Here is a 112,431-nt window from a genome sequence, read left to right as displayed (position 1 = left end):
TCTTGGTGAAGTCATTATAAGCAAACTAATAGTCTATCTATCTAAATGCCATATTCTCCAATATAAACATAAAATGACATTTATAAGATAGATAATAAATACATTTAATGGATTTAGCTATACTTGGATGTTACTCAAAGAGATAATAAAATAGCTAAATGAGTCCAGTTGTCTTTCCTGTGTCCTTTTGGGTTTAGGTTACATCATTCACAGATGCAAACCACAATTTGCCATAAGTTGCTATTGCTAATCAGTAGTGGGTTGTATTAGGGCAACTTTCTTATTCGGCAGAGCGTTGGATTTATCAAACCTATAAGTGCAAGTTTTGTCCCCGCCGGTAATGTTATGTTAATTTTCACAGCAGACTGATCTCATGAAATGTCGTGTATGTATGACACGCTAATTCGTATTTCTATTTTTGCCGTGCTATCAACACGCATAATCGCTTTTCAGCGTGTTTATGAACGCCGTTAACTTTTAACGTTACATAACTGTATATATAAATATGACCTACCCCAACCCCGTCCCTAAACCTACCCGTCACTGGGGTTAATAGAAAAAAAAAAAGATCACTCCCCAGATGTAGAAACTTCGTTTCACTCAGACATTTAACGGCGTGTACAGACACGCGGAATCACTTGGACATTTAACGGCGTAGACATACACGCATACACGCGGATAGCTCAAAATGCGCACAGATAACGCCACTTGACTTGAGTGGCGTGTATGTTTACGCAAAAGTTATGATGCCATGTTGTTCACAGAAGAAAACGACTGCAAAAATTTTCACTGTGTATAGCTGTTAAACGTTTATTTAGTCAACTTTGTCTTTGAAGTTGGCACGAAACGAAAATTCACATGTATGTTATTCACATTCAAATGTATGTTATAGATTATTTGTTATATTGTTATATATGTTATTACGGACTATTATATTATATGTATAGTTATTGAGAACTTTTCATCTGTGCTTTTGTTAATGCAAATAACCTAGCCTCCCTATTTATTAATTTATTTTTTTCCGCTAATCCGTTAAACTGAAAACACCATCTTCAACTAAAAACGTAAAGCTTTTTATGCATTTTGGCCGTTTGACAAAGATCGACAATGGCGTTTCGGTGCCTGAAAACGCAGACTTTTGAAAACGGGTTTCAAAGGGCAAGTTTTTGAAAAAAAGAAGTTTTGTTGTCTCCGTGTAAACAACAAAAACGGCAATCTCCGAAGACGATGACATCATGCATCATGCGTATTACGTGTTCGGTGTATCATCGCCCTCTAATGGCCCGGCAGCAGAATACAGCGTTTTTAGTCGTTTCGTGCATCCGTGGAAATGGGAATCGTTTTAACAATGGTGCCATTTGTACGCGAAAATCTTTGTGTAAATGTACCCTTAGATGTACGAATTTGTTATATCAGTGGTCTTGGTCTTATACTGGTCTTATAATATTATAGATCTGTGTTGTATTACTTTCATGTTATCACTGTGAAGCTGCTTTGATACAATCTGTATTGTAAAAAGCGCTATAGAAATAAATGTGACTTGACTTGACTATACTGTCTCCTAGTGGTCATGTCAAAGCAAAAGTTTACCAGTGCCATAATTCACAGTCAGTCATGATTCATTTATAACACAAACGTTCGGTTCCAATAGCAGCAAAGGGGTGGTTTCTGCTGGGATAAAACTCATGTCATGTAATCTCAACATGTCTGCCCCCATGAGGAGACCCACTGTAAAATAAAGCTGGTGTTATCAGGCTACTAATATGTCTTCATCTCATTTAAATGAGCGGGATATTTGTCCAAAGTACTATTCATCTCTTTATATCTTTTTTGAACTTTTTAATAAGTGACTGAGTGCACCTTTGAACGATCAATCACCTCAAACTTTTAATTCGGGTTGCCTATTATACACGTGGTTACTCAGCATCAAAAGTGTGGTTAGACTTAACCAAAAACGGTGTTTTCGCAACTTCAGCAGGGTAAATATTTTGCGTTCTCTGCAGCGTAAACAAAGGCAGAGTGTCTGAGTGAATGAATTTGAGTACTCGTAATCGTGGGTGAAAACAAACACAGCCCTCCCCTCTGCGGAAGCTCTACTGTACTTTATCAGCTGCTGGTTTACTGCCTCCAAGGTGGTTTTGTTCCTCATTGCACATGCACCCGCATGTCTGAGTCAGTGTCATGTTTGCTCTGTGTGTGTGTTTTGCTCGTTCAGTACGATGCTGCTCCCATCCAGCCTAGCGTGGCGTTGCGTTCCTGTGCTTCTTCATCAATGGTAAGGACTCAGCTCAACTCCAGCCTTCCTCACTGTCTCAGTATGGAGGTCCGCGGGGGTGAGGGTGAGGCGAACGCCCAAACATCGACCCTCAAGCCTCTACAATCACGCAAGAAGGAGGACTTCAGCTTTGGCAAAATTTTAGGAGAGGGTTCCTTCTCGACGGTGGGTACAATTTTTGTGATTTTGCAATTTTTTCCAGGACTAAACAGCCTATATTTTTTGTTGTTGTTGAACAACAATAAAGTTTTACGATGGCTCCATTGATTTGTTGTAATAGCTGAACACATTTCAATTGCAGGTTGTGCTTGCAAAAGAACTTGCCACGGGAAAGGAATATGCAAGTAATGGGCAATTTATGTTATATACAAATGTAGTACAGTAGTAATATCTAAAATGGACTACACTGATGTCATCTGAAATGTGTTTTTTTTTTCAGTGAAGATTCTTGAGAAGAATCACATCAGGAAAGAGAATAAAGCACACTATGTGTTCAGAGAGAAGGATATATTGTCAAGCATTGATCATCCCTTTTTCGTAAAGCTCTACTTCACGTTTCAAGACTCACATAAACTTTGTATCCTTTTGGGGAGTCAGGGTGTTAAGCTGTGAAGCTATGCAATCAGGTCTGTGTTTGTTAAACTCATTAGTACTTTGTTAAAATGTGCTTAACTTCTAATCCGTCAGATTTCGCCCTCAGTTATGCAAAGAATGGAGAACTACTTAGATACATTCGCAAAATAGGCTCATTCGATGAGACCTGCACGAGATTCTACACTGCTGAGATCGTTTGTGCACTCGAGTATTTGCACGCACTGGGAATTATTCACAGGTAATTCGACTAAGAGTACGAGTTTGATTGAAATTTGCATTTTTGAATATGCATTTATTTGTTTTTATTTAGGGACCTTAAACCTGAGAACATCTTACTGAGCGAAGACATGCACATTCATATTACGGATTTCGGGACAGCGAAACAGTTGTCTTTGGACAGCTCTCAAAGTAACGTATAGTTCATGAATGTTTCATTGAATTGCTTTGCTCTGGTTGTGTTTTTCATAACAACTGTCGTTAACTTCCTTATAACGTTTCATAACAAACATGAAGTGTTTGTTATCTATAGATACACTCCCAACAGTGCTCAAGTAGCATAAATATGGGACGGTCTATCATTTTTCTTCTACACTGTAAAAAAAAATATTGTTGGTTTAACTTAAATTAAGTAACCTGGTTGCTTTAAAATTTTAAGTTCATTGAAATTGAAAAAATTGAGTTAATACAATGAAGGCGGTTGATTTAATCATCAGAAACTCAAAATATTATGTTATCTGAACCACATTAATTACAATTATTTGATTACATATACCAAAAACAGTGTATGAGTTGTCAGCAGGGTTACGGATGTGATGATGTTTGTCCCTCCTGAATTTAAACCTGAAAGATTTGTTTTTACAGCAAGAGCCAATTCTTTTGTCGGCACTGCACAGTACGTTTCTCCGGAGCTTCTGACGGAAAAATCAGCCTGCAAAAGGTTTTGCCATTTAATGTGCAATAGCGCAATATTACCAGATTAAGATGTCAGTCAATTGCTTCAAATTAGTTTTTTTTTTTTTTTTTCTGTGATATTTCTCTTTTAGTTCGGACCTCTGGGCTCTGGGTTGCATAATCTATCAGCTGGTGGCCGGATTACCTCCGTTTAGAGCTGGGTGAGTTACTGATCGTTTCAGATTTAGTTCAATTAAACGTTTTTAGTGCTGGTGCTGGTGGTTGATCACTGTTGTAATTGCAGTTTTTAAAAACATGGTGTGAAATAACAGGAAATGTTGGCTTTGGTGTTTATGACTTGTTTGTGTAGACAGTACAGAGGGCTTCTGAGGAAACCCCAACCACTGGGTCACGTGACCCACTTGCAGTTTTGGTTACATTACAACCAATAAATTGGCTCAGACAGCCTTTAAAAAACAAAACACTGAACCACGTGACTATAAATGAACCCTTTCCTTCTCTAAACTGATTATTAAGAGCTCTTCCGTTGTGAGACTACAAACCGTTCAGTTGATATTGATTTGGCTGAGTTAGTGATTTGCTTTTGTCTTTTAATAGGAACGAGTACTTGATTTTCCAAAAGATAACAAAGCTGGAATATGAATTTCCTGAGAAGTTCTTCCCTAAAGCTAAAGATCTGGTTCAGCGACTGTTGGTAATAATAGTTTGTTTTTATTATATACCTTCACTTTCTGTTGATATGAAGAAAATTCATTGTTTATCTCCTGGTTTCAGTCTTTGGACCCTAGAAAGCGGCTGGGATGTGAGGAAATGGGTGGGTTCAATCCACTAAAAGGCCATATGTTCTTTGAGACTATCTCATGGGATAATTTGCCGGTTCAGATGCCACCCAAGCTGACCCCTTACCTACCAGCCATGGCTGAAGATGATGAAGACTACTATGGCAATGTTAGTCAGACTTATCTTACATATGATCCACTATACTGTGCTAAATTACTGTCTTTTGTGCTATTTTGGTGTTATTTTTTTCCCTTGTTTTTTGCTTTTGTTTTATTGTTGTGTTGTTGTTGTTTTTTACTTTTTATTTAGTTTTTGTTTTGTTTTGATGTATTGATGTTTTTTTTTTAATTTTTGTTTTTTTCTTTGGGCTTTTTGTTTTGTTTTATTGTTGTGTTGTTTTTGGTTTGGAGCTTTTGTTTTGTGTTTTATTTTGTTTGGTATTTGTTTTGTGTTTTTTTGTCTTTGTTTTGTGTTTTTTGTTTTTGTTTTGTTTGGTCTTTGTTTTGTGTTTTTTTGTTTGGTCTTTGTTTTGTGTTTTTTTGTGTTTTATTTTGTGTTTTTTTGTTTGGTCTTTGTTTTGTGTTTTTTTGGTCTTTGTTTTGTGTTTTTTTTTTTTTTGGTCTTTGTTTTGTGTTTTTTTTGTTTGGTCTTTGTTTAGTGTTTTTTGTTTGGTCTTTGTTTTGTGTTTTTTGGTCTTTGTTTTGTGTTTTTTTTTTGTTTGGTCTTTGTTTTGTGTTTTTTGTTTGTTTGGTCTTTGTTTTGTGTTTTTTTTTTTGGTCTTTGTTTTGTGTTTTTTTTGTTTGGTCTTTGTTTTGTGTTTTTTTTTTGTTTGGTCTTTGTTTTGTGTTTTTTGTTTGTTTGGTCTTTGTTTTGTGTGTTTTTTTTTTTTGGTCTTTGTTTTGTGTTTTTTTTGTTTGGTCTTTGTTTTGTGTTTTTTTTGTTTGGTCTTTGTTGTGTGTTTTTTTTATTTTTTTTTATTCTTTGTTTTATTGTTGCGTTGTTTTTGTTTGGACCTTTTGTTTTGTTTTGTTGTTTTTAATCAGAATTGATCTCTTATGTCCGACATTACAGATACCATTTCATGTTTTCTTTAAAGTCTGCTTTAAATCAAAACTGACCCTATTCACTTTGTTTGCGGGCATTACCAGTATTGTCGTGAACAATTAACCTGTGCAAAGAAATTCGTTTTTTATTTTTTTTTGTTTTTTTTTTTTGTGTCGTAATATTTAGTTAAAATCCAAAAGTTTCCAGTTCTTTCTCTAATGGGCAGAGAGTCCTTAAACGGTCTCCTCCAAACGTCAGTCGGCTGTAAGCTAGAGATGGTGAAGAAGTGCGCTAAAATCAAGCTTCTCTCTTATTTTTTTTTTACATTCAGTGATCTTCAGAATTACCTCACAGTATTTTAGTAAAGTTGGCCACAACTTCCGGTTAAATAAAGTAAAATCTTTAAGTGAGTATGGTCAGTTAATGGTACAAATTGTGAGCTCCCAATTGCAGTCTCAATGGGTCACTGTGTACTGATTTGCTGTTTGCTTTGGATCCCACAGTATGAAGATCTCCTCAGTCAGTTCAGCAGCCTGCAGGTGGCTCCATCCAGCTCATCTCAGATCGTCCCACTGAGACCCTGCAGCAACATTGATCAGTACATCCATGACCTGGACAGCAACTCCTTTGAGCTGCACCTGCAGTTCTCCAGTGAGGAGAAACAACTTCTGCTGCAGAAGCAAACAAGAGGCAACCCTTGGTATGTCACAACCTTTATTCAGAAATTAGTTGTACAGCTCATAAACATTCATTCTGATTAAATATTAAATTATCATCATGTACACCACAGTTAAACACACATTCATTTTGTTATTATACATAGTTAGGGATTGTGTGGGTGTATGCAGTAATAATGATTAGTTTTTATCTCACACATTTCCTGTTGAGTTTTTTTTTTTTATTGTATGTTGTAAAAGAAACTCTTGATCATTATAGTTCTGTTTTCAATCGGTCAACAACACGGGTAGCACTGCCAGCTTGTTATTCATTAACATTTGTGGGGTTTTTTTTTTTCTGTCTCAAAGGCACCAGTTTGTTGAAAATAACTTGATATATAAAATGGGACCCGTTGACAAAAGAAAGGTAACATTTTCCTTCCTGTTTCTTATCTTAAATGGTATGAAACAGGTGCATGTTTTTTAAAAAAAAATAATAAATGTAAGTTTTTAGTGAGAAAACAAATAGCGCCCTCTTTTGGTTTCCTTTGGTAAGTGTTTTAACCCTTTCTTGTTTGTCATTTTCACAGGGACTCTTTGCTCGACGCCGTCAGCTTTTACTGACTGAAGGACCACATCTATATTACGTGGATCCTGTGAATAAAGTACTGAAGGGGGAAATCCCGTGGTCTCCAGAGTTGCGCCCCGAGGCCAAGAATTTCAAGACGTTTTTTGTCCACACGGTACAAATTATAGTTATTATAGGTATACATAGTTAAATATATAGCTATTTTTTTATAAGCAATTGCCTAATAGGCTGTGCTTCTCTGCAATCTTTAGTTACAATATCATGGTACTTTGATAAACACATCATACTGAATGATTACTATCGTTTATAAGCCGTAGTGCACATGGGGCTTCTTGGGACTTTGCGAAATGCTGCTAAATCCTGTCATTGTTTTCCTCATTTGCAGCCAAACAGGACATACTACCTAATGGATCCCAGTGGCAATGCAGACAAATGGTGTAAGAAGATTCAAGAGGTCTGGGGAACCATTTATCACTAACATAAGACTACTGGCATGACTGGTCAACAGAGGACCACTGGACTCAAGGCAAGTCTGAGAGGTCTGAGCCCTCCACCATTCAACTACCAAACAGGAAGATCTGTTCATTTATGGGACTAGTGCATCGATATTTCTTCTTGAAGACAAAATATGTTTTGCTTGCAGTGTTTTTGTCATGTTCAGCAGTTGTAACATAAAATCAAAGATCAGTAAAACTGAAAAAAAAAAATCCACAACATGTACACTTTATGTGTATATATACTGTATACATAGGAAAATATCCACAAAAGCTTGGGGAAAGGAAAAAAAAAACACTCATAATCTGTTGCCTTTTAAATAATAATAAGAGTGCTTTAGGATAGCTATAGAGGACACTGAAAATGATCCTACAGGTCAAGTAAATATTAAATTCATACTCAAATCGTTAATATATTTATATTTATTCTGAGTCATCTTGTTCACCTGTATATCTTATTACATGAAATTATTATCATCAGAAGAAGAATCACTGTTATATTTAATATGAAACGGCAATGGATTTTGTGGGTTCACATGTGAAACTCGCACTTGGTTCCTTAAATCTGCTGTTTATATATATTTTTTATATTATATTTTATTTATAAACATTGGTTCAGATTGAAAACTAGATGTACTTGATAAGGTACGTTACACAGTATACACTGCAGGCGAGCGGCACTATGTTTTGCAACAAAAGTGGATGGCTGTCGACAGTCACATTGTGTAGTACCATGTGAGTCTCTTGCATTGTAGATATGGTGTAATACCTACGGGAATTGAGCTGTGAAGAGAATCGCAACTGTAAATAAGGGCCGCGTTTGGAGATGCAGTTTTTGACCGCTTTATTGTACATTGAAAAGGATGTTGGTCCAGCACAGGCAAATGAAAATGCTGTAACCAAGTGAGAATTAAGCACAGAAGTGTGTTTTTCCTCTTCTGTTGCATTTCCTCCTTCCATTTTTTGAGGAATTGTTCAAATGTGTATTTATGATTCGACTGGGTTTGTCACCGAATATAACTGTGATGTACAGATGATGTATTATTCAGAAAGTAACACCGTGTTACTGGATTTGCACCTTGTATAATAATTTTATTCTTATATAAGATTATTTGCTGGCAGCGGCACAGTACCTTGTATTATTTAAATTCTAATATTCAGGGGCCATGTGTTGTAAATATTGAATATTACCTTTGAATGTGAATGATTGCTGTAATTATTTGCTAGATTTTTATGTGTCCTAATCAGGTCACTTAAATTCTTAAATTATATCAGATTCAATGTTTATGCCCTTTGGTTTCTTCGTACCTTTGTGGAAGCTTGATTCCACCAGGGAGTAAAAAAAAAAGCTAATTGCAACTTTTTTTTTATCTCACAATTCAGTTGTTGTTTTTTTGCAAGATATACATTCATAATTGAGAGTTGTTGGGAGTTATATTTGAGTTGAACTTGAGTTATATCTCACAATTCTGACTTTTTTTTCCAAGGATTGAGAGATATAAACTCGTAATTGCTAGTTATAAAGTCCAAATTGTAAGATATCAATTCTAAGAAGAAAGTTCTGACTGATTTTATATCTTGCAATTCTTACTTAATAACACACAGTTGCAAGTTTATATCTCATAATTCTGACTTTTTAACTTGCTAATGCAAGTTTATATGTCATAATTATGACTTTATAACTTGCAAATGCAAGTTTATATCTTATAATTATGACTTAATAACTTGCAAATGCAAGTTTATATCTATAATTCTGACTTTATAACACAGTTGCAAGTTTGTATATCATAATTATGACTATAACTCACAAATGGAAGTTTATATCTCATAATTCTGACTTTATAACTCATAAATGCAAGCTTATATCTCAATTCTCTTAACACACATTTGTGAGGTTATATCTCATAATTCTGACTTTATAACTCGCAAATGCAAGTTTAAATCTCATAATTCTCACTTTATAACACGCAGTTGCGAGTTTACATCTCATTATTCTGACTTTATAAAACACAGTTGCATGTTTATATCTCAAAATTCTGACTTAATAACTCGCAAATGCAAGCTTATATCTCATAATTCTGACTTTATAACATGCAGTTGCGCATTTATATCTCATAATTCTCACTTAATAACATACAGTTGTGAGTTTACATTTCATAATTCTGACTTTATAACTCACAAATGCAAGATTATTTTTCATAATTTTCACTTAATAACACGCAGTTGCGAGTTTATATCTCATTATTCTGACTTTATAAAACGCAGTTGCAAGTTTATATCTCATTATTCTGACTTTATAAAACGCAGTTGCAAGTTTATATCTCATTATTCTGACTTTATAAAACGCAGTTGCGAGTTTATATCCCATAATTCTGACTCAATAACTCACAAATGCAAGCTTATATCTCATAATTCTCAAATGAGTATAACACACAGTTGCGAGTTTATATCTCATAATTCTGACTTTATAACTTGCACATGCAAGCATATATCTCATAATTCTCCTAATAACGCACAGTTGCGAGTTTATATCTCATAATTCTGACTTAACTCGCGAATGCAAATTTATATCTCATAATTCTGACTTTATAACACACAGTTGCTCATTTATATCTCATAATTCTGACTTTATAACTCGCAAATGCAAGTTTATCTCATAATTCTGACTTTATAACTCGCAAATGCAAGTTTTAAAATAAAAGTTGTAATTACCTCTTTTATTTTTTTATTCCATGACAGAAACAATCTTTCATAAACCTTTAATGAAACTGGAGGATGTTGAGGAGAAAATGAAGTCTCATAATAAAAGTATACACGAAGAGTAACATCTTTCTGCTTCTGTTTCTGACAGACTGTTGGTAGCATGTGCAAGACAGCACTGCTAAGACAACAGCTCCCAGTAGACTTCCCCTGTCTTTTACAGTTGGGTCTCTCATGCATGCTGGCTGTTTACATTTCTCAACATCTTGCAGCGCTGAAATGAGGTCACGTTGAATGAACTCGCTGTTCAGCTTTCCAGGTCTTAGGTAAACATACAGTAAGAGAATGCCCACAGGCATTTCCTACGCAGAAAAATATCAGCTATGAGAAACACATCTCACTTAGCAATAGCAGGACCATCAAGTGATGATAAATGCCTGCTATTCGCTGTACTGTCTTTTGTATTGTCAATCTTCACACGGCTCTCTCAAATGATCTTCATTCTATACTAATTGCACATGAGAACACAATTGCATAGCACTGAAGCAGATAAATGATAATCTGATTAAACCTAGAAATATGAACTGAATCACTACTTAACTAAGCCATTGAAATATGAACTTTATTTGTCTTTGTCTGACTGAACCATTCAGATATGAACTGTTTTACTTGTACAGTATATGATTAAACTATTGAAATGTTATCTGTTTTACTTGTGTTCATCAAACTAAACTCTGGAAATGTTTACTATTTTACTAGTGCTTTTTTTTTTAAATAGACCATACAAATACAGTCTTTATCACTGTTGAAGACCATTTCCATCACATAAGAAGAAAAAAAACATGCTTTTGTAAATTATAATTATGGCATATAAAAAGTAAGGTTTCTGAGATTAAATGCCATACGAAATAGTCATAATTATGAAATAATTATGAAATTATCAGTTAATTGTGACAAAGATTATGACTTTCATAATGATATGGCAAATTTTGTACGTAGTTTATCATAAGAGTTTATCTTTTTTATTTCGATGTTTTGTCATAACTGACTTTTTTCCTCATAATTTAGTATTTTTTTAATCTCAATTTTATGTTGTCAATTGATTTAGTCATTCATAATTTCAGCTTTTTATCTGGTAATTTGTGGACTTATCTCACAACAATTATGACTCACAGTACCAAAGAATGCCTTTGTTCTTCTGACTTTTTACCTTGTCAATTGATCTAGTCATTCATAATTTCAGCTTTTTATCTGGTAATTTTTGGACTTATTTCACAAGAAGTATGCCTCACCATACCAAAGAATGCCTTTTTTCTTCTTCATATGTGACAGAAATTGACTTCTATACTTCTATATAAATCATTGTATTATTAACAATTTGACAAAAAAAAAGGTGTTCATCTGACTAAACAATTTAAGTAGCCTAAGTGGTTTTACTAGTGTTTAATACTAGGCTACTGTACACACTTTGGCAGTCATATATATGTCTATAATCATGTGGCTGTTAAAAAAAAAAAAAAATCATGTGGCTGTTTTAAACGCCTAAACAACAATGACATAATTGTTCCAAACGTTCAAGACGTAAAGAGCTGCCTAGCTAGGATGCGCATCACGGCGCTTTCAGTATTCTTGGGTGGGAAACGTGCGGTCTAGATAGGCATCTCTGTGTGTATGGTGACGGAGCCTGTGTGAAGGGAGGGCTCAGGGAACAGCGGCTCTCAAACTCCCCACACACTTCCTGCTCTAGTCTCGTTCAGAGTCAGCTCAGTCCCATCAGTCGACAGCCAGGCAGCGGGAGCCAGAGGAGGGATGGCGGAGAAGAGCCCTGACCCGAGCGGCTCGAATGGTCGGAGGTGTCCCGCACTTTTTCCCGGGGAGAGACTGCAGCCGCCCGGAAGCGGCTCGTCCAAATGGGTTCGCCTGAACGTCGGCGGCACGTACTTTCTCACGACGAGACAAACGCTGTGCAGAGACCCGAAGTCTTTCCTGTACCGCCTGTGCCAGGCCGACCCCGACCTCGACTCTGACAAGGTATTTATACCGCGAGCTCTTCACTAGCATGACAGTGAACACTAACCGCGACTTCACGTATCCGGACTTTAGGCAAATCAGTTTAACTGTGTAGACGCAAAATAATGGGTTTATAGTCTAACATTTCGCTGTATTAATGTATTTTACTGTTTTAGCTGGACGGCTAGCTAGTAAAGTTACAGTCAATGGAGCTCCGCTTACTAGCTTAGCTTAACTGATAACACTTGATGTGGCTTGTTTACTATTAAAAGTTAGCTTTTGTCTGTCAGATTATGTTTAAAGATGCTGCTTGTAGTATAATTTGATAAGCATTTGCTCGTTTAAATACGAACATAAGTTACAAAAATACATCGCCTATAGTTATTTTATCAGTAACGTTACAAACTTGCATGCTAACGTTACATGTCAAGTGCTAATTTAATTGCAGAACTTTCATTACTGTTTTCACTAAACCTTAAATAATAATAAAACAAAGATTACTTGCCTGTTTAACAATTTGATTTTTTTTCTGACTGGATACTTAGAAATATTAACAAAGTTTCTAGTTATGAACTATTGAAATGTTGGTAACTTAACTGTTTATAATAACATTACGTCTTTACCATTAACGTTAACATGAATTAATAATAAGCAATACTCTTACATCATTTACTAATCTTGGTTCGTGTCATGTGTGGTGCAGTTTTAACATGAATATTTTTAAAATTTAAATTAATTATTCAAAATATTAAACATTAATGATATGAACATGAATACCAGTATGAAGATATCGAGTTGAATAAACACTAATGCATTATTAACTAACAATTCATGAAAATGTATTTATTAGCATTATTATATGGCTATTAAATGCTTTATTATTGTCGGAAAGTTAATTTACTACATCTAATGCATCAATATCCAATGCAAAATATTTAATGTTAAAGGTCCGTTGCTTTGTGCATGAATATGTTATAGCTGCAGGGTTATGAAATGTCATTCTCCATACAGTACCAATCCATAAATTGCACACTTATTATTCATAATCAGTAGATTTAGGTTATGAATAAGCTGGTGTGTTCGAAAACAATGACAAAATTCACATTTAGGAGATAAGCGTTCAAAACTTAGTCTCCCACTTCCTGGAAAAATGGATCACGTATTTTTATGACATCACCACAGACTTCAGCTTCTCATCACTTCTTCTGTCAAATCAAATGCTCTCTAGAATCTAAAGCTTCGCCCCCATGCTATAAATTCCACCTGGCCAAAGCAACCGTTCACACGTCACGGAACCGTATCGGTTGGAGATATGAGTTTGGTTGCTCAAAAGCTTGAGTTTGATTACGTTTTCTAACTGTACGTTAGTTAAGAATGAAATTGCTAGAATTTATTCACAGCTTTACTATTGAATCCAACGTTTCACCAGCGCTCGGATTCGCTTCCATGGTGCTATCAAGTACGACTTGCAGTTTGTGAGGTAAATGCTATTGGCTATTTGAAAAGGGGGAGGAGCCGTTCAATATATCCCGCCCAGTGTTGCCAACTTAGCACCTTTGTCGCTATTTTTAGCGACTTTTCAGACCCGTTTAGCAAAAAAAAAAGATTTAGCATTCTCTCAGTGAATGATCTGTTGAGTGCACGGCTGCTGACAGACGCGAATGAGAAGTGTTTTTCCACGGACTTTTCTTTTTTTATATTTAAAGAATTTAGTTTGACCATTTTAATTTCCTTTCTTATCTTGGGCTTATTATTTGTAATACTCACTCAATATCACAGAGCCTTATTTCATCTGGTTCACAAACTCTCTCAATTCAGATAATTTTCAACATAGGCCTATAAAAAAAGTCATTCATCATATAGCTACTCGTTCTGTTGTCTGACAAAAAATTTTTTTTTAAAAAAATGACATAATGCAAGTATGACGCAATGACATCATTAATATGCTAATTCACAAATGATGTCATCTAAAGACATTTAGCAACTTTTAGGGAAGGCCGTAGCTTCCTTTTACAATGGATATTACATAAATTAGTCGTACAAAAAAAGGTGCATGTTCCAAGGCACTTCAGTGGCCTTTTAGTATGCAATCTTATGCTATAAAACATTTTACTAGTGCTTATCTAAATATATGAATTATTGTGTTAAACTAGTGTTTATCGAATTAAACCATTTCTCTAATGTTTATCTGGTTAAACTGACAATATTACAAATTATTAATATTATTTATGTGGTTTAGTAGAATTGTTTTAAAACTATTTTCTAAGTGTTTATCAGGAGTAAACAATGAGTCAGTTTACTTTGTAAATAAGAATTTAATATTAGTGAAATCAAGTAAGCTTTTTATTTAGTTATTTATTATTTTCTATTGAGTTATTGGTTGTTAAATACCTTTACCTTACTTTTTTAAACTGTGAGCAAAACAGTTAATATAACTACAAATCTTTTAATGCTCGCACACACAACGCGTAATAATTTGCAGGAATTGATCCTGAATAGAATTAGCAACCAATTAAACTAGTATAATTAGTGAATGCACTAAGATATATCATGTCATACAAGTATATACTGGTATTTTTTTTAACTAATCCTCTAGTTTCTTCTATGTGACACAAGAAGAAATAGGTTGCCTGCATGCTTTTAAACTTTTAAAGGTCAGTATGCATCATTTATTAGGGCAACGGCAGTTGAAAGCTGCTAAAAGACAAGTCGTTGCTTATGTTCCTCTGCTTCGTCAAAAATATTTCTGATAAATGAAGTTGTTTTCATTACAAAAAATAGAAATTTTATCTGTAAAGTTGCTCTTGCCAATTGCTTTCTTTATTAAGGGCATATGTTGTGGAGTAAAGCTCTCTTCTTTCCTGACCTCAATATTGATCCGTGGTAATCATGTTGTGCTGGAGATGGATCAGCGTCCCTATGGGCTTTGCTGCATGTATGTTAAATGTCAGCCACACCTTGAGTACAGATAAAGTCATATACCCTTGAGTACTGACAAGACACTGCCTATTATTTCTTTTAAAATGTTCTATAATTTGAACAAACTATCTGAAAAGTCATTATAGCCAGATTTAATAATCTGCATGATGTTTATAATGCTGAAATCGCTTTGCAAACAAGCATCGTCATTCTGATATCGCTCTTTCCTCATCCAGGATGACACGGGTGCTTATTTGATAGACCGTGATCCCACTTATTTTGGTCCGGTGCTCAACTATCTGAGACATGGGAAGCTGGTGCTGAACAGAGGCCTTGCAGAGGAAGGTATGATGGGAATGCCATTAAGAACTTTTAGATATGTCTGGACATGTTGTTAGATTTCAAAATCAGTTGTAACTTGTTTTTAAAGGAGTAGTTCACTTTAAAAAAAACAAAAAAAAAACTTTTGCTGATAATTTACTCACCCCCATGTCATCCAAGATGTCCACGTCTTTCTTTCTTCAGTCAAAAAGAAATTAAGGTTTTTGATGAAAACATTCCAGCATTTTTCTCCATATAATGCACTTCATTGGGAACCAAACGGTTCAAGTTTCTTCACGATCGATCATTTAAAAAAAAACAAAAAAACTTTGTTTTATAAGCTCAAACGCTCGCCTTGCTCTGTTCTGTGATGCGCGTTTGTGACTTCTGTTCGAACTCGTTCATCAAAATGAACAAATCTTTTTTCGAGTCATTTGCTTCATTCAATGAACGAAATGATTCGGAAAAAAAAAGATTTGCTCTTTTTTTAGCATAGACACTTATTCATCGTCTGGTGTCGTTTAAAGCCCTTTGAAGCTGCACTGAAACTCTCATTTGGACCTTGAACCGTTTGGTTCCTAATGAAGTCCATTATATGGAGAAAATCCTGGAATGTTTTCATCAAAAACCTTAATTTATTTTTGACTGAAGAAAGAAAGACTTGGACATCTTGGATGACATGGGGGTGAGTAAATTATCAGCAAAAGTTGTTTTTAAAAGTTAACTACTCCTTTATGTTCTGCATGTTTTGGACATCAAGCTGTTTTGTCTATGATATTTTGGTTTTTATTTAAACATTTTGTCTGGAAAATGTTTCTCAGGTGTGCTGGAAGAGGCTGAATTCTACAATATCACTTCATTGATTAAACTGATTAAAGACAAAATCAGGGAGCGGGATTGTAAAACGGCTCAGGTAAGTCATGTTAAGATTGTGCTACTTTGTGTCTATCAAAACAACTAATCTAAGTGTTTACACTTTTAAATATTTATTCGCAATTGCAAGTTTCTCAAAATGCTGAGAAAAATGGTCAGAATTGCGGGATGTAAACTCACAGTTCTGAGAAAAATTGTCAGGATTGTGGGATAGAAACTTGCGGTTGTGATCAATGTTTCCCCTACCATTGTCCCCTACCCTACCCATAAACGACCCCTGCCCCCCCGAAAATGCTGACGAAATCCAGTCATAAAAAAGGAATTTACTGTATATTTTCGAGGAATAAATAAAAAGCGGTTCACTACGCTTGAAATCAAATCGCGATGTAGACTAGTGTGTGTGAATATTAAACCACAAAGTCTATTTAAATACGATTCCTGCTTGCCTTGTTCCGTGTGAATGAATGGTGCAGCCGACGCGTAGTTTCATATATCACACACACTGAAGCTTGCGCTGTTTTTTGCCTTTATGAAGACAGAAATGCATGAACTTCCTCTCCAGGCTCTAGATCCACTCTGAAAGTCATTTTGTGATCATTTAACCGCTTCATTTGAGAAACTATCATCATGACAAACACACAGAAACTCAAAAAGTCTTCACGGCAACCCGTCAAAACAAAAGTTTGGTTTAACTTGACAGAAATATATTACTGTTGTACAGTAGAATTTAGATATGTCCAGATGTAATAATAGTAACACTAATCCAAATAAATTATGAATTTTTTTGAACAAAGCTGAATTTAAGGAATAATCCAAGTTTTAATTTTAACAATAAAGCTCATTGTGCAGCACGTTATTTGACAAAAAGTTGGCCACACTAACACAGAATTAGTGTGGAATTTTTTCATATATATATATATATATATATATATATATATATATATTTTTTTTTTTTTTTTCTTAAATGTTCATAGTACATGATTTCAATTAATTAGACTTGCTTTTTGATTGCTAAAAAATGACATGCCCATTCCGGAACACTATATATATATATATATATATATATATATATATATATATATATATTATTATTATTATTATTATTATTATTAATATTTTTTTTAATTGCGGGATTAAACTCTAAAAAAAACAAAACAAAAAAATAGGCAGAATTTTGGGATACTATTAGTCCTGAAAAAATAAATAGACAGAATTGTGGGATATAAACTATTAGTCCTGAAAAAATAAATAGTCAGAATTGTGGGATATAATCTCGCCATTCTGAAAAAATGTCACAATTGCCTTTTTGAATGTTGTATTCCCTGTTGGAAACAAACTTGAAGCAGAGCAAATGTATGTGTAAATCTTTCATAAAACCCCTTAGCGTCAAATCTTTAATTGAATGGAATATATTCAAATTCATTATACACTTTACACACTTGTATTTGTGGCACATTGATGCAAAACAAACATATTAACTGGTCTGCATGGTCCTTTCAAAATGCTCCTGCTGTATTCCATGACAAAGGTGTCCTCTGAAACCTGCCTTCTCAGCACCTTAATCCGATGACATCTGTAGGTCTGCAGGAATGACAGAATCATTTTACAATTAAATCAAAGCACAGACAAAAAGAAAAAGTGTGCCTTGACTTTGCATAATATGGCAGGTTTTTTTTTTTTTTTTTTGTATTCTCAAAGTCTTTCTTCTGCCGCCCTCAGCTCCCTGTGAAGCACGTCTACAGAGTCCTACAGTGTCAGGAGGAGGAACTGACACAGATGGTCTCCACCATGTCAGATGGCTGGAAGTTTGAACAGGTGATTGAAGCACAACACTGGGATTAATCACTTGTTTTTAGCATACTGAGGAGTTTTAATTTGAGACGCTCAAAATTTCTGTTCTATTTCGGTTCGTGGCCGAGACTTTACCATTCAAAGGTTTCGGGCCAATAAGATTTCTGCATATTTTTTAAGAAAAGGGATGCATTAAATTGATCGAAAGAAAACACATTTAAGTTACAAAGGTTTTCTATAGGCCTATGTCGCACTTCCAATTTTTTTGTGACATAGGCCTATTTCAAATAAATGTTGTTCTTTGAATGTTCAATTCAGAGTTCTGGGAAAAAAAAAAAAAATATTGCAGTTTCCACAAAAATATCAAGCAGCACGACTGTTTTCAACATTAATAGTAATGTATTTTTCTTGAGCAGCAAATCAACGTAATGATTTCTGAAGGATCATTTGACACTGAACACTGGCGTAATGGCTTCAGAATAAATATATCATTTATTTTAAATTACAATGTTGCACAATATATTTCTGTTTTGCTGAATTTTTTAATCAAATAAGTGCAGCCTTGGTGAGTATAAGAGATTTCATTTTTTTTAATAGTGGTTTGAACAAAATGGTATAACATCGGTTGTCTGCGATGGGATTGCTGGATGTATAGTTACCATCTGATGTAGGGCCCTATGAAATCCTTTTTATTTTTTTTTAAATAAAAGTCCATAAAAAGAAAGTCCATAAAATAAAAATCCAAATTCGGTTTCTTTCCGTTTGAATTTTTGGGAATTAGGTTTTTTTTTTTACCCTTGACTGTTATTTTAGCTGTGTGCTTTTAAAGTTAATGATTAAAATGTATTAAAAAAAAATACAAATAAATTAGGAATGACCTTAAATTTATTGAGGTAATACAGACATTTACTCTGTAGCCTTTTCAGGACAAATACTGCATGATGCAAAATAGCACTGCACTCTTCAAGTGACATCAAAATATGGTTATGAGCTTTAAACTGTCCAGTAATATAAATTATATTAATTTATATAAGTTTAAATAAAGTCACAGTCTGTCTCTCCCTTGCCCAGTGTTGCTCACAGAGTTCGTTTCGCTTTTGTCCAGTCCGGCGCCTCATAAGCCCCTTTTCCACCAAAGCATTTTGAGAACCGGTTCGGAGCCGGTGCCTGCACGCGAACCAGTTCTTTGTGTTTCGACAGCCAAAGAGCTGGTTCTCGGCCGGGAAAACTGGTTCCAAAGCGGCACCAACTCTTTGCTGGACTAGAATTGTTCTTTTACCACGTCATACTTACATTGGGGGCTGGGGCGGGTTTAGATGTGTTCTAAACATCTTTTCTGACCATAATAAAGGATCGCAAATCCAGGAGAAACATTTGCAGAAACACGATGGAGTCCGCCTTTGTAATTGTTATGCTTGAAGTTGGCGCTAGCGTTTTTTTATTTGAAACATAAGCAAAGAAGAAAACAGTCACGATATAGAACAAATAAATGGAAAGAAAAAAAAAAGACATAAGACAGGGGTACATAACTTATCAGAAAAGATTACATATCAAACGAAAAGATATTTCAATTGTTTTTAAAGCGGTGTGCACGTTGCCCAGATTTGCTTCCCCCGGTCTGCGTTTTCACCAGACATACGTTCTTCTGAAATTCACACAAAAACAGAATTTCAAACCAAATATGTAAAATCCCATGAAATTCCGCGTTTCCGCCAATTCCGCAATTCCTTCCTCGATGTTGTGGTCGTCTGTCGTGTCTGTTGTAGGGTGGGTGTAACAACCGTGATTAATGCGCTGTTCTTTAAATGTGATGGATTTTGGTGATGGTGATCTTAAGCTAATGGTTAGACGTACAGTAACTTACTGATTAAAATTTTGGGATGCTAATTTTACTATTCTGACGGTAGTTTGCAAAACAACCAGCCCGTTAAATCAATGCTCATAAAACCTATGAACCAACTCGGTTCAGGTTTGTATGAACTGACATCCATCCACTGAAAACTGTAGTGAATGGGGGTGTTTTTCTGTCTATATGTGGTGTAGAGGTGCCGTTGGCCAAAGAATGAACCGTGTGGTATAGGAGGGTTTTCCCCAGCGAAGTGAGTGAGGTGTGTGGGCTCTCCTGACCTGCTTTTGGCTCGTCCTGAAGTGTTACCTTTTATGGGCAGCTGTAAGGTGACAGAATGCCAGGAATTCCCTGTAATGCACCTTTGAAAATGCTGTGGATGAAAGCAACGATACATACAATGTTGGGTTATTTCCATCAGCGTTAGATGTCATCACCCATCATAACTTATTAGAAAATACTTATATATATGTCATTAATGTTGTGATTCTGTTTTACTAAGCCTCTAGTATAACATGTACTAATAATGAACTGCATTTCTAAATCTCTGTTAATATTAATTTTAACATTTACTAAAATATTATATTATATATTTTTATATACATATAAAATATACATATATTATTATATACATTTTAAATTAGCTTATTTTTGTATAATTGTATTAATATTGGACTAATTTTAATGCTACTAAATTTTACGAAATACATGTCTATATGCCCTGATACCACTTATTCCAGAACGTGTCCGATACCTATACTTTATTTTTAGTGCTTGCCCGTACCGATTACCGACACCTGCACTTTCATTGTATTTTTAACTTAAATATTGGGCAGAGAAGCCAAAAGAATATGAATTGACTTAGAAGATAGTTTCTTCAGTTATTTTCATGCCTAATTATGTCTGTTACACTTTTGTAGGAGCTACTGTTCCTTTCACTATTCATATGATTGCTCGTATCATATTGTATCTTTAATTTAAAGGGATACTCCACTTTTTTTTTTTGGAAATAGGCTCATTTTACCACTCCCCCAGAGTTAAACAGTTGAGTTTTACCGTTTTCGATTGTATTCAGACGACTTTCTGATATTTAGAAGAATATCAGTAACCAGACAGTTTCTGGTCTCATTGACTTCCATAGTATATTTTTTTCCTACTATGGAAAAAATAGTAGGTAGTTATCAGTAGTTTTACTACTGATAACACTCAGTAGTAAATACTGATAATATCAGTAGTTTTCCTACTATTGGTATTCTTCTAAATATCAGAACATCGGCTGAATGGATTAAAAAATGGTAAAACTCAACTGTTCAACTCTGTGGGAGTGGTAAAATGAGCCTATTTCCAAAAAAGTGGAGTATCCCTTTATTAGCACAGTTGATATTTAGAGTTGCTTCAGCAGGTTAACCAGTTGATAAAGAGTCAAGAGCAGTGAGTGATTTTTCTCTGTCTATAAAGACGTAACTTTACAGTAATTAAATAAAACACAACACAATCCACCCATTTTAAGCTTCTTAAATACCGGTAATATAAACATATACTATTTAATCTTTATTTTACTTATGAACATCTAAATAATTACAGATCTGTGTAAATTATTAAAGCAGCACTCTGTAACTTTTTCAACCTTTATAATATTTTTCCAAAACCTTAACCTAGGTGTGGGGTAGGGTAGGGTGTTATATTAACGATAAAGGGTGCCATGTGCGTAGTATAGCGCCGTTTTGTCATATACGTTCTATGTGACGCTAAAGGATGAGAACGGGCTGGTTGAATGACAGGTTTGCCATAGCCTGACAGTGTCTGTATCGCTTTTACTGGCACTCTGTAAGTTCGGGTGGGGGTAGGAACCCGAGCACAAAAAATAACTACAAAATTCGACTGCTTTACGGCATACATCACTTCCTCAAATTCCGACGCAAGAGCCCAACAAGCATTTTTTTTTTTTTACTTCTGTATGTTGTCATGGCTCCGGTCCAGTGCATCAATCTTCCCCCGCCTAGCAAATGTGAAGTGCGTCAGAAACAGAGCGCGTGCACGATTAATTTACTGTTGGTAATGTGTTGTGTAGCTTCATCCCTCGCCGCATCCAATGTAGACTGCATTGCTTTTCTTTTGAGGGCGCTTAACACACTCAAGCATCCCTGTAGAGCCGGGGCGGGCAGCTCATGCCAGATCGAGACGTGAAAGTATACTGATTACTGAGTTTGGTAGGGGCTGCATTCTTGCAAGTAAATAATCCATGATTAGATGGACAAAATAATCGGTCAGGATAACTCTCCTATGTCTGCAGGCTCATGGTCATGCTTGTTATTTCTTTTTCTGGTGAAAGTGTCTTGCCTCAGGCTTTAATGCAAATCAATTTTTCAAATTTGCAGATTCATTGCAGCTTGATATTATAATATTGACAATATGGCTATTATCCACCACACAAACATTGAATTAGCATAGCCATTATGTAAAACAGTAGCCTATAGGTTAACGTTACTATAAATACGCTGACTTTTAAACGTGAGCTACGTAATCTTTTGACATGAAAATTAAGCCCATGAAACTATATTCATAAGACATGCTGAAATATATGCCAATGCACCTGGGATGAAGACATTTCACACGAAACACTGGAGTCTGTCCAAGATGTGAGATCTCCTTCCTTCTGCAGAGTTCGGGGGTATCGCTTCTCAACAAATGCACGCGTGTATTCCCTAGTGTAACCATGACAGATTTTACGACAGTAGTAGAAGACCATACTGTTTCCCAACTGTAGGGGGACCCCGAGAGATACCCCGAAAATGGTGCTTTAATTATTGAGAGAAGTTATGTGTAAACACAGAGATAAAAACAGCGTTCTGTCAGCAGGTATTTCATAATGTAGACCAGCTAAAAATGATTAATTATGATAACATGCCAAATGAGATGGACTCTGTAATTCCATTCTCTTCACTCCTTTGGTGTATTGAACAACACAAACCTTTTACAACCATAGTTTAGACGAATGCTTACATTTATGAAGTTGATAGACTCCTGTTCTTTATTTTATGTTCTCAATTTCAAAGCATTTGACTTTGTAAGTAATTTTATTTATTTTAATTTTTAATTTTACATTTTTCCTGTTGTCAATATTAATGCTGTTGTTATAAATAAAAAGATGAAACTGGGGTATTATTAAGCTGCACTTCAGAAATTCAGGTTATTTAGAATATTTTATATTTGTTTTTATTTGTTTGAATTTTACATGCATAGCCGTTACCTGTTTGTTTACTTGATCAAAGATAAGAAGGCACTTTGGTGACATTACACTATATTTTTGATTGTAATTGTAAGTGTAATTGCAGAAGTTGCAGTATTTAAAAAGTGTTAAAACAGTTATAAACTAGAGCCCGACCGATAAAGGATTTTGCAGGCCGATACCGATACAAATATTTGTTGGTTTTAAAATCCGACATTCCGATATATCGGCCGATATTTATTTATTTATTTTTTTTTTTTTTTTCAGAAAAGCACAACAAAACATTAACAGATTTCCCTAACATTAGTTATTTGTAGTTATGTATGAGTTTTAACTAAAATAATATGATAATGCATTTTAAAAAGAAACTTGTTTCTTTTATTGTCGCAACAGGATAGAGGAACCAAAGCTCATTAATGTTAACGTTAGCGGTCTTCCACTGATGATAGTGGCATTAGCTAGCTTTGTGGTTAGCTAGTCTATGATGTTCCATAATTTAGTAATGGATAACGTCATAATGCAAATTGTAAAATATACATTTTCAATATAACAGGCCAAGGAGAGATGATGCGTCTCATTGCTATAACTGTCATGTACTATTAAAGAAATACTTAAGTCACATTGTCAAAAGTTAAAAGGACAGTCAGTCAACTACACTGTAACAACGTTTTTTTTTATTTTATTTTTGAAATATTAATTTATCGGCCATTATAACTGCCGATACCGATAGTTTGGAAAATGCCTAATATCGGCCGATATTATCGGCCTGCCGATATTATCGGCCTGCCGATATATCGGTCTGGCTCTTTTATAAACGTGTGGTCACACACTATACAAACAAGGTTTAAATTATATACACAGACATCCTACGTCGACGACAACTTTAGACGCATTTGTTGTTGAATTGGCTGACATCGACTGAAACAACTATTGTCTCAAAAATCATAAAATACACTTACTGTTACTGGAGGTGACGGTGGATCGCAAACAGTAGACGACGATCCACACTTGAGGATTAACTTTGAAGCAATAACTACTTTGAATCGACCCTCGTTCACAAAACAGTCAGTCGAATGATTCGCTCAAACATAAAATTATTTACGAAGGAAAGGCGCCACTTAAACTTCCAAAATACAATACATCCACTGTGTTTTCAGTGGCTCTGATGTCGGAAATAGGTGAAAACTACTATGTATGTCATTATTACATCCCATCCCACAACACAACACTTATGTTTCCAAGAGACATTACCGGCTGTCGTTGAAACAATGGAGGATGGTGTACAGATCACCGAGGGCGGGGTCTATGCCACAACCACACTGTCAATCAAACCCCTTGCTCAATTCTACGTCACAAAGCGCTGAATCTTAGAACAGCTCGTTCTGAGGCAGTGCATATGATTTATTGAGATTGTAAAAAAAACACTGGGTGGATTTGCTCACACACTGCCGACACACATTTATGTTTAAAGTTCAAACACTATGTAAAAGTGAATTTTGCATAATAGGTGCCCTTTAAATCACAGATACAGGACACTGCAGTTCACAAAATTTCACTGTTTGCATGTGCTTTAAAGCCTTGCTGTTTAAACATTTCTTTCCTGTGTTGATGCGCTGTTCTAACATGCACTTTTCTGAGTACCTAAAGTACACACACTAAAAGCCTGTCAAACAGCGCCTGGTTACAAGTTATCTTTCTAGTCCGCTAATACTGTCAAATACACACAAGGTTTGCATAAACACAGTTGGTTATGTCTAAAGTGATAGCAAACGTGTAATTTACGTGTGTATTAGGCACGTCGTGTGCAGGTCTTAATGACAGTAGCCTCATAGTAAACATGTTGCTGCTTGTCCTTAAAGGCACTCTATGCAAGATCTGTACCTTAATATAACAGCTTCAAAATCGTTTTGGTGGTTAACAAAGTCATAGTAGGGCGAATCATCCTGGTAGGAAAGCTTGGGGGGGACGCCGCCGGAAAAACCAGCCATGCAAGTTTGAGAGTGGCGCCCCTGACACAGCGCGTGAGAATCACGAAATGGTTTACGGCAACGACGTCACACGCATCAACAACATCATACTGTATGAAGCTACTTTCGAAAAAGGGAAAGAGAATCGGACCGTGCTAGTAGAAACCGGACAAGAGTCCACTCGGTCGGGCTTTCACTCGTTGGCGCGAGCTTAAAAGCTGCACTGGATTGTAACTGCGATGCTGACCTGGCGATCTTGTTGATGGACTTGAAAGTAAATCTCTTATTTATAAACTTGTTTGTATTTATATACTTGTTTCTATATTGTATGTTTCTGCACTGGCTTGTGGTATGTAATTTTTTACGGTGCTGTTCATTCATCCGTTGTTGATAATAAGACCAGTTCAATAATTCTCACATATGTCTATAGCTTTCGATTACCAGAGCTTTAAGCAGACTTCCTAAAAACAGTCGTTTCTCTTAGTCTTGTTGTTTTTTTCGTTATGTTTTATTGCCGAGCTTGCCACAAGAGCTAGTTTGCCAGCTGAACTCAGGTGTTGTGATGTGTATTTATCACGTATCTTTAGTCCTGTGTCTGGTTCGGATTTCTTATGACGTGTGTAAGTTACTGTTATATCAAGTTTATCTGACTAACAGTACACTTCCCTACTGTAACTTCAAATTGTGTTGATTATGAATCAATCAAATCTTGACGCTGTTGATGTTGATTCTTGCGATTACCATGAGGACATAGTCAATATCTCACATAATTATTAGGATATATATAAGCCTAGAGGTTGTAAATAATTGAACACAATTTGCTATTATGATAAATTGTAATCATGTCTAAATCATAACGTCCAATGTTATGAAATAATGCGACGTACATTTAACTTGATTGATGTCATCTGACATTTTGTAATGTTTACATTACAATCAAAAAACATGAATGAAATTATACAGTAGCCTATACACTATAGGCTATTTACTTCTGATTTTGCAGAAATCATGTAAAAACGCTATAAGCCAGCAAACGCGATAGGCAACTTTATTGTTAAAAAGCAGTCTAGCACTTGACAGTAGTTCAGTAGATATGCAGTAACAGGGGAATAACGGTTATTTACGACAGTGCAAGTACACCACAGCGGCTCTAGAGGTCACTGTTTTACAAAAAAACCAGAGAGTGCATAGTGTGCCTTTAAAGGGACGGTTCTCCCAAAAATGAAAATTCTGTCATCAACAATAATGCTGTTCCAAACCTGTATTCATTTCTTTCTTGTGCTGAACACAAAAGAAGATATTTTGAAGAATGTGGCTAACCATACAGTCTAGTCTAGAGCCAGACCGATATATCGGCAGGCCGATATTATCGGCCGATATTAGACATTTTCTAAAATATCGGTATCGGCAGTTATAATGGCCGATAAATGAATATTTCAAAAATAAAAATAAAAACGGACGAATCACGCTTCAACCATCTCATGAGTGTTGGAGTTGTATAGTTTGTCCACCAGAGGGCACTCTACAGTGTCCCTGTTGGCAACAATAACGCGCCACATCCTGCAAGAGTCGGGCAGAGAGAACCAGTTATGCATTATCATAATATTTTAGTTAAAACTAATAATTAACAACAAATAACTAATGTTAGAGAAATCTGTTAATATTTTGTTGCGTGTTTCTGAAATATCGGCCGATATATCGGAATATCGGATTTTAAAAACAACAAATATTTGTATCGTATCGGCCTTCAAAATCCTTTATTGGTCGGGCTCCAATACAGTCGCTGGTCACCATTGACTCATATTTTTTCAATTAATTTCTTGAATGCTAGTCTTAAATAAAGCACTGTTTATTTCATTAGTCTGTTAAGTCGTGAATGTGTAATGTGTACATCTGTTCTTATTTTTTTTAAAACAAAGCAAATAATGACAGATTTTTTTTTTACCATCACCACTTTGGCCGAAATGTCTGCAATTATTATTTTTTTGATATTTTGTTACCTTGTAAGGCTTTGTTTTTAAAATTGGGACATTGGTTTGGCTTTAATGCTCAGTCACCTGTAAAATAGTCGAACCAACATGAAAAAGAATCGTGATAAAATCGTGATTTTTTCCTGGAAAAACACAACAAAAACGTGATATGATATTTTTGCCACATCGCCCAACCCATAGACCACTGTTATTATTAATTACTATCAGGATGAGAAGAGAGTATCAACCAGTATAACAAAAAATACCCTACTTTTAATGCAAGCATGTTTTTCTTTATTTTCTTTTGATTTTTGTGGTTTTACTCATTATCATTATCAGGCAAAAACTGAATTTATAGTATCATAGTCAAATCAGTTCACTATGGAAATACTGTCGTCATGTGTTTTCCTTTCCTCTCTCCCGGCAGTTGGTTAGTATCGGCTCTTCCTACAACTATGGAAATGAGGATCAAGCTGAGTTCCTCTGCGTGGTCTCTAAGGAGCTGCACAATCAGTCATACGGCACAAACAGCGAGCCCAGTGAAAAGGCCAAGGTGAGGATAACAGAACCCTTTTACAGTCTCCCATGCACTCTATTCCTCGTGCACAGACAGAAATAGTCACTTGCACACAGATCGTAAGAAAATATCCCACAGCTCTGCTCTTCAGATGGTCACATGGCATAACAGTACTCAAAGAGTTGATTAACCAGATCAAATGTGTTCATGCCTGAGTGTTTTGTTTCCCTGCATGCTGTGCACGCTGAGGATATGGAAATACTTTCTTTTTTTTCCCCCAGTATTTCTTGGTGAGGCATCATTTACATATCACTTAAACTGATAATTAGGTCTCTGCTGAATGCTGAAGGCAGTGTCGCTCGCTCGCTCCCTCCATCTCTGAATCTCTTGTTACTAGTGCTCAATTTGACGCATGCTGTCTGGCTGTACTCGTGCCTATTTGAAAGCCCTAGAATCATATCCTTAGCTCATCCAGTCTGCTTTTTTATCCTAGATAATGATGGGAAACCTGCTCAATGTTTAATGTACCCCCACCCCCCAGGTCAATAGAAGTCATACACTGTCATAAACGCATTAGAGTGAGATCACCAATACAAGGCATTGTTGTACGCTTCCTGTGAGGTCCACACAAACGCTTGAACAAATAAGCAAAGGCCTCACGGGTGGGGCCAGGGGATATAGCAAAAGAAGTCATATATGATTTTCATATATTTTTAAAAGATATTCAATAAAAGATAAAAGTTTGTGTTTTTACATAATATATGTGGGTGCACTGTGTATAATTATTTTATATACATATATATAAAAACACACACATGCTTGTATATTTTTAAGAAATATTTTCATGTATATACTGTATATAGATTTATATATAATTTATATTATATATAAATATAAATATTTTATATATAAATATATTTTTTTTTCTTAAATATGCATGTGTGTGTATATATATATATATATATATAAAAAAATAATTATACACAGTGCACCCACATATATTATGTAAACACAAACTTTTATTTTGGATGCGATTAATCGTTTGACAGCCCTAATAAATATATATATATATATATATATATATATATATTTATTTTTTCAACCAAACTGCCATTAGCCAAGTAGTAAAATACAAAGCAAAGTCAAAGTCACATTAGCAAAGTAGAACATTAGTGAAATTCTCCCAAAAATTTTATTAAATTTTACTAATTATATTAATTATAATTTTATTAATATTTTGTTGTGTAGATTTTATTTTTACTTTCCATATTAATTTAGGTTGATTTGTTTTAGTAGTTTTGTGATTTTTAGTTTTTATTATTTTTAATATATATTTTTAATTCAGATTTAGCTTAATTTTTATTCAATTAATTTTAACTTATTTTAGCTTATTGTAAAGGCGACATTTCTAATTTTTATTTACTTAAAGTTTTTCAACTAACGTTTATAATATTTTATTTTTTCATTTTTCAACAAATGTTTTAATAGTTTTAGTTAACAATTATAACCCTTATTATTATTATTATTAAACATACAGCCATATTAATTTATTTACATAATTTAAAATGTTTTCATAAATGTTATGTACTCTGCAAATACTACTTTGAACATTTGAGAGTCGATTCGGTGTTGAAGTGAACCAGACGATTCTCTTTTTCTTATTTTTCTTCTTCTTTTTTTTTGTGATGAATTTTAAATCTTGTTTTGAATATTTAATAAGTCCGCCCCTGTTTTATCTAAACATTGCTGACTTTCATCATCCACTCCATCCATTAACAGTTATTCCTCTCTTACAGATTCTTCAAGAACAAGGCTCTCGAATGTGAAACAGCGGTTTTATTTCCTCCGGTCCTGCAGTTGCCGGGCAAAACAACATGCACCATATCACACCGAGAGAGAAATTTGGCAAGCGGAATGACAACCTATTTAAAGTGGATGTTCTGTTTTGATTTGGAATAATTGACACTTGTTTGTGCCTGCACAGTTATACCGGACTGTTGACTTCGGCAGATCTATCTGAATGGTTTTGTTTGAAAGGTAGGAATATGCATGTCATTAGTAAGCTGAGCAAAAAGGGCCTCAATCACATCTGGTCCAATCATATTTACTCAGGGTCTCTAACCGACTTTCACAAAATATGTTTATCACGTCATTTGTGGTCCAATGAGCAATTTTTTGTCAAAAAAGAAAAAAAAAACATATATATTTAAAACTGTATATATTATGCCAGGAAGTTAAATCTCATCATTTGAAATTATAGTTAAGAGAGTGGAAAAAAGTATTTTTGATTGAGATTACAATATTCAGATGGCTTATGCGTAACGTCGACTGGTAGGGAATGGTGGATTTTTATAGCAAGGATTTTTGTTTTAGCATGTTTGTAGGAATAGATAATGATTTTTTTTTTACTTGCGTAGTGTTAGTTTTTATACCAGAAGGGTGAAACATAACAGTTTGCCTCAAAGTTTCGTGAGGTTTTGCTGTTGCTGCCTTGAGTTGGTTAAAAACAGTTTAAAAATGTTTGTCTTCCATCCCCACATTCATTCCATTTTTTTGGATTTTTGTTAAACTGGAACTTTTTTAAATGTTTTTTTTTTTTTTTTCATGACCCAAAAAAAAAAAAAAAAAACACCAGACACTGTTGACAAATGAAACGCGTTGACTTTGTGAAAGAGATGTTTATAGCTAGAATTGGTTTAGATGGAGAATTAAGGCAAGGCTACTAAGAAATTGAGCCTGATTTGTTTTGGCAATACCGTTTCGAACAACACTTTACTTACACGACAGTGACTGTTAATTAGTGGTGTTGCAGGGCTTCTTTTGTTCACACTTTGGTAAGTGATGGAGACAGAAAGGGCACTTCTAGAAGAGTGAAAAAAAAATATTATCCACATAGTTTAACACTGCAGTTTTTGATTTGCTTTGTTTCAACTTGTTCAAGTTGAATTTAGACTCCAAATATACATAATCCTGTAGTTTTATTTAAACAAAGAAAAATAATATTTTGACAATGTTGCCTTTAATGAACCTACACAAATTTCATTTGGAATTGTGGTCAGGGAAATAACACATCACTTTTGCTAGGCTAAAAGCATATCTATTTGACATTGTATATATAGACTAAAGAGCATAATATTCAGTGCATGTTATTTTTCCTAATCCTTACACACACACACACACACAAAGGGCTTTTACTAGTGGAATACAAGCTATAATTTTTCGCAGAGATTCATCCGATCTCTTAATATTGCCTGATCGAGGCGAAGTTTACATGGCTAGTGTTTTATAACAATAATACTACACGTTTACTTACCTTGACTATGTGACACCACATTCTAGTTTGGTTTCAAGACCTGTATGTTTACATATCCTCTCGATTACCTAGTTAGTTACTGTCAACCTTGTGTCTTAGCAGCTAGAGAGGAGGTTTGGGTCCGTATCAGTGGAGTGTTCTGTTGCTTGCTCACTGAGTCAGTGTCTCGTGGTGAAATGTGCCTCTGTTATAGCCTCCGAGGCTCCACACAGTGCATGGCATCCAGACAGCGCACTGAAAACACCCATCGCTCACCGCCGACGTCCAGGCCGAGACACTGGAGAGTGATGGTTATCATCACTGTGCAGGGCTGCAGCCCTTAAACTCGTTTTTTTTTTTAATGTCCTGCCTCCCAGATCTTGGTGGAGAAAGTAGGATGTGCACACTGATGCACCGATCACACGTCTCCGTTATGCCTGCTTACATTAACTGGTTTCTGATGGGCACCAGTTTTGTTTTTTTTCCTTCGGCGGGCATGGGTCTGATGTCATGTTGTTTTTTTTGTTCTCCATTAAAAGCGTGCAATCTGCAAAATGTATTTTGAAAACGGGCAGAAGCGGACTGAAATGTCTTTTGCTCCACTTTGTCACTGCTGTTCCTATACTCTATTATCCTATAACATGTTTTTTTGTATTTGTATTTTTTTTATGCTTACAATTTGTGTATTCACATAGTATATTATATATGTAATTGCAAGTTACGACCGGGGAAAATGTATATGACGGTAATGCTAGAACCTGGTCAAACTAAATAAACACTTTTGAATTCTGAAGTGTTTTTTATTTTCTTTTGTTTCTTTCTTGAAATACTGATATGCTTCATTTTTAACGCAGGCTTAAATGCATAAAACAACGACACAAAATGTATAAGTTCAAAGTTTTGAGCCTTGAGATTTAAATTGCAATGGAAATATTACACTTATGTATTTATGATCTTTGACTACTGGACATTTGTGGGAAGGGTATGATTTTTAAGAGAGTTCACTTTGAAATAAATTTTTGGTATGTTTTATCTTACCTCAAGGGCATCCAAGATGTAGGTGTCTTTGTTTCCACGGTATTTTCAATTTTGATATTTTTAGGTCAAACCGTTCTTGTCTGTCAGTCATATAATGGAGGTCTATGGTCACCACCTCAAAGAGCATGCACAGAGAAGTCCAAATTAAACATGATTTAATGACTCTTGATGGCTTAAGACACAAAACTAGCGGTTTGTGTGAGAAAACGAACAGTATTTATATCGTTTTTACCTCTTTAAACCACAGCCACGTCCAAGTGATCTGAGGGCGCGGGCGCTTCTGTTTGCGAACGTGCCGGAAGTGATCTCTCGCACGTGTACGTCACTCATTGTTTACGCAGAGATTTCAGAAATGTTATCCTTCACTCTGAAGATCTAAACATATTTAGATATACAGGAAATTGCAATGGAAGACGATTTCGATATCAAGAGACAATGTTGATTTTTTTTTTTTTTTTCTTTTGCGCAACCACGCAAGAGAGCACTTCCGACCGAAGCGCCTGTGCCTTCAGATCACTTGGACGTGGCTTTGGTTACAACAGTAAAAACGATATAAATACTGCCATTAATGTGTACTTGCATTTATGAGTCATTAAATCATGTTTAATTTTGACTTCTCTGTGCATGCTCTTTGAGGTGGTGACCATAGACCTCCATTATATGACTGACAGACAAGAATGGTTTAAACTAAAAATATCAAAATTGAAAATACTGTGGAAACAAAGACACCTACATCTTGGATGCCCTTGAGGTAAGCTAAAACATACCAAAAATTAATTTCAAAGTGAACTATCCCTTTAAGCCTGTTTACTGGAGTCTAGAAATGCTGCACTGTAGTGACACAACTGGCACAGCAGAGGGCGTTTGTTATGTGTTTTAGAGTTGGAACATGCAAGATAACGTTGATCCTAACCCAGATGTTTTCTGGCCATTTTAATGCAAAGCAATGATGGCTTCACTTCTTTCTTTGGAAATAACCATTGCTAACACAAGAACACAATTTAAATCAATCAGTCTGCTCTTATAATGATAGTGCTGGTGATATGATTAGTCAAGTCATTTTGTTCCAGGGCCAACAAAACTGTGAAATTGTTTTCCACTTTTTCCCTCTTTTCTCATCTCTAAAAGTTTCCTTGCACCCTCCTTGCGGCCCTTTAGAGGTCCCAGACACTTTTTTTAAAAAGAATAACTGCTCTGCCCACTGCAATGTACTAATTTAATTCATATAGTACTCTGCCATTCATAGATACTCTCATTGCAATTTAACAAATGTCTCCTTTTTTACGTTTGATTGCACAAATGCATATCCTGGGAGCCTGGTACAGGTGCACTTGTGCAATTTCCCATGATATTTCAACAAGCTGCGACATGCTCTTCTGCCTTGTGTATCTCTCTCTCTCTCTCTCTCTCTCTCTCTGCTTACAGGGTGCGTAACTCTATTCAGCAGTGTGGGAATGCCCTGTTCCTCAATGAGTTACTGCACTTTGACTCTTAGCAACAAGCCAGCCAATCCCTCCACAAAACCTGCAGCAAGCTCAGATTTCTATTGGCCAAAAAGTCAGAAGTGATAGATTTGTTGGGGAGCAACTCAAGATGTAAGCATTATTAAAGAGAATTTGCCCAAAACAGGACAAGACCCTGTTACATCTTAACCTGATTAAGTGCCAGTAAGAAAAACAGTGGTTTTGTTGCCTTTTTTTAATGAAATGAAAGTTATTTATCGTGTCATTTTCAAAGGAAAGGTGATAGATGACTTGCCATTGACATAAACTAGTCATTTTCTCCTTCTGATCTTGGATATGACGTACATCGTGCAGTGCTTTGAGAATCCACAGAATTACCAGAATCCACAGGGAGGGAAAAGCAATAAAGATATAAATGAACAGTCATTAAAGGTCATACATTTTTAATACGTGTCCTATATTGAGCATCCCAGCTATTCTGTATAGCTGGGATGCAGAAGAGAAGGGTGTTGTGTGTAGATGGTGTAATGTAGAACGGGTGGGCTGCAGGGGGAGAGTGGAGAGGCACAGTGAGGTTTCTGCTGGAAAGAGATGCTAGTCTCGTGTTTCACCAGACCTCATGTCAAATGACCTTGAATATGTAACAACTGGATCATCTGTGGCAGCAGGCCAAAACACATCTCAGTTCTCTTGTGCAGGTATTTGTACCATAAATACCATGTTTACATGAATCAAATATCACCTTGCATGTTATTAGATAGATAGATAGATAGATAGATAGATAGATAGATAGATAGATAGATAGATAGATAGATAGGCAGACAGACAGACAGAGATAGATAGATAGATAGATAGATAGATAGATAGATAGATAGATAGGCAGACAGACAGACAGAGATAGATAGATAGATAGATAGATAGATAGATAGATAGATAGATAGATAGATAGGCAGGCAGACAGGCGGATGGATGGATAGATAGATAGATAGATAGATAGATAGATAGATAGATAGATAGACCAATAGATAGATATATAGATAGACAGACAGACAGAAAGACAGACAGATAGACCAACAGACAGACAGACAGATAGATAGATAGATAGATAGATAGATAGATAGATAGATAGATAGATAGATAGGCAGACAGACAGACAGAGATAGATAGATAGATAGATAGATAGATAGATAGATAGATAGATAGATAGATAGATAGGCAGACAGACAGACATAGATAGATAGATAGATAGATAGATAGATAGATAGATAGATAGATAGATAGATAGATATATATATAGATAGATAGGCAGGCAGACAGGCGGATGGATGGATAGATAGATAGATAGATAGATAGATAGATAGATAGATAGATAGATAGATAGATAGATAGACCAATAGATAGATAGACAGACAGACAGATAGACCAACAGACAGACAGACAGACAGATAGATAGATAGATAGATAGATAGATAGATAGATAGATAGATAGATAGATAGATAGATAGAGATAGATAGAGTGCAGCCACTGATCAGCCACTCTAAAGATGAGCTCCTGAAAAATTATAAAAGAATGAACCAAAGAATGAGACAGAGAGTGAGATAACGACAACAAACAAGAAAAAACAACAGAAGAACAACTTGGATTCGGGTAAAGACTATTTTTTTTCCTATAAAATACATTTTAATACAAGAAAGAAGACTTGAACCTGTGGGTTAGCATCCAGCCTCTGAGTCTCCACTCTAACAGCTAACTGGAGTTTTCCCTCCAAAACCTGAAAGGCTTTCTTAAAGGAACTACAGCTGAAAAACTTCTGATATTCAGTTACTAAACAGAGAGATTAGCCTTATCTGGCAAAAATCTTAAACAAAAACTGTACATTTTAATCTATTAGAGTAAAATCTCTCATTATTACAAGCTAAAAGCTAAGTTAGCTGCAGTCTTGGCTCAGTGCCCAGCCCGATCACCATGACAACCCTGGCGCAGACAGAGTGCACGGGGGAGGTGCTTTACCCGGAGAAGTGCAGAAGTGTACAGGCCAGAAAAAAACACAAAGAGAAAACTCTCAGAGACAACCCTGATCTTCTGTATGCGGACTACATTCAACTTAATGGGAGAAGAATCAAGAACAACCTCATCTTCTACACCACTTTGATAACTGCATGGAAATCAGCCATCTGTGAGGAATTCAAGAACATTTTTAAAGAAGGAATTGGTCGAGGTGGAAGATTAACTATATGCAAAGATGAAATGCTTGACACAGACAACCCAATACTCACCATAACCTACTATACTAAAGGCACCTTCCTTCTGCAAGGCAATGAGGCAAGCCTGAACTCATTCGAGGAGATCTTCCCCCGGCTGAAGGCCAGAGTAGAGGAAGAGAGAGACGAACCTCATGCAAACAGCACAGACTCTGAGGAGGAAGGCCCAGTGATTCTTTCACCTGCACCATCAGACCGGCGACTGAGAGACAGTTTAGCTCTACTGGAACTGGACTTCGCTGAATTCAGGGAACACACTCAAGTCAAACTTTCAGACACATGCAACACAAACAGTTCCATCCAAGCGCTCAAAGATGAGCTCAGACAGCTAAAGAAAGACACCAACTCTACCATCACTGAACTCAACAGAGCTCTCAGGGAACTGCAAGGAGAAAACCAAACTCTCCGCGTACAGATGCGCACGCTAGAGGAGGACAACGAGAGAAAAGAAGAGAGCTTCTCCAGACAGCTGCAAGTAATGAGAGAGCAGTTACAGAAAAACATAGAAGACAACACACGTCACTACAGTACAGCTCCTACTACAGACTACACAAACACAGACAGTGAGCCTGTCACAAACACACAGACACCTGCAGAAACACAACCCCCCCCTGCCCCCCCTCCAGAACCTGATCCAGATATTCTCCTCCTCATGGACTCTAATGGGAAGTTCTTAGACCCACAGAAACTTTTTCCACATCAGAAAGTCTCTGCCAAGCGATGCAGCACAACTGGCCACGCCCACCAGATCATCAGAGACTTCCCAGGACAGCCCTCATGTGTCATAATCCACACTGGGACCAATGACCTCCACTCGCTGCGCAACAACACTGCGGATGCTGTCAGGAAAATGGCAGAAACCACCAGCAAAAAATTCCCAGAATCCCGGATTGTTATCTCCACACTTCTCCCACGACATGACACACCACCACACATTATCCACAACATCAACACTGAAATTTCCCGCAGATGTTCTTCACTTCCAAACGTGCACCTGGTCCACCACCACCACATCAGCCTCCACCACCTGTACGACGGACTCCACCTGCACAGAGATGCAGTGCGCACTTTTGCAAGGGCCCTTAAAGATGCAGCCCTGGGCCGCACCCCAACACCACCGAGACATCTGCTACCGACTCCAGAACACTACCGGCCAATTCAACCCTACATGCCCAGACACACCCCCCCGACCCCGATGAGGAGAGACGTCAGCTGGACAAACATCCCACATCCTCCACCACGTTCACACCCACCTATGGATCACTACACACCTGTAAACCTGCAGTCACCAACTCCACGTTCACCTGCTGGCCATCAAGTCCCCATTAGGAAGAAGAAACCAACCCCCTCCACACACACAGAGAAATCCCCCCACCCAAGAGCACAGAGCTACGCTGAAGCTTTAGCCCGGCCTCCTGCTCCACCCACCACCTCCACCTCCACACCTGCCAGCGAACTAAGCCAGATCAGAGAAATGCTGCAAACACTGTGCAACCAGCTCCTGAACAGATAAGAACACACAGTGCTCTACTAGAGAGAGGAAAAAAAAAAAGTATGTGTATGTATGTATAATATATATATATATATATATATATATATATATATATATATATGTGTATATATATGTATATATATATGTATAGTTTTGCACTAATGTAAATTGTTTACCATGTATATTTTCACAGGTAACCTACTTTAAATTATCTTCTCTCTGTCTCACCAAATAGGTTTATCTTTTAGAATACGAATGCGTTCATTTCAAATAAGTTGCTGGAATATTCAGGGTCTTCACTCTTCAACGTTTGGTTCTAAAAGTACAGACCCAGAATTTCTAAAACATATAAAAGATGTTGACATCATAATCCTCACTGAAACCTGGTGTCGAAATGATGCGCTTACCTACTGTCCCTCAGGCTACTATGAAGTGATTGTCCCCTCAGTCAAAATAAGTACAGTCCACCGTGGACGAGACTCGGGGGGAATTCTGGTGTGGTACAGGGAGGATCTGGCCAAACACATTTCAACAGTCTCAGTTGGAAAATTTCATTGCTGGTTAAAAATAAACCAAATTGGCATTTCTACTAAAGAAATATATCTCTGCGCCATCTACATTCCCCCAGCGGATTCCCCTTACCATGAGGAGGAATACCTCAACAACATCCACACAGAAATCAGCCATTTCCAGGCCCAGGGAAATGTGCTGCTGTGTGGAGACTTCAATGCAAGAACTGGATCTGAACCTGATGACATAGACCCAAAGGGTGATGAGTATGTCTTTGGCCAGGACCCCCCGAGTATCACAGGGGAACTTCCACCGAGAAACAACCTAGACCAGACAGTAAATAAAACTGGTAGAGAGCTGGTGCAGCTCTGCCGAGACTCAGGCCTGTACATACTTAACGGCAGGATCCGAGGGGACTCTTTAGGGAGGTTCACGTGTTGTTCAGGTCTTCGAGCTAGTGTAGTTGACTACGCCATCACTGACATGGACCCATCCTCCTTCAATGCATTCACTGTCAAACAGCAAACTCCGCTTTCTGACCATAACCAAACTAACATTTATATCAAAATGAGTCACACACCAGAACAAAACAGACTGGAAACCTGCCGAATGTATCAGGTCCAGCAGAGATACAAATGGGCTCCGGACAGCACAGACAAGTTTGTCCAAGCCCTCAGTTCTGAAGAACTAAAAAATCAAATAAATACATTTATTACTAAGAAATTCGAAACAACTAAAGATGGTGTTAATTAGGCTACAAATGAAATCAATAACAGCACAGAAATTTAATAAAGCAGCACAGAAAAGTGAATTGAAAAAGAAAGGCAAAAAATACACAAAAAATACTCCAAAAGATGAAAAATGGTTTGACTCAGACTGCAAAACATTGAGAAAACAACTTAGAAAATTATCAAATCTGAAACATAAAGAACCAAACAACACTGACTTAAGAACTGAATACTTTTCAAAACTAAAAATATATAAAGACACAATTAGAGTGAAGAAGCAACACCATCTGACCAAAAGTATAGAAGAATTAGAACACTCAATAAATCAGAATCAGTTCTGGGATATGTGGAATAATCTGAGCACTGCTAAACCACAAGACCTACCAATACAAGATGGAGAAATTTGGACAAATCATTTTGAAAACTTATACAGAGAAATCCCATCAAAACAACTCAATGACAATTATAATCGGATCAAACTAAATCTACAAACTTATGAAGAGACAATTAAAAATAATCAAAATCCACTTGACTTCCCAATTACACAGGAAGAATTGGCAAACAAACTCAAAAGCCTAAAAGGAAATAAATCTTGTGGTCCTGACAGCATTCTAGGTGAGATGCTGAAACACAGCACACCGGAGCTGCAGGCGGCGCTGCTCAAACTGTTCAACATCGTACTCCGTTCAGGCTGTTTTCCTGACATCTGGAGCCAAGGACTTATTACCCCAATTCACAAGAGTGGAAATAAATTAGACCCTAATAATTTCAGAGGCATTTGTGTGAGCAGTAATCTGGGGAAGTTATTTAGCAGTATTTTAAATAATAGAATTGTAAGCTTCCTTAACGAACACAATGCCCTGAGCCCGAGTCAGATTGCCTTCATTCCAAAACACAGAACTACTGACCACATTTACACCCTACACACCCTAATCAATAAACACGTAAAACAGACCAAAAACGGAAAAATATTTGCATGCTTTGTCTATTTCAAAAAAGCATTTGATTCTATTTGGCACAACGGATTATATTACAAACTTTTACAAAGCGGTGTAGGGGGTAAAGTCTATGACATTATAAAATCAATGTATTCGAACAACAAATGTGCAATTCGAATTGGCAACAAACATACAAAATTCTTTACCCAAAAGAGAGGAGTGCGGCAGGGCTGTAGCCTGAGTCCAACGCTGTTCAACATCTACATTAATGAACTAGCGGTGCAGTTGGAGCAGTCTACAGGCCCTGGACTCACCCTACAGGACAGGAGCATCAAGCTCTTGCTGTACGCAGACGACCTGGTGCTGCTGTCACCCACTGCACAGGGACTACAGCAGCACCTGGACCTGCTGCACAACTACTGCCAGAACTGGGCCCTGGCAGTCAACCTCAAAAAGACCAACATTATGGTCTTTCAGAAGAAGCCCAGATGTCAGGAACACAGATACCAGTTCAGTCTAGGCAGCACCGGCCTAGAGCACACGATGCAGTACACTTACCTCGGCCTGGTCATCACTGCATCGGGGAGTTTCAGTCTGGCAGTGAATGCTCTTAAAGATAAAGCTCGCAGAGCTCTATACGCCATTAAGAAGAAATTCCAAAACTCTGAATTACCGATTCCAATCTGGTGTAAAATCTTTGATAGTGTGATTCAGCCCATTGCGCTGTATGGAAGTGAGGTGTGGGGTCCACTCAGTGATCAGAGCTACACTAGATGGGACAGACATCCAACAGAAGCCCTACACACAGAATTCTGCAAAATGATACTAAAACTACAAAGGAAAACACCCAATAACGCGTGTAGGGCAGAATTAGGCCGATTCCCATTGATTATTAATATGCAAAAAAGATCCCTCAAATTCTGGATGCATCTAAAATCAAGTCCCACAGAATCGCTACATTTTAAAGCATTACAGACCCAAGAACTGAACCCCGAAAAGAGTCTTCTCAGTCAGCTGGTCCTGAGACTCACTAATTCGACTAACCCTACTAACACTCACCAGTCTCAGACCAGCACTGCTCCTCACACACACATCAGAATAAACCAAATTACTAAACAGTCTAAAAATACATATCTGGAACATTGGGATCAGGAAACCAAAACACAAAGTAAACTACAATTCTATCGAAATCTGAAACCAAATTATGAAATGGAGGAATATCTCCAGAGTGTGAGAGACACAAAGCAGAGACAGATCCTGAGCAAGTACAGGCTGAGTGAACACAGTCTAGCCATCGAGACCGGCAGACACAGAAAGAGCTGGCTACCCCGAGAGCAAAGGGTGTGTGTTCAGTGTAGGACAGGAGAGATCGAAACAGAGACACACTTCCTCCTCCACTGCCACAAATACAGCTCGATCAGAGACCTCTACTTCAAAAAACTTAATAACTTAATACACAACTTTACAACCATGACTGAAGTAGAGCAGATAAAGATAATACTAGGAGAGGGACAGACCGCAGCACTGGCTGCCAGATACGTGTGTGCGTGCCACAGCCTGAGAGACAGTAGGTGAATGTGTGTGAATGTGTGACCTCAGTGTGTTTCCCTAATGTCCACCACAGTGACCCTTAGTAATGCGTGTATGTGTGTGTATATATATGTTTAAACACTGTGGTATCAAACGTTCATAGAAATTATAATCTGTTACACTGTTATTTTTTGCAATTAATTTAAGTTGTACATTTTAATTTAAGTTGTTATAATACTTTGTTATTATTACTGTCTTTACTATACTTTGTGTTACAAGCTTTGGCAATATTGTAATATGTACAGTCATGCCAATAAAGCAATTTGAATTGAATTGAATTGAAAATTGAATTGATAGATAGATAGATAGATAGATAGATAGATAGATAGATAGATAGATAGATAGATAGATAGATAGATAGATAGATAGACCAACAGATAGATAGATCAACATATAGATAGACAGAGAGAGAGAGAGAGAGATTGTGAAAATTTCTCTAAAATACTCTGTCTGAAAAAACACAAAGAAGTATAAAGGCTGCTTCCCAAAGCATGAAATTTGCACTGAAATCCTGTTTGACAAGATTTTTAAACGAACCTACAACAGGTTGCTGTGCCCTCTTTGCGACAACTGTAACCGACAGAGCCTCAGAAACACATTATATCCTCTCACATTCCCACATGGATACTGTACAGCGCTGGTCAAGACAAGTCAAGCTTAGTGTCCTCAGTCCCTTTCACTGTCTTCAACTCCTTAATCTTTGCTGTTGACAAAGTTTAACTTTAAATATTCCTCACAGTTTCTTTATGATTGCCCTCTGTATGGGGAAAATTGTGGTGTAAACAAACACCTACATGTTTTAAATAGTAGGCTATATTTCCTATTCAGTTGCAGTTTGTTTTCCACGTTACTGAATTATTTAATATTAATCAAAGTAATGCAACATAATATATCCAGTACAATATGAGTAAAAGGAACACAATTCTGGTTTGATAAAGACCTTGGCGTGCGTAGGCCTATACATAAAATGGTATAAACCGTGTTTTAAACATTATTTTGATTGTCGTGCCCTAGTGAGTAGAGTAGTCTGATGGTGAACAATAAAGTAATATGACTCGTTCGAGGCTGAGGACACCCCTAATACATTAACACCAATACAGTAGCTACCAGAAAGTACCTGAACGAGACCGCTGCTGGGCTGTGACGTCACGGCGCACCGCCGCCCTGCAGTGTCAGTGATTTTAGAAAAGCTCTCGAGGACGAGACGGCCCACCAACACACCACTATCACTACCGGAATCCACCAGACTTGTTCAAACTGCACGGGCTAAAAGAAAACCGCTGAGTCAACGAGAACACGCGAAAACGCTACGGATTTGCGGTTCCCGACGAACTCTGGCTCGGTCGCGCGCATCTGCTGCTGCTGTCCTGTAGCATCGGGCTCGCGCTAGAAAGCGGTCGTTGCAACGGATGAACTTCAAATCAATATAGACACACAAAAAATAAATAAACAAGCTAAAGTATCTCGCCTTCGCATATTTAGCTATCGGAACAGAGCGTCATTGCCTGGGTGGAGTTGCAGTGCATCGTTCAATTATGCATGAAGAAGCGGTAGAGGCTAGCGCACTAGCAGCGCGAGCTAACCTCTGTCCTGTATTATGACAGTGATCTGCGTGCCTACAGCGTTTGATCACGCGCGGCAGTCAAGCGCGTTTGATGCTGATGCTGGACAGGACCTCCTGTAGAAATTAACTTTTGCCCGTCGTTTTATTGACATGGCAAACGGTTAACGTTAGCCTCGACAGGCCTAGTAGTTAGCCACCGTGTTAGCTAACGTAGTAGAAATCATTTCACTGGATTATAGGGAGCGTGCAAACCCAAACGGTTTGTTTAGTAGCGAGTAATACCGCCAGTGAGTTCAATGTGTTATAGATGCGGAGTGAGTAGACGTCTGACACCCAGCTACAAGTTAATAACCGGCTGCTAGGTTGCTGTCAACTTCACATAACTGGTTTTTAATATCTGAAAAAAGTGGCAGGCGTGAGCGCTTCACAATGCATCTTCTCAAGGCAAATTCGGGTTGTGCCACTGAAGCAAACACTTGGATAATAGAGGCACTGCCTCCAGCTAGCTAGCCCTTTGAGAAGTACCATGCCAGATCTCGAGTCGATTTTATGCTCTAAATAAGCAGTCAGCGTTTACACTCGATTATCACCGAGAGAGGGGATGCCCTAAACACTTCAAGCATGTCCAGCAAAGCTTCGGGTAAAGAGAAGAAGCCCGGCTTCAGCAAGAAGCTGTTCCGCCGGGGCTCGGTGCGCTCCGTGGGGAGTTTCATGAGCAGAGTCCTGAAGACTCTGTCCACACTCTCGCATTTCAGCTCGGAGCTGCACGCGCCCGTGGGCGACAAGGACGATGGGGGGTTCACAGCCTTCAAGAAAGAAGGCAAGGGGTCCGTCGCGTCGGACGAGAGCGACTGCGGGGGGTTTCTGTCCGGGGACAAAATCCCTGGAGTGTCCGGGTTGAAAAACCACGGCAATACGTGTTTCATGAACGCTATTCTGCAGTGCCTGAGCAACACGGAGCTGTTCGCGGAGTATCTGGCGCTGGAGCAGTATCGAGGCGATCAGACGGAGGATGAGGAGAAACCCAAGACGAACGGGGTCGTGCAGAGGAAGGGCGGTCAGGACAAAGGAGAGGTGACCGAGCAGCTGTCGGGGTTGGTCCGAGCCCTGTGGACTTTTGAGTACACACCTCAGCACAGTCGGGACTTCAAAGTAAGTTCACGCGAAGGATTATTCGTTCACACACACCCCTGGGAATATTTGACATATCTGGTAAACAATTCATAAAGTGACAGTCGTCTCTTTGCTCTGTGGAAGTCAAATCTTTTCAATGAATCATGTCACCTCAAAAATGAAAATTGAGTTATTTTGCCGTAATTAATATTTAAATGTTTCATCCCTGCACATGTACATGCACTTTAACTCTTGGTAAAACTTTGTGATGGTCAATTTTGAACATTTTGTTGACTATAAGTAACTGCAACACGTCAACTAACTCGTTTAAGTATTAGTACACTGCTTAATATCTGCCAACTTTTGTGTTTTGATGTTCTCCCAACCGACATTCTATAAGCTATAAGTCTTAACCTACCAGTCTACTAATTATTATGGTTATTTTTAATTCATTTGCACTGTAATCATGGTATAACTTTGTTTTGATGGTCAATTTTGAAATCCTGTTGACTATAAGTAACTTTGCAATTATGTGTCAACTAGCTCAGAGTATTAGTAGTATCTGCCAACATTTTATTTTTTGAAGGTTTGCCAACAGACATCCTTGCTATAAGTAACTGAGTTTGTAACTACTTATTTTCTTAACCCTACCAGTCTACTGATACTCCATCAACACTCTGAGAGTTGGTAAACATACAGTGTTACTTAAAGTCAACAGAATGTGTTCAAGTGAAACCATTATCTTTAATCAAAATACCTACCTTCTACTCCCCTTTAGAATGACTTTTCTTCTCTAGCCCTGTCCCAAATGGCACTTTTCATGTGAACTTGCAGTCTTGTAGACTTAAAGGACAACTCCAGCGCAAAATGAACCTTTGGTCTAATAAAACATCGGTACCTAGTCAACCGTTCGCTGAGATTTGTTTTCATGATAATCGAATGTAAAGAGTTTTATCCCTAAAAACTGTTTAGCGTATAACGCCAGTAAATAGGGCATAGAGTAATGAAAAATCGCTAGTTAATACCACTAACAAGGCTCAAAATAGCCCCACACTAACACAGTAACATAATGAGGGTCCCGACATGCAAAACGAAGCATTGGGAACTTTGTAAGTGTAAAGACCGTTTAATAAGAAGATATTTTATAAAGTATACAGGTAGGAGCCATCTTTGGAAAACAGTCTCGACAAATCGAACCACAAATGCGGTGCTTTGACTGGTCGAGACTGTTTTCCAAAGATGGCTCCTTCCTGTATACGAGAAGTGGACTGTCTTTATAAAATAACTCATTCATTACTATATGCCCTATATACTAGTGTTATACACTTAACAGTTTTTAGAGATACAACTCTTTACATTCGATTATCATGAAAACAAATCTCAGAGAACGCCTAGGTACCAATGTGTTATTAGACCAAAGGTTCATTTTATACTTCGGCTGATGCACACTTTTGCTGACCCCGCAAGCTCCGCGACAGACTTCTACCCAACAGTCAAAGCGGCGTTACATCACAAAAGTGTACACTCAGAGGAAGTTCCATTTGGGACAGGGCCTCTGATGAAGTGTTTACGAGTGTAAGGGCGGGACAGCCATTCACTCACTTAAGATCGCAGCAAAGCAAACCATAACCATCCAATCAATTCCCAATGTCCAAAATCAAGGATTTTTTGTGTGTTTGAGAAGCATTTTCACTTGGATACATGTCACAATAGGGAAGAAAAGAGTATTTCAATTTCCGGTTCATGCCAGCTTAAAAAAGAAAAGAAAAAAAAAATGGTTCAAAACAAGTCATTCATGACGGAATCAGTTTGAGCTTTTTGGAGTAAATACCTTCAATACATCAATAAGCCGAGGATGTTTGTTTCGTAATTTACAGATAACCGATTATATGACGGGTGAGTTTGTTTTGAACTTGTTCTTATTCTCAGAAAGAAAGCATTCAAAAGAAGTGATTAATGGAAATGTTTAACTTCTCATTACTAATGTCTGTAACCACACAAAAAAATAATTTGAGTGTGACCCAGGTTTGTTAGCCAATCAGCACGCTTGTAGGTGTTTGAACACTCAGTGATTATCTTTGCATCACACTTGGTTGGTTACAGGTCAGCTTCAAAGATTCGCCTTGGTGTAAATAGTTTCTCATATCACACTTTACAAGTACAAGCAAGCCATGAAAAAAGTTTGCATGTGAGTTTTGTTTTGCTTTGGGCTCTGTGGCCTGGTGATGTTTTGTAGCTCATACTAGAGGGAAAAAAAACACCCCGATTCTATTCAGAGGACAACTAACTAAGCAAAAAAATGCCATTTGACGCAGACGTTATTAACATGCCCAAAAAGTAAGAGGGAATTCTAGCTTCTATTGTAAATCAGGGAGATCTTTGTTACATTAGAGCAGACTACTTGCATAAAATGCTTATAAATACAAGTTTATCCCAATATTTCTTATGATATACAATGTTCAGTTATGTAATCAAAGCTCTTCAATTGAGGACCAAAACAATGCAATGCAAAAAAATGTTGACTGAGATGAACAGTACAAACAAACATTGCTCAAAAGACTGATGTATCATATTTGATATGCATAAATCTTTTTGTTAATGGATAATCAATCAATCTATATTGCTTCAGTCCAGTAAGTGTTCATCTTGAAATATTAATAACAATATAAGTTGTTCTAACATTTACTTTTATAAACCCAATTAAAGAGTTTACAGCAAAAGTACCCCAACCTTAAGGTGGTCATTTTTACAATTATACTAAAAGACCTTTTCTTGAAAAAACTAAATAGATTGTGTACAAACGTTTTTTCAGCAAAGCCTTGATCATGTTGAGATGGATGAATTTCTAAGGTGTCTAAATTCATCGATCACACATGATGCAGTATAGGCTTTATAGGGTTAAAAACATTACAGTAGGTAAACCCCTAAAAAGCTCAGCTGTCAACACTGACTGGAACTGTTCCAGATCTGTTCTTGCTTCTAGAGATCAGAAACATTCATGCCGCCTCGTTCCAAACCTGACTAACACTGTGTGTGTTTGGTAGAATGCTGTGGCCAAGAGTGCCATGCAGTACCGGGGAAATGCACAGCACGACGCCCAGGAGTTCCTTCTCTGGCTGCTGGACCGTGTCCATGAAGACCTCAACCATCTTGTACACCCTAACATCATAGCCTCTATAAAGGTATTGCTGACGTCAGAGTGAAATGACTGAATGTTTTGCTGGTGCATAGCTACTTAGTTTAAGGATGTTGTAGTTTTCTCTTCTTAAATGAGTCATTCACTTAAAAAAACAAACTTTTGCTAATAATTTACTCACCCCCATGTCATCCAAGATGTCCATGTCTTTCTTTCTTCAGTCGAAAAGAAAGTCATTTTTTGATGAAAACATTCCAGGATTTTTCTCTATATTGGACTTCATTGGGAACCAAACGGTTCAAGGCCCAAATGAGTTTCAGTGCAGCTTCAAAGGACTTTAAATGACACCAGACGATGAATAAGGGTCTTATCTAGAGAAACGATTGCTCATTTCAAAAATAAATAACAAAGTTTAAGTTTTATAAGCTCAAATGCTCGCCTTGCTCTGTTCTGTGATGCACGTTCGTGACTCTCCTGTTCAAACTTGTTCATCAAAATTCAATGAACGAAATGACTCGAAAAAAAGATTCGTTCATTTTGATGAACGAGTTTGAACAGGAGAGTCACGAACGCGCATCACAGAACAGAGCAAGGCGAGCATTTGAGCTTATAAAACTTAAAACTTTGTTGCTTATTTTTGGAATGAGCGATCGTTTCGCTTGATAAGACCCTAATTCATCGTCTGGAATCGTTTAAAGCCCTTTGAAGCTGCACTGAAACTCTCATTTGGACCTTGAATCGTTTGGTGCCCAATGAAGTCCATTATGGAGAAAAATCCTCGAGTGTTTTCATCAAAAACCAAAAATCGCTAGTTAATACCACTAACAAGGCTCAAAATAGCCCCATACTAACACGGTTATATAATGAGGGTCCCTACATGCGAAATGAAGCATTGAGAACTTTGTAAGTGTACAGACCGTTTAATAAGAAGATATTTTATAAAGAGTTCACTTCGTGTATACACAGCAGGAGCCATCTTTGGAAAACAGTCTCGACAAGTCGAACCACGAACGATGTGCCAAGTGAGCCTAACTGTATGAAGTTCAGCGAACTTCTGAACTGTATGAACGGCGTTCGTAGTTCGACTTGTCGAGACTGTTTTCTCCTGCCTGTATACACGAAGTGGACTGTCTTTATAAAGTATCTTCTTATTAAACATTCTGTACACTTACAAAGTTCTCAATGCTTCGGTTTGCATGTATGGACCCTCAACTGTGTTAGTGTGGGGCTATTTTGAGCCTTGTTAGTGGTATAAACTAGCAATGTCTTTTTATGCCCTCATATACAAGCATATACGCTAAACAGTTTTAGAGATAAAATTCTTCACATTCGATTATCATGAAAACAAATCTCAGAGAATGGTCGACTAGGTACCAATGTTTTATTAGACCAAAGGTTCATTTTGCGCCAGAGATCTCCTTTAAGGTCAGCTGAATTTGGAAACCGTTAACCACTCTTGCTGTTTACAAAGGTTGCACAGAAGGGGCATTGTATTGGCAGGTCCATAAAAGCTTGAGATTGCAATCGTTTTAAATGGCAGAACAGGAGAAGAGCCAAACGTGGCTGGATTTATAGGGCCATTCTATCCTGGAATGACAGCTAGGAGTTAAAAGAGTTAAATTCTGCATTATATCAAACACGTGGGACATTAAGTCACATCCTCCAGCCTGTTTGGAGGAGGGCTCGTTTGGTTTCTTTTTACAGCCTGTGGTGTCCTGGTCAGGGTCAGCCACTTGCATCCTCGCATGAGGTCTTCAGCTTGTCTGATTGATTTAGATGTATGTTGTGGTTTCTAAGAGTTTGTGCCAAGGAAAAGGAGGCTGACAGTTTCCTGGCTGATGGACTGCACTGCCCTGGAGAGTCAGATGCTTAGCTGGAATCTTAAACTTATAAGAGAATGTCAGTCTCTCAGATTACCAATCACTTACACTGTCTTGGGGATTTATTTATTTACTCAAGTTCTTCCTTTATAGTGCGGCATAATCATATGCATGCACCTTTACTCTGACGGTTGACGACAGTCCTTCTGTGTGCTTAGATTGAGTAGATATTAAAGGGATAGTTCACTTTGAAATTAATTTTTGATATGTTTTAGCTTACCTCAAGGACATCCAAGATGTAGGTGTCTTTATTTCCACAGTATTTTCAATTTTGATATTTTTAGGTCAAACCGTTCTTGTCTGTCAGTCATATAATGGAGGTCTATGGGGTCCACCTAAAAGAGCATGCACAGAGAAGTCCAAATTAAACATGATTTAATGACGCGTAAATGTAAGTACACATTGATGGCCTAAGACACGAAATGAGCGGTTTGTGTGAGAACACGAACAGTATTTATACCGTTTTTACCTCTTGTTACCAGTCGTCGAACTGATCTGAATCAGATGTTCAACTGAACCATCTCCAAAGTTACGCCGGAAGTGATCTCTTGCGCGTCTACGTCACGCATTGTTTACTCGGAGATTTCGGAAGTTTTACCTTTCACTAAACATATTCAGATATATCGGAACTTCCGAAATTAAAAAAAAATAACTTCCTAATTAACTTCCTAATTTTTTGTTAATTAACAAAAAATTAACTTCCTTTCTGCAGTGTGGCCTTTATGAAGTTATTTATGTTAATTCTTAATTTTATTGATCCTAAATGTTTTTATACATTTTTTTATATATCTTTGTGTGATGTTCTGTACATCGCGGCTTTAAAATATTAATTTTATTTTAATACTTTAATACTTCATTTTACAGTGCATGCACTTTCAATGTACTTGGTATACTTGCCAAGAAAGTACTGAATAATATAAGGTATCTACATGGTTTAAGATTAAGTTTAGGAGTATGTTTAAGACTAGTACCATTTATTGTAATTACTACAACAATTATACAGTATGTACATGCATAACAGAACTGTAAAATAAAGTGCTTCCTACTTTGGTCACTGGTAAGAGAATATGAGCTTAACTCCCAAACAAAATATTCAAGACGCCACTGTCCGTTTCTGTTTAAACGGGACATTTTGAGACTTACAACTAAGTAAATACGGCATTTACTTAGTTGTAAGTCTCGAAATGTCCCGGTTCAGTTGAACATGATGCATCATATGCAAATATGGTGTGCATAATATTCAGTAGTTGACCACCTTCCTGTTTTTCTTACTGGTATTAGTATTGTGAACGCTTCTCATGTTTGTCACCATAGCCACCTATAGAGGAAGATGATGGAGCATTAGAGGGACCCTCACCTCCTCTTTCTGCCGGCTCATTTGTCCAAGAGCTGTTTCAAGCTCAGTACAGGTATGATCATTCATTTCTGTCTGTCGACTTGACTTAAATAATTGTCTTGGTTTGAATCCCTCACTGTGACCTCTGTTGATTCCAGATCCTCGCTTACCTGTCCCCACTGTCAGAAACAGAGCAACACTTTCGATCCTTTTCTTTGCATCTCCCTCCCGATTCCATTACCTCACTCACGGTAAGTACTCATGTCAGAGAGACCCTGATTTTAATTTCTTTGCTCTGTTTTTTCATTACTGCAACATGTTTCATCTGTAGTGGGGACATTGACCTACGTCATTTCTTTTATTAATGATGTGACTGATCATCAGGGGAAGGATGACTATGAAGAAATGTATTCGGACATCTCTGCAAAGTTTAGATTAAGCGTTTGATTTCCTGACTGATGTCTGCTATGGACTTTCAGTTCGCATTCAGATACAGCTAATGGCTTCATTTAACTTATCCTCACCAACAATGAAACATGTTGTTGTTGCCTTGACTAATCTGTATAATGGATAAACGACCGATTAAAATATGTGTTTTAAAGAATTATGTTACGCTCACTAAAGCTGCATTTATTTGCTTTAAAAAATACAGTAAAAACCGTAACGATACAGTTTAAAAGTAACTTTTTAATAAAATTTTAACTCAAATTTGTTCCTGTGATCAATTACTCTTCAGTGTCACATGATCCTCCAGAAATCATTCTAATATGTGGATTTGCTGCTTAAGAAACATTTATTATTTATCATCAATGTTGAAAACGGTTGTGCTGCTTAATATTTGTTAGATAAATTTTTAAAAAAAAAATTTTGTGAATAGAGAGTTTAAAATAACAGCATTAATTTCAAATAGAAATATTTTGTTACATTATGTCTGTACCGTCACGTTTGTTCATTTTTATGAATCCTATTCCTTGCTGAATAAACATATTAATAAAAATAATTAAATAAATAAACCTTAAAATGGAAGTTTTTGGAGCAAGGGAAGTGGAGGGTTTAAAATCAGAGGTGTGAATCTCATATTTTTGTTAAAGGGCTTTAGAAAAGCTATTGCTGTTATTCACTTGAGTGAAGTTTGTTCCATGTCAAATAGTATGTTATATATATATATATATATATACATACACATATTAGGGCTGTCAGTTAAACGCGTTATTAACGGTGTTCACGCCAACCCATTTTAACGGCGTCAATTTTTTATCACGCGATTAATGGTCTTTTTGTAATAGCAAACTTTGTAGTTTTTTTTCCACATACTATTGCAACAGGATGCGGCATGTGCTGCGCTATGAAACCCATTCATTTCAATGGCTTGCACCCGCGCGAGGACGTTTTTGTTGCTTCGTCGACCAAAGCGCAAGCGGATCTAGCTAGACCGGAAACAAAACAACAGGCACGATGCCACACACGCACTCGTTTGGGCTTGCGAGTCGGCCAAATAGTTGGTAAACGTTACATTTTGAGTGGATGACGAGCGCGAGATGCTGAAATGGAGGCCAATAAGGATGCTGAATGGAAAGTTTACTTTTAAAAGTTTCCAAATGGTTCCATTGACAAGACCAAAGTGATCTGTGTGTTTTGTCGTTGTGAACTGAGCTATCATCATCGCAGCACGTTTAGTCTAAAACACCACTTGATGATGGCCAAGCACACACACACACACACGCACACACAGATGATGAGAATTCTCCGCCCCCTCATCAATATCAGGACCTTGTCAGTATTTCTTTCACCCTTTTATTGATAGACAGTGTTACATTGAGCGATTATTTTTGCTCCAAGTGAGAATGTTAGTGTGAAATTGAACACAGAATATGGCAATGTTGTTTTCAATTAAAAAAAAAAAAACATTTGCACAAAACAAGCCAATCCACTTTTCCCTGTTGATAAGAACATTACAATGAGAAAAAAATAATGGGACAAAAAGAAATCAAGTGACATTTAGAATAAATAAATATGTGCGATTAATCGCGAGTTAACTATGACATTAATGCAATTAATCGCGAGTTCGCGATTAAATATTTGAATCGTTGAATATATATATACACTCACCGGCCACTTTATTAGGTACCCCATGCTAGTAACGGGTTGGACCCCCTTTTGCCTTCAGAACTGCCTCAATTATTCGTGGCATAGATTCAACAAGGTGCTGGAAGCATTCCTCAGGGAGTTTGGTCCATATTGACATGATGGCATCACACAGTTGCCGCAGATTTGTCGGCTGCACATCCATGATGCGAATCTCCCGTTCCACCACATCCCAAAGATGCTCTATTGGATTGAGATCTGGTGACTGTGGAGGCCATTTGAGTACAGCAAACTCATTGTCATGTTCAAGAAACCAGTCTGAGATGATTCCAGCTTTATGACATAGCGCATTATCCTGCTGAAAGTAGCCATCAAAAGTTGGGTACATTGTAGTCAAAAAGGGATGGACATGGTCAGAAACAATACACAGGCAGGCTGTGGCATTGCAACGATGCTCAATTGGTACCAAGGGGCCCAAAGAGTGCCAAGAAAATATTCCCCACACCATGACACCACCACCACCAGCCTGAACCGTTGATACAAGGCAGGATGGATCCATGCTTTCATGTTATAGACGCCAAATTCTGACCCTACCATCCGAATGTCGCAGCAGAAATCGAGACTCACCAGACCAGGCAACGTTTTTCCAATCTTCTATTGTCCAATTTCGATGAGCTTGTGCAAATTGTAGCCTCAGTTTCCTGTTCTTAGCTGAAAGGAGTGGCACCCGGTGTGGTCTTCTGCTGCTGTAGCCCATCTGCCTCAAAGTTCGACGTACTGTGCGTTCAGAGATGCTCTTCTGCCCACCTTGGTTGTAACGGGTGGTTATTTGAGTCACTGTTGCCCTTCTATCAGCTCGAACCAGTCTGGCCATTCTCCTCTGACCTCTGGCATCAACAAGGCATTTCCGCCCACAGAACTGCCGCTCACTGGATGTTTTTTCTTTTTCGGACCATTCTCTGTAAACCTAGAGATGGTTGTGCGTGAAAATCCCAGTAGATTAGCAGTTTCTGAAATACTCAGACCAGCCCTTCTGGCACCAACAATCATGCCACGTTCAAAGTCACTCAAATCACCTTTCTTCCCCATACTGATGCTCGGTTTGAACTGCAGGAGATTGTCTTGACCATGTCTACATGCCTAAATGCACTGAGTTGCCGCCATGTGATTGGCTGCTTAGAAATTAAGTGTTAACGAGCAGTTGGACAGGTGTACCTAATAAAGTGGCCGGTGAGTGTATATTAGGTGTGTAACGGTACACAGAAGTCAGTCACTGTTGCAGGTGGCTACGTACCAACTGGAAAAATCATCACAAAAATGTATTGAAAGCAGATAGGCTTCTAGCAAGCTCTTGCCTGCCATGTTGTTTTGGGTTTGTGCATAGATCGTCTCTTCTTCTGGTGCTCTTTTTCCAGTTGTGGAGGTTGGCAATCAGTCTTAAACCAATTGGTTAAACAAATTTTTTGTAGAAACTGACAGCATACCAAAGATATGACATAGATGTCTGTTTTTTTTTAAGTGCTCAAGTTTTTCCTTTTTCTCAAAATATTCCTTCATAAAATACAAAAGTTCTGAAGTTGCCATTTTCTCTTTGATTTAGGTTCTAAAAATATACCTTTTCCCTTCAAATTATTATCCAGTTCTGCTTCTCTCCTGAGATGCAGTGATGCTATTTTTAAGAGGCCAGTGAAGTGGATGATCAAGGAGAGCACTTGGTTTAATCCAGAGGCATTTTTTAAGTTGCTGAATTTATTAGGACACTTTAATGATAAAAGGCAGCGTACTATTAGAAGACAGTGATTTACAGCCCACCTGCCCCTCATAGTACATCAGAGATGATGAACCAGTGAATAATAGTCCCAGGGAGAGAAGATTAGCGGGGCAGGATTCACTTCACATCATTATTTTGTAAAACCCTGCCGGTGATTTCATGTCATCCCTAATCCAAGAAGTTCTACATCATAAAGAGGAGTCGGGGGTATTTTGACCCTTCCACCCACAGTAGCTTTCTGCACTGTCGGCGTCTCTCCACTCTGAAAAACATTAGTGCAGAGAGAGTAGATTTAGAGCTTATGCTCTGCCAGCATGAAGAATGACCGATCCGAGAAAGAGGAAATTTCATCTTAGTTCAACGATGTGCAACTTAAGCGCTGACTTATTGTTGCCCTGGTCGTCACAGTCTGTGGGAGTAGATTTCATTCGCCCTCTCCTTTATTCTGTTTATCTATGCTTCGCAATTGCTGTTATCTCTGTGTATTATTTCATAGGCCATTTATTCCCTACCCTTCCTTGATATGCCACTTCACGTGGGAAGATCTTAATGAAGAGTTGTTGATTTAGCCAGTAAGTGTTCGTCTTCTGGGGCCACTGCACACTGCGTTTTCCTCTTTAGAGACGAGTTTGCTTCCTAATGCATTTGGAGAGGTGATCAAGCATCATTAAAGCAATGCTAAATGCTTTCAGTCATTACAGACTGCTAAATGCATTAAAAAAGTCTGCAAGTAGTGCATTACGGTGTATCTGCTTGGATTTTAAAGTAATGGGCTTTTTTTCTTCTTTGTAATGTTTTTTTTTATCTAAACCCTCACTTAAATTACATTCTAGACGATGCTTTCAGGTAAGAATATAATAGCATTACTTTTTAAAAAGATCGTTCACCCAAAAATGCTAATTCTGTCATCATTCACTCGCACTCATGTCGTTCCAAACTCATACGTCTTTCAATTATCTTTTAAAGGAATTAAGAAATGTTTAATAAACCCTATTTTTAATTTCTGTCCCTTCATTGAATGTCCATTCCACCTGTAGTGTTACAAATTTATTATATGTTTAATATAGGTTCCAGTTCAATAGTAAATAAAAGGCAAAAGTCTGGTAGACCGAATTTAGCATTTGAGGTATAAATGAGCAAGAGATTCTGCCAGTCCTGGTCAGATTACTGAGACTCTTTGTCTTTAATGGCTGGCTCAGTTTGAATAGTTATGCTGATTGGATTAGGATTGGTAACACACTCAGGCTAAGGGCAGGTTTCTAAACCTGTATACTTCATTTACATGCTTTGTTTCAGAGTGTCTCCCCCTCGATGTAACTCCTCGCCATTAAGCTCTATAATAAAGTGAAGGTATGGGTGATACAATCAGGCTGATTGGATTACCATCTATACATGACACTGTTATGCTTACTTGCGCTGCACATGTTGCACTTGTATTTCAAACAATTCAAAACCATCATGGGAAACGGTGCTAATCTGAAGTGGCTCCGCTAAAGGAAATAATCCATTATTTATCAGCTTCAATATATATCGGCCACATTTTCTCATCGGCTGATAACGATAACATTAAAAATGAACATGTATATCGGCCAATACCCATATGGTGACCAATATATCGTGCATCCCTTGTTAGGTGGTGATGTGTATTAATGATTAAAGATCTGGGTTGGCAACCAAAAAACTGTAGGTTTGAACTTTTCATGGTGCAATCCATGAATTTTCATTACCGTGCCCTTGTTTGCTCTAGGCTGGCTATCTGTGCACCAAAAGTTGGATTAATTTGTTTCATCACTTGACATTCCTCAGGCCTCTGTATGTGACCGTGGTTTATCAAGGCAAGTACTCTCACTGCATGAGGATTGGTGTGGCCGTGCCACTCAACAGCACTGTGTCCAGACTGAGAGAGGCCGTATCGCGTGAGACCAAGATCCCACCAGACCAGGTGCAGTTTCCACAGGTTTTTTGCACAGTACCGACGTGCGATTTGCATCATTCAAAGATCTTTACTGTTTCCCTGAATACAATATTGATTATCCATTAAAATTGAGGTGTGGGCACTGATGGAGGGCTACAGTAATTGCTGTTTGTGTGTTCGTCTTCCCATATAATGTCATCAACCAAAGCCGTTTCCTGTTTGTTTGCCTTATGTCTGTGCAGTTTGTCCTGACTGAAATGTATTACGACGGTTTCCACCGCTCCTTTTGTGACGATGACGACGATCTTGATATCATTCAAGAGAGTGACTCAGTCTTTGCTTTTGAAACTCCTGAGACTTTTAGATTAGAAAACATTCGCTCTAAAAGAGGTACTTTTTCATGCATTGCACTTTGGTTAAAGCCCAAAGTATACGTCAGTTTTGACGCAAACACTTTGCGTAGGCCTACAGCTAAACACGTATTCAAAATATTCTCAGTTTCGTAGCAAGCGCAAACATAGCTGGTTAACGCATGCTTATTAGAACATTTCATCTTTATTCAGTGTTGGTCTGTGCTATTTCTCTCCAGAAGTTATTACTGATGAAAATGTCTTTATTAATTTTGTGTGTATCTCTTAAGCCCTTTACACAATCACTCTTCAACGTTGTCGTTTATTGTTGTTCCATCTCCAAGAGTTTGTTGTTTCGTCTCAGTTTTTTTTTTTTTTTTTTCAACAGTAAAAACGGGCCAGGCCAGTGTAATTTAACAGTCGAAAGTTAGTCTGTTAGTTTGGACCAACTAATTGGCGTAAAAATAATTAATGGCAATTTTGTGAGCTGAGCATACGAAGAACGTGCGGTTAGAAAAATCAGGCCGTGCTGATGACAATATTTTTGGGACTCATGCTGTACGCATACCCTAGTGTACACGTAAAAACCGAAGAATACTTTGGGCTTAAGAAAAACTGTATAGTCATGTTAAATAATCCTAATCATAACCAATCAACCTTTATTGAAACATAACTAATAATAAACTAAAGATAGTCCTTTGTCTTTGAAACATAGGAACTAACTTAGCTTAGATCTCTTCTTACTAGTTCTGTCTCTTTGGTTTTAAACGATGTAAGTAACTTTTTTTTTTTTTGAACGATTTCCAGGGAGCCTCCTTGCAAATTTGAATCAAAACAATTTGAAATACGGAGCGGAGACCAGCCGAACACCATCTTTCATGCAGGGTGCAATGAATCCAGCATCACCCAACAAAAACACTGGATGTGAGAAAATGATTCTGCTGATCTGTAACAGAGCTTGCACTGGCCATCAAGGACGGAGGTAAAAGCAGCAGCCGAAAACATTCAAAAACCCTGATTATTGTCTTTCCCTCATGCTAACGCTTTAGTTGAATTTCCATTATATTTGACACAACATCTTAAGGCCAATTTATACTTCTGCGTCGAGGGTACGCCATAGTGTACGGCGTAGGCGACGCCGTCGTGAGCATTTATACTTCTGGGTTCAGGTCTTGGTTGCTCTGCAGTACTGCTCCGAAACGCTAGTTGGCGGCGGAAGGTTTTAATGTTGCACTGTGTTTAGATTCCTCGCGGCTAGGTTACTACAAGCAATGGCGACTAAAAGAGAGTGGATCATGTTGCAATTGGAGCTTATTGAGGTGGAAAAACAGTTAATTTTAGTGAAATTACCAAAACTAAAAGGCAAAAACGAGAGAAGAAATCGGAGGAGATGGTACGTGCGTAAATGCGTAGGAAGAAATGCGATGCTACCAAGCCGACCAATCACAGACCTTGCGGTCCGCGTTGTTGCGACGTGTAGTTACATTTTTAAGGAGGTGCACGTCAGGCTACGGCGAAGGGTACGCATCTGTGCGTATGCTACGCCGTACCTACTGCGCACACCCTATGCTGAAGTATAAATTGGCCTTTACATGGAGAATGTCTTAATGTATCCAAAAACCTCCTGAAAATATTAGACTAAGTGGAATATCTGTTTGTTGCAGGTTTGGTCTTCCATTCGTACTGTATCTAGAGCGCAGTGTGACATGGGATGTCTTGCAGAAAGAAATTCTGGAGAAAATGCGTCATCTACTAAGGCCAGGGGTTTACATTCAGGTCAGTGATACTCCTGCTGGTGTTGAAATACAGCTATTTATTTGTTTTAATTGACGTTAGTCTGGTGGGATCAGTCCAAATTAATAATTTTTGTCTTGAATAAAACTTGCACTAATAAAGTGGATTGATTATTTTAGGTGGGACCTTTTAGTCTGCGTGTGGTTGGAGTGGTTGGAATCACATATCTCTTGCCACAAGAGGAGCAGCCACTATGTCACCCCACTGTGGAAAGGTTTGTTATGCATGACCATGGTGTTGTGTGAACTTAAATTTTAAAAATGTAAAAAACATGTACATTGTTTCATCAGTTTTTCCGCTGGCTACATGTGCAGCCAGCAAATACTCAGTACTTTTAATAAAGCGCTATTAACTACACACCTCCCAAAGACATCACATTAATCGAGATGTTTTAATAAGCATAGATTAAAAGTTCATAACCGCTTTAGTGTTGCAGGCAGGGTGATTATTAGATGAAACAAATGTAATAAAAAAAGGCTGCTTCATTTTGGATACTGAATCATCTGTTGAAAGGATAGTTCAGCCAAGCATAAAAATCATTTTTACTGCTATTGTAGTGATCCCTGACTTGGGGATGTTTGGCTTAGACAGGCACTTGAGTGGCAAAGCTAGCACTCATTGCTTTAGCATGTAATGATTGAAGCACTTCATCAGAAACTCTACTGGCGTTTGACCATATTCTTAATATTTATGAAACGTACGTAATAGCATTTCAAATAATCAAAATGTGGTTGTGCTGAAGATCAACAAATTTCATTGGCTATGTCATCTGTATCACTAATTTGATAAATCCTGTTCCCTCAATCTCTCCTTTGTAGAGCATATAAATCCTGTGGACCAGGAGGACCTCCTCATGTTAAAATTGTAGTGGAATGGGACAAAGAGACCAAGGAATAGTAAGTAAAACCAAGCCATAATTAATACTATTCTGTAGTTTTTATATAGTCAGGGCTCCAGACTAACTTTTCCACTGGTTGCACTGGTGCTACCAACTTTCTCAGTTGGTTGCACCAGCATATGATTTGGTCGCACCTTTTTTTTTTTTTTGCCATGGGATTAATCAATGCATGCTGATGAATAGTGGTTTTAATGGACCAAAGCTAGCAAAGGCTTTCTGGGTTGCAGCATAAATACCTGTAATATATTAATTATCATTGCCAAATTTCAGGCTTTTAATTGATGTTGGACTGTAATTTTAATCTGTAATTTTACGCATTTTACATTTGAATTATATACAATCTATTTACATTTGAATCATAATCTATCAATCAATCAATCCTTTCTAACTTTTAAAAATCATTAAACATTCAAATGTATGCATTACATTTTAAAAGATTAGAGTATTATAATAAGCTAATACAGATTTTTCTTTATCTATGTTTATAGTTGTAACAAAAATCATAAATCTCACTCTCCTTACCTTCTGCATTTTATACAAATGTCATTTTCCTCAGTCGAGCGATTACTCTCATCTAACCGCTGAAAAGACGTAGGAAGGGGCACATTTTCATTTTTATACGACTTAATTTGTGAATTCGTAATTGGTGCGTTCCACCATCAGTGTGCAATGCGCGTGATGTCTATGTTTGTCAATAAATAAACTGTTTGCGGAAGAACACTGTAGCCGGAGCTAGCCTACTTCTCTCCATTAATGTCTATGGCGAGTCACGCAGGCACTGGGCGACTTCGCATCCGAGTCGACCCCGGGATAAAATAGTCTGAATATAAATACTTAATACCGTAGAGATTCAGGATAAGTCAAAAACACGGTTTGGAAAATGGATTCATGATGTAGCCTACTCATTCATTTTAAACATAAATTACAGACTGCATCAGCTGATACAACGGCGCTCTGTTGCGCGAGCGTCCACTCGCAGATATGCGACCACATAGAATTTTAACTCGCACATTCTTAAAAAATGGTCGCGGTCTGGAACCCTGATATAGTGGACCCCCAATATATAAACCATAATTTGAAAAATGAATGAGTCATTAAAATGGATACGGGTTTCCCAAACTAGGATTCGCAAACTTTGGAGGTTCGTGAGGGAACTGCAGCCCAACTGCACACAACTGAATGTGTGCGCTCGTTTGTTTTTTATTCAACACGCGTGCATGTATTAAACATTCTCTGGCAGACTATTGGAAAAATATCTTGCAGAGACAAAATAAATATGTTGAAGTCATAGGATAGGAAGTCATGCTTTGTCTCCAGTGTTTGTTCTGATTCCCGCAGTTTGTTTGGACACACTGAGGAAGAGTACATCCCTGATGCTGAGAGTGTGTATCTGCACAGAGAGCAGCACCATCAGCCGCAGGCCTGCACCCTCGCTCAGTGCTTCCAGCTCTACACCAAAGAGGAGCAGGTAAAAGTCTGGATGAGTGCACACTCAAGGGACAGTTCGCGCTAAAGTAAAAATTCTGTCGTTATGCACTCAACATCATGTCTTCCAAACCCGTATGACTTTATTCTGTTGAACTCAAAAGGAGAAGTTACTAAACTACTCCATAGAAAGAAAATGAAAGGAGAACAAGGCTGTCAAATGAGATTGTTTGTGAATAGCAACTTAAGGGTGTGTTTACACTTGTAGTTTGCCTTTTTATGATGTATATTTTGCAATGGAACTTAGGGGTTCACCCAAAAATGTAATTACTCACCCTCATGTTGTTCCAACCCCGTAAAACTTTTGTTCATCTTCGGAACACAAATTAAGATATTTTTGATATACTATACTATTTTGATATGATATACTATTTTGATTCAAGTCTTCATTTTCTTCTCTGTGGGCCTCGAGGGAGTTCACGTAGTGTAATAGGGCAGCGCTTCTGTGTTTTATGTCATATAACATAGGCTCACTATTGGCCGACGCTGGTCATGTGTGTTGTGATGTGTTAGCCTATGTTCTGACATACAACACAGAAGTGCTGCGCTCTTAAGGCCAATTTATACTTCTGCGTAGGATGCGCGCAGTAGGTACGGCGTAGCATATGCACAGAAGCGTCCCATTGCGCGTACCCTTCGCCGTCGCCTGACGCGCACCTCCTCAAAAATCGCCTACGTGCGTAGCCAACGCCGCACATTACGGCGTACCCTCGACGCAGAAGTATAAATTGGCCTTTACACTACGTAAACACTCACACAGGCCCACATAGAAGAAAATTAATAGTTGAATAAAGTCGTTATTTTTTGTATTTATTTTTTTTGCGCACAAAAAATATTCGTCGTTTGAAACTTATGGTTGAACCATTGTAGTCACTTGGACTATTTTAACAATGTTTTTAATAACTTTTCTGGGCCGGCAAGTTTCAATAACAAAGAAGCCTATGGAGGAGTGATCTAATCAAAAATATCTTAATTTGTGTTCCGAAGATGAACGAAAGTCTGACAGGGTTGGAACAACATGAGGGTGAGTAAGTACTGACGGAATTAAAATTTTTTTGGTGAACTAACCCTTTAACGAACATTTTAAAACAATACTGTGTGGTGGGCTAAATGCACTTGTATGTGCATACATACGATGGTATTTTTTACTAGCTGAGAACTTATGAAGAGCTTATAAAATGTGTAAAGGATTCAAAACAGCACCAGGAATTCCTCCGCTGCACACAAACTGAAGATCTGCTACAAGGAGATGGCGGTTCTGATGCCTCTACCGAACTGTAATGGGCAACGTAGCGCTTATGACAAGAAAAATAAGGTGTACCCTGCATCCTGTCCTTTTTAGGATCGCATCTTGTGACATCATGCCCTATTTTTTGTTTGTTTTTGTCTTTGGTCCATGTAGCATTCATTTCCAGTCAAACTGCATCAAAGTTTTTTGGAAGTGATTGTTTGGTGCGCATTAATGGACCAAACACACCAGAGTTAATTTGAACTGAACCAAACCTGCCAGTTGTGAACACACCCTAGAGCAGCCATTCTGCTAAAACTCTCCTTTTGTGTTCACGGAAGAAAGGTTTTGATCGATATGAGGGTGAGTAAATGATGACAGAATTTTGATTGTTGGATGAACTGTTTTTTTTAAAAGAGATATCACACAAGAGTTATTTCCACTTCTCTAAAGCTGCCTTTGTGGACACATATGTCAAGGTTTCTCTATTTCTGCTGTCAGTGCTGTTTTAAAATTGCTAGTTTTTTTGCAAACACGTCTGTAACCTTGGAATTGGTCCACAAAGCGTATAAATATACACTGTGGTTAGCCAGAGCTGGCCTCGGGCAATTATGAAAGGGTTTGGAACTGGCTGAGCTTTAAGGAAAATGAAGAAACGGCCAGATTTGTAAAATGTAAAACCCTTCTGACTGATTTTGTTTATGTCTGCTTCCTGTATGCCTTCCAGTTGGCCCCAGATGATGCCTGGCGCTGCCCTCATTGCAGGCAGCTGCAACAGGGTCGGATCAAACTCAGCCTGTGGACCCTGCCTGATGTTCTCATTTTGCATCTCAAGAGGTTTAGACAGGTGCTGGTTCACTAATCACCTGCGCTAATGGTGCTGCCAACATGCATTGCAAATGTGTAAAGTTTAGACTAGACTAGTACTTAAAGGTTCATATCCCACTAGGGGGCGATCCATTGGTTATCATGAATATCTACCATGAGAAATATATGTGTTGGCATTCCTATTCAATATCTTTGGATAAATGTGTGTGCTAAATTACTGCCAACTTACTAATATGTGTGCCTTGTGTTTTCAAGGAAGGGGATAGGAGGGTTAAGATGCAAAACATGGTGAGGTTTCCTTTGATTGGGATGGATATGGCACCCCATGTGGTGAAGAGAAGCCAGAGCAGCTGGAGCTTACCCTCACACTGGTCACCATGGAGACGACCTTACGGACTTGGCCGAAACCCAGACGATTACCTTTATGACCTCTATGCTGTGTGTAACCATCACGGAAACATGCATGGAGGGCATTACACGGGTAACACCCTAAAGAGAACTAGGAACTTCAGTGTAGTATTGTATTAACTGCTTGATTGGTGGATTTGATATTTCATTGCCTTTTTTTACTCTTAACAGCGTACTGTAAGAACTCCATTGATGGGCAGTGGTATTGCTTTGATGACAGTGAGGTTCAGCCTATAGCTGATGAGGATGTCTGTCAGCAGACTGCATACATTTTGTTCTATCAAAGGAGGACAACTATTCCCTCCTGGTCGGCAAACAGCTCTGTTGCAGGTGAGTCCTCCTGTTCCTTGTTAAGTTTTGGGTTGACACAGTTTGCTGACTCATTTGTCTTGTTCATTTAGAAGGCTTGTGAAGGTGCTGTTTTATTTCCACTTCGTGGGACCTTATTATTGGACAAATTGATTAATTCAGGTGTGCCTGACCTCAGTAGTCACGGCAACAATAATCAGACCCACCTGAATTAATCAAGTTTGGCCATGACCAATAATGGCAAACAGGAAACAAGGAGCTGGCTTAAGTTCAGTAAGTAGGGAAGCTGTGCATAAAGCCAATTTAAGACATAACCGACTATGTTTATCTGGATATTCCACACATTTTGACATTATTGTGCAGCTATCTGACCATTCGATCACAATAAAGTGCAAATGAGAATGTAATTTGCAGTTTGTTTATATCTATGTATTCATCTTGGCAGTGGATGCGAAGTTACCTTTTATTACAGCCTTTGTGTTTCATAAATCTCTGACCCATCGTCTTCTTCCTTGTCTAATTTTCTGTCGCTCTAAATACGTAATCTGGTACCATTGAACCGATTGGCTATGAGCTACATACAGGCGCATTTGATAGACATTCGTAGCACCCAATAATACGGTTCTGGGCATTCGTAAATGGTACAATGATACGTAGTCTGGCGTTAGCCAGGCTAGCGCTCAACATCGACCCCTCCCCCTCTTTATTTTCTCATTCAGGCATGTTTCTGTTTTGCTCTTATGTGTTTATAACTTTTAGTAAATATACAAATAGATACTGCGAAATAAACTATATAGTAAAATCTCTTACGATAGACACTTTATTCTGTGGTCATGATGTATACTGTCACACTGCCCAGCCCTACTAACCCCTAACCTAAACTTGTTTGGGGAAAAAAAAAACATCACATGGCGTATGGCAATAACTGCCATGTGACCAACAACTCAAGTCAAGTCAAATATATTTATATAGCGCTTTTCACAGATTGTATCAAAGCTGCTTCACAGTATCAATCAAGACAACATAACTGTGTTTGTTTATTCATGAAAAAAAACAATCAAGATTGGTAGAGCTGATCAATGGTATGATGGGTCATTTAATTTAAATATCCCCAACTGAGCAAGCCAAAGGCAACAGTGGCAAGGAATCAAAAAACTCCATCAAGTGACCCGATGGTGTCCTAAAACTCCAAAAACAAAACAACTATCTATTTCAGTAGTCAACAACCCTGATGGCCACAGTGGTCAGTCAATAGGTTAGCCCATCACGACATATGAAAAGTACCGTATCAAAACAGCCCATTTAATTCTACGAGTCAGAGAGTGAACAGAAAACATACTTTTCTGGAAAAAAGTAACAAGAAATTTGGAATACATTTTTTCGGGGGTAAAAATACAATTGTACAACAGTGCAAAACATGGCCCTCTAAATGAAAATCCTTGTTTTTTGAATCCTTGGATGTGATCTCAGGCTCCACCAGCTCATCTTTATGTGAACACTGGGTTAACCGGCTTCCAGGCAGCAGGCCGCCCAGCCTGGCCTCTGGAGCCTCCTCAAGACGCACATCTCTGATCTCATTGGCAGAGTCAGTGGAGTTTCCCGGTGATCGGAGTGAAGACGATGGTGAGAAACATCGTTATGCCTCTTCACATGGATGTTTATCTTTCTGGTGTCTTTTCAAGTCTTTTGAAGCCAAGTAGTATCATATTTTGCCCTCATCTTCCTTGTCCTCTTATTCTGTGTTTTGTGCCAGTGTTTTACTCTTGCCTTTCTTTATTATGTCTTCTCTCTCTCTTGTAGCTTTAGCGCTTACTAACACAGGATCTCCCGCCTTGCTCAGTTAAGACAAAACTGCATGCCAATGCTCTTTTCATTCCGTCTGTTACCTGCGCATTAGTTTAAATCTCTCTGTCCTTTTTGTTAAGGAGGATTTTCAACGCGGCCCTTCGTGAGAAGCATTCAGCGGCAGAGCTTGTCCTCTAGATCGTCGGTTACCAGTCCTCTGGCTTTCAGTGAAAACGGGATGAAACCTTCCTGGTCTCTGTCAGCAAAACTACAAATGAGGTCCAATTCGCCCTCGCGATTGTCTTTGGACTCGCGCTCCTCGCCTCCTCTAGAGAGGATAGGAGAAGCTTGTGACGACAAAGTGTCCACGTCTTGCTTCGGTGGCTACAGCAGACATGAGCGTCAGCCCAGCAGTAAGGCCCCGCTGGCCATGATGGAGGGTAATGGCGATGACGGCAATGGGAAAATGATCCTAGACGAGACCTATTGTAGAGCTCCGACCCAGACTGACAGGAAGAGCTCTAAAGGTGAGCCCATTGACAACAACAACCAGATCAATGCCGTGGACCAGAATACTCTCGGAGTGCGCTCCAAAGAGCAGAAGCATAAGAGCTCTGGGTCGGAGAAGAAAGCAGAAGGGTCTTCCAGCAAGAAGAGCTCCACCAAGACCAAGGGAGAGCAAGAAAAGTCCTCCAAGAAGCGCCACAGCACCTCTTCTGTAACGAAATCTCCATCCTCCCAAGTGTCTTCCAACCCTCAAGCAAAGGGCACCAAAGCGACCAATCTAAAAGAGAAGAGCGATTCTCCCAAGAGTACCAAGGGTACACCTTCAGGAACGCCCTCCAGAAAGAAAGAGTCCTTGCAGGCCCACGAGTCTCCGGTGTCAGGAGGCACAAAAGGGAAGCAGTCCCTTGCTAACACTCCCCAATCCTCTGCCTCTCCATCGCCCACATCCAAGAAGAGCTCCTCGGTGGCTGAGAAAAACTCTGGGTCTGGCAAGAAGAAGCTGGTGGAGAGAGGCTCCAGCAAGGACTTGGCTCACACCAGTCCCCTTGCAGAGAAGGCGAGAGTCAGTGGTAGCCCACGGACACCCCAAACTAGAACTGTTGAAGGAAGGAGGCCAGTGAGAAGCTCCAGCAGTAGTTCCTCAGTCACCAGCCTGCGCTCCCCAAGCGTCTCCTCAAGAGACCTCCGCCGCAGCAGCAAATCCGAGGACAAGGGACTCTCGTTTTTCAAGAGCGCGCTTCGGCAGAAAGAGACTCGGCGGTCGGCCGATCTGGGCAAGACCACGATTCTCGCCAAGAAGGCCGTCGAGAGGAGTGCCAAGTCCTGCAGCCAGAACAAACTCAACGCTGACGAGGGGGAAGGCTCGGCAAACTCTTCCCTGCAGGTCTCTCCCGAGCCGCGCTCCAGCAAGGCCGCTTCCGATGAGAAAGAGTCCTCGAAGACCTCCACTCCCATCAAGCGCTCTCTCTTACCAGTAGGCAAGTCCAAGTCTTCCAATTCCGAGACTAGTCTTCAGTCTCCCATCAATGGGAAAAGGCCTCTTGAAAAGGTGGCGTCCTCTAGAAAGCTTTCTTCCAGCATGCAATCCTCTGCACGGCCAACACAGACGCCTCAGTGAAATTTGAATAGCAGTTCCATTATTTTCTGTAATGCAGCTATTTTTTGATGTGCCTAAGAAGAATATAAAGTATATAGTATATACCTGTATTTTACTTTTCTCAAAGAAAATATGTAAATTATCAGAAAGCGCCTTTCTATCCTGCCATGGAACCAAATCGTTGCCTCTGGCAAGGTATGGTAAATGAATCTACTACTGTTCATGACTCTGAATAGGAATGTTTTAACTTAGCACTTTGTATATATATTTTTTTTCTCCCTCAAATAATGCTTAGGACGACATGTACGATACTTTTTATCTTGGTACCATTCCTTTTTCTTTGGACAAGTCACTTACGATCAAATTAGATTCTTGCGTTATTCCTTGGAGTACTGTACCAATTCGCTCCACATCTACACTTGGTGCTATTTACAGGCCAGTGTTCCCCTGGCACTGATACGGTATGAGATCGAGAAGAGTAACATCATGAAACCTGGCCCGAATTTGAAGCTGTAGACTTCATCAGTGAACAATCTCATTGGTACCTCTCAAAGGCTGCTCTCTATCCTTTTATACACGAGAGCTACAAGTTACAAGTGTTCAAGTAGCATTACTGCCCTTAGAAATGTGCCGATCGCTGAATTGTTGCTGTGTGAATGTTATCTCTCGATTGGTTAAATTAGTGGAGGACAATCTTTAAACTCAATCTATTTAGTTTATTCCAGCAAAATGCTGTGTGATCTCTTTATCTGAATATTAATGGAGGCAGTGTAAGCCCTGCATGAAATTGTTTTGTATATCTTTGTTTTTATAATGAGATTTTGAAAGCCACATAATCATACTTGAACCATTTCATGCCCGCCAAATCCAATGCCGATATATGTGAGCAGTTTTCGTTTGGGCTTGAGTGAGCTGGAGTTGAACCCTGCAAAGGTTTTTATCTCCATATTTATCTGTGGACAACCAGTGCAATAGTTTTCAACACTTTGTAGGAGAACAGATATATTGACATTCTCTATTCTGGAATGTTGGTGTTTTTGAGAGAAAAAAAAAATATTTAAAAGATAAATACTGTGCGTATGCAATAGTAATGAAAAACATTTAATCAATGTAAAACAAGACTTTTCAGGATTGTAATGCCCCGCCACGATAAGGGGGTTTCATTTTTAAATCTTTTTTTTTTTGTGCCAAGAGTTTTGTGATTTAATACCCAGTTGAAATGGCTCTGCAGATAGGTCGGTTTATTTTGCATACCTGTCAACGGCATAAATATATTTCCATCTCGAGTAAGCTCAGACAAGTTCATTTGGACTAATTCAAAATGTTATATATGACAGGAGAAATATAAGGTTAAACAAGTCATTATTGTGACATTAGCATAATGGTGTCATTACATCGGCCACTGTTCAGCTTGCTGCCCTGTAATTAAAACATTAATCCAAGTGATGCTGATGCCACTGTCGAACCGTTCTCATTTTCATGCTGCTTTTCGGTCTCAAAAACCCTTCCCTTTTAGCACACTATATCTTAAAATAGATACTTAGCAATGAACCTAATGTGTAGCACGCTTTTTTTTTTTTTTTTTTTTTTTTTTTTGCTGTGACAGGCCCATATAATGTGTGCACTGAAAAAGTATTTGTACAAAGCAGTATTGCATGATTACATTGACGCATGCACTTAACTATGCAAGTGACTGTTGCTAAACAAGACGAGTCTGGTTATCAATGTCTGCTTTTTTAAAAAACAAATGAAAACGGTATAAATTTTCAGTTTTTTATTGCTTTTTTGCACACTTGTCGAATTTTTGATTTCATAAATATTGTAGTATAAGAGCGTAAATTAGCTTTAGCCATATGTATTCAACAATTTGCAATTTGCATTGCATTTTCATGCTATTTTTTTTTTCATGTATACACTATCTTTTTTATTATTATTAATACTGTTATTTGAATTCATAAGCTGTTCTTTTGGGTATGACCTCCTTGTTTCCATGTGATGAATTTATTTTTGTGTATTTTATTTTTCTTTTTTTTTCACATTTCGCTGGCGCAATGTGTTCTGGTCATGCTTTCACGTGTATTTTGTAGGGAGTATTGTATCTAATATTGACCTTTATCGTCAGCATTCATTCAGTGCACACAATTCCTGCATCGCTTGCAATGCTGATAGACTAAACACTACATTAATTTTGTCTTCATGTCATTCCATCTCTTAAGTTGTGAATTTCTCAGACCATGAATTCATAGAAGTGCTATTACCCTCTCCAAGTCTTATTGTATATGGGATATTTTCGATGGCTGAAGTGCTAATATGACTTGTTCTTATCAAGCGTTTGGATAGGACGGATGACTTTATCGTTATTATGAAGCTGTATCAGTCTTATGACATGATATTCTTGCTCTTGGTTTACACACTGGAATGATTTATCTCAGCCCAGAGCAGTTTTTATGTATTGTTCACAAACTTGGACCCGCTTTGGTGGGCTTATAACTGGGCTGTCATCATTTTATTATACAAATGTCAGTCTAGGTCAACCAGAAGAGGAAAATAATAATAAACCATGTAAATGTTTGGTTGCATGAGACTGTCAAATGCTTTTTGTTAATTTATTTGTATGTTTTGTTATGTGTATGCACTTTTTTATTTTATTATTATTTTTATTTTTTTAAGAATGCATTTCTTTTGAAGAATCATTTGTATTCATAACATTTATCTCCCCGATGTAAGTTGGCGGTTGAATTATGATTAAAAAACAGACCTGTATTAGAGGTCTAATCTCAAATATGTACTCAAAATGGTTAGTTTGAATCATTTTATTTGTTTAGCTTGTTTTTGAGCTTTTCTCAAGCACAGTAATATCCAATGTTGACCACAAGATGGGGCTTGCCACCTCCTTTTGAAAATATGCTGTGTGACACATTTCCTCTCAGGCAGTCAGTTTTTCACAAGACTGTCTTCTCTGAACTTCTGAAAATTGGTGATTAACTTCGCTATTTCTATTTTTATAAAGCGCTCATAGTGAAGGCCATCACCAAATGAATCAATCGTGCGTGAGAGATTAATGTAATAGTTATGTCTTAAAGGAATAATTCACCCAAAAAATGAAAATTGTCATTATTTCCTCACCCTCATCTTCCTGTATGAGTTTCTTTCTTCTGTTGAAGACAAAGAAGATATTTTAAACAATGTTTAACTTGGTAAACCACTGACTTGGTTGGAAAAAATATGGAAAAATGGCTACCTTCAAATGTCTGCTTACCAACTTCTAAATATTTGTGTGTGTGTTCAACAGAAGAAAGAAACTCGTACAGGTTTGGTACAATATGAGAGTGAGTAAATGACAATTTTCATTTTTGGGTGAACTGTCCCTTTAAGTGTAGCCTATTATGTCAACCAGTTGGATAAAATCGAGCCGTGTCTGATCAGTTAGCTCTCGTATGCTAAATGTCATTCACATTAAATTAGTGTGTACGCTCAAATGATTTAAGTTTTTTTCATTCTTTACATTTTGCAATCTCGCCGTTCTGAGAAAAGACGGTGTTCTACGTGATTGCTTGAATAGTGGCCCATGCTGTTCCTCTGCAGAAAAAGTAAGACTATTATTTAATTTGATGCCTCGATATATAGGCTATACTACACTTAAACCCGAGTAAACACTTTTGAGGGCTTATTCCTCTCAGTCTCAGCATCCCTAAACCTCCAGGGAAAAATACAATATTTATTGTTTGCTTTTAGCTTAACTTCACTCCGTTTTCACATTGCTCAGCAGAGGTTAGCTATCTCTAAGAGAACTGCATCGGCATTTGGCAAGGTGTTCAAAAGCACCCGCAAAGCCACCATTACCATGTGCTGCATTTCAAACGCCCTCCTCTCTTTTCTGTTTGCTTTACTTAAATACAGCATCATCAGCATCCCTTTCCTTTTCTCTCTTCATTACAGATTCTGACAGCCATTTGTGTTCGTGAACAGCCCCGTTCTTTTGAGTGTTATCATTAGCAGCTATTTTTGAGGACTGGCAAGTGCCCTGGGTGCAGAGTGGAAATGCAATGCTGATTATTTAACATCTGCGATATTAATTTACACAGAAAGAGGCTCACCTAAAGTGCTCTTTGCACTGTTTAATACATAAGTGATTCACAGATTGGAGGAACATTGTTGATAAAGGTGTGGTTCTTTGTGGCAGTGGCACTTTGTTTTGCCATAAAGTTATACAGCTTTCTTTTTACTGTTAGTTTGAGATTTGGAAACTCATACCTAGCTCAAATATTTTGTGACTATTGGCTGCAACTCTGACAGCATTTTTAAACAACAAAATCATAATATAATTATTAGGCACATATTTTATATATAAATATTAAACTCAAAGCACTCAAAATCTGTGTTAGTGAGCACTTCTCCTTTGCCGAGGTAATCCATCCACCTCACAGGTGTGGCATATCAAGATGCTTATTAGACAGCTTGATTATTGCACAGGTGTGCCTTAGGCTGGGGGGCCCGATGAAGTCAGTGAGGTCGAGACCCTGATGAGGATGACGAGCATGTAGATGAGCTTCCCTGAGATGGTGTCTGACCGTTTGCAGAAATTATTTGGTTCTGCAAACCGATTGTTGCAGCAGCTGTCCGGGTGGCTGCTCTCTGCTGTTGTGAGGCCGGTTGGATGTACTGTCAAATTCTCTGAAATGCCTATGTATATATATATATATATATATATATATATATATATATATATATATACACACACGTATATTATTGATTATAATATAAAGTAATTATTTTTTTATACATTTATGTTATTAATTATAATATTAAATAATTTATGGGGGGCCAAACAGGAAATAATTAAATGTAATCCTGAATATATAGTTAAAACTCCGAATATATAAATGTAATCCTGAATATACAACAACTATGAATATATAAATGTAATCCCGAATATATAGTTATAAATCTGAATATATAAATGTAATCCTGAATATATAGTTATAAATCTGAATATATTTATAACTCTGAATATATCAATGTAAATCCTGTATAGTTATAAATCTGAATATATAAATGTAAATCTGAATATATAAAAGTAAATCCTGTATATATAGTTATAACTCTGAATATATAAATGTAAATCTGAATATATAAATGTAAATCCTGAATATATAGTTATAACTCTGAATATATAAATGTAAATCTGAATATATAAATGTAGATCCTGAATATGTTATAACTCTGAATATATAAATGTAAATCCTGAATATATAAATGTAAATCCTGAATATATAGTCAAAACTCTGAATATATAAATGTAAATCCCGAATATAGTTATAACTCTGAATCTATAAATGTAATTCTGAATATATAAATGTAAATCCTGAATATACAGTTAAAACTCTGAATATATAAATGTAAATCCCGAATAGTAATAACTCTGAATATATAAATGTAAATCTGAATATATAAATGTAGATCCTGAATATATAGTTATAACTCTGAATATATAAATGTAAATCCTGAATATATAAATGTAAATCCTGAATATATAGTCAAAACTCTGAATATATAAATGTAAATCCCGAATATATAGTTATAACTCTGAATATATATAAATGTAAATCTGAATATATAAATGTAATTCCTGAATATATAGTTATAACTCTGAATATATAAATGTAAATCTGAATATATAAATGTAAATCCTGAATATATAGTTATAACTCTGAATATATAAATGTAAATCTGAATATATAAATGTAGATCCTGAATATATAGTTAAAACTCTGAATATATAAATGTAATCCTGAATATATAGTTATAACTCTAAAATATATATATGTAATCCTGAATATATAGTTATAAATCTGAATATATAGTTATAACTCTGAATATATAAATGTAAATCTGAATATATAAAAGTAAATCCTGAATATATAACTCTGAATATATAAATGTAAATCTGAATATATAAAAGTAAATCCTGAATATATAACTCTGAATATATAAATGTAAATCTGAATATATAAATGTAGATCCTGAATATATAGTTATAACTCTGAATATATAAATGTAAATCCTGAATATATAAATGTAAATCCTGAATATATAGTTATAACTCTGAATATATAAATGTAAATCCTGAATATAAATGTAAATCCTGAATATATAGTTAAAACTCTGAATATATAAATGTAAATCCTGAATATATAGTAATAACTCTGAATATATAAATGTAAATCTGAATATATAAATGTAAATCCTGAATATATAGTAATAACTCTGAATATATAAATGTAAATCCTGAATATATAAATGTAAATCCTGAATATATAGTTAAAACTCTGAATATATAAATGTAAATCCTGAATATAGTTATAACTCAGCATGTGAGCTCCGCTCAAAATTCCACTCTATGCCAATGCATATAATATTTTTTAAAATATTTTCATAATATTTTTTTTTATTCTAAAACATTTGAACAGCATTAAAACACTATAGAGGACACCCATTATAATATAATTCCAGTGCTGTCAAATCGATTGATCACGATTAATGGCATCTAACATAAGTGTTTGTTTGTGTGTGTACACATGTGCATGCATATTCTTATGTTAGATTTCATTAATCAATTTGACAGCACTAAAATGTAATATAATGAATACATCTTTATATGAAGAGTTCAGATGCAAAAGCCTCTAAATGCCATTTGAAATTTTCTTCTTTAATGATGATTTTTATCAAGCTTGTATATTTAAGTTCAGTTATTTCACTTAAATGGCAATGATAATTACCTATTAATTGTTATTTAAGTGAAATGACTGAACTTAAATATACAAGTTTGATAAAAAATCATTATTAAAGAAGAAAATTTCAAATGGCATTTAGAGGCTTTTGCATCTGAACTCTTCATATATATATATAAAGCATCAGTCTGCTCAACAATTATACTTAATCAGACAATTAGATTTCTCAAAAAGTTATTTAATCAGCTACCTTTGAAATGCCATCAGTGGAGAAAGATACTTTTTGCCCCCAGATGGTGCAGTTACGACATCTACCAGCAGGAGATAATGTGGAGCTTTGTGGATGCTGACCAACATTTACACTTTGAACCAGGTAGGCACCTCACATTTCATCCAACATTTCTATCCTCTGCATCACCGTGAATCCCACACCCAGCTGACTGTGATCACAATCTAATACCTGCTTAACTTCTAACGTCCCTCTCCCCTCCACACACACTGCCGCTGGCATCTACTCCTCTCCAGCTCCATCTGCAATATGCTCAGTTCTCCAGTCTTTACAGGCCAGATGAAGACTGTTCATTGCCATTCAGCCTGACTGTGTCGGCTAATTACAACAGGTTTGTGAGAGTCACTCACTGGCCATTATTGAGCTACATTATTAAGCTCAGTCCGCGGGGTGATATCATCTGTCACTTCCTCTACTGCCCTGCAGTGTTCCAGTGTCTATGGCATCAGTCTGCATCCCTCTAACCCTGAAACAAAAGCCTTAAGCCTTGTGCTTTAGTTCTTTTCCTTCTTTTGTGAAGTATGCACTTACCTGGCTAGTGGTTTAATTGCACACTTAACACGATCAGGATATCTTCTGAAGCCAGATGTGAGACATGGGGATAACATACCTTTCAAAAAAGCTCCTATGCTCCCAACTGTTTCACATCTAACCTCAGTAAAGGCTGTGAAAATAAACAAGACCATCAAATTATGCTTATTTACCTTTGAGATGCAAATTTTTCGTTTTACGTCGTGCCTCTATATTCAAGGGCAGAGGGACGATGAAATGATGAAAAATGTGTTGAATACCAATCAACACAGGCCCCCTTTGTGCACATGCTGACCTCTAACCACAACTGCGCCAAGAAAGATAATGCATTGGTCTCATTAGAGCGACAGGAAAAAGTGAGAATTGTTTCAATGTGACCAAAAATAATTGCTATTAAATTATCTGGAAAACCTTTGAAATGGGGTTTGTTCACAAAAAACATGGAAATTCAGAAAATCCTTTACTCACCCTCATGCGATTACAAACACATATTACTTAATATTTATTTATTTTTCATGAAAGGTGTCCTATTTGCTTTTTTCCGCTTTTTCAACTTTAGTTAGTGTAATGTTGCTGTTTAAGCATAAAAAAAAGATTTGCAAGTTTACAAAGCTCAGAGTCCACTCCAAAAGGAGATGTTTTATTTAACAGAATCATATTATAATATAATATTTTAGTACACCTCAAACTAAATCAAGACTATGGCACAAAAGGACACCTTTAACAGTGAAAGTGAGATAGATGCTGTTGAGCTTCACCTGTAAAGGTGTTATAAAATGGTACAATTTATATTTCAAGTTTCTTGATGCTATAATATGATAGCATTGTGTTTGAAAAACTTGAGCTATTTCTTTTAGAAAGTTATTTGATTAACTTAGTAATCAGAAAAACCAGGGTTACGACATTAACGTATTGTTATTGAGCTTAATAATGAGCTTAATAATGTAGCTCAATAATGGCCTGTGAATGACTGTCACAAACCTGTCGTAATTAGCCAAAACAGTCAGGCTGAATGGCAACTGAGCATACTGCAAATGGAGCTGGGGAGGAGTAGATGCCAGCGGCAGTGTGTGTGGAGGTGAGACGGACGTTAGAAGTTAAGCAGGTATGATGTTGTGATGTTTCAGAGAACCGGGGTTACATCAGTAAAGTGAAAACAACCCCAGCAACACAAATATGGATATCTACACGCAGGAATGGGTGTACAGAAATCTGCATGGCCTGCCGGCCCATTCACACCCATTCGTTACATCCAACGGGGTTGCAGGAAAGGGCTAAGAAGACCCCACCCCTAAAACCAAATGTGCTACCGAGATTCTGGTGACATCCAGCTGGTAGTAACGCAGAAAGGTATGTGGAGAAGCCCAACTGGCAGCGGAGCAGAAGTCCTGCAGTGACACTCCCCTAAACAAAGCCCATGGGGTGGCTAAGTGCCTCATGGAATGAGCTCTGATGTCCCCTAGGGGCTGCACTCCCTTGGATTCATATGCAAAAGCTATAGCATTCACAAGCCAAAATGAGAGGCGTTGCTTATAAATAAAGAGCTGGTCGCTCTCCTGGAAAACACTGGTCCTGGTCATATATGTCTGTAAAGAATGGACGGGACACAGAGCATTTAGCCTCTGATCCTCCAGGGAGCGAAAAGGAAGAGGGAACAGCGGACAGCTCCAATATCTCACAAGTGAACGCAGGGAAGCATTTCGGCATGAAGGTCGTATTAGGTTTAAGGGAAACATTATCTCCACTAAGAGAGAATTTAATGCACGAGGGATGAACCGAGTGTGCATGTACTATAGCTCACTGACGTTTGGCTGATGCCAAGGCCAAGAGCAAAGCTCTCTTAAAGGACGGCAGCTTTAGGGAAATACTTCCCAGAGGCTCAAAAAAGGATACTGAGACAGAGCCTCCAGCACCATGGACAGGTTCCACTCTGGAACAGTTCTCCTGACGACTGGCAAACAGCGACGGGCAACCTCTATTAATCTACGGATTAGATGCTGCCTGACTGTTGAGCCACCCTCAAAACCCATATTGTAGCCAGGTAGACCTTAATTGTGAAAAAAGACCTCCCTTTTTCCATGAAGTCTTGAAGGAAACAGAAAATATCAGGAACTGCACTCTGATATGATGTGAGACCACGCCCATCACACCACCCTTCAAAAACTTGCCACTTACAGCCATAAAGGCCTGTGTAGAATGCCACGTAGGCCCTGGCATCCTGTATAGTAGCAATCACACATTGAGAAAGCCCCAGTGCGCTTAGGTTCATCCTCTCACGGGCCAGGCCCAGAGAGCCACCCTCTCCAGGTCTGGGTGATAAATCTCCCCTTTCGCTTGGGACAATAGGTCTGTACGGAGGGGGAGGGGCCACGGCTGAGCGTATAACAGAGGGAAAATCTCCGCCCGCCATGGTGCTTTGGGCCACCTGGATGAAACACTCCCTGCTCTCTCACCCTGGCCAATGTGGGAATTATCAGGCACAGGGGAGGAAAAGCATACAGTCGCACTCTGGGCCTTGGGTGGGCCAGCGCATCTACCCCGAGGGGTGCGTCCACATTCTTTAACAAGAAGAAAGACAAGGGTAGTTTTTGCGCGAGGCGAATAGATCTATGGTTGCCTGTCCAAATCTCATCCATAACTTATCTACTATCTGTGAGTGAAGGTGCCAATTTCCGTAGATTGGGTTTCCCCTCAATAGAAGATCCGCTCCTCTATTCAGGATGCCCAGAATATGAGTCACGTGTAACGGCAGGAAAACCCGTCCGCTTCACACCAAAAGCTTGCAAGCTAGAGCGTGAAGTTTCAATGAGCGCATGCCGCCCTGGTGGTAGTTTTCCAAATGGTCATAAGCTCTCAATAATTTCTGCCCTCCTGGGTGGCACCACAGCCTGTTAAGGACGCATCTGTCGTTAGACAGATCCACATCATAAACGTCCCGAGAGGGGTTCCTTGTGCGTAAAGGTCTGTGCTCTTCCACTGGCGCAAGGCTGCCGAGCAGGTGCGCGTCACTATAACAGAGCGGCAAAGATCCCAAATTGGGCTGAAATGTAGAGAGACGTGCACACATGGAGACTGGGTTCAACTCCAAGCCCAGGAAAATGACATTTCTGATCGAGTATAAAATTGCTCTTGCTCACATTCACCCTGAACCCAAGAGATGTGGTGTGCGTGAATTGTCCTTGCAACACTTTCTCCTTCGATTCAGCTATGATGAGCACGTCGTCTATGTATGTCAGAATCCTCACACCCGACATTCAGTATGTGAGAGCGGCGAGAGCGCAGGCGGCTGCGGATGGAGCACACATCTGATAGGCTGAAAAGACGATTGTCACTTCTGGTGGAGGCTGATATTTCCTCCTAAAGACACGCGAGTGAGCAGCGTAGATTTAACCAAACTACTTCTAATTCTACATTCTAATTCTCGCGGGATTCGGATGTACGTATACTAATAGTGCATCCGAATTTTCCTATTTTCCTACTATATACAGTAGTAGGAGAAAACAGTACATGAAAGGAGTAGTATGTCCAAAACCTCAGTACTAATTAAAGAGTGGGCGATAAGTTCCTGAATGGTTCCAGGAGCCCACGGGAGAAGATACGTCATTATCAAACATCAGATCAGTGACGTGGTTGTTTTCAAATGTGAGTAAACATGTTTCTTTGTGTTAAAATCACATGTGTTGAACTACTGTGAACTGTTGATGGTGTAAAAATGTTAAACAATATAGTATAGTTGTGATTTTGCTGTAAAAAACACGTTTGTATAGCTAACAGGCGAACTGGGCAAGGCAAGGCAAGTTTATTTATATAGTATATTTCATTCACTGCAGAGCTAAACAGAGGTGTTTTGAGTCTGGATTTGAATGTGACTACTGTAGGAACACACCTGATCTCTTCTAGAAGCATGTTCCAGTTGCGGCTGGCATAATAGATAAAAGCACCCTCACCATGCTAAGAGTGAACCCTTGGTATTTCTAGCTGATGTGATCCTAATGATCTAGGGATCTTTTGGGTTTATATTCAGTTAGCATGTCTGCAATATATTGAGGTCCTAGCCCATTGAATGATTTATATTCCAGTAATAATAAATTAATAGGACTGGTGGGATATGCACAAGTTTCACATACCTTGTCTGGAAACAAAGCATCTAATCTTGCAATATTTTTCAGATGATAGTATGCTGATTTAGTCATTGCTTTGACATGATTACTGGAACTAAGGTCTTACAAGAGACACACCAAGGTCGCTGACTTGATTTGACTCATCATTTGACCCCTAGAATTAAGGTATGCGTTCACCTTGAGAACTTGGGGTGGCAGTGGCAGTGGAAAGAGTGAGTGAATGGGTGAATGTGAGGTAAATATAAAGCGCTTTGGTGGCCATTGGGTATGTGAAAGCGCTCTATAAATGCAGTACATTTACCATTTCATCTTTGTTTCCAAATGCAATGACCTCAGTTTTGTCTTTGTTTGACTGAAGAAAGTTTTGGCACAACCAACTGTTTACTTCATCAATGCATTGGCATAGGGAATCAATGGGGCTGTAGTCGTTAGGCGATAGAGCTAAGTACAGCTTTTTGTCGTCTGCATAGCTGTGGTAAGCAATTTGGTTCTTTCTCATTATTTGGCTCATTGGTAGAATATACAAGTTGAATAGGAGTGGTGCAAGATTTGAGCCTTTACGGACTCCGCATTTCATGGATGTCCATTCATAAACTCACCTCTCCCTTCTAAGTATGACCTGAACCATTTTAGGACTACCCCAGAAAGCCCCACCGGAAGAATTTTATGATCGAATGTGTCAAATGCAGCACTGAGGTCGAGTAGCACCAGTACTGATAATTTGCCTGTATCAGTATGTAAGTGAATATCGTTTGTTATCTTTATGAGCACTGTCTCTGTGCTGTGATGCAGTCAGAAACCATATTGAAAAGTATCCATTCAAGCTTAAGAATTTGTTCATCTGATTGAAGACAACTTTTTCAATGATCTTGCCAATGAAATGAAGATTTGAGATTGGTCTATAGTTGCTTAATATGGTCTTATCCAGATTGCTCTTTTTTAGGAGGGTCTTGACTGCAGTGTAGATTACAGGGAGTAAAGGAAGTAAGTAGAAGTAACAGGGAGTTACTTCTAATCTGTTGTTCATGGTTAGTTCATGTTAACTAATGCATTAACTAATGTTAATTAACCGCGCTGTTAAGGAGAATTGACGCATTAGTACATGTGTGAGTTAACAAATATTAACTAATGCTGAACAGAGATGTTGTTCATGGTTAGTTCATGTTAAGTAATGCATTAACTCATGTTAACTAACCATGCTGTTATTGAGAATTGATGCCTTAATATATGTGGGAGTTAATGTTAAGAAATATTAACTACTGAACAGAGATGTTGTTCATGGTTAGTTCATGTAAACTAATGCATTAACTCATGTTAACTAACCTGTGCTGTTAATGTGAATTGATGCATTACATGAGTTGACGTTAACTCATCTCCATTCACAAATCCTCTCCTGTGGCCTCACGGTATAGTAAAGTGTCTTGGATGCACACTTCAGAATATCAGCCGGAGGACAGTCATCTGTGTATTTACATACATGTATTTACAATTTGAACATTCTACTCAAATGTACTACTAGTGACAGATGAAAGTTATGGACTAAATCCACCCCCCCAAAAAATAATTTCACGCAGTTTTTTGGGGGATTTCGTAAAAAAGACACCCCTGTCTGCAGGAAGTGCTGATCAACAGGAAGTTCTGTTTGGACACTTTTGTAGAGTTACAAACTCGCTGCCTCCCTACACTCGTATTTTGAGAGTAATTCATTGACAACATTTTTTTTTTTTTTTTTAAATGATGACGATTCTTATGATGGATACTTATTCTCCATAATTCATTCAAAACTTTCATTAATGTTGCAATAATATTTTAGCCAAAATGTTAAAGGGGCACTTGGCAACTCTAGTCACTTCTTCACTGATTTTCACTTTTGTTGTCGCATGTGTTATCATCAGCGCCCCCTACAGCTGTGCGGCGTATATTTTACAACACCTTTCATCCTTTAACGTCATATAGAACGCTATATGACAAAACGGCGCTATACTACGCACATGGCACCCGTTATCGTTAATATAACACGTGCTGTGAGGGCTAAGTTTAGGTGTGGGGTAGGGTCTGCGTGTCATATTCACGCTAAAGGATTTATAACGTCTTGGGTTCACGTGTTATATTAACGATAAAGGGTGCCATGTGCGTAGTATAGCGCCGTTTTTGCATATAGCGTTCTATATGACGTTAAAGGATGAGAACGGGCTGGTTATTATAGGAGCTGGCCAACATGGCTATTTCCACAGGGTTATATGGCACAAAGTTTGACTATGCAAATGAATGAGATACAATAACTACAGGGTTAACATTCATCAACGCATTAACTTTTAATGTATGGGAAAGAGCAGTGTGAAAAGTTTTCAAAATTGTCTTACAAGTTTGGAACAACATGAGGGGGATTAAATGTCTTTTTTTTTTTTAGTGATATATATCTTAGAACATTTTATTGTCAGCTGAGAACTACAGCTCTTTTTAGTATGCTTGCACACTGCTGCGGTTCCCTTTGGTTTCCCCAATCGTACAAGAAGTCAGACATTGTCTGGATCTCTTCCCATGGCTTTACAAAGATAAGTCGACAGCAGCCATGGATGAAACTTTGGTTTTAAGTGGCACAGATGGCGTCATTTATGTACATTTACCTGGTCCATCGTACTGTGTGCTTCTTATTCACTCTCAATAATTTCTCTCTCCCACAGTAAAGCAGGTTACTTTAGTAATTCACCAGTGGTTTTCATCCCCTTTGTCCCCTTTCTCTGACTTGGCCCTGGAGAGTGAACAGAACTTTGTAAGAAAATCAATAGTAATTGATTCCTCCAAGGCTAGACATAGAGGGCCACTATTCAGAGCCAAGCATAGGAGCATCAGAGTGAGAGGCAGAGGACCTTGGGTTTAAAATGCACACAACAAACCCTGCTAAAGGTCACCGATGTGGTGCTGTTTACAGCTGCAGATTATCAAAAAGAGCCTGAGCAACAGCGTATTTACAGCTTTGTGAAGCCCAATTACAATTTGAAGGCCCACTTTTTAGATCTTGGATCATTAGACTGCATTATGTGCCTCTGAAAAGTTTGTTTGGTGTGCTTTGTGCAACACATTTGTGGCTCTCTTTTTGATTTATTTTCACTACTATATGTTTCACCGGTCTCTTAAGGTAACATTAAAAGGGAGAACCGATTTTCAGCAAGAGTAAAGTGGGTTTTGTCCATTCGGGTATTGATTGCACATACAAATCGATCCAGACTGGAGATGATGTTGATTGTGGTGAGGAATATTTTGGAATTATTTATTTATTCAACGAACGAAATGAGCGAAATCACTCGAAAAAAGATTCGTTCATTTTGATGAATGAGTTCGAACGGGAGAGTCACGAACGCGCATCGCAAGGTGAGCGTTGTGCTAATAAAACTTAAAGTTTTTTATTTGTTTTTGAAATGATCGATTGTTCGCTAGAGAAGACCCTTATCGATTGTCTGGTATCGTTTAAAGCCCTTTAAAGCTGCACTGAAGCTTTCATTTGGACCTTTAACCTTTTGGTTACCAGTAAAGTCCATTATACGGAGAAAATCCTGGAATGTTTTCATCGAAAACCTTAATTTCTTTTCGACTGAAGAAAAAACGACATGGACATCTTGGATGACATGTAAATTATCAGCAAAAGTTTGCTGATAATGGGAACCAAAGGGTTCAAGGTCCAAATGAGAGTTTCAGTGCAGCTTCAAAGGGTTTTAAACAACACTAGACGATGAATAAGGGTCTTATCTAGCGAAACGATTGGTCATTTAAAAAATAAATAACAAAGTTTAAGTTTTATAAGCACAAATGCTTGCCTTGCTCTGTTCTGTGATGATCGTTCGTGACTCTCCTGTTCAAATCTTTTTTCGAGTCATGACTCGAAGGGTCCTAGATAAGTCCCTTATTGAAACTGAAACTCTCATTTGGACTTTCAACTATTTGGTTCCCAATGAAGCCCAATATATGGAGAAAATCCTGGAATGTTTTCATCAAAAACCTTAAATTCTTTTCAACTGAAGACGGAGAGAAGTGGACATCTTGACATGGGGGTCAGTAAATTATCAGCAAAAGTTTTTTTTTTTTAAAAGTGAACTACTCCTTTAACATTATTTTCTTGGAAATGTCAGATGTTATGAAAGTATTTTCAGAGGTGAACCAATTTGTTACTTTGCAATGAATTAGTTACAAAGCTGAACTTTTTTTGATTTATTGTTTATAATTTGGATCAGCATGCACTGGTCACTGTCAGCAAGACCAGAAACTTGTATTTGATTTAATGTTGAGTTATAGGCTCGACTGTTTCAGACCAGGAATACATTCCGCTACTATTTCCCTTGTGTCAGTTTCTCTGTCCTCGGGTGATTCTATCATTAACTGCGAAGAGTTATCTGTAGAGCTTCAACAGGAACAAACCACCCAGAGCATGGCCACAGATAAAGAGGTCCAAGATGTGTCTCATGTGGTGCGATGAGGTCAACTGGGCCGACAGCTTTTAGATTGATGCAGGACATCCTCCCAGACCACCGCAGCCCACTGGGTAAGAACGTTGAACAACACGAGCGGTAAACTGAGACCCCTGCAGGGATTTCTGGACACTAGACTCCCTGTGGTTTTGATGAGTCTCTCCCCTGCTTCACACCCTCATCATCATGGATTGTTTCAGGACATTCATCCTCTAAACCCTCCCGCTCGGGGGAAGACGACATGCTCGGAGAACACAATGTAAGCGTGCAGAAACATATTTTGGGGGGCATTGTCCTTGTTTTGGAGATGACTTGCTATAATTTCCTTTTCTTTCCTGTCTGATGTTATCTGTTGAAACAAATACAGAGTTTTTCTGGCATGGAAATAAAGGCATAGTGTTTGACTGAGATCCCCATCTCAGCAATTCCAACCCAAGCTTGATTTTAATATAGATCTTTGGGGTTCATGTACTCAGCCGTTAAGCAGCGTTCAAATGACACATGATTTTTTTTTTTATCTCCCCTCATACTGATATTGATACTCAATCTGTTTCACTTCATCTAACATCCTGGGGATTTTCATTTAAAATGATCCTTAAACTTTGTCTTTGTCATTATCAGACAGTTCCATGTGGGCAATTTATTTTATTTTTTTTATGATTTATTGCTGGCCACATCTCATAGGATTTTGAACCAGAATAACAAGTTGTATTTTTTTTTAAACTGCAACTGTAGTAACAGTAAACATCTGAAATATAAATGCTGGGTTGTTTTAACCGAACTTTGGGTCAAATATGGACAAACCCAAACGTTGGGTTAAAAATGTATTCCAAAAAATGGGTTTCTCCATATTTGACCCAAAGTGGGTTAAAACAGCCCAGAAATTTTTAGAGTGTAAGTAAATTATATGAAAATAAACGTTTATTATTCCAAAGATGCTATTTGAATATGAATTCATGAATTGAATTGGACCCATAGATTTAAAATTAGGTTCTGAATGGTGCACAACATGTTCCTTGATCAACATTTTGTTAACCCTGGAACAACATTCCTGTTTTAAAATTTAGTTCTAACTCTAAACCCAACCCTACCCATAATTTATCCCTAAAATCGGAGGGAAATAATACCCAAACCTGGTTGTAAAGCCTAAACTTGATGTAAACTGTAAACTTGTCCCTCAAATGTGATTGGTTGATTTGAATGTTGATCCAGAAACATGGTGAACTTGGTACATCATGTTCACTCATTGAACCCTGGTGTGTATGTAACTCTGTGAGAGTTTTCTGCCTCGGTTCTCAAACAAGGGAATGATCAATAATCAAACGGTTTCCACTGGCCTTCATTTATATGCTGAAAAGGCCAGTGCATGTAGAACAAGCTAACACAGTTACTTAGGATCAAATCTCATCTTCAGAGAGTCATGCAACAATTATGACAGCATGCATGTTTGTGAGAAAGAGGGGTGGACTTGCTTTTGATCGGCCATGCACAAGCCCTGCTGGGGTGTATCACCGCAGAGGGTTCATGCACGTTCATTCATCATGACAGCAGATGCCGACTGGTTTGATTGCTGCTTCTGCAGCTTTCACTCAGATTTAATGAAGCTTTTGCACCTGTCAATTAGGTCATATTACAGCCCTCGTACTTTCACAACTTGATTAATATAATGCCAAACAAAGGTTGATAGCTGGGGTAAACATGTTTTTCTCTTTATGCATTTCACCACCTCTTTTAAATGTTGCTGTTGTTTCCTGTCATATTATATTCTTGTCATGTAATGTATTTCTTTGCACTGCTCATGACGGTGTAACTTCTCCTTTCGATGGTGTGAGTCAATTTTTCTTTAAAACGTATTAAGTTTAAATTATATGAGCGACAGGTGCACTAACACTTCATAACATGAGGAACTCTTCATAACATCAGGAACTCTTCATAACATCAGGGCAGATGGAGAGATGGAGGGTCTCATCCATGGCACCACTTCCAGGATTCAGCTCTGGGCTCCTCATCCTCAGTGCTCAAACCAGTCTGCAGACATTTTGATCCTACAAAAATGCACAAACATTACACAAAAGCAGTCATTTTAACACACAATATCATTTGATTTATGTATTAAAAATAACCTTACTTTATATTTGAGTAAAATCCCTAAAACGAATGCTGCCATCATCTTTCCTTGCAGGTCCTGCTGCACCACAAAAGCTCTGCAGCAAATACACAGAAATCAAGACTCAGAAAAGTGTTGTAATTTCTCTGTTTGAAATTACAATCATTCAAATAAACTACAACTTAAGATTTAATAGATTTTGTTATCCATTTATGTAGTATACTCACTCAAAGCCTTTGATGACAGCATTCAGCATCATGAGCCTCTCTCCACCGGATAAACACACGCGTGTTCTTCTGTCCCTGTAACATACAGACAAGATTCACATTATGAGCTCAACACTGCATTGACATGCTGAGGTTGATGTGTTAACTCACTTTTAATCCAACTTACATCCAACTCCTCAATATATCAACACTAATAAGGAACAAATTAAATATATATCATGTTTAGTTACTTTATAGATTTGTTTATTTACAGCACATATTTGTCTAATGTAAGCAGTGTAGACAACAGTGAATTATCCTAAATAATAGCACACACAACGTTACACTCAGATGTATTTTTCATGTTGGGATGTGCTCATCTGCAATACTCATACAATATTTTCCTTCCTGATGTAAACAGACATTTTAAATAAGCGTATTTAAGATGTATGGTTATGTAAATTCACTTTAGAAATGTAACTTACGTGTAGAGCTCCCCTGTTAGCTATACATAATAAACATGTCTAACTATAACTCCTTTAGACCTTCAACAGTTAAAACGTTTACTCTAAAGAAGTTTAACACAACCGATTTAAACACAATGGAACCTAGATTCTCCATTTTTGCACTCAGGTCTAGGTCACATGGCCCTCTATCAGAATCCAGAATTTCAAGAAGATTGGAGAAACTTATTGTTTTGCACCAAAAAAAAAAAAAAAAAAAAAAAAAAAGCGACAGGGGGGGTCAAAACATTGTCGTTTTTTTGGGGGGGGGGTGGTGGCGGGGGGTTTTGGATGGGGGGTCAAAATTTTGAGTTTCTCCAATCTTCTTGAAACTCTGGATTCTGATAAAGGACCATGGGACTTAGACCTGAGTGCAAAAATGGAGGCTCTAGACCCTTCCAGACCTGAGATATTGAGATCCCACGTAGCATTTATGCCATTATAAATATCTCAATATCTCAGCTCTGGAAGGGTCTAGAGCCTGCATTTTTGCACTCAGGTCTAAGTCCCATGGCCCTCTATCAGAATAAAGAGTTTCAAGAAGATTTGAGAAACTTATTTTTTCGCACCATAAAAAAAAAAAACGACAGGGGTACCACTGTCATTTTTTTGGGGGGGGGTCAACATTTTGAGTTTCTCTGATGTTCTTGAAACTCTGACTTCTGATAGAGGACCATGGGACTTAGACGTGAGTGCAAAAATGGAGTATCTAGACCCTTCCAGAGCTGAGATATTGAGATCCCATAGCATTTATGCCATTATAAATATCTCAATATCCCAGCTCTGGAAGGGTCAAGAGCCTTGATTTTTGCACTCAGGTCTAAGTCCCACGGCCCTCTATCAGAATAAAGAGTTTCAAGAAGATTGGAGAAACTTATTTTTTCGCACCAAAAAAAAAAAAAAAAAAACGACAGGGGTACCACTGTCGTTTTTTTGTTGGGGTCGAAATTTTGAGTTTCTCTGATCTTCTTGAAACTCTGGATTCTGATAGAGGACCAAGGGACTTAGACGTGAGTGCAAAAATGGAGTATCTAGACCCTTCCAGAGCTGAGATATTGAGATCCCATAGCATTTATGCCATTATAAATATCTCAATAGCTCAGCTCTGGAATAGTCTAGATTCTCCATTTTTGCACTCAGATCTAAGTCCCATGGCCCTCTATCAGAATCCAGAGTTTCAAGAAGATTGGAGAAACTTATTTTTTCACCCAAAAAAAAAAAAACGAAAGGGGTACCACTGTCGTTTTTTTTTTTCGGGTCGAATTTTTGAGTTTCGATATCTCAGCTCTGGAAGGGTCTAGAGCCTCCATTTTTGCAATCAGGTTTATGTCTCCTGGCCCTCTATCAGAATCCAGAGTTTTGAGAAGATTGGAGAAACTTCATTTTTCGCCCGAAAAAAAAAAAACGAAAGGGGTACCACTGTCGTTTTTTTTTTTGGGTCGAATTTTTGAGTTTCGATATCTCAGCTCTGGAAGGGTCTAGAGCCTCCATTTTTGCACTCAGGTTTATGTCTCCTGGCCCTCTATCAGAATCCAGAGTTTTGAGAAGATTGGAGAAACTTAATTTTTCGCCCAAAAAAAAAAACGAAAGGGGTACCACTGTCGTTTTTTTTTTTGGGTCGAATTTTTGAGTTTCGATATCTCAGCTCTGGAAGGGTCTAGAGCCTCCATTTTTGCACTCAGGTTTAAGTCTCATGGCCCTCTATCAGAATCCAGAGTTTTGAGAAGATTGGAGAAACTTAATTTTTCGCCCCCCCCCCCAAAAAAAAAACGAAAGGGGTACCACTGTCGGTTTTTTTTCGGGTCGAATTTTTGAGTTTCGATATCTCAGCTCTGGAAGAGTCTAGAGCCTCCATTTTTGCATTCAGGTTTATGTCTCATGGCCCTCTATCAGAATCCAGTGTTTGAGAAGATTGGAGAAACATAATTTTTCACTCAAAAAAAAAACGAAAGGGGTACCACTGTCGGTTTTTTTTTTTTCGGGTCAAATTTTTGAGTTTCGATATCTCAGCTCTGGAAGGGTCTAGAGCCTCAATTTTTGCACTCAGGTTTAAGTCTCATGGCCCTCTATCAGAATCCAGAGTTTTGAGAAGATTGGAGAAACTTAATTTTTCGCCTCCCAAAAAAAACGAAAGGGGTACCACTGTCGTTTTTTTTTTGGGTCGAATTTTTGAGTTTCGATATCTCAGCTCTGGAAGGGTCTAGAGCCTCCATTTTTGCACTCAGGTTTATGTCTCCTGGCCCTCTATCAGAATCCAGAGTTTTGAGAAGATTGGAGAAACTTCATTTTTCGCCTGAAAAAAAAACGAAAGGGGTACCACTGTCGTTTTTTTTTTCGGGTCGAATTTTTGAGTTTCGATATCTCAGCTCTGGAATGGTCTAGAGCCTCCATTTTTGCAATCAGGTTTAAGTCTCCTGGCCCTCTATCAGAATCCAGAGTTTTGAGAAGATTGGAGAAACTTCATTTTTTGCCCGAAAAAAAAAAAAACGAAAGGGGTACCACTGTCATTTTTTTTTCGGGACGAATTTTTGAGTTTCGATATCTCAGCTCTGGAAGGGTCTAGAGCCTCAATTTTTGCACTCAGGTTTAAGTCTCATGGCCCTCTATCAGAATCCAGAGTTTTGAGAAGATTGGAGAAACTTAATTTTTCGCCTCCCAAAAAAAACGAAAGGGGTACCACTGTCGTTTTTTTTTTGGGTCGAATTTTTGAGTTTCGATATCTCAGCTCTGGAAGGGTCTAGAGCCTCCATTTTTGCACTCAGGTTTATGTCTCCTGGCCCTCTATCAGAATCCAGAGTTTTGAGAAGATTGGAGAAACTTCATTTTTCGCCTGAAAAAAAAACGAAAGGGGTACCACTGTCGTTTTTTTTTTCGGGTCGAATTTTTGAGTTTCGATATCTCAGCTCTGGAATGGTCTAGAGCCTCCATTTTTGCAATCAGGTTTAAGTCTCCTGGCCCTCTACCAGAATCCAGAGTTTTGAGAAGATTGGAGAAACTTCATTTTTCGCCTGAAAAAATAAAAAACCCGAAAGGGGTACCACTGTCGTTTTTTTTTTTTCAGGTCGAATTTTTGAGTTTCGATATCTCAGCTCTGGAAGGGGCTAGAGCCTCCATTTTTGCACTCAGGTTTATGTCTCCTGGCCCTCTATCAGAATCCAGAGTTTTCAGAAGATTGGAGAAACTTAATTTTTGGCCCGAAAAAAAAAACAAAAAACGAAAGGGGTACCACTGTCGTTTTTTTTTTTCGGGTCGAATTTTTGAGTTTCGATATCTCAGCTTTGGAAGGGTCTAGAGCCCTTCATTTTTGCACTCAGGTTTAAGACTCATGGCCCTCTATCAGAATTCAGAGTTTTGAGAAGATTGGAGAAACTTAATTTTTCGCCCAAAAAAAAAACAAAACGAAAGGGGTACCACTGTCGTTTTTTTTTCGGGTCGAATTTTTTGAGTTTCGATATCTCAGCTCTGGAAGGGTCTAGAGCCTCCATTTTTGCACTCAGGTTTAAGTCTCATGGCCCTCTATCGGAATCCAGAGTTTTGAGAAGATTGGAGAAACTTAATTTTTCGCCCCTCAAAAAAAACGAAAAGTGGACCACTGTCGTTTTTTTTTCGGGTTGAACTTTTGAGTTTCGATATCTCAGCTCTGGAAGGGTCTAGAGCCTCCATTTTTGCACTCAGGTTTAGGTCTCCTGGCCCTCTATCAGAATCCAGAGTTTTGAGAAGATTGGAGAAACTTAATTTTTCGCCCAAAAAAAAAAACGATAGGGGTACCACTGTCGTTTTTTTTTTTCGGGTCGAATTTTTGAGTTTCGATATCTCAGATCTGGAAGGGTCTAGAGCCTCCATTTTTGCACTCAGGTTTAAGTCTCATGGCCCTCTATCAGAATCCAGAGTTTTGAGAAGATTGGAGAAACTTCATTTTTCGCCCCTCAAAAAAAAAAAAAAAATGAAAGGGGTACCACTGTCGTTTTTTTTTTCAGGTCGAATTTTTGAGTTTCGATAGCTCAGCTCTGGAAGGGTCTAGAGCCTCCATTTTTGCACTCAGGTTTAGGTCTCCTTGCCCTCTATCAGAATCCAGAGATTTGAGAAGATTGGAAAAACTTAATTTTTCGCCCCAAAAAAAAAACGAAAGGGGTACCACTGTCGTTTTTTTTTTTCGGGTCGATTTTTTGAGTTTCGATATCTCAGCTCTGGAAGGGTCTAGAGCCTCCATTTTTGCACTCAGGTTTAAGTCTCCTGGCCCTCTATCAAAATCCAGAGTTTTGAGAAGATTGGAGAAATTTAATTTTTCGCCCCCCCCAAAAAAAACGAAAGGGGTACCACTGTCGGTTTTTTTTCGGGTCGAATTTTTGAGGTTCGATATCTCAGCTCTGGAAGGGTCTAGAGCCTCCATTTTTGCAATCAGGTTTATGTCTCCTGGCCCTCTATCAGAATCCAGTGTTTTGAGAAGATTGGAGAAACATATTTTTCGCCCAAAAAAAACGAAAGGGCTACCACTGTCGGTTTTTTTTTTCGGGTCAAATTTTTGAGATCCGATATCTCAGCTCTGGAAGGGTCTAGAGCCTCAATTTTTGCACTCAGGTTTATGTCTCCTGGCCCTCTATCAGAATCCAGAGTTTTGAGAAGATTGGAGAAACTTCATTTTTTGCCCGAAAAAAAAAAAACGAAAGGGGTACCACTGTCATTTTTTTTTCGGGACGAATTTTTGAGTTTCGATTTCTCAGCTCTGGAAGGGTCTAGAGCCTCAATTTTTGCACTCAGGTTTAAGTCTCATGGCCCTCTATCAGAATCCAGAGTTTTGAGAAGATTGGAGAAACTTAATTTTTCGCCCCCCAAAAAAAACGAAAGGGGTACCACTGTGTTTTTTTTTTTCAGGTCGAATTTTTGAGTTTCGATATCTCAGCTCTGGAAGGGTCTAGAGCCTCCATTTTTGCACTCAGGTTTATGTCTCCTGGCCCTCTATCAGAATCCAGAGTTTTGAGAAGATTGGAGAAACTTTATTTTTCGCCCAAAAAAAAAAACGAAAGGGGTACCACTGTCGTTTTTTTTTGGGTCGAATTTTTGAGTTTTGATATTTCAGCTCTGGAAGGGTCTAGAGCAGCCTTTCTCAAAGTGGGTGCCGTGGCACACTGTGGTGCCCCCTGACTGTGTCTGGGGTGCCGCCAAAAAATTACGTAGGCTAAAAAAAAATAAAAAAATAAAATAAAAAAACAACTGACATTTCATATATAAATATATTTGAATTTACATATTTACATTCTTCTTTTTAAACATATGAACGTATTAATAAAATTGTAAATTCATTTTAGATAAATATATAAAATTAAGCATAAAAATCCGTCTCGCAAGACACGAAACTTGACGGAAGTGACGCAATCCATAGCAACGCGTTATAGCAACAACACCTCAGACTGACAGAAAAGTAAAAATAAACGTAAATTTAGGTCACTTTAGTTACAGCATTGTGGATCTTTTTTTTTTTTTTGAAAAGAAAATCCCCCAAGAACCGGACAGTTTTTCTGTGAAATGGAGCCTCAGCCTACTTCTTCAGTACTGGGGATGCAACATGCCCTCTCCCGTTGTGTCTAATATACTATCAAACCAAGGGATGATTCCGCAAACTTAAAAGACACCTGACCACCTCTCATCCAACCCTGCTAGGATAGGGCGGCTGTGTGCGTCGCACCAGGCTCACGTCTCGATTGTGGTTTTTCGGGTCGAATTTTTGAGTTTCGATATCTCAGCTCTGGAAGGGTCTAGAGCATCAATTTTTGCACTCAGGTTTATGTCTCCTGGCCCTCTATCAGAATCCAGAGTTTTGAGAAGATTGGAGAAACTTAATTTTTCACACCAAAAAAAAAAACGAAAGGGGTACCACTTTCGTTTTTTTTTTCGGGTTGAATTTTTGAGTTTCGATATCTCAGCTCTGGAAGGGTCTAGAGCCTCCATTTTTGCACTCAGGTTTATGTCTCCTGGCCCTCTATCAAAATCCAGAGTTTTGAGAAGATTGGAGAAACTTCATTTTTCGCCCGAAAAAAAAAACGAAAGGGGTACCACTGTCGTTTTTTTTTGGGGGTCGAACTTTTGAGTTTTGATATCTCAGCTCTGGAAAGGTCTAGAGCCTCAATTTTTGCACTCATGTTTAAGTCTCCTGGCCCTCTATCAGATTCCAGAGTTTTGAGAAGATTGGAGAAACTTGATTTTTCGCCCAAAAAAAAAAAAACGAAAGGGGTACCACTGTCGTTTTTCTTTCGGGTCGAATTTTTGAGTTTCAATATCTCAGCTCTGGAAGGGTCTAGAGCCTCCATTTTTGCACTCAGGTTTAAGTCTCATGGCCCTCTATCAGAATCCAGAGTTTTGAGGAGATTGGAGAAACGTAATTTTTCGCCCCCCCAAAAAAAAAAAACGAAAGGGGTACCACTGTCGTTTTTTTTTTTGGGTCGAATTTTTGAGTTTCGATATCTCAGCTCTGGAAGGGTCTAGAGCCTCCATTTTTGCACTTAGGTTTATGTCTCCTGGCCCTCTATCAGAATCCAGAGTTTTGAGAAGATTGGAGAAACTTCATTTTTCGCCTGAAAAAAAAAACGAAAGGGGTACCACTGTCGTTTTTTTTTTCGGGTCGAATTTTTGAGTTTCGATATCTCAGCTCTGGAATGGTCTAGAGCCTCCATTTTTGCAATCAGGTTTAAGTCTCCTGGCCCTCTATCAGAATCCAGAGTTTTGAGAAGATTGGAGAAACTTCATTTTTCGCCCGAAAAAATAAAAAACCCGAAAAGGGTACCACTGTCGTTTTTTTTTTTTCAGGTCGAATTTTTGAGTTTCGATATCTCAGGTCTGGAAGGGTCTAGAGCCTCCATTTTTGCACTCAGGTTTAGGTCTCCTGGCCCTCTATCAGAATCCAGAGTTTTGAGAAGATTGGAGAAACTTAATTCTTCGCCCAAAAAAAACACGATAGGGGTACCACTGTCGTTTTTTTTTTTCGGGTCGAATTTTTGAGTTTCGATATCTCAGATCTGGAAGGGTCTAGAGCCTCCATTTTTGCACTCAGGTTTAAGTCTCATGGCCCTCTATCAGAATCCAGAGTTTTGAGAAGATTGGAGAAACTTCATTTTTCGCCCCTCAAAAAAAAAAATGAAAGGGGTACCACTGTCGTTTTTTTTTCAGGTCGAATTTTTGAGTTTCGATAGCTCAGCTCTGGAAGGGTCTAGAGCCTCCATTTTTGCACTCAGGTTTAGGTCTCCTTGCCCTCTATCAGAATCCAGAGATTTGAGAAGATTGGAAAAACTTAATTTTTCACCCAAAAAAAAAAAAAAAACGAAAGGGGTACCACTGTCGTTTTTTTTGGGTCGAATTTTTGAGTTTCGATATCTCAGCTCTGGAAGGGTCTAGAGCCTCCATTTTTGCACTCAGGTTTAAGTCTCATGGCCCTCTATCAGAATCCAGAGTTTTGAGAAGATTGGAGAAACTTAATTTTTCGCCCCCAAAAAAAAACGAAAGGGGTACCACTGTCGTTTTTTTTTTCGGGTCGATTTTTGGAGTTTCGATATCTCAGCTCTGGAAGGGTCTAGAGCCTCCATTTTTGCACTCAGGTTTATGTCTCCTGGCCCTCTATCAGAATCCAGAGTTTTGAGAAGATTGGAGAAACTTAATTTTTCGCCCAAAAAAACAAAACAAAAGGGGTACCACTGTCGTTTTTTTTCGGGTCGAATTTTTGAGTTTCGATATCTCAGCTCTGGAAGCGTCTAGAGCCTCCATTTTTGCACTCAGGTTTATGTCTCCTGGCCCTCTATCAGAATCCAGAGTTTTGAGAAGATTGGAGAAACTTCATTTTTTGCCCGAAAAAAAAAACCGAAAGGGGTACCACTGTCATTTTTTTTTCGGGACGAATTTTTGAGTTTCGATATCTCAGCTCTGGAAGGGTCTAGAGCCTCAATTTGAAAGGGGTACCACTGTGGTTTTTTTTTTTCGGGTCGAATTTTTGAGTTTCGATATCTCAGCTCTGGAAGGGTCTAGAGCCTCCATTTTTGCACTCAGGTTTATGTCTCCTGGCCCTCTATCAGAATCCAGAGTTTTGAGAAGATTGGAGAAACTTTATTTTTCGCCCAAAAAAAAAAACCGAAAGGGGTACCACTGTCGTTTTTTTTTGGGTCGAATTTTCGAGTTTTGATATTTCAGCTCTGGAAGGGTCTAGAGCAGCCTTTCTCAAAGTGGGTGCCGCGGCACACTGGGGTGCCCCTGACTGTGTCTGGGGTGCCGCCAAAAAATTACGTAGGCTAAAAAAAAATAAAAAAATAAAATAAAAAAACAACTGACATTTCATATATAAATATATTTGAATTTACATATTTACATTCTTCTTTTTAAACATATGAACGTATTAATAAAATTGTAAATTCATTTTAGATAAATATATAAAATTAAGCATAAAAATCCGTCTCGCAAGACACGAAACTTGATGGAAGTGACGCAATCAATAGCAACGCGTTATAGCAACAACACCTCAGACTGACAGAAACGTAAAAATAAACGTAAATTTAGGTCACTTTAGTTACAGCATTGTGGATCTTTTTTTTTTTTTTGAAAAGAAAATCCCCCCAAAAACCGGACAGTTTTTCTGTGAAATGGAGCCTCAGCCTACTTCTTCAGTACTGGGGATGCAACATGCCCTCTCCCGTTGTGTCTAATATACTATCAAACCAAGGGATGATTCCGCAAACTTAAAAGACACCTGACCACCTCTCATCCAACCCTGCTAGGATAGGGCGGCTGTGTGCGTCGCACCAGGCTCACGTCTCGATTGTGGTCACACCCACCCCCGGCTTGTGTAAGCGCGTATACGCGCTGCATGCACGCATGTAGATCGTTCTCCCTCTCTCGTTGTGGATTATTGTTTGTGTGTGTGAGTGTATGTGTATGTGGGTGTGTGTGTGTGTGTGTGTGTGCATGTGCATGTGCATGGCACGGATAAAAAACAAACACTATATGGAAAAACATTCCTGCTTATCTCTGGTGCATTTTTTAACATGCATCTTTTTCTTATTGCATTGTATATATATATATATATATATATATATATATATATATATATATATATATGTATATTAATGTCTTCCCCTTTTTATTTTATTTTAACTGCATCCTGCACTTCATTTGAGTTCTCCTGGTCTGGATTTGTTATTGGGCGGTCCACCTCTTACGGTTTTATGGCATTTGTGTCTCTGATTAATTATTTTGTGAATTACCTTGCTATCCTTTGTTTTTAAAGGTACTATACAGTTTTTATTATTATTGTTATTTACAGTTCATATTATGCTCTGTTCAGTCTAACTAAACAAGACATTTACATTTGGGTTATGCAGTGTTTTTAAATTATATTTTACACTGGGGTGCCTTGAGATTTTATGCACTTTTGAAAGGTGCCCTGACTGAAAAAAGTTTGAGAAAGGCTGGTCTAGAGCCTCCATTTTTGCACTCAGGTTTAAGTCTCATGGCCCTCTATCAGAATCCAGAGTTTTGAGAAGATTGGAGAAACCTAATTTTTCGCCCGAAAAAAAAAAACCGAAAGGGGTACCACTGTCGTTTTTTTTTTCGGGTCGAATTTTTGAGTTTCGATATCTCAGCTCTGGAAGGGTCTAGAGCCTCAATTTTTGCACTCATGTTTAAGTCTCATGGCCCTCTATCAGATTCCAGAGTTTTGAGAAGATTGGAGAAACTTGATTTTTCGCCCCTCAAAAAAAAAAAAAACGAAAGGGGTACCACTGTCGTTTTTTTTTCGGGTCGAATTTTTGAGTTTCGATATCTCAGCTCTGGAAGGGTCTAGAGCCTCCATTTTTGCACTCAGGTTTAAGTCTCATGGCCCTCTATCAGAATCCAGAGTTTTGAGAAGATTGGAGAAACGTAATTTTTCGCCCCCCAAAAAAAAAACCCGAAAGGGGTACCACTGTCGTTTTTTTTTTGGGTCGAATTTTTGAGTTTCGATATCTCAGCTCTGGAAGGGTCTAGAGCCTCCATTTTTGCACTCAGGTTTAAGTCTCATGGCCCTCTATCAGAATCCAGAGTTTTGAGAAGATTGGAGAAACTTCATTTTTCGCCTGAAAAAAAAAACGAAAGGGGTACCACTGTCGTTTTTTTTTTCGGGTCGAATTTTTCAGTTTCGATATCTCAGCTCTGGAATGGTCTAGAGCCTCCATTTTTGCAATCAGGTTTAAGTCTCCTGGCCCTCTATCAGAATCCAGAGTTTTGAGAAGATTGGAGAAACTTCATTTTTCGCCCGAAAAAATAAAAAACCCGAAAGGGGTACCACTGTCGTTTTTTTTTTTCAGGTCGAATTTTTGAGTTTCGATATCTCAGCTCTGGAAGGGTCTAGAGCCTCCATTTTTGCACTCAGGTTTATGTCTCCTGGCCCTCTATCAGAATCCAGAGTTTTGAGAAGATTGGAGAAACTTCATTTTTCGCCCCTCAAAAAAAAAATGAAAGGGGTACCACTGTCGTATTTTTTTCAGGTCGAATTTTTGAGTTTCGATAGCTCAGCTCTGGAAGGGTCTAGAGCCTCCATTTTTGCACTCAGGTTTAGGTCTCCTTGCCCTCTATCAGAATCCAGAGATTTGAGAAGATTGGAAAAACTTAATTTTTCACCCAAAAAAAAAAAAAAAACGAAAGGGGCACCACTGTCGTTTTTTTTGGGTCGAATTTTTGAGTTTCGATATCTCAGCTCTGGAAGGGTCTAGAGCCTCCATTTTTGCACTCAGGTTTAAGTCTCATGGCCCTCTATCAGAATCCAGAGTTTTGAGAAGATTGGAGAAACTTAATTTTTCGCCCAAAAAAAAAAACGAAAGGGGTACCACTGTCGTTTTTTTTTTCGGGTCGATTTTTTGAGTTTCGATATCTCAGCTCTGGAAGGGTCTAGAGCCTCCATTTTTGCACTCAGGTTTATGTCTCCTGGCCCTCTATCAGAATCCAGAGTTTTGAGAAGATTGGAGAAACTTAATTTTTCGCCCAAAAAAACAAAACAAAAGGGGTACCACTGTCGTTTTTTTTCGGGTCGAATTTTTGAGTTTCGATATCTCAGCTCTGGAAGGGTCTAGAGCCTCCATTTTTGCACTCAGGTTTATGTCTCCTGGCCCTCTATCAGAATCCAGAGTTTTGAGAAGATTGGAGAAACTTCATTTTTCGCCCGAAAAAAAAAAACGAAAGGGGTACCACTGTCGTTTTTTTTTTTTCGGGTCGAATTTTTTGAGTTTCGATATCTCAGCTCTGGAAGGGTCTAGAGCCTCCATTTTTGCACTCAGGTTTAAGTCTCATGGCCCTCTATCGGAATCCAGAGTTTTGAGAAGATTGGAGAAACTTAATTTTTCGCCCCTCAAAAAAAACGAAAGGGGTACCACTGTCGTTTTTTTTTCGGGTCGAACTTTTGAGTTTCGATATCTCAGCTCTGGAAGGGTCTAGAGCCTCCATTTTTGCACTCAGGTTTAGGTCTCCTGGCCCTCTATCAGAATCCAGAGTTTTGAGAAGATTGGAGAAACTTAATTTTTCGCCCAAAAAAAAAACCGATAGGGGTACCACTGTCGTTTTTTTTTTTTTCGGGTCGAATTTTTGAGTTTCGATATCTCAGCTCTGGAAGGGTCTAGAGCCTCCATTTTTGCACTCAGGTTTAAGTCTCATGGCCCTCTATCAGAATCCAGAGTTTTGAGAAGATTGGAGAAACTTCATTTTTCGCCCCTCAAAAAAAAAATGAAAGGGGTACCACTGTCGTTTTTTTTTCAGGTCGAATTTTTGAGTTTCGATAGCTCAGCTCTGGAAGGGTCTAGAGCCTCCATTTTTGCACTCAGGTTAAGGTCTCCTGGCCCTCTATCAGAATCCAGAGTTTTAAGAAGATTGGAAAAACTTAATTTTTCACCAAAAAAAAAAAAAAAACGAAAGGGGTACCACTGTCGTTTTTTTTTTTGGGTCGAATTTTTGAGTTTCGATATCTCAGCTCTGGAAGGGTCTAGAGCCTCCATTTTTGCACTCAGGTTTAAGTCTCATGGCCCTCTATCCGAATCCAGAGTTTTGAGAAGATTGGAGAAACTTAATTTTTCACCCAAAAAAAAAACAACGAAAGGGGTACCACTGTCGTTTTTTTTTTCGGGTCGAATTTTTGAGTTTCGATATCTCAGCTCTGGAAGGGTCTAGAGCCTCCATTTTTGCACTCAGGTTTATGTCTCCTGGCCCTCTATCAGAATCCAGAGTTTTGAGAAGATTGGAGAAACTTAATTTTTCGCCCAAAAAAAAAAACGATAGGGGTACCACTGTCGTTTTTTTTTTTCGGGTCGAATTTTTGAGTTTCGATATCTCAGATCTGGAAGGGTCTAGAGCCTCCATTTTTGCACTCAGGTTTAAGTCTCATGGCCCTCTATCAGAATCCAGCGTTTTGAGAAGATTGGAGAAACTTCATTTTTCGCCCCTCAAAAAAAAAAATGAAAGGGGTACCACTGTCGTATTTTTTTCAGGTCGAATTTTTGAGTTTCGATAGCTCAGCTCTGGAAGGGTCTAGAGCCTCCATTTTTGCACTCAGGTTTAGGTCTCCTTGCCCTCTATCAGAATCCAGAGATTTGAGAAGATTGGAAAAACTTAATTTTTCACCCAAAAAAAAAAAAAAAACGAAAGGGGCACCACTGTCGTTTTTTTTGGGTCGAATTTTTGAGTTTCGATATCTCAGCTCTGGAAGGGTCTAGAGCCTCCATTTTTGCACTCAGGTTTAAGTCTCATGGCCCTCTATCAGAATCCAGAGTTTTGAGAAGATTGGAGAAACGTAATTTTTCGCCCCCCCAAAAAAAAACCCCGAAAGGGGTACCACTGTCGTTTTTTTTTTGGGTCGAATTTTTGAGTTTCGATATCTCAGCTCTGGAAGGGTCTAGAGCCTCCATTTTTGCACTCAGGTTTAAGTCTCATGGCCCTCTATCAGAATCCAGAGTTTTGAGAAGATTGGAGAAACTTCATTTTTCGCCTGAAAAAAAAAACGAAAGGGGTACCACTGTCGTTTTTTTTTTCGGGTCGAATTTTTCAGTTTCGATATCTCAGCTCTGGAATGGTCTAGAGCCTCCATTTTTGCAATCAGGTTTAAGTCTCCTGGCCCTCTATCAGAATCCAGAGTTTTGAGAAGATTGGAGAAACTTCATTTTTCGCCCGAAAAAATAAAAAACCCGAAAGGGGTACCACTGTCGTTTTTTTTTTTCAGGTCGAATTTTTGAGTTTCGATATCTCAGCTCTGGAAGGGTCTAGAGCCTCCATTTTTGCACTCAGGTTTATGTCTCCTGGCCCTCTATCAGAATCCAGAGTTTTGAGAAGATTGGAGAAACTTCATTTTTCGCCCCTCAAAAAAAAAATGAAAGGGGTACCACTGTCGTATTTTTTTCAGGTCGAATTTTTGAGTTTCGATAGCTCAGCTCTGGAAGGGTCTAGAGCCTCCATTTTTGCACTCAGGTTTAGGTCTCCTTGCCCTCTATCAGAATCCAGAGATTTGAGAAGATTGGAAAAACTTAATTTTTCACCCAAAAAAAAAAAAAAAACGAAAGGGGCACCATTGTCGTTTTTTTTGGGTCGAATTTTTGAGTTTCGATATCTCAGCTCTGGAAGGGTCTAGAGCCTCCATTTTTGCACTCAGGTTTAAGTCTCATGGCCCTCTATCAGAATCCAGAGTTTTGAGAAGATTGGAGAAACTTAATTTTTCGCCCAAAAAAAAAAACGAAAGGGGTACCACTGTCGTTTTTTTTTTCGGGTCGATTTTTTGAGTTTCGATATCTCAGCTCTGGAAGGGTCTAGAGCCTCCATTTTTGCACTCAGGTTTATGTCTCCTGGCCCTCTATCAGAATCCAGAGTTTTGAGAAGATTGGAGAAACTTAATTTTTCGCCCAAAAAAACAAAACAAAAGGGGTACCACTGTCGTTTTTTTTCGGGTCGAATTTTTGAGTTTCGATATCTCAGCTCTGGAAGGGTCTAGAGCCTCCATTTTTGCACTCAGGTTTATGTCTCCTGGCCCTCTATCAGAATCCAGAGTTTTGAGAAGATTGGAGAAACTTCATTTTTCGCCCGAAAAAAAAAAACGAAAGGGGTACCACTGTCGTTTTTTTTTTTTCGGGTCGAATTTTTTGAGTTTCGATATCTCAGCTCTGGAAGGGTCTAGAGCCTCCATTTTTGCACTCAGGTTTAAGTCTCATGGCCCTCTATCGGAATCCAGAGTTTTGAGAAGATTGGAGAAACTTAATTTTTCGCCCCTCAAAAAAAACGAAAGGGGTACCACTGTCGTTTTTTTTTCGGGTCGAACTTTTGAGTTTCGATATCTCAGCTCTGGAAGGGTCTAGAGCCTCCATTTTTGCACTCAGGTTTAGGTCTCCTGGCCCTCTATCAGAATCCAGAGTTTTGAGAAGATTGGAGAAACTTAATTTTTCGCCCAAAAAAAAAACCGATAGGGGTACCACTGTCGTTTTTTTTTTTTTCGGGTCGAATTTTTGAGTTTCGATATCTCAGCTCTGGAAGGGTCTAGAGCCTCCATTTTTGCACTCAGGTTTAAGTCTCATGGCCCTCTATCAGAATCCAGAGTTTTGAGAAGATTGGAGAAACTTCATTTTTCGCCCCTCAAAAAAAAAATGAAAGGGGTACCACTGTCGTTTTTTTTTCAGGTCGAATTTTTGAGTTTCGATAGCTCAGCTCTGGAAGGGTCTAGAGCCTCCATTTTTGCACTCAGGTTAAGGTCTCCTGGCCCTCTATCAGAATCCAGAGTTTTAAGAAGATTGGAAAAACTTAATTTTTCACCAAAAAAAAACAAAAAACGAAAGGGGTACCACTGTCGTTTTTTTTTTTGGGTCGAATTTTTGAGTTTCGATATCTCAGCTCTGGAAGGGTCTAGAGCCTCCATTTTTGCACTCAGGTTTAAGTCTCATGGCCCTCTATCCGAATCCAGAGTTTTGAGAAGATTGGAGAAACTTAATTTTTCACCCGAAAAAAAAAAAACGAAAGGGGTACCACTGTCGTTTTTTTTTTCGGGTCGAATTTTTGAGTTTCGATATCTCAGCTCTGGAAGGGTCTAGAGCCTCCATTTTGGACTCAGGTTTATGTCTCCTGGCCCTCTATCAGAATCCAGAGTTTTGAGAAGATTGGAGAAACTTAATTTTTCGCCCAAAAAAAAAAACGATAGGGGTACCACTGTCGTTTTTTTTTTTCGGGTCGAATTTTTGAGTTTCGATATCTCAGATCTGGAAGGGTCTAGAGCCTCCATTTTTGCACTCAGGTTTAAGTCTCATGGCCCTCTATCAGAATCCAGAGTTTTGAGAAGATTGGAGAAACTTCATTTTTCGCCCCTCAAAAAAAAAAATGAAAGGGGTACCACTGTCGTTTTTTTTGGGTCGAATTTTTGAGTTTCGATATCTCAGCTCTGGAAGGGTCTAGAGCCTCCATTTTTGCACTCAGGTTTAAGTCTCATGGCCCTCTATCAGAATCCAGAGTTTTGAGAAGATTGGAGAAACTTAATTTTTCGCCCAAAAAAAAAAAACGAAAGGGGTACCACTGTCGTTTTTTTTTTCGGGTCGATTTTTTGAGTTTCGATATCTCAGCTCTGGAAGGGTCTAGCCTCCATTTTTGCACTCAGGTTTATGTCTCCTGGCCCTCTATCAGAATCCAGAGTTTTGAGAAGATTGGAGAAACTTAATTTTTCGCCCAAAAAAACAAAACAAAAGGGGTACCACTGTCGTTTTTTTTCGGGTCGAATTTTTGAGTTTCGATATCTCAGCTCTGGAAGGGTCTAGAGCCTCCATTTTTGCACTCAGGTTTATGTCTCCTGGCCCTCTATCAGAATCCAGAGTTTTGAGAAGATTGGAGAAACTTAATTTTTCGCCCAAAAAAACAAAACAAAAGGGGTACCACTGTCGTTTTTTTTTCGGGTCGAATTTTTTGAGTTTCGATATCTCAGCTCTGGAAGGGTCTAGAGCCTCAATTTTTGCACTCAGGTTTAAGTCTCATGGCCCTCTATCGGAATCCAGAGTTTTGAGAAGATTGGAGAAACTTAATTTTTCGCCCCTCAAAAAAAACGAAAGGGGTACCACTGTCGTTTTTTTTTCGGGTCGAACTTTTGAGTTTCGATATCTCAGCTCTGGAAGGGTCTAGAGCCTCCATTTTTGCACTCAGGTTTAGGTCTCTTGGCCCTCTATCAGAATCCAGAGTTTTGAGAAGATTGGAGAAACTTAATTTTTCACCCAAAAAAAAAAAACGAAAGGGGTACCACTGTCGTTTTTTTTTTTCGGGTCGAATTTTTGAGTTTCGATATCTCAGCTCTGGAAGGGTCTAGAGCCTCCATTTTTGCACTCAGGTTTAAGTCTCATGGCCCTCTATCAGAATCCAGAGTTTTGAGAAGATTGGAGAAACTTCATTTTTCGCCCCTCAAAAAAAAAATGAAAGGGGTACCACTGTCGTTTTTTTTTCAGGTCGAATTTTTGAGTTTCGATAGCTCAGCTCTGGAAGGGTCTAGAGCCTCCATTTTTGCACTCAGGTTTAGGTCTCCTGGCCCTCTATCAGAATCCAGAGTTTTGAGAAGATTGGAAAAACTTAATTTTTCACCCAAAAAAAAAAAAAAACGAAAGGGGTACCACTGTCGTTTTTTTTTTTGGGTCGAATTTTTGAGTTTCGATATCTCAGCTCTGGAAGGGTCTAGAGCCTCCATTTTTGCACTCAGGTTTAAGTCTCATGGCCCTCTATCCGAATCCAGAGTTTTGAGAAGATTGGAGAAACTTAATTTTTCACCCAAAAAAAAAAAACGAAAGGGGTACCACTGTCGTTTTTTTTTTTCGGGTCGAATTTTTGAGTTTCGATATCTCAGCTCTGGAAGGGTCTAGAGCCTCCATTTTTGCACTCAGGTTTATGTCTCCTGGCCCTCTATCAGAATCCAGAGTTTTGAGAAGATTGGAGAAACTTAATTTTTCGCCCAAAAAAAAACCCGATAGGGGTACCACTGTCGTTTTTTTTTTTTCGGGTCAAATTTTTGAGTTTCGATATATCAGCTCTGGAAGGGTCTAGAGACTCCATTTTTGCACTCAGGTTTAAGTCTCATGGCCCTCTATCAGAATCCAGAGTTTTGAGAAGATTGGAGAAACTTCATTTTTCGCCCCTCAAAAAAAAAATGAAAGGGGTACCACTGTCGTTTTTTTTTTCAGGTCGAATTTTTGAGTTTCGATAGCTCAGCTCTGGAAGGGTCTAGAGCCTCCATTTTTGCACTCAGGTTTAGGTCTCCTGGCCCTCTATCAGAATCCAGAGTTTTGAGAAGATTGGAGAAACTTAATTTTTCGCCCAAAAAAAAAACAAAAGGGGTACCACTGTCGGTTTTTTTTTTCGGGTCAAATTTTTGAGTTTCGATATCTCAGATCTGGAAGGGTCTAGAGCCTCAATTTTTGCACTCAGGTTTATGTCTCCTGGCCCTCTATCAGAATCCAGAGTCCAGATCCAAAAAAAAAACGAAAGGGGTACCACTGTGTTTTTTTTTTTCGGGTCGAATTTTTGAGTTTCGATATCTCAGCTCTGGAAGGGTCTAGAGCCTCCATTTTTCACTCAGGTTTATGTCTCCTGGCCCTCTATCAGAATCCAGAGTTTTGAGAAGATTGGAGAAACTTTATTTTTCGCCCAAAAAAAAAAACCGAAAGGGGTACCACTGTCGTTTTTTTTTGGGTCGAATTTTTGAGTTTTGATATTTCAGCTCTGGAAGGGTCTACTCTAGAGCCTCCATTTTTGCACTCAGGTTTAAGTCTCATGGCCCTCTATCAGAATCCAGAGTTTTGAGAAGATTGGAGAAACCTCATTTTTCGCCCGAAAAAAAAAAACGAAAGGGGTACCACTGTCGTTTTTTTTTCGGGTCGAATTTTTGAGTTTCGATATCTCAGCTCTGGAAGGGTCTAGAGCCTCAATTTTTGCACTCATGTTTAAGTCTCATGGCCCTCTATCAGATTCCAGAGTTTTGAGAAGATTGGAGAAACTTGATTTTTCGCCCCTCAAAAAAAAAAAAAAAAAACGAAAGGGGTACCACTGTCGTTTTTTTTTCGGGTCGAATTTTTGAGTTTCGATATCTCAGCTCTGGAAGGGTCTAGAGCCTCCATTTTTGCACTCAGGTTTAAGTCTCATGGCCCTCTATCAGAATCCAGAGTTTTGAGAAGATTGGAGAAACTTCATTTTTCGCCTGAAAAAAAAAAACGAAAGGGGTACCACTGTCGTTTTTTTTTTTCGGGTCGAATTTTTCAGTTTCGATATCTCAGCTCTGGAATGGTCTAGAGCCTCCATTTTTGCAATCAGGTTTAAGTCTCCTGGCCCTCTATCAGAATCCAGAGTTTTGAGAAGATTGGAGAAACTTTATTTTTCGCCCAAAAAAAAAAACCGAAAGGGGTACCACTGTCGTTTTTTTTTGGGTCGAATTTTTGAGTTTTGATATTTCAGCTCTGGAAGGGTCTACTCTAGAGCCTCCATTTTTGCACTCAGGTTTAAGTCTCATGGCCCTCTATCAGAATCCAGAGTTTTGAGAAGATTGGAGAAACCTCATTTTTCGCCCGAAAAAAAAAACGAAAGGGGTACCACTGTCGTTTTTTTTTTCGGGTCGAATTTTTGAGTTTCGATATCTCAGCTCTGGAAGGGTCTAGAGCCTCAATTTTTGCACTCATGTTTAAGTCTCATGGCCCTCTATCAGATTCCAGAGTTTTGAGAAGATTGGAGAAACTTGATTTTTCGCCCCTCAAAAAAAAAAACAAAAAAACGAAAGGGGTACCACTGTCGTTTTTTTTTCGGGTCGAATTTTTGAGTTTCGATATCTCAGCTCTGGAAGGGTCTACTCTAGAGCCTCCATTTTTGCACTCAGGTTTAAGTCTCATGGCCCTCTATCAGAATCCAGAGTTTTGAGAAGATTGGAGAAACTTCATTTTTCGCCTGAAAAAAAAAAACGAAAGGGGTACCACTGTCGTTTTTTTTTTTCGGGTCGAATTTTTGAGTTTCGATATCTCAGCTCTGGAAGGGTCTACTCTAGAGCCTCCATTTTTGCACTCAGGTTTAAGTCTCATGGCCCTCTATCAGAATCCAGAGTTTTGAGAAGATTGGAGAAACTTAATTTTTCACCCAAAAAAAAAACAACGAAAGGGGTACCACTGTCGTTTTTTTTTTCGGGTCGAATTTTTGAGTTTCGATATCTCAGCTCTGGAAGGGTCTAGAGCCTCCATTTTTGCACTCAGGTTTATGTCTCCTGGCCCTCTATCAGAATCCAGAGTTTTGAGAAGATTGGAGAAACTTAATTTTTCGCCCAAAAAAAAAAACGATAGGGGTACCACTGTCGTTTTTTTTTTTCGGGTCGAATTTTTGAGTTTCGATATCTCAGATCTGGAAGGGTCTAGAGCCTCCATTTTTGCACTCAGGTTTAAGTCTCATGGCCCTCTATCAGAATCCAGCGTTTTGAGAAGATTGGAGAAACTTCATTTTTCGCCCCTCAAAAAAAAAAATGAAAGGGGTACCACTGTCGTATTTTTTTCAGGTCGAATTTTTGAGTTTCGATAGCTCAGCTCTGGAAGGGTCTAGAGCCTCCATTTTTGCACTCAGGTTTAGGTCTCCTTGCCCTCTATCAGAATCCAGAGATTTGAGAAGATTGGAAAAACTTAATTTTTCACCCAAAAAAAAAAAAAAAACGAAAGGGGCACCACTGTCGTTTTTTTTGGGTCGAATTTTTGAGTTTCGATATCTCAGCTCTGGAAGGGTCTAGAGCCTCCATTTTTGCACTCAGGTTTAAGTCTCATGGCCCTCTATCAGAATCCAGAGTTTTGAGAAGATTGGAGAAACGTAATTTTTCGCCCCCCAAAAAAAAACCCCGAAAGGGGTACCACTGTCGTTTTTTTTTTGGGTCGAATTTTTGAGTTTCGATATCTCAGCTCTGGAAGGGTCTAGAGCCTCCATTTTTGCACTCAGGTTTAAGTCTCATGGCCCTCTATCAGAATCCAGAGTTTTGAGAAGATTGGAGAAACTTCATTTTTCGCCTGAAAAAAAAAACGAAAGGGGTACCACTGTCGTTTTTTTTTTCGGGTCGAATTTTTCAGTTTCGATATCTCAGCTCTGGAATGGTCTAGAGCCTCCATTTTTGCAATCAGGTTTAAGTCTCCTGGCCCTCTATCAGAATCCAGAGTTTTGAGAAGATTGGAGAAACTTCATTTTTCGCCCGAAAAAATAAAAAACCCGAAAGGGGTACCACTGTCGTTTTTTTTTTTCAGGTCGAATTTTTGAGTTTCGATATCTCAGCTCTGGAAGGGTCTAGAGCCTCCATTTTTGCACTCAGGTTTATGTCTCCTGGCCCTCTATCAGAATCCAGAGTTTTGAGAAGATTGGAGAAACTTCATTTTTCGCCCCTCAAAAAAAAAATGAAAGGGGTACCACTGTCGTATTTTTTTCAGGTCGAATTTTTGAGTTTCGATAGCTCAGCTCTGGAAGGGTCTAGAGCCTCCATTTTTGCACTCAGGTTTAGGTCTCCTTGCCCTCTATCAGAATCCAGAGATTTGAGAAGATTGGAAAAACTTAATTTTTCACCCAAAAAAAAAAAAAAAAACGAAAGGGGCACCATTGTCGTTTTTTTTGGGTCGAATTTTTGAGTTTCGATATCTCAGCTCTGGAAGGGTCTAGAGCCTCCATTTTTGCACTCAGGTTTAAGTCTCATGGCCCTCTATCAGAATCCAGAGTTTTGAGAAGATTGGAGAAACTTAATTTTTCGCCCAAAAAAAAAAACGAAAGGGGTACCACTGTCGTTTTTTTTTTCGGGTCGATTTTTTGAGTTTCGATATCTCAGCTCTGGAAGGGTCTAGAGCCTCCATTTTTGCACTCAGGTTTATGTCTCCTGGCCCTCTATCAGAATCCAGAGTTTTGAGAAGATTGGAGAAACTTAATTTTTCGCCCAAAAAAACAAAACAAAAGGGGTACCACTGTCGTTTTTTTTCGGGTCGAATTTTTGAGTTTCGATATCTCAGCTCTGGAAGGGTCTAGAGCCTCCATTTTTGCACTCAGGTTTATGTCTCCTGGCCCTCTATCAGAATCCAGAGTTTTGAGAAGATTGGAGAAACTTCATTTTTCGCCCGAAAAAAAAAAACGAAAGGGGTACCACTGTCGTTTTTTTTTTTTCGGGTCGAATTTTTTGAGTTTCGATATCTCAGCTCTGGAAGGGTCTAGAGCCTCCATTTTTGCACTCAGGTTTAAGTCTCATGGCCCTCTATCGGAATCCAGAGTTTTGAGAAGATTGGAGAAACTTAATTTTTCGCCCCTCAAAAAAAACGAAAGGGGTACCACTGTCGTTTTTTTTTCGGGTCGAACTTTTGAGTTTCGATATCTCAGCTCTGGAAGGGTCTAGAGCCTCCATTTTTGCACTCAGGTTTAGGTCTCCTGGCCCTCTATCAGAATCCAGAGTTTTGAGAAGATTGGAGAAACTTAATTTTTCGCCCAAAAAAAAAACCGATAGGGGTACCACTGTCGTTTTTTTTTTTTTCGGGTCGAATTTTTGAGTTTCGATATCTCAGCTCTGGAAGGGTCTAGAGCCTCCATTTTTGCACTCAGGTTTAAGTCTCATGGCCCTCTATCAGAATCCAGAGTTTTGAGAAGATTGGAGAAACTTCATTTTTCGCCCCTCAAAAAAAAAATGAAAGGGGTACCACTGTCGTTTTTTTTTCAGGTCGAATTTTTGAGTTTCGATAGCTCAGCTCTGGAAGGGTCTAGAGCCTCCATTTTTGCACTCAGGTTAAGGTCTCCTGGCCCTCTATCAGAATCCAGAGTTTTAAGAAGATTGGAAAAACTTAATTTTTCACCAAAAAAAAACAAAAAACGAAAGGGGTACCACTGTCGTTTTTTTTTTTGGGTCGAATTTTTGAGTTTCGATATCTCAGCTCTGGAAGGGTCTAGAGCCTCCATTTTTGCACTCAGGTTTAAGTCTCATGGCCCTCTATCCGAATCCAGAGTTTTGAGAAGATTGGAGAAACTTAATTTTTCACCCGAAAAAAAAAAAACGAAAGGGGTACCACTGTCGTTTTTTTTTTCGGGTCGAATTTTTGAGTTTCGATATCTCAGCTCTGGAAGGGTCTAGAGCCTCCATTTTGGACTCAGGTTTATGTCTCCTGGCCCTCTATCAGAATCCAGAGTTTTGAGAAGATTGGAGAAACTTAATTTTTCGCCCAAAAAAAAAAACGATAGGGGTACCACTGTCGTTTTTTTTTTTCGGGTCGAATTTTTGAGTTTCGATATCTCAGATCTGGAAGGGTCTAGAGCCTCCATTTTTGCACTCAGGTTTAAGTCTCATGGCCCTCTATCAGAATCCAGAGTTTTGAGAAGATTGGAGAAACTTCATTTTTCGCCCCTCAAAAAAAAAAATGAAAGGGGTACCACTGTCGTATTTTTTTCAGGTCGAATTTTTGAGTTTCGATAGCTCAGCTCTGGAAGGGTCTAGAGCCTCCATTTTTGCACTCAGGTTTAGGTCTCCTTGCCCTCTATCAGAATCCAGAGATTTGAGAAGATTGGAAAAACTTAATTTTTCACCCAAAAAAAAAAAAAAAAACGAAAGGGGCACCACTGTCGTTTTTTTTGGGTCGAATTTTTGAGTTTCGATATCTCAGCTCTGGAAGGGTCTAGAGCCTCCATTTTTGCACTCAGGTTTAAGTCTCATGGCCCTCTATCAGAATCCAGAGTTTTGAGAAGATTGGAGAAACTTAATTTTTCGCCCAAAAAAAAAAAACGAAAGGGGTACCACTGTCGTTTTTTTTTTCGGGTCGATTTTTTGAGTTTCGATATCTCAGCTCTGGAAGGGTCTAGCCTCCATTTTTGCACTCAGGTTTATGTCTCCTGGCCCTCTATCAGAATCCAGAGTTTTGAGAAGATTGGAGAAACTTAATTTTTCGCCCAAAAAAACAAAACAAAAGGGGTACCACTGTCGTTTTTTTTCGGGTCGAATTTTTGAGTTTCGATATCTCAGCTCTGGAAGGGTCTAGAGCCTCCATTTTTGCACTCAGGTTTATGTCTCCTGGCCCTCTATCAGAATCCAGAGTTTTGAGAAGATTGGAGAAACTTAATTTTTCGCCCAAAAAAACAAAACAAAAGGGGTACCACTGTCGTTTTTTTTTCGGGTCGAATTTTTTGAGTTTCGATATCTCAGCTCTGGAAGGGTCTAGAGCCTCAATTTTTGCACTCAGGTTTAAGTCTCATGGCCCTCTATCGGAATCCAGAGTTTTGAGAAGATTGGAGAAACTTAATTTTTCGCCCCTCAAAAAAAACGAAAGGGGTACCACTGTCGTTTTTTTTTCGGGTCGAACTTTTGAGTTTCGATATCTCAGCTCTGGAAGGGTCTAGAGCCTCCATTTTTGCACTCAGGTTTAGGTCTCTTGGCCCTCTATCAGAATCCAGAGTTTTGAGAAGATTGGAGAAACTTAATTTTTCACCCAAAAAAAAAAAACGAAAGGGGTACCACTGTCGTTTTTTTTTTTCGGGTCGAATTTTTGAGTTTCGATATCTCAGCTCTGGAAGGGTCTAGAGCCTCCATTTTTGCACTCAGGTTTAAGTCTCATGGCCCTCTATCAGAATCCAGAGTTTTGAGAAGATTGGAGAAACTTCATTTTTCGCCCCTCAAAAAAAAAATGAAAGGGGTACCACTGTCGTTTTTTTTTCGGGTCGAATTTTTGAGTTTCGATATCTCAGCTCTGGAAGGGTCTAGAGCCTCCATTTTTGCACTCAGGTTTAGGTCTCCTGGCCCTCTATCAGAATCCAGAGTTTTGAGAAGATTGGAAAAACTTAATTTTTCACCCAAAAAAAAAAAAAAACGAAAGGGGTACCACTGTCGTTTTTTTTTTTGGGTCGAATTTTTGAGTTTCGATATCTCAGCTCTGGAAGGGTCTAGAGCCTCCATTTTTGCACTCAGGTTTAAGTCTCATGGCCCTCTATCCGAATCCAGAGTTTTGAGAAGATTGGAGAAACTTAATTTTTCACCCAAAAAAAAAAAACGAAAGGGGTACCACTGTCGTTTTTTTTTTTCGGGTCGAATTTTTGAGTTTCGATATCTCAGCTCTGGAAGGGTCTAGAGCCTCCATTTTTGCACTCAGGTTTATGTCTCCTGGCCCTCTATCAGAATCCAGAGTTTTGAGAAGATTGGAGAAACTTAATTTTTCGCCCAAAAAAAAACCCGATAGGGGTACCACTGTCGTTTTTTTTTTTTCGGGTCAAATTTTTGAGTTTCGATATATCAGCTCTGGAAGGGTCTAGAGCCTCCATTTTTGCACTCAGGTTTAAGTCTCATGGCCCTCTATCAGAATCCAGAGTTTTGAGAAGATTGGAGAAACTTCATTTTTCGCCCCTCAAAAAAAAAAATGAAAGGGGTACCACTGTCGTTTTTTTTTTCAGGTCGAATTTTTGAGTTTCGATAGCTCAGCTCTGGAAGGGTCTAGAGCCTCCATTTTTGCACTCAGGTTTAGGTCTCCTGGCCCTCTATCAGAATCCAGAGTCCAGATCCAAAAAAAAACCGAAAGGGGTACCACTGTGTTTTTTTTTTTCGGGTCGAATTTTTGAGTTTCGATATCTCAGCTCTGGAAGGGTCTAGAGCCTCCATTTTTCACTCAGGTTTATGTCTCCTGGCCCTCTATCAGAATCCAGAGTTTTGAGAAGATTGGAGAAACTTTATTTTTCGCCCAAAAAAAAAAACCGAAAGGGGTACCACTGTCGTTTTTTTTTGGGTCGAATTTTTGAGTTTTGATATTTCAGCTCTGGAAGGGTCTACTCTAGAGCCTCCATTTTTGCACTCAGGTTTAAGTCTCATGGCCCTCTATCAGAATCCAGAGTTTTGAGAAGATTGGAGAAACCTCATTTTTCGCCCGAAAAAAAAAAACGAAAGGGGTACCACTGTCGTTTTTTTTTCGGGTCGAATTTTTGAGTTTCGATATCTCAGCTCTGGAAGGGTCTAGAGCCTCAATTTTTGCACTCATGTTTAAGTCTCATGGCCCTCTATCAGATTCCAGAGTTTTGAGAAGATTGGAGAAACTTGATTTTTCGCCCCTCAAAAAAAAAAAAAAAAAAACGAAAGGGGTACTCAGCTCTGGAAGGGTCTAGAGCCTCAATTTTTGCACTCAGGTTTAAGTCTCATGGCCCTCTATCAGAATCCAGAGTTTTGAGAAGATTGGAGAAACTTCATTTTTCGCCTGAAAAAAAAAAAACGAAAGGGGTACCACTGTCGTTTTTTTTTTTCGGGTCGAATTTTTCAGTTTCGATATCTCAGCTCTGGAATGGTCTAGAGCCTCCATTTTTGCAATCAGGTTTAAGTCTCCTGGCCCTCTATCAGAATCCAGAGTTTTGAGAAGATTGGAGAAACTTTATTTTTCGCCCAAAAAAAAAAACCGAAAGGGGTACCACTGTCGTTTTTTTTTGGGTCGAATTTTTGAGTTTTGATATTTCAGCTCTGGAAGGGTCTACTCTAGAGCCTCCATTTTTGCACTCAGGTTTAAGTCTCATGGCCCTCTATCAGAATCCAGAGTTTTGAGAAGATTGGAGAAACCTCATTTTTCGCCCGAAAAAAAAAAACGAAAGGGGTACCACTGTCGTTTTTTTTTTCGGGTCGAATTTTTGAGTTTCGATATCTCAGCTCTGGAAGGGTCTAGAGCCTCAATTTTTGCACTCATGTTTAAGTCTCATGGCCCTCTATCAGATTCCAGAGTTTTGAGAAGATTGGAGAAACTTGATTTTTCGCCCCTCAAAAAAAAAAACAAAAAAACGAAAGGGGTACCACTGTCGTTTTTTTTTCGGGTCGAATTTTTGAGTTTCGATATCTCAGCTCTGGAAGGGTCTACTCTAGAGCCTCCATTTTTGCACTCAGGTTTAAGTCTCATGGCCCTCTATCAGAATCCAGAGTTTTGAGAAGATTGGAGAAACTTCATTTTTCGCCTGAAAAAAAAAAAACGAAAGGGGTACCACTGTCGTTTTTTTTTTTCGGGTCGAATTTTTCAGTTTCGATATCTCAGCTCTGGAATGGTCTAGAGCCTCCATTTTTGCAATCAGGTTTAAGTCTCCTGGCCCTCTATCAGAATCCAGAGTTTTGAGAAGATTGGAGAAACTTCATTTTTCGCCCGAAAAAATAAAAAACCCGAAAGGGGTACCACTGTCGTTTTTTTTTTCAGGTCGAATTTTTGAGTTTCGATATCTCAGCTCTGGAAGGGTCTAGAGCCTCCATTTTTGCACTCAGGTTTATGTCTCCTGGCCCTCTATCAGAATCCAGAGTTTTCAGAAGATTGGAGAAACTTAATTTTTGGCCCGAAAAAAAAAAAAAAACGAAAGGGGTACCACTGTCGTTTTTTTTTTTCGGGTCGAATTTTTGAGTTTCGATATCTCAGCTCTGGAAGGGTCTAGAGCCTCCATTTTTGCACTCGGGTTTGTCTCCTGGCCCTCTATCAGAATCCATAGTTTTGAGAAGATTGGAGAAACTTAATTTTTCGCCCCAAAAAAAAGGAAAGGGGTACCACTGTCGTTTTTTTTTCGGGTCGAATTTTTTGAGTTTCGATATCTCAGCTCTGGAAGGGTCTAGAGCCTCCATTTTTGCACTCAGGTTTAAGTCTCATGGCCCTCTATCGGAATCCAGAGTTTTGAGAAGATTGGAGAAACTTAATTTTTCGCCCCTCAAAAAAAACGAAAGGGGTACCACTGTCGTTTTTTTTTTCGGGTCGAACTTTTGAGTTTCGATATCTCAGCTCTGGAAGGGTCTAGAGCCTCCATTTTTGCACTCAGGTTTAGGTCTCCTGACCCTCTATCAGAATCCAGAGTTTTGAGAAGATTGGAGAAACTTAATTTTTCGCCCAAAAAAAAAAACGATAGGGGTACCACTGTCGTTTTTTTTTTTCGGGTCGAATTTTTGAGTTTCGATATCTCAGATCTGGAAGGGTCTAGAGCCTCCATTTTTGCACTCAGGTTTAAGTCTCATGGCCCTCTATCAGAATCCAGAGTTTTGAGAAGATTGGAGAAACTTCATTTTTCGCCCCTCAAAAAAAAAATGAAAGGGGTACCACTGTCGTATTTTTTTCAGGTCGAATTTTTAAGTTTCGATAGCTCAGCTCTGGAAGGGTCTAGAGCCTCCATTTTTGCACTCAGGTTTATGTCTCCTGGCCCTCTATCCGAATCCAGAGTTTTGAGAAGATTGGAGAAACTTCATTTTTC

At 38.4% G+C, this 112,431-nt stretch overlaps 3 protein-coding genes and 1 long non-coding RNA gene across 6 annotated transcripts; 3 read left to right on the top strand and 1 right to left on the bottom strand.

The window, feature by feature from the left end:
* The first annotated feature begins 1,481 nt into the window (after positions 1-1,481).
* Positions 1,482-10,747, top strand: pdpk1a (3-phosphoinositide dependent protein kinase 1a). The gene is made up of 13 exons (XM_039686104.2): positions 1,482-2,440; positions 2,577-2,619; positions 2,715-2,852; positions 2,963-3,107; positions 3,180-3,277; positions 3,731-3,806; positions 3,913-3,981; positions 4,379-4,475; positions 4,556-4,729; positions 6,109-6,305; positions 6,631-6,688; positions 6,852-7,004; positions 7,236-10,747. Exons 1-13 carry the CDS (start codon positions 2,165-2,167, stop codon positions 7,326-7,328), a joined length of 1,617 nt encoding a protein of 538 aa, XP_039542038.2. The 5' UTR covers positions 1,482-2,164; the 3' UTR covers positions 7,329-10,747.
* A 1,004-nt stretch (positions 10,748-11,751) lies between these two features.
* kctd5a (potassium channel tetramerization domain containing 5a) lies at positions 11,752-29,720 on the top strand. Its single transcript, XM_039687067.2, has 6 exons — positions 11,752-12,075; positions 15,210-15,318; positions 16,116-16,207; positions 17,887-17,982; positions 27,398-27,523; positions 29,284-29,720. Exons 1-6 carry the CDS (start codon positions 11,854-11,856, stop codon positions 29,311-29,313), a joined length of 675 nt encoding a protein of 224 aa, XP_039543001.1. The 5' UTR covers positions 11,752-11,853; the 3' UTR covers positions 29,314-29,720.
* A 12,208-nt stretch (positions 29,721-41,928) lies between these two features.
* Positions 41,929-69,076, top strand: usp31 (ubiquitin specific peptidase 31). Of its 3 annotated transcripts, none has more exons than XM_089128753.1 (17): positions 41,929-43,516; positions 46,522-46,659; positions 49,808-49,902; positions 49,988-50,080; positions 55,492-55,627; positions 55,843-55,990; positions 56,758-56,932; positions 57,615-57,726; positions 57,864-57,958; positions 58,563-58,640; positions 59,981-60,110; positions 62,083-62,202; positions 62,439-62,664; positions 62,763-62,921; positions 64,371-64,523; positions 64,701-64,739; positions 64,829-69,076. In XM_089128753.1, the coding sequence occupies exons 1-17, from the start codon at positions 42,986-42,988 to the stop codon at positions 66,307-66,309; spliced, it is 3,909 nt and encodes a 1,302-aa protein (XP_088984879.1). In that variant the 5' UTR covers positions 41,929-42,985; the 3' UTR covers positions 66,310-69,076. The 3 variants fall into 3 exon arrangements, with proteins under 3 accessions (XP_088984879.1, XP_039543004.1, XP_039543005.1); XM_039687070.2 differs by having other exon boundaries at positions 64,826-69,076; XM_039687071.2 differs by lacking the exon at positions 64,701-64,739 and having other exon boundaries at positions 64,826-69,076.
* A 15,285-nt stretch (positions 69,077-84,361) lies between these two features.
* LOC148982047 (uncharacterized) lies at positions 84,362-84,862 on the bottom strand. The gene is made up of 3 exons (XR_016150683.1): positions 84,758-84,862; positions 84,552-84,627; positions 84,362-84,468 (listed from the first exon to the last, which is right to left on the bottom strand). It is a non-coding gene; the product is annotated as an uncharacterized LOC148982047 (long non-coding RNA).
* Between the last annotated feature and the right edge of the window lie 27,569 nt (positions 84,863-112,431).

Source organism: Pimephales promelas, chromosome 3 (genome assembly GCF_988280905.1).
Source record: "Pimephales promelas chromosome 3, fPimPro1.hap1.1, whole genome shotgun sequence".
NCBI classification, from domain to species: domain Eukaryota; kingdom Metazoa; phylum Chordata; class Actinopteri; order Cypriniformes; family Leuciscidae; genus Pimephales; species Pimephales promelas.
Note: the sequence above shows the minus strand (reverse complement) of the source record. Positions and strands in the feature narration are given on the sequence as shown.

Excerpts from the sequence above, each read along its gene's own strand:
- usp31 (XM_039687070.2), top strand. The coding sequence starts at position 42,986 with ATGTCCAGCAAAGCTTCGGGTAAAGAGAAGAAGCCCGGCTTCAGCAAG. Across the intron at positions 49,903-49,987 it reads CTGTTTCAAGCTCAGTACAG|ATCCTCGCTTACCTGTCCCC; the intron begins GTATGATCATTC and ends TGTTGATTCCAG. Across the intron at positions 64,740-64,825 it reads AGGATCTCCCGCCTTGCTCA|GAGGATTTTCAACGCGGCCC; the intron begins GTTAAGACAAAA and ends CTTTTTGTTAAG.
- kctd5a (XM_039687067.2), top strand. The coding sequence starts at position 11,854 with ATGGCGGAGAAGAGCCCTGACCCGAGCGGCTCGAATGGTCGGAGGTGT. Across the intron at positions 12,076-15,209 it reads CCGACCTCGACTCTGACAAG|GATGACACGGGTGCTTATTT; the intron begins GTATTTATACCG and ends TTCCTCATCCAG. Across the intron at positions 27,524-29,283 it reads AGCCCAGTGAAAAGGCCAAG|ATTCTTCAAGAACAAGGCTC; the intron begins GTGAGGATAACA and ends CCTCTCTTACAG.
- pdpk1a (XM_039686104.2), top strand. The coding sequence starts at position 2,165 with ATGTCTGAGTCAGTGTCATGTTTGCTCTGTGTGTGTGTTTTGCTCGTT. Across the intron at positions 3,108-3,179 it reads GCACTGGGAATTATTCACAG|GGACCTTAAACCTGAGAACA; the intron begins GTAATTCGACTA and ends GTTTTTATTTAG. Across the intron at positions 7,005-7,235 it reads AGACGTTTTTTGTCCACACG|CCAAACAGGACATACTACCT; the intron begins GTACAAATTATA and ends CCTCATTTGCAG.